General features: G+C 41.0%; 5 protein-coding genes across 5 annotated transcripts; 3 read left to right on the forward strand and 2 right to left on the reverse strand.

Moving 5' to 3' along the window:
* Positions 1 to 1,475: 1,475 nt before the first annotated feature.
* mylk3 (myosin light chain kinase 3) lies at positions 1,476 to 21,247 on the forward strand. The gene is made up of 13 exons (XM_071926146.2): positions 1,476 to 2,069; positions 3,807 to 3,897; positions 4,915 to 5,191; positions 7,777 to 8,195; positions 9,153 to 9,258; positions 11,940 to 12,033; positions 13,241 to 13,350; positions 13,458 to 13,599; positions 14,151 to 14,221; positions 16,937 to 17,065; positions 18,373 to 18,525; positions 20,642 to 20,777; positions 20,897 to 21,247. The coding sequence occupies exons 1-13, from the start codon at positions 1,476 to 1,478 to the stop codon at positions 20,972 to 20,974; spliced, it is 2,400 nt and encodes a 799-aa protein (XP_071782247.1). The 3' UTR covers positions 20,975 to 21,247.
* A 1,185-nt stretch (positions 21,248 to 22,432) lies between these two features.
* orc6 (origin recognition complex, subunit 6) lies at positions 22,433 to 29,458 on the reverse strand. Its single transcript, XM_071926154.2, has 7 exons — positions 29,325 to 29,458; positions 27,827 to 27,953; positions 27,432 to 27,595; positions 25,227 to 25,316; positions 24,530 to 24,639; positions 24,216 to 24,302; positions 22,433 to 23,759 (listed from the first exon to the last, which is right to left on the reverse strand). The coding sequence occupies exons 1-7, from the start codon at positions 29,387 to 29,389 to the stop codon at positions 23,629 to 23,631; spliced, it is 774 nt and encodes a 257-aa protein (XP_071782255.1). The 5' UTR covers positions 29,390 to 29,458; the 3' UTR covers positions 22,433 to 23,628.
* Positions 29,459 to 30,100: 642 nt separating this feature from the next.
* Positions 30,101 to 54,199, forward strand: vps35 (VPS35 retromer complex component). The gene is made up of 17 exons (XM_071926147.2): positions 30,101 to 30,178; positions 31,342 to 31,440; positions 31,717 to 31,813; positions 32,431 to 32,554; positions 33,457 to 33,639; positions 36,003 to 36,222; positions 37,556 to 37,639; positions 39,500 to 39,609; positions 40,805 to 40,901; positions 41,631 to 41,779; positions 43,881 to 44,088; positions 44,376 to 44,531; positions 45,594 to 45,716; positions 45,836 to 46,015; positions 46,374 to 46,613; positions 48,794 to 48,937; positions 52,330 to 54,199. The coding sequence occupies exons 1-17, from the start codon at positions 30,176 to 30,178 to the stop codon at positions 52,507 to 52,509; spliced, it is 2,397 nt and encodes a 798-aa protein (XP_071782248.1). The 5' UTR covers positions 30,101 to 30,175; the 3' UTR covers positions 52,510 to 54,199.
* Positions 54,200 to 58,357: 4,158 nt separating this feature from the next.
* On the reverse strand, positions 58,358 to 61,792 carry hrh3 (histamine receptor H3). The gene is made up of 3 exons (XM_071926150.2): positions 61,480 to 61,792; positions 60,063 to 60,229; positions 58,358 to 59,317 (listed from the first exon to the last, which is right to left on the reverse strand). Exons 1-3 carry the CDS (start codon positions 61,790 to 61,792, stop codon positions 58,358 to 58,360), a joined length of 1,440 nt encoding a protein of 479 aa, XP_071782251.1.
* A 13,859-nt stretch (positions 61,793 to 75,651) lies between these two features.
* On the forward strand, positions 75,652 to 97,301 carry shcbp1 (SHC SH2-domain binding protein 1). The gene is made up of 13 exons (XM_071926151.2): positions 75,652 to 75,912; positions 76,687 to 76,905; positions 77,520 to 77,635; positions 78,368 to 78,576; positions 83,900 to 83,995; positions 84,724 to 84,954; positions 86,091 to 86,268; positions 88,648 to 88,768; positions 91,352 to 91,483; positions 93,275 to 93,393; positions 94,932 to 95,018; positions 95,671 to 95,818; positions 95,900 to 97,301. Exons 1-13 carry the CDS (start codon positions 75,714 to 75,716, stop codon positions 96,268 to 96,270), a joined length of 2,226 nt encoding a protein of 741 aa, XP_071782252.2. The 5' UTR covers positions 75,652 to 75,713; the 3' UTR covers positions 96,271 to 97,301.
* The last annotated feature ends 46,878 nt before the right edge of the window (positions 97,302 to 144,179 follow it).

Below are 144,179 nucleotides of genomic sequence, written 5' to 3' on the forward strand. Positions count from 1 at the left end.
GTCTCGACTTGTAAAGCGGCACAGTGTACAGTCTATTGTTTAGAGAGCCTTTTTCGTCACACTTGTGTGCTAGAAAAACAAGCCAAAGAGGCGCCGCCTGTAACAAGTGGTGAACTTTAACTCTGAGCAGAGTTATTTCCTGGTCTCAACCTTGATCTTGACCAGGACTGTTTTGTAGGTCGACTTACTTGGGCTGACCCGCTCATATTGATGGTTGGCTGGGTTATTTTCCCAGTCAGTAGTCCAGCATGAAGGAGATATGAGGGAGATGAGTGCTCTATGTGAAAGATGAGTGAACTGAGGCAGAGAGGCACGTAGTTGGAGTGTGATGATTGGATAATTGGATGAGTGCTTGATTCCTTTTGTTGGACAGTAAAAACGTATTGAGGATTCTCCTAAAAATCGGACTAGGTCATTCAATGCAGAACCGGATGGTTACATAACATTAGGTAAACAATAAACACTGACTGACACAAGACGGCAGTGTAAAATGTCAGGAATTGCTATCACTGGTTGAGTTTTTCCAAGGAAAACATTCCGACCCCAATAAACAGCAAGCATGGGAGCAACGGGTCAACCAGCTATGTTCCTGCTTCACTGCTCAGGCTGTTCATCATTTGCTGTGCTGTCGGCAGCAGTTTATTTTTAAAGGACACTCTCTTCCAATGTCAAGTCACGTTCCTCATGGCCATGCAGTGCAGCATTGTGGGTCTACTGGAGCAGCTGTGTGTCTGAGTGTGTGTGTGTGTATGTTTATAGAGATGGCCAGAAATACTTGCAAATGTATCTTTCTACAATTTAATAATGCTTCTTCAACAAAAACAATCTATTCATTATCTTGTATCATCAACTTCAATTCCCTGTGCTGTAGCAAACTGATGGCGGCTGGCAGGGAACAGCGATGCTTTGTTCTAAAGTCCCAACAAACATAATTTCTCCTTGTCTTGGCAAAGAGTTGTGCCTCTGCCAGAAAGGTAATTCCTAGCATGCCCACCAGTCAACAGTCAGACCTTCTGAGATGAATTTAAATGTTTTGGTGACGTCAAGCCACCACTGGAATCTTGGCTGTGACTTTTGGCTTGGTACATAAGAAAGAGAGGGGGGGGAAGGGGGGGGGGGTACAAACAAGTGGAGAGATAAGATAGTGAGGAGGAGGTGTTTATTTAGGGGTGTTGTGTCTCTGGCATATATAGACGACAGGGATATACTGAGAGAGAGAGAGAGAGACAGAGAGAGAGAGAGAGAGAGAGAGAGAGAGACAGAGAGAGAGAGAGAGAGAGAGAGAGAGAGAGAGAGAGAGAGAGAGGGGTGGGACTGCTGTGGGGGAGAGGTACCAAGGTAGACAGAGCTTGAAGGGCTTCAACCAAAATAGAGCTTATGAAGAACAAACCAAGGTGGACTATCACAGCTACTACTCCCTCTCTACCTCCACTCTCCTACCAACCAAGGACTGCAGCTTTGACCCTGAAACAGCTATGAACAAACGGGTCACTTTGGCCAACTGCATTGCCAAAATGTATGAGGGGGGCAAGCTGGACAATGCAGGAGCCGCCTCTGGAGCTGTGAAGAAATCCCCTTCCACCACTGGACTCCTGACCACTCTGGGAGGTGTGGAGATCAAGCTGATGCAGCTGGAGGGCAGGGTGGAGCAGATCGCCTCTGGCCAGGCCGAGGTGCTCCGCAGGCTGGAGGTAGTCTGCCAGGGCCTGGGCTCCTTGGAGAAGGACTTGGCCCAGATACGAAGGAGCCATGAAAGGGAGGGAGAGCTCCAGACTGGGGATGGTTCAAGGACTGCCTCCCCTTGTGCAGGAGGTGGGGAGCCAGCCTTGCTGTCAGAGGTTAAGGGCCTGTACGGGGAGATGGTAGCTCTGCTGAAGAACCTGCAGCAGGAAGGGAAGAGGCAGAGGGAGAGGCTGGAGGGGATAGAGGGCTCGGTGTCAGCCCTGGACAGGGTGCTGGGCTACGTGGGCGAAGTGTTTCGCAGCTCCAAAGTAGTGGAGTTTATTCTGAAAGGAGTGGTGCCCTGGAGGATCAAAGGCCTGCTTGGCAGCAGCACTCCTCTGGAGCAGGTCAGTCCATTCCTGGGCTTCATAACAAAGTCTCTGATCTCTAAAAGATCTTCCCATATAAGTTGGCCTGTATCCCATAAACCATGAAAAATCTCCAGGTTGGGAAAACTTGCTGAGAGATTTCATTTTGTTTAACTTTTGTCTTGTTTGTTTAAACATTAATACGTTAATACATGCTCCCTGTTTACAATTATGTGTTATTAGCATGTCGGCGCTTCAAATATAACTTTTATGACTTTCTCAATAGAACAAGCCTAAAATAACCCTAACCCTGAAGTGTATGTGCAGCTCACTCAGCCAGACTTTGATACAGGTGATGCAACCACTTGGAAAATGTTATTCCATTCCAACAACAGTGCTGCTCTGTTGGTTCACTGAGAGGATTTTTTCACAGCTCTGCCTGGGATGATGGCACGTGATGCCATTGCTGTGTGACCTTTATTGAAGTCCCAATATTTCCTGTGTCTGGCAGACAGCTGGGTCCAGCTCCAGAGCTATTCAACAATGACAATGACAATTGTTTCATGTCTTCTGTAGATAGTTACGGCTACTCTTCTAAAAACAATTTAGTGTTGACCATTATCATCACCAGTATACTCAAAGAACAATAGATATGCCATTATTAACGGAAAACTCCCTATTAAGAGAAAGGCCAGATTGGTTACTGAAAGCATCGTCTGCATTAAAATAACTTTCCTATGCCGCCATAGAAATGCTTTCATTAAATGTGTGACAGACCTCAGTCCTAATTAGTGGGCAAGTGTAAGTGGATTGACATGTGTGTGATTGTTTCAGATTCCTGCTTAATTGTTTCCTCCTCTGTCGTCACCATATAGGGTCAATGCTATTTCCACCATGGAGCACAACCTCACCAGCCTAATGAGCACGTGTGATTTGAAGTTGGGCTCCTGTCCAGCAAATGTCATTTGACCCCCTTACAGCAAAAATCAGTAGAGCTAACCTGTGTGGTTGTTTGGCTAGCTGTTTGGAAACAATGCAAGCTGTGCATTGCTGCAGTGTGTTTGCCAAGATACGGATATCGACTGCTTCCACAGTGGATTAAAGTTGAGGATGAAACAGACCTGTCAGGGCTTTTTTTCAGCATGAGACAACCGCATATTGAAACTTAGGCAGATATGATATGAATACCTGATGACAAGTCAACAATTTCATCATTACAAATATTTGACAACACATGGCATACAGTATGTTCATACAGTAAATTATTATGTTCGGTTGGTCAGAAAAACAGTGTGGCAGCCTACCAATGCCCACCCAGCCACCAACATACACATGCGTCTCCACAAACACTCACACTGTAATCACACACCTTTAATAACTCTGTAGATGCAGATTGCTGTTTTAGTCAAACGTGGGGCCACTGGGGACATATGCCCATCACTGTTTGAAATGTTCGATTCTGTCCATACTTTTTTAAACCTCCTTTAAGCGATGGAACCAGCTGCGCCACAAGTAGCCTCTCAGCAAATGTGAATGAATCCTCGTTTGTTGTTAGTTCCCATCGAGAGATATGCCACAGCCCACAGATAATCTGCATCTCTTTTGGATAGGCTTTGTGACATCCACAGCAAATGGGAATTCTGGATTGAAAACAATTGGCTGACTGGCCAATAGGTTTGCATTCAGGTTTATGCCAAGGTAGAGGGTTTCCTTGGTCGAACAGAAGACATGTCATTGCAACATGGCTGATTATGAATCATGCGGTTTTCTTCTTAGAAAAAAGATCATACAGAAGATGAGAGTCCAAAACCACAAGTCCGCCATCAGGGTACACAGGTGGAAGAAGAGGGATCTGAACCGGCAAAAGGTGAGGCACTCTCACTCTCAGAAAAAACAGTACTGAATTGTACCTTTAAAGGTACAATGGCTTGTCAGTGGGGCAATACTCTCTAAGGCAATGGTTCTCAACCTTTTTGGCTTGTGACACCTTAAAACAAAGATGAGTAAGCAAGCTAATTAGAGCAGAGATCCAACAGAGACAGGAAGTTTTTGTTCCAAAAAAAGAGTAAAGGCCGGAAAGTGAGCTTTGAAAGGCAGAAATCTCAGCACCTGGCCAAGCAATTGTTGAGCCATTGGTATTGATCAAGAACCCTATCATACCCTACAGATGATCATTGATTATGGTTATTTTGTGCTATGAGACAGTAAAACTATTACTGACTGTACATCCAAAGTGGCCAATTATGTACCTCTAGTGAGAAAGGCGTACCTCAGTGCCCTGGTGCAAAAATGTACCTTTAAAATTGTACAAACTGGGCCTTTAAGGGTACTGCTCCAGTGACAAGCCCTTTGTACCTTAACAGTGTCACCTTTGTACCTGTAGAGTGGCAAAACTGTTGTTTTACAATGAAACAGTCATAGGAATTTAACTTCTTTCAGATCTTCAAACACGATGTTCATGTTTCTTGTTCTTTGTATGTGTGAGAATCATAAGACACAGGAACCAACATTTTACCAAAAACAATGTTGTTAAAAACTAACACTAAAAATAGAAATTAAAGGATGAAAACAATTCCATTATTTTCTTTTATAGACAAAAATAGTTGGTAGTAGTTGCAGTAGTGTAGTTGCAGTAGCTAACTATGCTTCAGAATGCCAACTACTAAAAACACTATCCAAATTTGAATTTTGTTGAACTACCACCAAGCCACTGCAAAATGCAGTTAAACTGGTTTTAAGCTACTGTAATTACATGTAGTAAAACAAATGAATGGCTTTGCCTTGAAAATCTACAGATACAGTATAAAATCAACAGAGAATAGTACATGTATGCATGCTGTGAAAATGTGAATGGGACTCTCATCAATCTCCTCCTCCTCTGCAGACACCAAACAGATTCCTGAGGAGGTGAAGCTGGAAGATCATGAAGCTCCATCTCCAGCTCCTCCCTCTGAGTCTCCTGACTCCTGTCCATCACAGAGTCCCTCCTCAGCCCAGCAGGGAGAGGCTGCTCCTCGGTTGACCAGAGATGGGTCCACCAAAGGCTCTCGCAGGCCCAAGGAGGTCACCCTGAAGAGCCGAGAGCCCACCAGAGTCCAGACCTTCATGCCAGAGCCTCAGGAGGACACAGCAGCTAAAACCACAGCCCCTATGATACAGAGGTATGCTTATGACAAGATTAAATTTGATTAAAAATGTGTGTTCCCTGTGCAGAAATTGGGCCATGGTAGCAGCAAATAGTAATAGTATTCAGAATTCAGAAAAGAAGAATAGGATATGCATAAGAATAGATCAAATGGGGGTTATAGAAAAATCCAACACTCGTGCATATTATGTAGAAATAAATAAATGAAAAATGTGTCAAAAGTCTGGATTCCAGCATTAACAGGATGTGCAAAATGGCAGCAGTAGTATCAGTCAGCAGAACTGGCTGAGACGGAAAGACTGTGAGAATGTAATTTATGTGAGCGATAATGATAGTGATTCCTGGCTGTGTCTGGATTCAAATATGATATTAGATTTCCAATTGCTTTTGGAAATGCTATTCAAAGGAAATCCATGTAAATAGCTTCACATGCTGAAGTAGCCAACTCTGACACTGATAATGTTTTGATACAGTTAAATTCGGAAAACACTTTTCTCTCTTATTACTGATTGATATAAATGTAAGTGATGCAGTGGTACATAACACGGACTGTAAACTGACCTCCAGTCAACGATTATCATAAGTCAAACAACTACCAGTTGAAACAAAAATCAGTTACATTTTCTGAAATGCATTAGTTATGCCTTTGTCCCTTCAAAGACCATATCCTCATTTCACACCAGTTCGATACTACTTACCATCATGGATACTGTGAAGTTATCTTATAAGGATTTATATCAGACTAAAAAAGGTGGTAAATTCTATTCTGCAAATATAAAACTTTGTAAACTGAGTTTAGGTGGGTTTACCCTTTATTACATTCCTGACAGATGTCCAAAGTCAGTCATGTGTGTTTACTCTGGTTTCTTATATTATCTTCCAGCCACACAATGTAGATAAATAGTCAGCAGCCCAACCATTCCCCAACAGAGGGATTAACTGAATAGTGACAGACAGTGCTGCTGACAACCAGCTGTCAGCTGTCTTGCTCAACAACAACACAACTTATTTAGTTTCTTCCCACAGATACAATACACCAACAATATCTCAAATGTGACACAGTGCATTAATCACTCACTCTCGACAGGGAATTCATGTACTAACCTTCGTAGTAATATCAAAACCCTCTTTAGGATTACCAGTGAACTCTTACTACCAAGGACTGGAGAGTACAGGAGAGTCATTATGAGAACACAGAGATCATCAGAGTACTGACTCACAATTTACAGCTGCACTAGGCAAGATTTTTATGTAACAAATCCCAATTCACAAAGCAATAGAGAAGTCCTGTTCCCATTCCCACTAACTGAAATGCTGTAGATTTGTCCTATTTGCCCAATTTAAATTCTGGTGCCGAACACAGTCACTGGTGGGAAATTTCATCCACACAGAGACATGACAAATCAAAACTTGAAGCTGCACTATGCAATTTTGGCACACACAATGGCAGTATGAGTTTGAGTTTGAATTTTGAGGTCTTGACTACCCAGAATTCCTGTAGGGTGTAAGGGACATCAATACCAATCAATACCTGGAATTCATGTAGGGTGTCAGGGTACAATTTCCAGTTTTTGTCACTCCCTGTGCGCTGGCCAAATCATCACAAATGAGTTTGAATCAAAAACAATACTTTTTTAAGTGAAATTGAGATGTTTTACCCAAAGTGTGGCATTAGAATCTGGCTTCTTTTTTTTTTTTCAAAAGTAGCCTATCTGTAATTTGATTACTGTGTTTCTGACAGTAAATGTAATTAATTACAGGTGCAAAAGCTATGAAAAAGCTATGAAAGGCTCAAGCTATTGTTCTATTAGATTTAGAGCAGTTAGTACTGTTTTAGATACTGATACTTAATAGCCTTGCATTTGACAAATCTTTTGCAAAGAGAACCAAGCAAAACATTAGCTTTTTTGTCATCCACTGTTCCTAATGTACCCTCATCCCCCACCTCCCCTCCCACATGCACTCTTCTAATTGTTCTGCCATCTATAATTGCTGCTTTGACAGGAAGCCAGTGGGAACGTTTACATCCAAACCACTACAACCAGCTGGACTCCATTTATTTCAAAAAGCTGACAAGAATGGAGAGCACTTCTCTAGCAGGTCAACAATTTAGTTAGGGCAATCTCCTCAACATACAGAGCTCTGTCACATGGAATCACATTTTCATTATCTTCAATGAAAAAATATTCATTTCCTGAGGCACTTGCATGTATTTTTATTCATAATGCACTATATTACAAGTGTAAATGCTGCATTTTGGACATATGTTTCTGCTGTTACCCATGTTTTAGATGGGTTTGCTTTGCTTCACTGTAACATTCATCCCCAGTGTTGGGGAGTAAGCAGGTTACAGCAGTTTCAATGTTGATAACTAATCTGTGACAGTTATTGAAAACAAAAGCATAACCAGTTTGCAGACACTTTACAGACACTGAAAAGCTAATTCACTTTCAGCAAAGCAATCAGGAATCTCTACTGAATGACATTCAGAAAATAACCTTCCCACTTTAACCCATACTGTGTTAGCCAGTGCATTTGTGGAGGACATTTGTGCAATTAATTCCCCAAAGATTTAACCCTGGTGATCACGCTGTGTTCTAGTAGCAGTCCCGAGATGGCTGCTGAAATGGTTGCTGAGGCTGTCACCATGGAAATGGGGGCTCCTAAACCTGCCTCATTACCCATGACAACCACCAGTACTGAGGAACCCAAGCCAGAGGTCAACCATGAGGCCATCTCCCTGCTACCTGCCAACGACCAGAAGGCTTTATCTCCAGTAACAGAGCCAGAACTGAGTCAGAACTACAACGTGGCTGCCGGCCCGGCGGACACAGAGCCAGAGACTGAGGTTGTTAATCTCCAGACTATGCGAGAGGATTCAGGACAGCAGTGTTCTGTACAGCCGGACCTTCAGCCACCACCGGAGGAAGAAAAGGACAGAGAAAAACCCACCACCCCGACACCAGTCCCCTCAGGTAGCAGACATGATGCTGCCTCGGCGTCCCAGTTTGCAGTCATAGGTAAGCTTGGCACACCCACCACAGAGAGAGAACCATCTGAAAGCTTGAAGCTACGTTTTCAAAAGTTCAAACTAGCTAGTTAGTTTTGAAAGCGTGAAGCTCAATTTTGAATCTTTGCGGGAATTAATTTGTATTCGTGTTTGGAGGTTTGAGGTTCTGTGGTCATAAGATTAATTTTCAGAGCTACGAATCCTGGGATTGCTGTGAGCTTCTCTAGGGTTAGGGTTGTAACAGTTGTAACTTCAGTTGTGTCAGCTTGTACATGATGTCCCATAAACTAGTGGGGCCCGGGGACAGGGCCATTTGCTCTTGGCCAATGTAGCTGTAGGAACGATGGGCCTTGCCTCCATCTACATGGCTAGGCCAACTGTGCCAAGGCTTTTCCGTGGGTTAGCTCTGAAAGGAAGGATTCGTAGCTCTGAAAATGAAGCACTGAAGCTTTGTGAAGAATGCTTACATGTAACCATTAATCAGACTGATACAAACCTTAACATGGAAGTTTAGAAACTTTTTTCTATTTCAACTGGAATTGCAAAGGCTGATTTTTTTATTTCAAGTGTGCAAAACTTTCTTACAACTACAGAACCTCAAACACGAGCACAAATTAATTGAAGCTAGAAGTAATATGTACCATGTTGAATGGCCCCTCACCTCTGAATGGTACTTAAATTCAATATAAGAAAAATTTGAACAGTGTGGTGGAAAATTTATTTTGGAGTTAATTTGTATGCTTTAGCTCTGTAGTGTTGAATATATATAATTAAAAATAATTTCACTCACTAATTTTTCTCAGTTCCAAATTAGTTTTTTGGACTAATGGATAGTCAAGAACTAAACTAGTCTTTCCATAGTTCTTTTGGGGCTTTGTGCAAGCATATGCCTTAGACACACACACACACACACACACACACACACACCAACAATCAATCCCTGTTACCTTGTCCTCCTCTCCTGTAGATGACTGTCCACCTGCACCGGCGCCCTTTGAACACCGCATTGTCAGCGCCAAGCAGGTTCCCATGGGTTCCTATTACAGCGTCAAGCCCAATGAGGTTCTGGGAGGGTAAGTCCATCCTTTTCTGTTTGGCTGGTGCTGTCCAAATGAAAAAGAATATGATCCTGTCAAGGCTCATAGTGTTATTTGAAACATAACGGTCAATCAGAGTGATGGAAAAAGTGTACACACCCAAGGAGATGCTGACTATTTGAGCAAATCAATTGTATAAAAAGAGCAAAATTAGCCTCACACTCCTCTTTCCAGTTCAACACAAACAGACAAAGAAAGCTTTGTGCTGAAAGGTCACTGGTCAAATACTTGCCAAAAAAGGTTTTATTGGAGAGCATAGGGAGACAGGGGACATTTGCTTCTTTGTCTACTATGAATCCTGATGTTGATGAGCTTCTGGGGATAAAAACACTGAATATGTAAACTCAACTCAGAGGCAGTGCTGAATGGAAACTTTTGGATAGGACACTTGGAAACATTCAGCCAGATGTCATCTTGCATTATTATGATGTACATCCCATAAATTTCCATGCTTGTTTCAGTCCCGCTGGTGTCTGTGCAATGTGCATCATAATAAAATGCATTGCACACAATAACTCAGGCATCCTGGTTATGCTTTTCCAGATACTTGTTACTGTCTAAATCACAAAATCTAGTTCAGTTCCTAGACATACTGCCCCAATCTTGGTGTGAAGTAGGGTTTGACTGATATGGGTTTTTGAAAGCCGATCATACTGATACTGATAGTTTTGGACTGACGCTGCTGATTGGCGATAATTTGGACCAATATTCAGTATCTTTATATTCAACAATTTTCAAGCCAAAAAATGCAACAAAAAAAAAGAGCATTCAGTATTTCCCCCAGAATTTTATTCTTGTCAGGGTGGAAAAGCCTCTGGGGTGCGTATGCATGATTGGAGTGAGTGAAACTCTTCGACTCGTAGGGCTTTGCATGACCTAAAGAACACATACTATAATTCCCCTAGGCACTGTGTATTGCAAAAAGTGTTAACACACAAACAAACAAACAAACCAATGAGCCAACAAACACACAGAGCCTGGCTCTTATTGAGGTGCTCCTCTCAAGCGCATACAATCCAATCAAAATGTCATATTAGAATCAATTCAGGTTGAGGGCTTCCCATAGACAACCAGTGTAGTACTGATCAACTCTACAGTAATCAATCAAACTGCATCATATCCATCATATCGGTGGACAACATGACTGGCCTATATCCAATTTTACTAAAAGGACAACATTGGTCCAATTTAGACAAACCAATATATCAGTCTAACCCTAGTGTGACAATCACAGAGGTTTCATATATCTTCAATCCCCTCTGGTCCTCTATGGTTAAGCCCAAACACAACACATTAACTGGGGTCGCCCACGGTCTATTTATATCGCAACTATGGCTTCAATATATTGTCAGCTTGGCACCTGCTCAGTCATCTCTGCGCTGCGACCACAGACCTCCAGATAATAACAAGAGCAGCTAGCTAGCCCTGCACTCCCCAATGGTAACTCAGTATGGCATTCACATATAATCAGAGCGGTGATAGCTAGTGTGGGCAGAGAGATAGCATGTACGAGCTAGGGCTGAACACTGATTGGAGTTTTAGTTCTACAGACGCAGAGCTGCTCTGGAGGCAGAAACAATCTCATTGGTTGGAGTTTAACCTCAGTGGGCGGATCTAAAGTACCATAGTTTTTCTGGTTGTTAGACTGAAGCAGTGAAAAAGTCCAGGGGTAAGAGAGGTGGAAGCTAATATTATGAAGCCTAGCACTCTTGCTACAAATCCATTTGTATTTTTTAGTTATATTTTGACCAAAGTTTGTTCTTTGCCATTCAAATTTGCCAGGTATCTAATTTTCTCTGGCTCCGCCCATCAAGGTTTAACTCAACCAATCAGCCTCCAACAAATATTTGTATAACTGAACAGCTGGTAACACAGACATGTCTAAGCCCTGTCAGGCTACAAATAAACTCTGGCTGCTCCTCAGGTTATTTTGGGCAGGCGTTGAGAGGGCTCCATTTGCATGCCCCCCTCTTCTTTTCAACATGGTCAATGCCATTTCAGAGGAGACACCGATGTGTTTGTATGGTAACTTTCTGCCTCTGTCTGAAAATGCTTTTGAACCCTGATACACACAGAGTCCAATCCACTTGTCAACTTGTCCAATTCACAGACGTAAGACTTGTCTAATACAGTGGTTCTCAAACTGAGGTCTGGAGGAAGCCCGGGGTCCTTGATGGGTTCCAGAGTGTCCCCAGCAAAATAAGGAATAATTTAATTTGAACTTTAATTCAATTCACTTGACTCCAGTGACTGTTCTGTTGTAATCGGTTTCACTCTCACCACTGTTATCTCTCTCCACTTACAGTGTAGACAGTTCACAAGTTCCATGGGGTCCTTGAGGAGTTTCCATGGGGTACCCAGCAAAATGAAGAGTAGTTAAATTCCACCATAATTACATTTTCTAGAAATGATCCTCGAGCATGTAAAGAATGATTATTATAATCATACGTTTCACTCTCACTATTGTCTCTCCATGTACAGTGCAGAAAGTTTTGTAATTCAATACTAAATCAACAATATGGAGGTCTGTGGCCCTAAAGAGTGTCTATGTGGGGGTCCATGACATGATTTGAGAACCCCTGGTCTACATACAGCTAACTAATAAGTAATATACTGTATCAACCTCATACTTGAACATTATCTCTGTGTTTGTACAGGGGCCGGTTCGGTCAGGTCCATAAGTGTGCTGAGCTTTCCTCAGGTCTGACCCTCGCCGCCAAGATCATTAAAGTCAGAGGAATGAAGGAACGGGTGAGTGAACAACAGCAGGAAATACACTGCCTTCCCCTTACCTACATACCTTCTTCTAGGGTTAGACCGCTATGTGGGTCTGATGTTGCCCTTTTATCAAAGATGGGATCCGGTCCAGTCTGTGTCATCCACCTCTGATATGTTGCACTTTGATTGATTACATATTTATTGTAGAACTGATCAATATTAGATTGGTTGTCTATGGAAAGGCCTTAACCTGAATTGATTCTAATGAGAGATGTTGATCAGATTCCATACAAGTATGCATGAATATTTATTATTATTATTAGTAGTAGTAGTAGTAATAGGAGTAATAGTAGCATAATTCTGATTTATTTTCAATGGAGAGTTTTAGTGTCTCATGATGGTCTAAATGTTATTTCATATGATTCTCCTCCCTGACAAGAAAAACATTCTCAGGGAAACACTGAATACATTTTTTTTTTTTTTGTTTTTTTTGGCATGAAAATGGTCGAATTTAAAGATTAAATATCAGCAGCTTCAATCCCAAAATATCAGCATTGGTACTGGCCTTCAAAACCCCATATCAGTTGAAGTCTACCTCCTTCCCGTCACCTTGTCACCCAAGCCAAACAAGCTCCATGTTCCTGTGAAAGTGATTTATGAGTCACTGGTGAGCAACATCCTAGCTGTGGTGTTTGCATACACACACACACACACACACACACACACATACTCTCTCTCTCTCTCTATTTCTGTGTGACCGCAGATACACACATCTTCCTGCTGTTTGAAAGAACGCATTCTCATCTTACTCTTCAGTCTACATCTAGAACTCATTCCTCATCCCAGGCCTTCGACATTTGGCTTGCATTACAAATCTTAATCTTCTTCAAGTAAACACTTTTATATAACGCTGCATTTGACCTTGCCTCGGCCAGTAATGACAATTTCACTCTATCGTGTATTTCTGCCTCTGATTTCAGCCTTGGCTTATTTAATCAAGAGTAGTAGAAATAAATGTTGAAGAGTTCTGACATTTCAGATTAGCGCCATTCAGATTTTTCAGTACCTGCATGATGTGGAGTAAAAAGGGTTGAGGGTAGAGTTATGATTAGAGGCAATAAACAATCCTCTAGTCACCATTCTTGCCTATCATAAAAGATCCAAATATCAAAAATGAAAGGTCATTTGCACTAATATAATTGCCCCCTCTCTCCTTCTCTCTGGATTTCCCTTAACAAAGGATGAAGTGAAGAATGAAATTGGGGTTATGAACCAACTCAACCATGTGAACCTGATTCAGCTCTATGATGCCTTTGAGTCACGGACAAACCTAACATTAATCATGGAATAGTAAGTTTCCTGACAGCAACAGTTGTACAACAGATTCCTTTCCCATTATATTGCTCTTGTTGTGAGTTTTAGTGGTTTCTTGTCATTGTTTCCTGTGAATCGGACAGCGTGGAGGGCGGCGAGTTGTTTGACCGCATCGTGGATGAAAGCTACCAGCTGACCGAGCTCGATGCCATCATCTTCACCAGACAGATCTGTGAGGGGGTTCAGTACCTTCACCAGCAGTACATCCTCCACCTAGACCTCAAGGTAACGCCGATAACGACGTTCTTCATCTCAAGGAAATTATATCAATGTATGATTTCAGTGAACAGATTTGCACAGTTTGAACCACAAGCAATACAGATCTAATATTGAAGTCAGACCTTGAAGCCCCAGCACTAAGGGCTGTTTTCATGTCCTTTATGTTATCTATTTTATATTGTATTCTTAAGCCCCATTCGCACAGGGTTAGTTTCTCCAGGGTAATTGTAATTATTAGTTGAGCTATACATTACGCTTAACCCGGAGCAACCATGTCAGTGATTCCCTTTTGACCCCAGTATAAATTCCAGCCCCTGTGTTTTTTAGCAGATAATTCTAGTCCCATGCAGAGAGACTCCTCTCAAGGGTTCAGCTAATATTTATTACCCCTGTTACATTGCAATTCTAAACCCATCTGAATGTGGCTCCAGCCCCTTAAGTAGCCCTAACCTCAGTCATGTGAATGCCATGCTCAGTGAAGATTACTTTACCTTTTTTTTTTTTTTTTTTTTACCATGTCTTTAATATCCTGTTGTTTCCACTTGCTTCCATCTCAGCCAGAGAACATCCTGTGTGTGAGCTCTACAGGAAACCAGATCAAGATCATAGACTTTGGCCTTGCCCGCAAGTAAGTTCCAATGCTTATACCACAGTCTCAGATAAGAAAACAAAGCCAGATTTATAGAGTTGCTGTTGTTGAGTTGCTGCAGCCTTTCTTTGCTCAAGGGCTTCTCGGTGAGCGTGGCCTTCTTTGCCTAAGCTGTGCTTCGAATTTATTGGCATTGGAAAGCTCACAAGAAAGGAAAACATTCTTGAAACTAGTCATTGTGAATGTTAAACCAGTGCCGATTTCCTCCAGTTTTCATCATAGAGATGTGGCATTACCCCAAGCTGGCAAGCTCCATTACAGCCAGCGGCCATGGAGGGAACGCTTCCTTTGGAATCAATGAAAGCTGCTCCACTGCCGTGTTGCGCTGGCATTGTGGTAGAGTTGCGTTGGCATTGTGTTGTGTTGACACTGTATTGCACTGGTGTTGCGTTGGCGTTTTCATCCAATGGAAGCTTCCAAGCTCAAACATCATCAAGATGTAATCCTTGATGGCTGACGAATGCATTCATCCTCTTAAAGTGCATTGAAATAATGAGAAATAAAGTTGTCATTGGTTGTTTTTTGGTGTATTAAATGAATGACATGCCACATAGGTTGTGATGTTCTTTTGACAGACAAACTCCAAAAAGCAGTGTTGGTAACCTACTATATTAGTGTCTGGCTGCAGTTTGTTTCAGCTCAGCTTTTTCTTTCACATTGGTGCACAGTGTAAAAAAATACCAAAGCTATACTTCTGCATATTGATGAGTCTGGTCCAGACGCTTTTCCCCTCTGCTGCTCTCTGTCAAAATAAAAGCGCTCTGTGGAGCAGCTAGAGCGACACATTGACACCATGCTGACAGCAACCTTTACCTTTAACTATTTTTGAGGGTTTGCCGATACTGACCTTTTATTAAAAATTCAATATTGGCCAGTCGGTGTCATCCACCTCCAATACGATAAACATGATGCAGTTTGTTACATACACATTTATTGTCTCAATTGATTTCAATGAGACATTTTGATCAGTATGCATGAATATGTATGATTCTTATTCTTATTATTAGGGGCCGGGCAGCTCTGCTGCCGGTCCCTCTTGTATTTGCCAATGTTATTATTATTCTTCATCTTCTTCTTCTTCTTCCGAGGAAATCTAACTTCCCATGCATGAAAATAAACCAAACTTTGCACATAGGTCCAGTCCCATGCCAAACTTCCTCAACTGGAATTGGGGGCCAATAGTCCTGATGGTGGCGCTACAGCAACCGTCTAAAGTTTAAAACTTTGAAAATTCATAACAAATCAGTCGTACGTGCTACGGCTTTGCAAGTTTCACCAAAATGTAGGCCCAAGTGAGCAGAAATGTTCAGATGCTTCGAGCTGGCAGGAATTATGAAGTCCATCACTCTGTTTTTCTCAAAAACTGTAAAACTAATTAAACCTATCTCCTCCCACATTTTTTGCTCAATTGACACCAAACTTGTTACACTGCATCTCCAGACTGTCCTCCACAAACGATCCAGCCAGATTTTTGAATTATCAAAAATTGAGCCCACAGTGCATCACAATGTTTTACTGTAAACGGTACTGTAAACAGCTACTGCAAATTCTCGCTAAATAAATCTCCAAAGTTCATGAAAGTAAATTACAAAATTTTGCTGTCATGGTAGATGAAGTGTGTAAAATTTCAGAATTTTATCTCAAAAACTGAATTTTTGACAGTATTTTGAATTCTGCCCTCATGTAAACTATTGCAGTCAATGGAAATAGAGCGTCTTTAAACATCAGTTTTTGGCTTATGGAGCAATCAATCTTTGTTAAAATAACTTACAGACATCTCTATGTTGTCTAGATGAAGTACGCAAATTCTCTGAATTTTGTCTTGAATACTGAATATTTGACACTAGTTTGAAATCTGCCTGTAAATGCATGGACAGCTGTTATCAAGCACCCTGGTGGTTGTGTGAAGCCACCTCTAATTTTCCCACTTCTTAGGTAGCTCGACTTGATCACAACTTGCCATTGGTGGCGAAGGTTATGAGTTTGAGCCCCGGGTGAAGCAGAATAAACATGCTTATGCTTACTCAGGCATTGTGCTGTGTGGATTAGAGACACATGATTTCAAAGATGTTTTAATGATAATTATGGTCCAGGCAGTTCTCCTGATGGACCCTCATGTATTTCTCATTCATCCTCCTCTTCTTCTTCCTCCTCCTCTTCTTCTTCTTTCTCCTCTTCTTCTTCTTCTTCATCTTCCTCCCCAAAATGCCCGGCCCCGACACTGCTGCTATAATTCTTATTCTTATTATCCTGAGTTTCAATGGATTTTAGGAATTTTTTTGGCATGAAATTGGTCAAATTTAAAGAAAGTGAACATTGACATTTCTCCCCCAAGACTATAGATTAACTTCTATTTTAACTGTTGGATCTACGTGGTTCCTCAGAGCACAAACCATTTAAATGGATACAATTTTTCCAGAACATTTTGCCCTTTTAGCATTAACACCTCTGTAGAAGCTCAGTAGTAGTCATTCTCAAACATTAACCTGGATATAGGACACAAGGAAATCATATTACTTGGGGATATTTTGCGGTGAGTGGTACCAGGTACCCAGAATGACAGGAACTAAGAAGAAACAACATATTAGTCCCATTTAGCTTCACTTCATTGGGTACCAGTGCAATTCAGGATTATTTTTTCTTTTAAATTTTAATAATCATCTGGTGTGTGTGTGTGTGTGTCGCGTCTCCAAGGTACCGGCCACGCGAGAAGCTGAAGGTGAATTTCGGGACTCCAGAGTTCCTCGCCCCAGAGGTTGTCAACTACGACTTTGTCTCGTTCCCTACCGACATGTGGAGCGTAGGTGTGATTACGTACATGCTGTGAGTGTCACACACACACACACACACACACACACACACAGACTTGTATAACTCTACTTGTGAGGACCCTATTATCAGAGAAACAGTTATCATGTTACTTATATCCCTGCTCTAAACAGTGTAGTAATGTAATCCATGGAGATGTGTGCATCAACAAAGGCAAGGCCTCGCCTAGTAAAGCATTAAAAAAAACTGCATTTTGTGAATGAAAAGCACTTCCTATCCAACTACATTTGAACATTTTTGAATTAATGCATGCATTCAGAAAACCCTCACTGGACAAATGTGTCTATGACATTATGAGAAAATGCAAACACTGGAATAAGGAAGTAAGCAAAACACCACAGCAGCATAGCTATGTCATTGGAACAAATTTGGATTCTGAAAATAAAAAAAATAAAAAATACCTCTCCAAATGCTAATGTTCACCCAAAACTCTCACCACGGTCTTTTGTTTATACCAGATGTCTCGCCTTAGACAGCACTTCTTAACCTCTGTGGTCACATCCCACCTCATTTCAAGCCTCTCAGCTGAGGAAGTTTTTCCACCTGAAAGTAGTTCCTATGAAATGGACTTAAAATGCGGTGCAAAGGTAGCAAGTTTTATTCTTCAGATAAAACCACAAATCAGTTGGACGTAATTTATTAGTTTATTCTCTACAAGACCTGTTTCCATGATCGTCCGGTCTTTCTATCTGCCCCCTCTTGGTGAGATACTGCCCCAATTTCCACATACACAAGAATAGAATTGTTGCCTGCACTGCTCCATACTGCCCCCCCACTAAAACCAACGGTTCAGTTGTGGCCTCAGCTGCATCCACGGCATACGTGGTGAATGACAGTGACCTGGCTTTCCTCACTAACTGATTCAATTAACTCTAATAATCTGACAGCTGTTGGGGGAAATGTAGGGCTCGTCCAGAATGAGTGTCTGTGTGTGTGTGTGTGTGTGTGTGTGTGTATGGCCTACGTCATACTGCCTGCCAGGCCGGCTAGTATGAATACCTGGCTGGCAATGTCCCACTTGGCTCTGCAGTGCTTACTTCATTAGCATCCTCCATTTAGAGTCGCGCAGCATGCCGGCGGGTTTTGCTTCAATTTCTGTGGAATGCAGCGCTGCTCCTTTTGTATCCACTGACCTCAATCTACTGTATGTGCTGCAACTCAGATTCAGGAAAACGTGGTCACACAAAGGATACTTAAGATACTTAAGGTAGAGAGATGCTTATAAACTGCTGACGTTCACAATAAGGAATCGCACACACACAGAGAAAACCTAATGTCTAATATGTTGTGCTTGTTTTCAGACTGAGCGGCCTGTCTCCCTTCCTCGGGGATAATGATGCAGAGACCATGAACAACATCCTCCATGCCAACTGGGACTTTGACAGCGATGCCTTTGAAAATGTTTCCAACGAGGCAAAGGACTTCATCTCCAGACTGCTCATCCCAACCAAATGGTATGACTTTGTTTCTTTTTAACTGATTTCGAAAGTTTGTAACATGAAATTTGCTGATGCAAAAATTTGATTGTTTCTCTTTGTACTAGTTTTCTGAAGAGCAGATGTATACTTGCTTTTTTTTTGTCTCTTCAGCCTTATTTAGGGATGAAAATTGGTCTTAAATCTTATTTGAACTGGCCTTTAAAATGTCTTAAAAACTTTTAAATTACAGAAACCTTGAGTCACCATTTTTCACCATGTTTTTTTTATGGTTTTATTGTGGTTTTCCCTCAGAAACGTTTATTTCTGGATTTTTTCAGTCAAAATTGTCTTCATTTAGATTGTGCTCCAAATATTGTGATAATATTGAACTGTGAACCAAACATTATGTATCGAACTGAACCATTTGCTGAGTGTATCATTACATCCCTACTGTTTGCCGATATATATGAATGATTATTATTAGTAGGTAGTAGTGGTATTACTGGTCACAGTCTGAGAAATCTACTTGGAAAAAAACCCCACCCTCAGACAGCAGTCAGCCATCAAACCTTGTAGCTGAGATGGGAAAACAAGGGACTCAAAAATGAAAGAAAACAAGGATAATCAAAAAGAAGTGACAGAACAAGTACAACACAAACAATACCAGAGCAGTCTGCAGGAAAAGTAAGACAATGACACACTGCAGCTGAGAGTTAAGTTGGGCTGAGTAAATGGCTATGGTATGGGTATGGTACTGCTTTAATTACTGAGCCAGTGTCTCATTTCCAGAGGTAGGGGGCGCTATAGGAGAAGGCTCTACTCCAGCGGTTTTCTTTCAAGTATATGGAATGACAAGCAGTCCCACATCCTGTAAGCAGAGAGTATGGGTGGCCTTGTAAGGAGGATTTAATCCTCCAGAAAATTGAGATGCAAAGCCATGTCATGCCTTGCAAGTTTAAAGTAGGACTTAATCAATGCATTGACAGTGAGCCAGAACACCGGGGAGATCAAGACCAGGGTAATGTGGTGGTGTTTTGTGGTTTGCATGAGTACTCCAGCTGCTCAGTTTTGAATAATTTGGGTATTTGAAAGTGTGAGGTTGGAGCAGCTGGATAGTAATGCACTGTGGCAATCAATTCTGGAGGAGACAAAAGCGTGTATCAGTTTTTCAAGGTTGGTAAAGGACAGGAAATGACAAATCTTCAAGGTCTTTCTAAGGTTAAAATATGCTGTTTTGGATAGATTGTCTTTGTGTGACTGAGAAGTCTGAACACTAATATTTTTGACAGAATTATTTGTGGTAACTGTACAGGCATTAAAATTAAAAAGAGAAGTCTGATAATGGGGTCTAAAATGAGCATTTCAGTTCTATCTGCACTGAGCAGCAGCAAGCTGTTTCTCATCCTTCATTTAATTTCTAAAATACACGATTCAAGTTTATTTAGCTGAGTTGTATCACTACGTTTTATTTCTATGTAAAGTTGTGCGTTCATTGCATAAGAGTGGAAGAGATTGCAGTAATTATGGATAATATGATCAACAGTATCAAAGGCTGCACTTAAAGTCACAAGGAAATGGCATTTTGAGAGCATCTTGCATCCTTAATGTGGTGTATTTCCTGTCAGATAGGTGTATGGTATGGTAGAATGAGCTAAAATAGCAAAAGTCATTATTCATTTCAGTGTGACTTTAATTCAAGAACGAGGACTAACACAGATCCCTGCTGCATGGCAAGTAGCAGGTTTTTACTTTGATTAGAGCTGTTTCAGTGCTGTACTGAGGTCTAAAGACAGGCTTATAGTGCTTTGGAGAGAAATGAACGATTGCAATTGGTATGTATTTTTTTGGATCTTTAGGGTTGAGGCTGAGCCTCTTTAATAATCACTTGATAATTGTAACTTTGAGTCAGAAACTATGCCAGAAGAGGAAAGACTATTTACAACAGCAAAAACAGATGTGATGTAACGTGTTACTGTTACTCTGCACACATCTTTTGGACAATACATCCTGGAATAGATATGAACAGTCCAAAAAATCAGATATGAGCAGCAATTCGGATCCCTGAAGAGCAGAGGTGTATTGGCAAACTTAGGGCTCTCCACTGTGTACTCCAACACGGCCATCATTGTGTGTGTGTGTGTGTGTGTTGCAGTGGTCGGCTGAGTGCCTCTGGCTGCATGAAACACAGCTGGTTGAATAACCTGGAGGAGAAAGCCAAACTGCACCGGGTCAAGCTTAAGTCCCAGGTCAAACTACAGCGCTACCTAGCTGCCCACCGCCAGTGGAAGGTGGGGCGCACACACACACTCACACTCACACACAGACACACACACACACACACACACACACACACACAGAAACACACAATAACAAACTAAACTGAGAAATCATTTTCTTCCCCTTGCAGAAACATTTCTACGTGGTTGCCGCTGCCAACAGACTGCAGAGATTTCGGAAAAATCGATCCATCAACAACACTGTGTAGCATCTACAGAACGATGGATTAATACATTTTCATAAGAGGACTAGCCTCTGGCCTTTCTGCACTTGCCCATTCCACTGGGGTGTGTTCACTAGGATAAAACATTCACAAGGTTGGAAGGTGGAAGTAGAGCTGCTGGACGTTACTGAGGCGCGTTGCTCTGTCACTGTGTGCCTACAGTTAAGTGCCATCTAGTGTGTGTGTGATAGCTAACAGTGTCTGTTGTGCTGGGAGTCCCTGTTCATACTGTACAATGCACAGAGGCTTCAGTGCTCAATGTGCTTTAGGATGCAACTTCAATGGAGTTAAGTGCAACAACCAGGGTTCCCACAACTTTTCACTGATGAAACTTTTCCATGCCTTCCCTTTGGCATTGGTTTATTTTTCACTTTAAAATCAAGGATTTTATTATTTTAACAGTCAGCAACCACCAATATTTTCCCCCAACATGTACAGACTGTTTCAGAGCCAGACAGGTAGTTGTCACATTTGACGGTATTCAAGAAAACAATTAAATTCACAAATAAAAGTTCATGACTTTTCCAAAACTTTTCTCCCTTCTATGATTTTCCATAACTTATCCAGGCCTGGAAAACATAATTTTGAAATTCCATGATTTTTCCAGGTTTTCCAGGAGTGTGGGAACCCTGATCATCACAACCTTACTTACAAATAGCCTTGATTCATTCAATTACCAGTTTATCTGCACAAGGAAAATACTTTGTTTCAACTGGATTGGAGCCAGTCAGGTGAAGTGGCTATATGAGCTCAGTTCATTTGTAGTAATGAAATTACTCCCATTAACAGATCATTAGGCTGCATGCAAATACAGTCACTGAAGTCATAGTATGAAGGTATAAGGCACTGCGTGATAGTAATATTTATTGAAACATGACTTAAATCTTAGTGATGTAAGATTGAATGTTTTTTGGATCTGTTCTTTGATATTGACTAAATAGCGTATTATTCACAGGCAAAGCCATTGGTTTCAATGTAATGTGTGCAGTCATAGAGTCACAGATGACGTTGCTTTGAAAGTGGTGGGATGTTTTCTGGACACAAAAAGCCTTGTCAAGGAGAAAATAAATTACAAAAAGAACCAAGACAGGAAACTGGAAGAAATGAAGGGACTGACTGTGTTCCATGTCAGCCAGGAACAATAACAGCCCAAAGAAAGGTAAAGCGGGACAGTAATTCCTCTCAGATTGGGCCAACTGCGTCTGGAAAACCAGCCGCCAATACTGCCTTCTGTGAAGGCTTTAGATAGGACACTTTGTCAACCTGCATGTCACACAGCCTGAATGTGGTGGAGTGCTAGACTATTCTCTGGGTGTGGAGCTCCTCACACCGCCATCCATGTGTATTTATGGAAAATAATAACTCCAACATTAAAATTGAATAATTTATTAAGAAAATTCAAGTGTGGGTGCCGATTTTTCCATTTGACCAAAGAAAGGGGAAAAAAAATAACACTTGCATTGCTCATTGGCTACAGCTGATGCCAATGAAACCTATACATCATGTACAATTCTGCAGTCATTCCATATAGAATAAGTTTTTAGCATCACTACAAACACAATTAGATAGTAAAGTCAATATGACTGGATTACGCTCACCAAATTCACACAAACATCTTATTGAAGGCATTCATTCCCCTTAAACTATACATTATCCCTTGTGCAAGACGAGGCTGGATCAACAGTATGTCACTGTGGTTACCAAGCACACCAAAAGAAACCAATAATATTAGGAATATCCCTCACTTTGGGTATAGGAGGGTCTTACTTAGAGTACAGGAGCCCTTCCTCTTAGTTAACAACACTTTTGAATTGCTCCCTGACCATTTTATTTTTCCTGCACGTTTAATTTAATCCAAACCAACCTTTGGATTCTTTAGCCACCACCATTTAACACCGGTTTTCTCTGTGAAGGTATGTAAGATAACTTACATTGTGGTCATGAGGCAAATGTGGTGGTATCAAAGATGTACACAAAAGAGATGGGACTCTTTTTTTAAAACCAGCCTGTGGCAAGTATTTTGGTCAATGCAGAAATGATCCTCACTTGCCAGAACATGAATGAAGACTAATGGCATGGAGATGGGGCCTTGTGGGAAACGATCAATGACACTTTCATATAAATGTCAGTTTGCTACTCTCTATTGATAAAACACATTAGTGGTTCAACCTCTACCCTGTTCATGAAAGCTTTTACATTTGCTCATACATTTGCTTTGTGTGGAATATACAGAAGAAGAACTGGGTAGTTAGCATGAGCAGTGATAGCCACCATGGCTGAACAGAAAAAGAAAAGAGCGCCACCTACAGAAACTCAAACTACATCAACAGGAAATGGAGAAAGACGTCACAGTACTGGACACACTGTTTGATTGACAGGTGATCTCTGGGAAGAGCAGTGCAGAGACACCACAGCAATGAGCGCTGAGCAACAAAGATAGAGACAAAATAAACAAAAAATCTTGCAGATTACCACTAAGTCCCATCCATGTGGAAAAAGTCCACTCAACGTTCTCCCTCTTGGTCAATCAATAAAACAAATCTTCCGAAAAACAATATCCCAAGAAGGAGCCTGGTAAGTGACTGAACGACAAGCTTTTAAAAATCCTGAACCTTTCCCTTAAGAACGTCCTAGATCCCTCATGCCTCGGCTTGTGTAGATTTCAAAGCGTTTTCCAAGATTTTCCTCTTCCACTCCTCGTAGTCTTGTGCTGTTGCCTTTTCCTCTTCATCCCCTCTCTGCTGCTTAACAGATGAAGGTGAACAGTCCTCTGGAGAAAGAGACAGAATCGTCAACTACATCTCACATACAGCAAACCTCTCACACATTACAACACAGAGTAACTGCAGTTTTCAATACAAGTTTCAAGGTTGGAGTTGCAGGTTTTCAAAAGAGAAAGGAGAAACATACAACTGCTGTAACTTTTTGTCAACATCACAGCAAACAAAGAAAAGACTGTGCCAATATAGGATTCAAAATCAGGGACATTTCAAACACGAGGGGTTTACAGGCGGTGCGCCCATGAGCAATCCATGTCTACATTTTTTTTTAAAGCTTAAAAATCTTTAACCCGTGTTAACCCGTAAATGATTTCATGTCTGAAAGGGATTTATTAGCTATTAAGGGATCATAGCTTTGACCTAATCTGTGCAAAATATAAGGACTACCGGGTCTTTCCATTAAATAAACAATCAATGCAAAGTGTCTTGTGGTAGCTATGACTTACCTTCATCCACTTGTTCAATGCTTTCAATCAGTGTTTTCTGTCTTTTCTTGGCTGTTTTAGCAGCTTCTTGAAGTGGAGAGGCTTCCTCTGTTTGATCAGAAACACAGAATATCAGTGGTACGACTGAGCAGTGTGGCATCAAAGTTAAACTTAAAGCTGCACTAGACAAGATGTTTTATGTAAAAATAAATCATTAATTTAAAATGACGAAAACCAGCACAAAATCTTTTGACATTTTGGGAGGACTAACCTGTACCTGTAAAACATCTCACCCATCCTACATAATATATTGTGACAATCCCTGACCCACTTACTGCAGATGGCCTGTCCCAGCTTCTGCAGCTGGACCACCAGCCGGTCAAAGATGGATTTCTTGGCTCCAGATGACGCTGCCAGCTTCTTGTCAACTTTGATTTTCAGGCATCTGCATGTAGACAACATGGGGGAGAATTGGTGGAATGATGACACCAACAGAACGTGGCCTCATTTTAGCATCTGTATAAACAATCAATTATTCAATACACAACAGAAACTGATTTATCCATGCTGATTGTTTAACTAGTCTTGCAAACTAAATAAGAAATAAATTAAGATGAAACTTTAATGATCTCCCTAGGAAATTGGGTCGTTGCAGCAGTAAATAGTAATAAGAAAAATAGAATATAAATAAGAATACAATAAATAAGGGGATTAAACATTCCAAACATGTCAAGAGCATATTAAGTAGAAAATATGAGTTCCAGCATTATACCAAAAAATAATTATAAAAATGTCAAGATCTGTGCTATACACACAAATGAAAAAAAAAAAAAGTGAATTTGTGAATGTCAGAAGAAGAATACTGATGATTCATATTTTGAAGAGGCCATGATTCAGTATTTCAATTATCTGAGAATCTGCATTTGCAAGATCTGACCTTGAATCTCAAGGGTTTCAGTTGAACCTGGTTCTTGTACATCAATACCTCAAAGTCAAACATTAACCTAAAGATGTTGAGTGTAATCCACTGACTTGCAGGCTGAATGGAGAGCAGCGGTGGTGAAGAGGGGTTTGGAAAGGTCCAGATCATGTTGCTGGGCAGCAGGGAGGCTCTCCTCATACCTGGCAGGCAGAATGCACATATAAAAAACACAGGAAGAGACGGTAAGGGAGACATTAAGGAGAAATCCACCCTAAAATACTAACACTTAAAAATAATGTGACGTCACGCTGATATTTCCAACCCAGCTACAATGTTTAATGGCAGAAATTTTAAGATATCACTTTATTAATCCCCTTTTTCAGCCATCTAAAAACATAAACAGTAAACGACCATTTTGCACCGACGTTCAATATTCATACAGGGAGAAATCCATCGTAGAAAAGGCAGAGAAACCAATTTCTCCACTCCCGTGTCTGACTTTTTTGCCCTGCAGCCTGGAAGGCTCGGCCCGCTCCTCATCCCCCTCAGTCAAGTCGATTTTTCCCCCCCATGTAAAATTTAGGGGACATTGAGAACTTAATTTATGTTGTCAAGCCCCAAAGAAATCTCAAATCTGATCTGTAACTCAATATCTTATCTGGATAAGGAAAAGCACGTTAATGCAAGGTGTAAATACACACAGAACACATTGTGAGGGTAATGTGATGAGTCAGCCCGGTGGAAATGCAGTCTGTACACTGTGTTCACATTAGTGAGAAACACAGTAACAAAGCAAAATGGACATTTCTTTATATTTGATTGCAGTGTGGGTAGCCCTGTCGAGGCCGTACTGGACAGTTGCTATAGAAACAGACCAAAATAGTTGAAGATGCCCTTCTGGGCGTCTTGGCGGCTCAGTGGCCTACGGGCAGAATGCAGACAATCAGAACACACATACTGGGTAAGGGCGAATTGGATTGTTCATTCTCCAGATAACCAAAATAAGGACACCAAAACATGTACAATTTGTATTGCTCTTATGGCACTGAATCTAATCCTATCAGATTAATTTAAAAGAAAAAAAAAAAAGAATGCAATTGTATTGAATTGTTGAGCTGCTCAAAGATTTTTCCTGAATTGAATTGTTCACTACATATTGAGATTCATATTAAATTTGTCTAAAAAGGAGACTCACATCCCTAGTACAGTAGGCTGTGTCAGTATAATGAAATTGAAATGGTTTAGAAGGCAACTTTTCTCCATCGATGCCACAGTGGTATGTTTCCCTGCTATGTTATGGTTAGAAAGATGCTGAAATTTTCATATTTTCATACCACATGTTACTGCACTTCCCGTCACCTGTCACACAGTGTGTCCAGTACAATGACCTCTATTTCCTTGGATTTTCTGTTGATGCAGTTTGAGTTTCCTGCAGGTGGCGCTCTTTTCTTTGTTCGGCCATGGTGGCTATCACTGCTCATGCTAACTACCCAGTTCTTCTTCTGTTTACTCCAAACACACTACAAATGTAAGACGCATCACTTCCTGTGTGACAGAGGATTTTTCCTTTGAAAGAGCTAACAGACACCGAATATTTAGAACAGCAAATGCAAAAGCTTTCATGAACTGACTATAGGATGAATCACTATTGAGCTATATCAATCAGCAATAGAAGGTAGATAAACGGACATTTATTTATATAAAAATGTCAAGCATTATTATTTTAATACTGTAGGTTAAATCAATAAGGTATCACGATTTTCCACTCGATTCACATGGTCACTGTAGTTCATGGAAGTGATCCTAATATCTTTGTACAGTGGGTGCGCTCCAAAACCCTGTGCTGCACCGCTGATTACATAGCGGCAAGGGCAGAGGGAACCGCTTCCCTAAAGCGTACCCTTACTGCGTATTGCACCGCTTACTACGTATTGCAGCATGGGTGGTAGTGGTCTAAATGTTTAAATGGAGCATAATCTGACAGCTGGCGGTATCTCTGCTATAGTAAACAATAGTCAATGGAGGAGAACAAAGTAAAAACATTTCAGCCTCCTTATAACTCAACATTCAGCAACATTTCTTACTTCTAAACAAAGTAATGGAAACTCGTAATAACACTTGTGTTTTGGTACCAAACTCACAGTGTTTAACTACCCGTCATCACTCTCCATGTTTGCATGTATACCCCTCGCCGACTGTCAGACAGGCAAGAGCGGCACGACCGTGGGCCATGTGCCAGCTTTAAATGGAGTGGAAACCGCGCCCAGCCGGCACAAAGTGCCGCACCGGCACAGACCGGCATGATCTGTTCTCACCTTTCAAGTATTTGTGCTGCCACTTTGACGGCCTCCATGCAGCCATACTGAACAGCCAGCTCCCTCAGTCCCAGACGAGACTCCAGTCCCAAGAGACACTCCATGGCCTTCAGGCTGCTCTGGTACTGCTTCTTATTCAGCCCAGACAGCTTGATGACATATTCCTAAAGACAGCGTACAGCATTGCTTATAGAGCTGTCCAATGCAATAGAATATCAATGCAATATCCTAAAAAAAATAAGGTTGTCAAAGATCTCTAGTTTATAATGGAAATGAGGTAGTGAAATGAAATTTTAGCGTCAAATCAAATCTGTGCATAAGCATGGTTCTTGCATGAGGCCCATTGGCTGGAAATCTATTGGTAACTAGCCAAGATGTAGGAGAAAACAGCTTACTTTGTCCAGGGGTTGCTTCATGGATGTTGCTGCCAACTCAAGGCATATCACAGTTTTGCCTGTAGCTGTAATGTTACCGAGTGCCGTGCATCTCACCGCAGATAACCGCACATACTCCTGTGCCTGGCTGTGGAGGAGAAAGAGAGTTACAGTATGAAGAGCTGGGAGAAAATGCAACTATGAAAATGCAATTCTGGCCATTACAGATTGCATGGTGCTGAAAAGTAATTAAGTCACCAGATTACTGAAAATGAAAGTATCAGTTCCCAATCACTGATTACTAATGGAGGCTTATATCTGAGTAGGGCTGGGTAATGAATAATAACACACAGAGGTCTTAAATACAAAGATATCAAAAAGCGTTAAAACTTTGATTCTTACAGTGAGAACTCAAGTTTTCTTCCCGTTAACTGTTATTTGTGCTGAAGAAATAACACAGAGATCCACTTTCACTTGAAATGTGAAAAGATATAGGAACATCACAGAGCAAAACTCCAAAAAGTCTAATTTACTGACACCAAGATTTACAAATTTAAACTAAGAATATTACTAGATGAGGAAAACACATATTTGACAAAGACTATGTTGTGACCAAGATACACACACGGCTTTGAATAATTTGCCTCTGGTGCTCAGTGGGAAGGGGGTAGTAAATAGTTTCAGTAGCTTATCTATTTCAAAAGAAAGAGGATGCTGCGTGTAGGGGGCAGAGTCAGATAAGATACTTCAATAAAGGGAAACTCAAAAATCCTTATTTATTCGCTATGTAATCCCACAATAGATGTGATCCTTGGCTTGGAACAACAGCTGAAATCACATTGCATACCTCTTAATATGAAGGTTAGCTTACTTCATTTTTGTATTCTATGTATCCTGGTGATTACAGTTGTAGTTACTACCCAATATTGCTTGTGACATAGTATATATGCCTTAGTTACATTAACCAACGAATTAAACAACTTTACTGTAGCTGCTACTGCCACGCTCGCCAGTATACGTTCCGTGTATGGACAGAACATCACGCCAAACTCCGTTCAAAAATCTGACATTAAAATAGCCAAGTTACACACCCTGGTAGAATAGGATTTAAAACCTTTCATGATTCGTTGGGCGCACGTACCCAATACAGGGTATAAACTAGAGGTCTACATCTCGTGTTTGAATAAAATCTCAACTTTTAGAGTTAGTTCACCTGTTATTCCCAAAATATTCTTCCACAAAAACAACGTTACACCGTGGAGAGGGCTAGTACCGCGCACTGCAAAACAATTCTAACAGTTAAGATGTTTCTGGGCCATTTACAGTACATGCTGAAATGTCCAGAAGACCTAGCGGCTCGTAAAAGGTCTTAAATTATGTTATACGTGGTGAATAATGGCAAGTAAACTTTATTCTGCCAAATTATTGAACGGGGTTTGGCATACCGTTCTGTCCTCACAACACGGCCTATACTGAGTCATACATGCGAGTACAGTGTATTATAATCTTATAAACTCACCGAATAATTCTCGCAGAAGTTACACCCATCTTTGCAGCGAGTTTAGAGAACATCTCGTTTTCCATATTTGACTGCGAGAAAGAGCGTCAAGACAGAAATGTAAGTAAAGACTGCTTATCCACTCTGCACAAGAGCTAGAGAAGAAACAGTTGGCGGGAAATTTGTCAGACGCCACGACACGTCAACACGTTCCTCACATCTGATTGGCTGTACGTATGCATGTCTGTGTGTACGTCATGTTTATCTATGCATTAATGCCGCATTCACTGTATATCGGATTTATGGTAAAAACGAACTTCCCACTGGGAAAAACCGTCCACGTCAACCTCTATGTCACAAGATGAAGTCGTTCTGTACAATTTGTTATCATTATTAACATTTGACAAATTACAATTTAGCGGGTCACATAAGATCAAGGGACAAGCAGGGTCGCTGGGAACATGCTGTCTTCACAGGCCGGGAAAGTGGCAATTTGGTGATGCAAGGTTTAGGAGACTATGAAATCCATGCTATAAACTGATGGAAAAATGAAGTATACAACAACTAGACATATCTAAAACATCAATTAGGCCTACATGCCTAGATTGGAGCCAATTTTCTCCTCTCCATTCTGCCGTCGCAGCACAAAGTGGCTCTGTTCAACTTGATTTCTAGAATTAAACAACAGGCAGAACAAAACTCTTACGATAGGGTGTGTTTAGTTATTTCCCACCAAAAGCTTTTGAATGCGCGACCATCCGTATTTACGCCGTCTGTCCCCGGAAATAGGAGCTGAGAGTAGACCGTGAATGCAGCATTAGTCTGAGTCACATGACAGGCCAGCCTTTCCTACTGACACACATCTGATAATCATGGTAAGTAGCTGTCTAAATAGCGACAATATTATGCATTGTATTCACATGTTTCCTTCGGATTTCTGTCTGTGTTAAATTTTGGTCACTCCAACAACTAACGACAAGCGTCTTCCTCCGGCTGAAACTTAAAATCAGACTTCAAATTTGTTTGTGAATGGTGCTATGGCCTAACGCTACCGAGGTAACGTTAGCCAGCGGCTTGCTAGCTAACAAGCTGCTAAACGGTTGATTGCTTGCGACTAACTAAATGTCCGAGTCAAAACCTTCATTCAGATCATCTACAACATATTCCCCATGCAGGTATGCCACTGATATTCCAACTTGTGCTTGGTTTAATGAGCTAACCAGCGTGTCTATCGGGATAGTACAGATGGCTAGCGTTTACTAGCTAGCTGACGTTAGCTGTCCTGCTCTGCTGTGTCAAAGTCTAGCTTGTTTTGATAACGTTACCCGAATTCCCTTTGATGCTAACGGTTTGCAGAACTGTGTGTGTGCTGGTTGGCAGCACTGACATGTCAATGCATTGCTGTTCAGAAAGAGTGGCTAATTTATGATAGCTCAGCATTCTCTAGCTTCATTTGGCAGTATTAAGGTGTGTTTAGTTCTGTCATCTCATTCAAACGGCCTCTTACGACTTCTGTCACTAGACGAGTCTTTAGTCTTTACTCTCTTCAGCTGGTAATGGGCAAACGAAGTAGAAATGGATGTCATCTGATCTCTGAACAAGTCTGACTGATTGGTCTCCCTTGTACACACAGACTAAGAGTCATGTGTAACCGTGATACGTTACGTTCTCAATTTAAGCATTTATTAGTACAAATTGCACTTTTAGAACTTTTTGATTTTTGTGTGTTAAAACAGGTTTTTGACAATATGAGACCTTTAATACAAGAAAACAACACCTTAGTATTACTTCTGTTCTCACTTGCATAAGTGTTCAAATTGGTTCCCATAATTAATTCCCATCATTTCATCAACATCTGATCAGCAGTGTCTGAGCTAGAGCTTGTGACAGATGAATGAATGAAGACGGATCCATAGTCTACTTTGGGGGAACAATTGGATTTCGTGGTTTATTGTGCTGCCTTAGTTAGCAAGTTGCTGTCAGATCCATACAAGCAAAGATCCATGTCAGTTATGTTTCCATTTCCCTGGTGTTTCAGCCGACCACGCAGCAGTCTCCCCAGGACGAACAGGAGAAGCTTCTAGATGAAGCTGTGCAGGCTGTCAAGGTCCAGTCTTTCCAGATGAAGCGATGCCTGGTAGGATGATCCCACTTTGTTTTTTGTTTGTAATGTTAACATTGAAGGGCTGTAATCATTGTCTAAATAATTTACTCTGTAGATGACTCTGTAAAGTTTTTTCAAACACACAACATTTTTATAAAAGAAAATCTCAAATATTAAGAGCTGCATTACCAGTGTTGTGCTTGCAGGACACTGCTGTTAAGTTGTGAGATGTTTTCAGTATTACTAAAAACTAGTGGTACACTGCCATGCCCATGTGTCTCCAACCTGACCCTGTTGTATGGCCTACAGGACAAGAACAAGCTGATGGATGCTCTGAAGCATGCCTCCAACATGCTGGGGGAGCTGAGGACCTCCATGCTCTCTCCAAAGAGCTACTATGAACTCTGTATCCTCTACAGTTGTAGCTTGTGCATATAGGAATATATATAAAAAACAAAAGAACAGTTACAAGGCTATATACTAATGAATTTCCCATGTAAATATGGATTTTTTTTCCACATTGCTTTTCTTTCTTGACCTTTTTGTCCTTTGTCTCTCTGATTGGAAAGAAGCCACTGCTAAACTTTGTGTTGTTTCTTAGTGAATGAAACATTTCCATTTGTCTCTAATGGCTGAGTGGAGTATCTTTTTAGAAAGATCTCTGACAAAGAAACTGTTATTTGGCACATGCTAAGATAGCCAAGTTTAATCATTTTACAGTGTAATAATATTGCCTATATATTGTGTAAAGGCAACCCTGTTTGCTCATGTTAAAGATAGTGGGGTGCTACCAAAATATGTACAAATTAGAACAGAGTATTTTACAGCTAAACCTGGACTGCATGATTCTGCAGGCTAGTGAAAACTAGCTGCCTTTAAATACAACGTAAGCACTATATATGCTGTGTAGACTATGTTATGCAATCAATATTAGACAGTGATTGCAGCTAGCAGGTATTGCAATGTGTGGTTTAGTAATTGTCAGCTCTGGTGAGTTGTTGGAGTCCCTAACGGTCCGTCTAGACATGGCCATCTCTGACGAGCTCCACTACCTAGAGGTTTATCTGACTGATGAGTTTGCCAAGGGACGCAAGGTGGCTGATCTCTATGAGCTGGTCCAGTACGCAGGCAACATCATCCCTAGACTGTGAGTACCACTTTAACTGAACTGCCATCAAGCCTAACTGTTTGGTTTTAAGTAGGGTTTGAATGACGTGGGTTATAGTTCAGTATAGATCAATAATACAGTAATTATCAGTCAAACTGCATTATACCCATCATATCAAAGGTGAACAACACTGACTGGACCAGATCACATTTTTAACTAAACTGACAATATCGGCCCCATATACTGTCAAACTGATATATCGGTCCAACCCTAGTTTTAAGATACAGATTTTGTTTACTGTATTGGTTTTTCTTAAGAGACGCTGTCCTACTCTGCAAGACCAATGCACCCATGAGCTTTTATTTATTGATTTTGTTATATACTATATACTGTATATTGCTTATTTACGTATTTTTACTTAGTGCTGCTATTTTAAGTCCTCTGCTTGTGTATTTCACCGTTTCATCTCCTTCTGACATCTTATCTGAGTACAGTTCTGGTAGATGATTAATTAATGATCATATAGAATATAGAGATATTGTATAGTCTTTCGCAATTCACATCCACACACCTAGACACTTTCTGTATGTATGCATGGCCTGCTGAAGACTGCTAAAGTGAATATTGTATATTTTCATATTGTGCATATTTTTCATTTGTTTCAGTATGTTCTGTTATTTTGCATTTTATACATACATGCTATTATCCATATATTTTCTGCTCTAAATTCGTATTTTTCCACAAAACACGTTCTAGTGTGGTATTTGTTGGTTGCGTTAAGTTTGACACCTCCCACTTGCTATATTCTTTGCTATATCCTATTACTATTTGCTTCTTTTCCCCACAAAGACCATTAAAGCCGGATCCCATCTAACAGTTCTGGCACGTATGATGAATTTCTGATCAAATTGACACTCTTTGCTTTGCCCCTCTTTCTCCAGCTACCTGCTGATCACAGTGGGCGTGGTGTACGTTCGCTCCTTCCCCCAGTCTCGCAAGGACATCCTGAAAGACCTGGTGGAGATGTGCCGCGGTGTCCAGCACCCGCTGAGAGGCCTTTTCCTCAGGAACTACCTGCTGCAGTGCACCCGCAACATCCTCCCTGACGACGGAGAGCAGCCAGAGTAAGCAAGGCTAAGCTTCTTCCTTTCATATGCCTCATCTACTGTGTCTTCCAAGTAAAGTAAACTGATCGCTGATTGCTGGACCACAGTACTAGGTCAGGCCTATGTCCGTTCACATTTCCTAATCCCTAGCGTCTCCTAACTGCCATAACTTGTGCCTAGTCACTAATAAATCTTCCGTGACCGGTTCGCCTTCACATACAAAGCCAAGTTGACGCTGACGCTTCTCTCTCCTAATAGTTAAACAAACAGAATTTTATATTTACTCTCAGTTGCTGCTGCCAGGGACTTGGTTATGCTGCAAAGGGTACGGTCCATGGACAAGACTAACCTCAGAGTTGCTGTTTCTGAACACAGGGACATGTGGGGTTGGTCTTCACCCAGCCACAGGCTGAGGTTTTGGGGTGATGGCAGCACATCATAGGTTGCTCCAATAATGAATCTAATCCCAGACGTCTCCATATTTCAAAGCACTTCTTCTTCGCTACACTTAACCAGTTTATCCATTGTCCCTGCTTAGCTTCAGAAAGTCTGTCGGTACTTCTTGCTGTTTCCTTTTGGCTTTTGGCTTGTATTTGCTCAATTACCAGGTTCCTCTTTTTTTTTTTTCTTTTCTTTGTTTCATGTAGGTTTACTTCCACCAAGGCCTCTATGACCCTGCTGCACTTGCCCTATAATGTCCATGTGTCTCAATGCTGATTCTGCTTTCTGAACTGCTTTTTTAGGGGGCCATTTTCACCCACTTGCTAGAATAGGCACTACACTTCTTACTAGGGATGGGTATTTCAACGATATATTGAAATTCAATATATCGCAATACAAAAAAGTGGCAATACATATCGTGGGGCAGAAAAATGAATCATAATATTAGCTTCATTTTATTCTGCTGTAGTCATCACAAATGAGACGGCTTGACCATCACAATTTCACAAGCTCCCCATCCACATTATATTATTTTTACTTTGTGATGACATTTTTAAATTGTTGTTTACATTCTAGCAAGCCAATGCCAGTGCTAGAAAGATTTGTGTCTCAGAAATAAACATGATTCTGCACAGTCAGACTTTGTTGTGATTAGACTTTTATTTATTTATTACGTATTGTATCGGGGTTATAGAGATAAGACTCTGTTAGTGTCAACTCCAGTTTTACTTTTGCATATTTGAATTCCTCTATTAGGCTAGATAGAGGTAACTCTATCCCCTTCCCACACAGTGCTTCACTGCTAAAGCCTGGTTCATGCTGAAATGGATGCGATTGAGTGCGCCTTGTCAAAATGATGTAATTGTGGCTAAAATGATTGGGTGCATTGGAGTTGGGCACAATGTCATAAAACACCTGCAATTTGAAACGACGTGAGTGATGTGGCAAAATTGGCTGAACATAGAGGAACTGGAAGAAATTGCTGAACCTGTTTTTTTTTCATATTGGGCGACATGGAGAGCTGAATTCTCAGCACATCTGTGGCTCCTGCACGTCTAGCCACACAGAAAGCTTGAACCAAGCCAAAGACCTCCATTGTTTACTAGCATTTTTTAATGTATGAAGTAATTATTATTCTGTTTAACTTTTCTACCTTTTGTTATGTTATCTCATACACTGTCAATAGCCACATTAGCCCAAACTTTAGACACAAGTGTACTTGTCATGATAGCAGAATTTTCTGACACCAGTACTAAGTTTAATATCTAAAAATTTGATACTACTATGATACCACGACAAACAAGAAAAATATCAAGCAATATATAAATAGATAATACATAAATCGATCTCTGTGATGCTTTGCTAAGTTACATGTGGTACCACACTAGACTTGGACAGCTTTGTAACAACTTTTGCACAGGGGTTTTGATGTCAGCTTCATGTAGGCTTCTTTGATATTGGTGAATTGCCTCTTCGCAACTGAATCTTTTCTCTGACAGTTTCCCCTTTACAACACAGATTTACATTGTTTTACTTTCAACCTAGCCCATTTTAGATTATCATTAAATTTAGCAAGCAGCATTTTTGTTAGGGGGCTGTAGTCATATTGGTCATATTATCCATGCATGCCCTGATGGCTGGAACTGAATACCTCCCTACTGGCTTTCCACACCCACAGCCCACTTGATGTTCTAATAATAACCTACGTTGCCATGAATGCTAAACATTGTGGACATTTACACAAAGATTTTTTGCAGATCACAAATGATAGCAGAGTTCAGTGTTAAATTGTATCCATAAATAGTAAAGGAAAAGCAACGCTGGTTTGTCTTAGAGGATGTGGAAATGAGAGGTGTTCATTGGAAAAGGCGTTGTATAGTTTTGATTCTTAACATGCATCCGTTTTCTAACCTTACAGCCTTTCCCATTTCCCCCCACAGAGGAACGGAGGAGATGACCGGCGACATCAACGACTCCATCGACTTTGTCCTGCTGAACTTTGCGGAGATGAATAAGTTGTGGGTTCGAATGCAGCATCAGGGCCACAGCCGAGACCGAGAGAAGAGGGAGAAGGAAAGGCAAGAGCTGAGGATCCTGGTGGGAACCAATCTGGTTCGCCTCAGCCAGCTGGAGGGAGTCAATGTGGACAAGTACAAACAGGTATGTGTGTGTGTGTGGTACACTTCTCCTTGGGGAACCAGTTTGAGTTTTAAACCTCAGAGTGACGACATTTTTGCAAAGTGAGGTCATTTTGATTGGATCTCACTTCTTCAAGGGACTAACTAAGTAGGGGTGAACTAAGATTAAGATTTGGGTTTAGGATTAATATTAGAATTACAATTAGGTTTAGGTAAAGTTTGTTAAGGTTAGTTTAGAGCATAGCTGGTTCATAGTTAGGATTTAGGGTTAAGGGTTAACATTAGAATTAGGATTAGGTTATTGTTAATGGTGGTTTAGGATTTGGGTTTAGGGTTAAGATTAGGTTAAGGCTAGGCATGTAGTGGTGAGGGTTAGTGAATGAATGTGTTAATAGAAGGTCCTCATAAGTATAGTAAGACAAATGTGTGTGTGTGTGTGTGTGAGAGAAAGAGATTAAGTCCGTTCTACTATCAGCAGTTGAAATGCTCTTGTCCAACTTATAATGCTAATTAACTTGCAGGTGTATCTCCTCTTTAATGAATATGGAGCACAGAAAAACCCATTGCTGTTCTATTTTCCTAGCTAGTGTCAGATCAAAAAGCTTTGCTGGAAGGTCACCTTTATTAGTCTCCCGTAAGTGCCACTTAGAACTAAGCTTATCCCTCGTGTGTTGAGGGCTATTAATGCTGTCATATGGAAACTGAAGTGCATTTGAATATGCAAAATTGCGATCAGCATTCTGCGAGCCTATAATCTCTTCATTTTTTAAGGGTTCTTCAGTTTCTTTCAGCTCGGCTCTTCTTGGTAGTGTTTTTGTGGATATTCTGCCTGCAAAGGCAACTGGTTTATGACCTCAGGTTTAGCTCATAGCCTCGTCATTCTCACAGCTTTTCTTCTGTGTTTTCAAATGGGATAAACGAATAAAACTAACAGAACAATACACTTAACAGTAAAGCAGTCTTTATATCCTTCATGGTAATCTTTTATAATCATGTGAGTTATAATCATGTGAGTGTGCGAGGAAATTCTTTGTCTCAAAAGTAGAGGCCTATTTTAACTTCACCCCCTCAAAGCAACAGGGTTCTTTTGAATGTATAAATCTGAACAGAATGAGGGGTATTAACATTCAGAAGCATTCCCGTATTATCTGTCTGTGCTTTCCACCGCCTCAGCCTTTTGAAGCACGTTTTAACATGTTTAGTTAAATCACCATATACCCATCCACGCTCTCACCTCTAGATACGCATATTTGGGGCTGGAGTGTGCTTTAATTCAGTAATTTGGGCAGCCATGAAATGTCTGGTTAAAATTGGCTAGTATTTTCCTCTTCTTCCTCCTGTCTTCCTCTTCCCAGATCGTACTTCCCGGAGTGCTGGAGCAGGTCGTGAACTGCAGAGATTCGTTGGCTCAGGAGTATTTAATGGAGTGCATCATTCAGGTAGATATTGACTTGGTTTACGTCTGCGGTCCAAACCATGGGCATTACCTTGAGCCTAACAGCAGTGCCAGATAAGACTGGGTGGGTTGTGTTCAAGGGAAATTAAATTATTAGCTGTTTCCATCCAACTGTCAAGCAAATTTTGCACAAATGTTTGAAATTTGTGCAAAAAATAAACTGCGAATTAGGTGCGTTTCCATCAGCTGGGTTGAAATGAATATTTTGGCTTTCTGAGTATCAAAAAATACATCCACCAGAAAAATGGAAAGAGCATTTCAGGAATGTATTGGTATTGCTCAACTTGTTATTGTTGTTTAGTGTCAGATAATGTTGGTCTAGATGCCCTTCTCAGATTGAAACACTGAGATAGAGTGCTAAATGGGCACTGAGTGCTAAAGGGGCATTGCTAACACCGATCACCTGAGGAATTATAAGCTAAAAGGGGTCAGCAGTGAGCACTGAAGGTCGCATGAATGTTTTCATTCTCTTCATAAAATCATAAGACACTTGCCTCGTTTTGTTATACAATTTGTCCAGATAAAATGTCTGTAGCTCGCTTGTACACAAAAACTGAGAGATGCCAAACCGCATTGAGAAGCAACTATTGGGGCCTGGAAACACACATTTAAACCGAGGCCTGCATCTATTTCACAATGTTTTTACACCACTGTAAAACTGTCGGATTACTTTTGACCTGATTATGGGCCATATTTTTAGAATAGCATACCCAAATATCAGTGAAGTGATTCTCAAAATGCCTCTTCACTTTCAGCAGCCTCATGTAGTTTCACCTGGAATTATTAAGGGCAAGAAGAGTTGAGCATTGACTCTTACTGATAGAACAGTGCAACTTGTGGATACCAACACCAGCTATTTTGTGTAAACGAAATAACATGATCTAGAAATGTTATCACTGGTTGAGTGCTTTTCAATCTTCTATGGAAAGTTTCTTGAAGATGGAAATGGAAACTAACTTGCTAAACAAAGAAACTATTTTGGTAGGGTCCCATTTGATTTGATTTCAAAGTTCAATTCCATATTGCATTTCAATTTATACCTGTAATTTTTGAATTGGATCACATTACTCTCGGTGAGAGGCAGACGAAATGCACTTTGAAATATTTAGAATGTGCCAACTAGTGGTCATGCCAGAGTTTTCAGATTGCGGCAGCTGCCGTGACAAACTGTCAAACTTGCTTTGTTCCCGTTTGAAGAAATCCATACCGACTGAAGGAAAGCGATGTTGCCAACCTTCATAGACATGTGCTCTGGGATACTTCTATTCAAGCAGCTCTCATAAATGAGGTCTTGAGCATCATCTAGTATTTGAACAAAACATTCAGCACCAGTATCTGGCATTAGAATTGAATTGGTTCATGGGAGGTTTTTTTTTTTCTATTAAGGTTTTACATCAGAGAGTATGCAGGCAGCAGGCATGTCAGCCTGGCGTCGCATTATTGCTGTCGTGCTGAGTCACTATCAAGCTATGGCTGCCTGCTTCCAGACCTTCATTGTCGCTCTGTGATTCAGCAGTCTGGCATTAGATATCAATAGGAACGTGGACTGGATAGTTTTGTGTTGTATTTTTTAACAAATACACTTTACTGCTTTCATTACACTTTGCTGCTTCCAATATACACACACACACACACACATACAATCAAAATGCTTTATTTGAATCTACTAAATTACAGTTTCCATATATTTGAGGTTTAACATGGCTTAAGGGCATTCAAGGTTACAACCGTCTCCGCCATCAGTCTGGCTGTCTATTACTGCAGAGAATAACAGTATTTAAACTTGTCTGAAGCCATCAGCATGCATCCACTCCAGACACTAAACTAATCCTGTCCTTTCAAGGTTTTCCCAGATGAGTTCCACCTTCAGACCCTCAACCCATTCCTGCGTTCCTGTGCTGAGCTGCATCAGCACGTCAACGTCAAAAACATCATCATCGCCCTCATCGACAGGTACAACTTACTTCCGCTATCACTGTAAATATTAGCAGATATATGACCCAAATTAAATAAAGCTAGATTCTAAAGAGAAACATAGTTATGCCCAGTTTTCTCCATTTGATTGGCAGTGCCTACTTTGTACTGTATTTACTGTCATTATTTGTGCACACAGCTGATGATAAAGCCAATTCATTATGCTGTAATGATCACAATCACATAAACAGTACAGTGTTGGTTCTTAAAAATAGAGAATAGTTTAAATGTCCCATATTATTTACTTCTCATGAAGTTGTTTCCAAATGTAGCATGTCCCAGGATAAGAACATTATGCCGTATGATGTTAGCAATAAGGGTAGTTCTTGAATGAATTTGAAAAATAAATTTTACCATGGAGAACAGTCACAATACAGGCCCAGATTAGCAGGCGATGCCAACTCTCCTTATCCAAGAATATATTTCATCCATGACCTGTTACAGATACTTGGATATCCCATTGTAGCATATGAATACACCAGAAAAATTTTTTTTATAATACTTACAGCACTTCAATCATTTTTGTGATTACAAAACATCACATCCTGGAATACACTGAACATCACAAATTGATGATATCGAACAGCGTAAGAGGATCATGAACTAGTTTTATGCAATTTGCTATGAAGCTTCAAATTAGGCTGGGTGGTATGGAAAGCATTTGAAAGCAAAATCACATTATGTATGTATCTGTATTTTATGGTGCAATGCTTTAGCATGGAGTATGATGGTGAACCAAAAGCCAGTTCCACATTTCATATAACCATGGAATAAAATAGCATGACTCTTTATTCTGTTTATGCCTGTGTAATTCACCTCTACTTGTCATACAGCTGTTTTGTACCTCAAACCTAGCATGGAGACCTCCTTTGATGTTAGTCATCAACTCCATTCTTTACATTTCACAGTCTTGGCCTGCTTGTTATGACTATCGCTGGTACAATACAACTTTGGAACAGCTCCTTTGATTACACCACAGAATATGGAAATGTTGTCAATAGAAAGGGTGGTGAGAAAGAGAGTTGCTGTGGAAATCTAATGGGAAAAAGGATGACTCTTCATCTTCAAAGGTCTTCAGCATTCAAGGAAGATGAAGAAGACTGCCACCGCCATCCTTTTTCCTTAACAATGGGAATGCACTCTGATGTCTGATATTTTCTACTCTGTGCTTCAGACTAGCCCTGTTTGCTCACCGAGAAGATGGCCCCGGCATCCCGGCTGAGATCAAGCTGTTCGACATCTTCTCTCAGCAAGTGGCCACTGTAATTCAGGTAGTTTACATCAGCCTTGTTCCCGAAGCCCCCTTAAGAGAATATAACCAGTCTGTAAACACAGGTTTAACACCGTGTCATACAGCACAGCTGTCAATTTGAAAGTGAGAAAGAAAGTGTAAATGCAGAGTTCAAGAATTGAGTTTTTCCCCCTCATTTCCTTTGCTGAGTCTTCATTAGGTGGCAGGCAACAGAATGAGCTCGTCTAAGGTCATCCTGAATACTAACACATTCACTGATGAAATGTTTTCACTGTGAAAACATTGGCTGAGAATAACACCGGGGTAAAGCAACATTCAGTAAAGTTTCAACCAAAATAATAAGCAGAATAAATGGAACACATGCAGTGGTTGTTGTGATGCATCTGCAAAGGAATCCCGCATTTAAAATGAATGAACTTCCATTGCAAAGCAACATATTTGATTTTTAATTTGGTCGAGGGGTATGAGAAAATTGTAAACCACTTCAGTAACTACTTTTATTTCTTATTAAATGAGAATAGCAACAACTTTTCCACCCTGACAAGATTAAACATCTAGGGGAAACACTGAGTACTTCTACTTTTTGGAATTATTTGGCACGAAAGTAGTACATTTTAAAGGTAATAAATATCAGCACAAAATATCGGCTATCAGCAGCCTCAATCCGAAAATATTGGTATTGTTAAAGCTGAAAACAAACATTGGTTTCCACATGCTGACTTTTTCATCCTATGGTTTCCTCCTCCAGTCTCGCCAGGACATGCCATCAGAGGACGTGGTCTCTCTTCAGGTCTCTCTCATCAACCTGGCCATGAAGTGCTACCCCGACCGCGTCGACTATGTAGATAAGGTCCTGGAGAGCACCGTGGAGATCTTCAACAAGCTCAACCTGGAACAGTAAGTCCTGACATGCTTTAGGGTTAAGGGTTGCAGTGTGTTTAGATAAGTGCAGTGGTCATGGGATTTCTGGACTATCATGAAATTGTGATTGGTACATTCCAGACAGGGAATTAAATAAAGTCCCTGAAGTGATGGCATATCAGTGAATTTTACAAATGGGTTAAATTATCTACCCTGTATCCCCTACACTAAAACTACTCTAGCTAGCATATTCTGTTCATTAAGACCCCAACCTTTATTTCTAAATTTAAAAATGTGTCAACAAAAGGACAAAATAGACACCAATTTAAAAAACAAAAACATGTTTTTGACAGTAGCTGCCATATAGCTAACATATATTTAAAGTTAAATTCCTCATATGGCCCATCACTATCCTTTGACCTGCTCAATTTGTTCCTGTCTCATTGAAAACATCTTATACTTTGCATTTCACAAGCAGTCACAGGCAGTCAGCCTTTCCAAATATACTGTGACAAGTGAATGTTTAAAACCCAGAGTTAAGCACAACACTGGTTTAATTGAACTTGCAGCTGTGCTGTAATATCATCTCTGTAGGTAACAAGATGTCACAGAATGGAGTAATTTGGGAGACTTAAATAATGGGCCTCATTCACAAAACTTTTCTTAAATTTGGCTTACTTTAGTTCTTGAGAAAAGTGGCTATGAAAAACCATGTGGGACTAATGACACGTCCGCCACCCCTTGATTTTGCGCGTACCCTCAGGCGTTTCTGATGATGAATGCCACTTGTGCGTAAAGTGGATGCGTGTGCCTGCTGATGTTGAATAGCATAGGTAGATGCCCTTGCAACCCTCATACAGGACGTGTTGACTGAAGGCTCATGTGCAAAAAAACAACACTAATGTTGGAGAAACCATGGGAAAGAGACAGAATAAGACAAACTTGTTACAGCTTGTTAGAGCTGTACTCTGGCTGACAGTCATTCTTGCAGAGTGCTGGGAGTGCTTTGTGAAGAGCCCTTCTATTAGCCAAGAGTAATGGAGGAGAATCAATTCAGGGGTTCAAGATGCTCAATTGGCCGAGAAAATCCCCAGTCTTCCATGGTAAAAAAAAAAAAAGGCATGGCAAACGGTAACTGTCCATGAAAGGAAAAACAAAATTATAGTGTCATTTTACTAGAAGTGAAGTCTGCTAATATAATCTGTGGTAAATAAGCATATAAACAGTACCCAGTAAAATTATTAAACACCTCAAGCCCTGCCTACTTGATCATTGTGTTGCAATTACAGTATATCCAGTAAGTCAAATAAGCACAAGCTGGATAGCTAATGTTAAGAGGCATCCAATACAAACAATCAGCCTGAAGTATGTAGTGCTGACTAGTCTGGTATCATTTAAGTGGATTAGCCCGCTATAACTTCCTTTTCAGCCCCGCCCGATGAAGTTCATTCACCGGGGTGAGGGAAGCCCTCTTCTGTAGAAGGTTGGCACTCAGCGCCAGCTTCTTGGTCTCTTTATGGTGTAGGTGTGCAGTTACAGTGTGCTAGTCCAGTTGGCTCAAATGGTTGGAGTACGCAGTCGTCTTCAGGCTTTCAGGGGAAACTCTCCGCTCCACCAAAAATGATTCCATGAAGGCAATGGCATGTGTACCGTCAACCCCTGTCACCAGGACCTGTTTTCCTGGTCATCCAACTAGGAACAAAACTTTATGTATGGGCTGAGCTACTTTTTCATCCACTGTATCCACTTTTTCATCCACCGGCCAGCTGCAATATCTTGGATTTTGTGCTTTACGGCACAAAAGAGGAAGAGGGTGCTGCTCTTCCAGCGCAAATGGAACTAAAGCTTTCAGAGTTTCTGGCAGTGGCAGATGGTGGAAGGAGTGAAAGCCAGATATAAATAATAAATAATCACTTCCAACATATTTATCCCCTTCAGCAGAGCCAAAGACACCAGGGAGGGGGAGGGGAGTCAGGAAACAACAGGATTTATGGGAAAAGTGGTCTTAATTTTGAGAAATACTAGCACTAAGAATACCACGACGTGAGATGGAAGCTACCAGTTGTTTTGACTATGGTCTCATTTAATCGTATTATACCAAAAAATTTCCTCCTTTCCCCTTTCTTCCCTCTTTCAGCATTGCGACCAGCAGTGCAGTGTCCAAGGAGCTGACCAGACTGCTGAAGATACCGGTGGACACCTACAACAACATCCTGACGGTGCTGCAGCTCAAGCACTTCCCGCCGCTCTTTGAGTACTTCGACTATGAGTCGCGCAAGAGCATGAGTTGTTATGTGCTGAGCAACACACTGGACTACAACACCACCATCTTGGCACAGGAGCAGGTGGGATCACTCGCTGATACGCCCACACTAGGATGTCAGCATTTTACATTTTAGCCTTTTAGCTGACTCCCTTACCCAGAGACTTACAGTGAGTGCATGGAGCGAGGCAGGATGGCCTAGTGTTGAGTGAGGTCATTTCTGTTTTCCTTGAAAGATCGTGAATGATAGAGACACGCACTCTTTTGCATTGTCCATTTCTCACTCCCCAGCCATCTCCTCTTTCAAAAGGACTTTAGTATTAAAGCACTAACTCCACTTCTCTCCTCCCCTTCCATCGGTCTCTCTAGGTGGATGCCATCCTGAACCTGGTGTCCACGCTGATTCAGGACCAGCCAGACCAGCCGGCAGAAGACCCTGACCCCGAGGACTTTGCTGAGGAGCAGAGCCTTGTGGGTCGTTTCATCCACCTGCTGCACTCTGACGACCCTGACCAACAGTACCTGGTGAGAACTCTCCTCAACTACGTTTAGTTTTTCCATGGCTGATTGTATGTTTGTCTGTTCGCTATGTTCAGCTTTCAGTGAAGTTTGAAAATTCTTCAAAATTCAAACCAACCTATTTTATGGCCAGAAAAAGTTGTTTTTTTGTCCCCCATGATGAAATGTGATCAGTCTCCATTCATCAGTTTATTCATCCATCCATCCATCACACACAGTATCTCAAACACCACTGATTAGATTCTGATGAAACTTTGGGAAATGATGCATGCCACAGCTGCATTCCAGAATTTTTTAAATTGCACTGATTGCTACAATTACAATTGCCCATATCAGCTATCCTACAAATTTGTTTCCGGGACCATCAGCATGTTGCATTTTGAGTATGCTGGAAAACAGTTTCCCCCCTAAGGTTTGACTAATGTGGGACATTATGTTGTCATGGCATCTGTCTGTCTGTAGACACGTTCTTTTGAACACAATAACTCAGGAACAATACATGATAGTAACTTACATACGGTAGTAACTTACATACTTACACCACATGTTCCCGCTATAGAGAAGATGATTTGATTCGATTTTAGGGCACTTTGCTGCATAAATTTGCATATTAATAAAGTAAAACAGATTTTCTTGAAACTAGTATAACTCCTTAATGCTTTAAAATACAGAGTTCACATTAATACCGCCCATGTGTTATGTGTAGACAAGTATGTTGACATAGAAATATTTGCTAAAGCATTAATTAGCTTAGCAAATATTAGCATTAGGAAGCTCAAGGGCCTCTTGTCATTTATTTACTGATTGGCCCACAGTGTGACTGTTTCATTTGTGCAATCAACCAATATATGGCACCACATAATGACCCAAAAATGACTAGCAGACAATGCAGATGGGCCTACAAAATGCATTTGCATTGTTACCTAACAGATTTAAAACTTTTACCTTTTTCACATTTGTATGAGTTGCAACTGAATTGGCCCAAAGTGCGACTGCATCATTGGTGGGGGAAAATGTGTTCACTGTTGCCCTGTTTTCATTGAAGTTAACATGATGACTTGTGATCAGATTCTGAACACAGCCCGGAAACACTTTGGTGCTGGAGGAAACCAAAGGATCCGCTACACACTCCCTCCTCTGGTGTTCGCTGCCTACCAGCTGGCCTTCAGATACAAGGAAAACTCCTCATCGGTACATGCTTACCCTCTATATACTACATCTTCTACATTATACCCTCCTCTCTATACTGTATCATAGTGTCCTCCTAATATTAAATGCTCCTTCCTGTGTCTTTAAACCACTCTCATCAGGATGACAAGTGGGAGAAGAAATGTCAGAAGATCTTCTCCTTCGCCCACCAGACCATCAGCGCGCTAATCAAGGCAGAGCTCGCCGAGCTGCCTCTCCGACTCTTCCTGCAGGGGGCGCTGGCTGCAGGCGAGATTGGCTTCGAAAACCACGAGACTGTGGCCTACGAGTTCATGTCACAGGTATAATGAACAGCTAAGTGGCCCTCCACAACATTGATTTTAGTCCTTCAAAGGGTTCCACAAAGTGATTCTAGACTAGAAGAAGATTAAGGTAACTTGTTCATTAGAACAATCACTAACACCTAACTAGCAAAGGCTAATTAGGCGTTGCATTTCTAAATAATCTACAATGATACTGACTGAGGGATATGAGGCGAAAGAGTTCAGAGGGAAAACTTTGGGAAGCACACATCTCTGATATTATAGGGAGATATTTAGGGCAGTGTATAAAAGGAAATGCATCTCGTCTTCAATCTATCTCTCTGGCTCCCACCTTTTAACTTCCTCCCCCTCCCTCCCAACCCGTCCCCCTCACCAGGCCTTCTCGCTGTACGAGGATGAGATCAGCGACTCCAAAGCCCAGTTGGCGGCCATCACGCTCATCATCGGTACCTTTGAGCGAATGCGGTGTTTCAGCGAGGAAAATCACGAGCCGCTGAGGACTCAGTGTGCGCTGGCCGCCTCCAAGCTTCTGAAGAAGCCCGACCAGTGCCGAGCCGTCAGTATCTGCGCCCATCTCTTCTGGTCCGGTCGCAGCACTGACAAAAATGGCGAAGAGGTGTGTGGTAGTAGTCTTACTTACTGATCGTACAGTAGTGGTAACTAAAACGGTTGGTAAACTGTGACCTGAGATCAGAAACAAAAATCACTTATACTTTCAGAAAATAACTTACTTATGCATGTTTGTTAAAAGACACTATCTTCCTATAACTTTGATCAGTTTGATACTTGTATGATGTGTACTATAACTTTATATCATAAAGATTCATGTCAGCCTAAAAATTTTAGTAAAAAGGTGAGTAAACTCTACACTACCAATAAAAAGGTGGGTAAATTCAGTTTAGGTGCATTTACCCCCTACTACATGCCTGGTCTTACTCCAATCTTACTTAGGCCGGGCACACACTACACGACTTTTAGGCTGATTCTAACAACGATTTGGCATTGTGATTCAGGACTAGCACAGATGATCTTGTAGTGTGTGAGGGACCAGCAGTCTTTTGTACCAGTGAGACTTAAGTTCAAACATAGGCTAGTTTGAACATTAATTCACACAAAGTTCGAGTTAACGCATTACTCAAATTTTAACGAAACGCACCAACTGAAATAGTTCCAACGTAGACATAAGGCACAAATTCAAACTTACAATGCCCCCCTACTAGGTGTAAAGTCGTCTGTAAAATAGCTGTTGTTGTTGCAAATTGATTTGATTGATGGGAAAACTTGCTGGAGAACAGCTGGTGCAGCAGCTTGCAGGACTTGAATCTCTTGCCTCCCGATCCAGTCAGGACCATCACCGCCGATTCAAACATGTTTGATTTTTACGACTCAAATCTGGACAAGGCTTGACATCCTCCTGTAGTGTGAGCTGGTCAACCACTCAAATCTAAACAGAGATAGATAGCCACGGCAGCAATAGCCAATGAGAGCTAAGCACCAGAGAAGGAAAAAAAAATACAGGACGTGTGGAAAGAAAAACACTCTGCTTCTTGTTCTTGCAAAATTTGTGGTTCACGTAGTGTTAGAACTTGGGTAGTGTGTGTTTCCTGGTCGTCAAGTGTGTGTATTAAGTCAAAAATCTGCAATTGACAGTTGTTAAATGTGATGCCCAACCTTTTCAGTCTGTTCAGTCATGTAGTGTGTTCGTCAGCCTCACAAGTATTTAATTTCCCTTCCACAAATGAATGAATGGGCCGTCAGTAAGTGTTTTTTATCCATTCTGAAATTGAAGGCAGTACTCAAGAAAGGAATTTAACAGCAAGTCCTTGTTCCTATTTTTGTGTGACTTGAAATTGAATGGTGTTTGATTGCTGCTGTGTGACATAGTGCAGATAGCAAGGCTCTTTGCGTGGCCCACATTTGTCTGATTCAGACAAATCCAGGATACGTTCAGGATGGAGACTTCCTGCTGGAGACACACTGCTGAAAATGACGGAGGCACCATTAGCTCACGATGACGGCAACATCTGTCCCTGATGTAACACAGAAGAATGGGGAAGACACAGTTGTGTGTGTGTGTGTGTGTTTCAGGGTTGAGGTCTACTCACTTTTAGTTCACGCCATTCAAAATGTAAATTGAAAATACAGTTGACATAATGATAAAGCCATCACTCTCATTTTGGATACAGATTGGATTTCAGAAGCTTCTTGTATTAAGAGAGTCCAGTTTTTTTTTTTTTTAACAGAAAATCCACTTCCTTAACTGATTGAATTGGAAGCAAACTGAGCCAAATCCTGGTGTTGGCATTAATGAATAATGAAGTCAGTCACGATATGTACATACAGTATATGCATTGGATTGCCAGGGAAATTAGGTTGCTGCTCCATCAGTGATGAATAATGCTGAAGAGTCACTGTTGCTGAGTGGCTCAGAGAGGCACTGAAGGTTTCCTGCCATGATACACATCGCTGTATTTCCCTCAGCTCAGAATGGCCATCTGGATCTATTGAGTCAAATATGCCAACACAGTGCCAACAGTGACTGAAGCACCAGTAATAAATCAATAGCCGCTTGTCAGCGGTGAAGCTATTCTAAGTCAAAGGATTTCCAGTGGTTATACAGCTTCACAGTTATAACCATCATGTAGCCTGGATGTAAAATGCAAGCTGCAGATGATGGGTGCGGAAGTTTTATATTTATTTGTCAGTTATTTTTCATCAACATGAACTGTGTTGTTCTTTGCTCATGACACTGTACTTCAATCTGTGTTTCCACGTTGTGGGTTGTTGTGGGTTCAGATCCGTGACGGTAAGCGGGTGATGGAGTGTCTGAAGAAAGCGCTGAAGATCGCCAACCAGTGCATGGACCCGTCGCTGCAGGTCCAGCTCTTCATTGAGATCCTCAACAGATATGTCTGCTTCTACGAGAGGGAAAACGATGCGGTGAGAAACCATGAGTATCCCTCCTCCCTCCTCCCTCGCTGTTCTGGCTCTCAATGTTACAGTGTCATCCTGATTTCCTCCAGTTTCTCCATCTAGTCCCCTTCAGTGGCGTTCCTCCTGCTAAATGTGGTTCACTCCCACTCTCTGTCATTCATTTCCCTCACCAACAGCTCTTCTTGTTTTCAGTTCTCTCTGCGTGTATAAAGATGCCCTCAGATTAGGGATTGACTGATTCAAGTTTTTAAAGGCCAGTATTCTTGAATTGAAACTACTAATAGCTGACATTTTGTGCCAATATGCAGTATGCTTAAATTTGACCATTTTCATGCCTTCCTCTGCCTGAATAGTGGGAGAGGAGCTAGTTGCGGACTCTGTGTTGTCGTCTGGCCACACAGTACAATATAATGACTATAATGACTGAATAGCTAGAGATGACCAATTCCAGTTTCGCTTAGCCATAGAGTGAAGAGCTCCTGCTTGGTGACTCGACCATTCAATTTTTTTTTACCGGTTGATAAAAACCTTATGCTTTCAGCTACAAATACAATTCAAATACAAAAATACAATACAATATAGTGTTAAATGAGAGAAGCAACATTCCCCCAGCTAATATCTTACTTCAGTGTGATGTCTCAGCAGGTTTCAGCAGGTTTCCACCCCTTGTGTGCAAGCAAACTAGTTCCTTTCCTCACTCTTGTGACACCAAGTTATTAAAGGCCAAATTTTAATCCATTCAGTCTTATAGCTGCACTAGGCAGGATTTATATGTAAAGATCCAGCCGTCTTAGCTTAAATCACAAACTGGCGCTGCAACAGAGAAGTGTCCCATCCTCCCTAATTGGGATGCTGTGGATTCACCCTATTTGCCCAAATTTAATTTGGGCGCCTGTTTGGTCACTGGTGGGAAATCTTCTCCACATAGGAAGTGACAAATCAAAACTTGAGAGAAGAGTCTTCTAAACAGCAGTAAGCAGCGCTCTGTCCGGAAAAAGCTGGACTCACCAACGATGGCTGAACCTCTTCACCACCTCCACCCACCACACACTAAGAAGACGTTTAGTTTACTGACGTCACCTTACAGGATTTCTGGGTAATGAAGTCCTCCAAATTCAAACAGTTTCCTCTCACTGCCATTTGGCGTTAAATCGCTTAGAGCAGCTTTAATGCAGCTTCCAGCTCCCCATAATTAACCCATTGATCCCAGCAAGCTGAACACATTTTGGCAGTTAAAATCTACACGCACATAACATTTGACCACTCTGTTAAAGAAATGTAGAGGGAGAAAGTTAGAAAATTGATCAAGCATGGCCATCAGCCCTGCATCCAAATAGTTTTCTGTGTTCTTTAATGTTTGCATTCACATTCCACCTTGAAGGCTTTGTAACTGTCATCCATCCTCCCACATATCCCAGCCATCTGCCTCACCACACGTATTTGTGTGTGTGCGTGTGGTGTTGCATGGCTCTGCTGCTAATAGCAGGCAGTTCAGAACACACCATCTGATTTTAATGTTTTTTTTTTACTATCTTCAACCCTCCTTGTTTTATGCAGCAAAATTTCATCAGCCAATAGTTCTCTCCTCCCCCAGCAGGGGAAGTGATCATCTGATACCCTTATCTTTATTTTCCTAATAGTTCTACATCATTCTTCAGATGCTTTAGTACTTTGGAGACTGCCAAAGCAAAATGGAAATCTATGAGAGGCTACATTTGCAGTTTTTAAAAAAAAAAATTTTTTTTTTTTATTGCAAGACAAAAGACAGAACATTGACAGGACAACACGAGAAAAACAAAACAATGAATATAGGACAGGACAATTAATAAAAGTCTTGCCAGAAAACAAGAGAGCAAAGTGACATTAGTTGTCGGGTATTGTGTTGATCTGGTGTGTGTGTGTGTGTGTATGTGTGTGTGTGTGTGTGTGCGTGCCTGCCTGTGTCCCACATTGTCAGACTAGGAAGAGGTCTATAAAGGTGGATGGGAGATAGAGTAATAATAAATAAAAAATAAATAAATGAATAAAATAAAATTAAAAAAAAAATAAAATAAAACGCTAATACTAATACTACCTTTGACAGCCCCTGACAAAATTAATACTACTGCTGTTATTACTACCACCATCACCACCACCACTAATAGCGATAATAATAATAAAGTCAGGGAGGGTGCGAGCAGCACCTTCACTGGCAGTGAAGCTAAGATTATTACTATGAATGTCATTTCTGTGCCGTTATTACTATGTTTCCAATGTTGTTGTTTTCTTTGTGGAGATTTTTATTTATTGCGTTATTGATGTTGGTCCCGCTTTGGGTCGCCCCCAGACCCTTATAGGAGGGGGCTGGCCCATTGTAGGCTTGATCCCTTCCTAAACCGCTCCCAGACCCTGAGGAGGGGGCCTGTTTATTAGGGATTGGCAGTCGCACTTAGTTGTGGACTTTGTTGAGGGGAGGAATATGGTGACCCAGCCTTGCCCCCCATGCTGCCCGCTCTAGAGAGATCCGTCAGGGCACCCCAAATCAGCCCACCCCAGCTGCCCGGAACAAGGCGGAGCACCGCCTTGTCCCGGGCAGCTGGACAATAAATAAATAAATAAATAAAAATAATCTAAATAAATATTTAAATAAATAAATAAAAATTTAAAAAAATAACATTTGCAGTTTTGATGTAGTGGCACATAACAGATAGGAATAATGTTGTAGTATGAATTGGCAATAATATGTGTCGTTTAAAAGGATCATTTCTGTTTTCATGTGATATTCAGATGGTTCTGTGTCCTGAGTGACATGAAGTTTATCCAGTGCTAATTGCAAATTAATCATTGAGTCATAGAGCCCGTAATGGCATCTTCAAATCTTGTTTTAAATTGACTTTAAATTAAGAATTGTTGATTTAAACAATTGTTTAAACAATTGTTTTGACCAAGAACTATGGAGCACGTCACAGCCCTATAACTGTCATTTAACATCAATGGTGGTGAAATTCTTTTTTGTACAAATTACCAGAGCAAACCATTAATTCCGGTTATGCCTGGTTCTTTAGATTACTTTTTGGTTTAATGTTGCATTCACCTCATATGAGAAAGTCAGCAGATACAAGCTTCCTACTAGAAAATACCGTTCACCTCAGCTTCCAGCTTGGATTCTTTGGTTGACAATCCATGTTTGGTTTACTGTAAAGCATGAATTTAAATGTATTATCATCACTAAGTTCATGTTAAGTGTGTAAAAGCTGATCAGGAGCAACCAAAGTCTACAGAAAATAATCATAGCATCTTGACGGCTTCAAACAAGTTTGAGCATGTAAACATTTCCAAATCGTGACTTACTATACTAAATATTGCGTTATGAGCAGCAATTCTCCTCTAACCCTGTCCCTGATCCTCCACCCATCTAGGTGACGGTTCAGGTGTTGAACCAGCTGATCCAGAAGATCAGGGAGGACCTGCCCAACCTGGAGGCCAGCGAGGAAACCGAGCAGATCAACAAACACTTCCACAACACACTGGAGCATCTGCGCCTGCAGAGGGAGTCCCCCGAGTCCGAGGGCCCCGCCTACGAGGGCCTGGTCCTTTAAAACCACAGCGGATGGAAAGGGTTTGGGGGTCAAACTCTAGATATATAACTAGATTGTGAATATATAACTTACACACACACTTGCAAAAACACACTCGCACCAAGGTATCCCATCCAGTAGGTCAGGGTTTTAAAAAAAAATAAAATAAAAGTGTGATGTGATTATGCCGCCGAGAGCTATCTTATCTTCCTCTTTAAATCTTTCCCTATCCCTCCTTCTCCTTTTATCTTTTATTTCCCCCCCATCAATTCCTCCTCCCCCCTGCCTCCCAGGACCATTTCATGACTTTATTTTTTAGCTAGAACAGGTTTGAAATGTTACATTTTGAGAAACCGGTGCATTGACAACACTGCACTTATCTTCACCTTGCACTTCCAAAGTCTTTGGCATCATTCCTTCGTGAATTCCTACTTGAGCGTTTTCGTCATCCAGAGGGAGCCCCCCGCGCCGAGAGAGCCGAGAGATACTCAGTTTAATAAACAGATGAACTTTAACCCGCTGTCTGTCACTGTATCACTGGTAGCATCCCCCATAGCCATGCTGTTAGTCTTCGTCCACTGGGTCTTAGGTCTCCATCCCTCCCTTCCTCGTATTGAAAACCTTTTAGTTGAGTATCTTATGGTTGCTGAATCTAATAGAAGTGTCATGGTGTTCAATCCTCCCCCTCAATAGCCAGAAGTCTTTTAATAGCCAGTCAATCTGCTGTTCTTCAGGATGGCTTGGGGGAAGTCTTACCAGGTGTAGATGAAACTGAAGACCCATGCATGCTATGGCACCGCAGACGTGACACAATGAACACGGTTCCTCACGAACACTTAAGAATGACCACTTTTTCACCCCGTTTCAGACGTTTGTGGTGCAAACTTTTTTTATCCTTCCATTTAATCATGCAATATTTTCCACGATTATTGATCCTTCTGCTAGTCTAAGTCCATGGGCAGCGAGGAGAGTACAAGTGACCTTTTGAAGAATCTGTAGGAGGTTTTTTTTTTGTTACGAACGGCGGAGCGTTGGCTGCCTGCCTCTCGTCAAAATGTGTGGACTCGTATTTTAAAATATAACTCGCGCTCTCGTCCCTTTTCTGATTAAATGCGTCGGATACGTCTCGCCATCTCTCTTTTTGCTTCTCGTTCATTTGTCCATTTATCTGTGGCGCCAGGTCATTCTGCATGTGCGGAACAGAGACGAAGCGAGGCTGCAGATGAAGCGTCCTACCAGCTGTACCGCTTAGCTCCGGTGTCTGAGATTGACATTGCTTTGCTGAAATATGTAATCCATTGCCTGGTAATGTTGTGTCATTGTTGCCGGTGAAGCTAGTGAATAACAGAGCAGTCTGACCCTTCAAGTTGATCTGTTTGTAGAGGGGGGGGGGGGGCAGTGATTCCTCTGGAAATTGCATGGTAGTCGTTAAGCTGCCATACTGAGTGCTTGATGATGCGTGTGTGTGTGTGTATGAGAGATTATTGCATTGGTAGCTGCAGCTTTCAACAGTGTCTGCTAACATCTTTATTTCTTAGCTGTTAATGTTGCGTTGATTTGTTGGAGGCAGCATCTACCTATTCCTCTCCCTCCCTGGATCTCTGTCATGTATTGTATGTATAACCTACTTGTAAATCAGAGAAAGAGGAAAAAAGCAGAATAAATATCAATTATCATCAGTCATTTGCACAAATAAACAAATTGATATTAACCCTACATGTCTGCATCTTGTTTATTGTACACACACAGCCTATCAATGTAATCGTTAATTGGAATGGCCTTAACAACAGTAGTTTCAACAACAGCATAAAATCTCATATACATTAGTACTCACTGTATTATTAAATATTTTTTCTGTTTCCAGGTACACTTTAGGTCATGCATTACAATTTGACGATTGACTGACTAAATGAGTTAAAAGTGACTACAATTATACAGCTTTGTTTTTCATTATTATTAAGAATTGTATACCTACTTTTGAAACACCTGGTAGATGTATTCATTCATTGCCTTCATGATAACTTGTTAGAATGATCTAACTGAATGGTTCTGCTTCCAGGATCATTACATTAGTATTCACCTTCATTTGGATTTAATGGTGAACTTGGCAGTTATGGAACTGTGGAGTTGACTTTGAAGCCTATAGTGTTACTTAATTGTTAATCTACCCCTTTCTCAATAATGAATGTGTATATTTATGACAGTATTGCTTTTGCATAGTCTTGTATTTCTCTTCTGCTGAGCGAGCTCTAATTGTCTGTATTATAGCTGAATATTACCTATAGCTTAATATTGGTCTATACCTTCTATTTCACAGCTCCTTCTTTGGAGAATGTGCCACACAAAGTTATCTCAATTTCCACCCCCATCTGTCTGGCAAAAGGATTGTAAATTTAAATTAGTCACCATTTCTAGCTATGAAAAGATCTTTGTGTGAACAGAACATGTTTAGGATCCGTTGCTTTTCATCCAGTTACCTTCATTCAAGCCTCTATCCAGCGCGGCCTGGTTGCTGGATGAGTCATGAGCAATTTCAGACAAAAGAACTGACAAAAGAGAATGGAAAAAAATGCAGCATTTTTTTTATAAACTAAACACTGATTCACTCTTGGAAACGGTACATGCAATCTACTGAAGAGCTATGTGGGCACAATACGTAGTTCGATGCTAATGAACTTATTTGTTGTTTTAATGGTGAAAGGTGTGATGACTCAAGGCTGGAGGCAGGACCCACGGCTGTAGTCTACAATAATCACTGAACTAGATTTCACAGTTGGCATCACTGCTCATGTCAGGAGAAACTGAATGGGTGGATGACTGAAGTACTTTTCCAACAGATTTCCAGAAGATTACCAATTGACACAAGGTAAGTGGAATTTGCCTTTTTGCATATCGCTCATACATATACTCACATATGCAGAGTACTGGGTTAACTGCAGTACCGGCAGTTTGAGATTCAGTACCTTGGCAGTGTTTGTTTAATACCAGCCAACTTGCCACAACTTCAGTAGACTTGCTGTGTCCTCTCAGACTAGTATAGGTTTAGAGACTTTGTCAATAGTTTTGCAGCTTTCAACTAGAGATGTCCAAACTCCTTCCTATAGTTCAAATCAGGATTTGCTAGGAAATGCCTGTGATGGCTTTCTATGGAGAATACATGAACTGCATACTGTCAGAATGTTCTGCCTGGATTTAACAGGGCTTTTTAGTAATGGTAAAAAATGTCTCTTCCCCAGAGCAATTTGCATGCAGATCAACTCACTTCCTCAATTATCCTGATTAAACTGAATGTGAGTATGAATTGCTATTTTCGTCACCAAGTACATGGTTGTATTATGCAAGAATCATTTAAGACTATGAACAAGAGATTTCCATGTAACATAGCAAATTGTACAGTTAAAGGTGCTGTGTGTATTGTTTTAACATCAATAAATTATTTCCTCAATCATTTTGAGACTTTAGTACGAATATCGTAAATAAACAAGACCATCACCGAGAAGATTGGCAGCCTCTACCGGCTTCCACACTGCATTTAACAGTGTGCCACTGGGTCAGATCTGGTGGGAAATCTGCTGAAAATGGTGCTAAAGCCTTCAGAGTAGCTGGTAGTGGCAGATGGTGCAAGGAGTGAAAGGCCAAAGAGAAGAGAGTTTACTGAAGAGTATAAACATGTTGGACATGTTTATACTCTTCAGTAAAGCAAAAGATACCAGGGAGGGAGAGCAGGGAGAAACAAGGTATAAGGGAAATATGGTCTTAATTTTGTCAGCACTAATATCACTGTGTGAGATGGCTACCGATCACCTCAGCCGTGGTCTCACTAGTCTACGGCAAGTATACCATCAAAATTGACTTGATGATGTATTGATGGTTAAAAATGCTATACGGAGCACCTTTGAGGCAGAGCGCAAGCCAGAATTACAATGGCAGAAAATACTGTGGCCACAACATCAGGAACATAATATTCTGTTTGCAAACTAAGTAACGTAAGAATCCTAGATGTGTTGTGTACATCCAAGTACTTCAGTAGTGTCCGTCAAGCTCTGCAGCCATTTTGCTTTCTTCATACGGTACACAGGAAAATGTTTTCTCATCAAAATGTTTTGTTCTTTGCCACCTCAATCTTTCCAAGCAACGTTGTTAAATCAGTGCCATCAGACTAGTTAAAAGCCATTCCTGTTGTGTCCATTCCCTTAAGTTACTTCTGTATTCACATGAGGCCTGACTCAGACCCTTGACGGAGGAAAAGGAAAAGAAAAGAAAAGGAAAGGAAAATCCTGCATGCATTCCAGGAGTTATTTAGTGATGAAGTGTTATAATTTACTTTTCTGGTGTACCCATTTTCCCTCAAGCTGCCTCATCTACCTAAGTTGATGATTTCCTACATTTCCTAGAATGCCTTTCGACAACCCCCAGAGAAGGGGCGTGACCTTTTGCTTTCAATCAAAGGTGGGCGTATGTGTGTATAAATACAGCTAACTAGCCCACTGTTCATGAGTATTGGGCATATTCATGATCGTGGCCGTGCCTCTTGTTGAAAACATGTTTTGTGGCTGCATTGCATTCTGTTCTATTGAGACTACTGTTAGTGGAGGATTTGGTGTCTCTGCCTCTGCTGTAATGGATCTCACCCTGTATGATTGAATATCGCTCTATAAAGAAGCCCTTGCTCTTTTATTATGAGGAGCTGACACCAAAATCTGATGTTTTAGATGGTTGAAAAAATGTTCTGCTATCAAACTCCATTGTAGCTGCACTGGAAATATCTCAACATGATGCCATGTCGTCTACTTTTTGCCAGTTATTAACAGCAATAAGAAAAATACCAACCAACAACACAGACCCAGAAATGCAAGGTGCATCACCAATAGCTGTTTTTTAACAGTGTTTACATGTTTAAGGGTGTTTTCCTTCAAGCGCTGTACAGTGGTGTTTAAATTGGTTTTTACAATCCGGCCAGGCCAACATCCCTCCATGTTACTCCAGGTGACGTGTCCTGTCCAATCCTAGCAACAGATGCTGTATATTTAAAGGCAATTCTTCTGTAGAAAAACAGGTAAAGGAGAAAAGTCCACAGCCCACCATTTTGTGTTATTCCAATGGGAAGAACAAATAAAGCAAGGTTTTGAATAAATCCACACATAATCCAAAGCAGGAACAAGATCCTCAGTAGTCCAATCTGAACAGCAACAGCTCAAACATGTGGATCTCAGTCCAGACTTCTCTGAATCGGAGTCTGAATTAAACCCATACTGCACAGTTTTCCAGTCCGGGCTGGGGAGTAAGAGAGCACATGTAATGGGAAACGGGGAACAAAAGAAAGGGGAAAAGATAATTAGATTGTGAGACTAATGTCCCTAACATCTTTTCACACACCTTACAAAATAATGCTAGTAGATGATGATAATGACATTCAAATTAAAGTCTAAGCTAAAAGCTCAACTAAAGGCATCATTCAATCAATCAAGTCTTACGTTAGTAATTTCAGTTTGAAGCAGGTAATCAGTAATCTAACGCTTCTGGATTACATTCTATTGTGGCTACTGTCGGTGGAGAAATTGGTCTCTCTGCCTCTTCTACAATGCATTTCTGCCTGTATGATTGTTGAACGTCAGTGCAAAATGAGGAGTCTGGAAAGAAGCCCTTTGATTCTGAGTGACTGACACCAAAACTTGACGTTTACCGTTGATGTTCTACATAGCTGAAAATGTTTCTGCTATCAAACTCCATTGTAGCTGCGCTGGAAATATCTCAACGTGACATCACATCATTTATTTTTCCATTAATAGCTGAATCCAACATCATTGTTCATTGGCAGGCGAATCCATATATTGATGGGTAATCCAAATGTCTTTGTTCTTAGGTCAAGCTAAAAGTTGTGCTCCATGTACTGCGGCTGTACCTTGATCTTGATGGGGCAGAGCAGTTTACTGAAGGCTCGTCTGAAGCTGGTATGGCACAGCGGGTAGAGTACTGGGTTGATGGAAGAGTTGAGCCACAGCAACCAGAAGGAGATCTCATACAGGTAGTGCTGGATGCACTGGGAATGGCAGGCTGCCCGGATGATCATCAGCAGTGTGTATGGTGCCCAGCAAAGACCAAACACGCACACGATCACTGCCAGGGACTTGGCCACCTTCTTATCCCTGGACAGGCGGAGGCGGCTGTCCAAGCGGCGGCAGTGAGCACCCAGTGGAGGTTCATGGTGTTCAGTGGGATAAAGTTTGGTGGCAGGAACATTCTGGAAATTTTCCACCGTTCCTCCCACTTGGAGTGGAGGGAGGTCTTCAGACCCTGCGGCACTCCCGCGCTCCCCACCGTTCACCGCCACTGTCGCTTTAGCCATGGGGGGAACACAGCAGCTGCCCGGCCTGCTGCCGGAGGCCTCGGCGATCCTCACCCTTCGGGCTTCAGCTGCAACGGTTCGGACAAAGAAGACCTGCCGCTGCACCCCTCCCGCCCCTCCTCCTCCTGCACTCAGCTCCTCCATCTCAGATACCCTCCTTCCAGCCGGCGGCGTCCCTCCCTCGTCGCCCAGCCTCTCATCCCCTCTCATCAGGTTCCTCCTGCGGATGTTCAGGTAGATGCTGACATTGAAGTAGGTGACGGTGATGAAGGGCGTGAAGAACTCGAACATGGAGGCGGTCATGAGGAAGTACCAGTTGAAGTAAAACTCGGCGTGGCACTGATGGTCGGGCACCACACTGTGGCCGGTGGCATGTTCCCAGCTGATAATGGCCGGCCCATAGAGGAGGAAGGCTGCCAGCCAGACGCTCAGCATCTTCAGTGTAGCTCCACGAGACATGCCTTTCTGGGACTGGTAGCTCAGCTGTGGAGAGAAAGGCAAAATGTCAAATGGAGAGTGTTTTTGTTGTTGGTGGTGTTCATTTACAGTACTGTTCAGACAGAAATTCATTTTCCCTCACATTTGTTAGCTAGTTTGATATCAGAGTTTGACCAAAATGGGTTTTTGAAGGCCAATATTAATATTTTCGAAGCTGCCAATAGCTGATATTTTGTGGTGATATTCAATATCTTTAAATGTGACCATTTTCATGCCAAGAAATTTCAAGTATTCAGTGTTTCCTTGAGAATTGTATTCAGGGTGGAAAAGCCTCTGAAACAGCATTCAGACCAGTGAAATCTATGCAAATCATATGCAAATTGACTGACTCTGGATAGAGAATTTTCCCATAGCAATTTGTTTGCTTGTTTCATTGTCTTTATTTACCCAAATCAGATGTTATTGTTTGATTTTTTTGAGAATGGTTTCACTTTCAGGACATCCATCTATCTCTATAGGCAAGTGGCCTGACCAGAGGTTTTCAACCACGTGCCATCGAGAGTCTGCAGGTTTCTGTTCCAACCAAACACTACAGCAGCTCATTTCACAGATTAGTTCCTCCTCTCTGGTTGAAGGTGTGCTAATCAGTGAAATGAGCTGCTGTAGTGTTTGGTTGGAACAGAAACCTGCAGACTCTCTGACCTCCATGGACCATGATTCAGAACATCTGCATTAGACTGTGCGTGGAGTAAAAGTGTCAAGTCGCTGAGCGTAGCAAGGCTTCCCTTACAGGTTTGGTGACGGACATGAAGCGGTCGAAGCTGATGAGGACGATGTTGAAGACGGATGCTGTGCAGAGTGTGTAGTCCACCACCAGCCACAGCTTACACAGCCCCCTGCCCAGCCTCCACTCCCCAGTCAGAACATATGGTATGTACACTGGGATGCAAAATCCCCCTGGAAAACAATGCACACTGATATATTTCTGCATGGATAGAGCTGCATACACACACACAGGACCAGATTATAGGGTTCAACCAATATGGGTTTTTGAAAGTGGATGCTGGTATTTTTGGATTGAAGCTGTCGATATATTATTGATATATGTCAACATTTTGTATTGATATTCAATATCTTGACTATTTCACTGTTTCCCCCAGAATTTTCTTCTTGTCAGGGTGGAAAAGCTTCTGAAACATTTAGGATCATAGGACACTAAAACTCCTCATTGAAATCATTGAAAACAATACTACTACTACTACAACTACTAATAATAATAACAAAACATATTCATGCAGCCTTGTGTGGAATCTGATTAAAATGAGATATAGCAGTTTAACCCTGGACCAGATGCTGTTAAAATGACAATATGACTGATATATTGAGTTGCATACACATGAGAGAGATTACATGAAGCTTTATTGATCCCTGTGCAGAAATTTGGTCGCAGCAGCAAAGGAACATGAATAACAATAGAGCAAATGAGGGGTATTAAACAGAATATAATATGATAAAATACTGTTTACAAAGTTTACCACCTTATGAGACTGACATAAATCTTTCTGATGTGAATTTATAGTATAGGCCTACATCATAGCAGCTATGGTCAAACTGATAGGGGTTATATGAGGATACAGAGTCTTTCGAGGAATACAATTATTTGTTTCTATTGGTGGGTGGCTAGGCTGCCTTATGGTTATACTCCTTTTTATTTACCACTACCGCACTGATTACAACATTATGATGGACTGCAAAATAGCAACAGTACAAAAATACTGACACAAGGGGAAAAAATAATGAAAGTATGTACGATATGACAATTACAAAAAAGAGAAAAAGAAAATGAAAAGCATGCAGTTGGCTACCAGAGATGCAGTGGAAAAAACGGGAGAATCGGTGATCATCATAAGGCAATGGCCATATAAACAAAAAACAATTATATTTTGAGAAAAGCAGAATTTTTTCGGTAAAAGTCCTTATTTCCAACAATCAGTTTCATTCTACTTAATATGATGTGTGTAGGCTATGAATCATGTCACATTTATGAGCGTTGAAAGATCAGTAGCCTAAACTGAATTTGGGTGGGTTTACCCTCCTCTGCATCCCTGCCTATGGAATAACTGAAAGATTCTGAGAAAAATCTGGAATATAGCCTTCTGTACATAACAAATGAGAGACAATATGGAAGTATGAAGAAAGCAAAATACCGACGAGGAAGTCCGCTATGGCCAGATTGAGAAAGAAAAAGTTTCCTCTGCTCCTCAGCTTTTTCTCCACCAGGAAACATAGGATGACAAGCGCGTTCCCGAGCACGGTGGCGGCAACGAGCAGCGTCATGAGCAGCGCGAGGAGCACCATGGTGGATGGAGAGAACGGCCGGTACGCCGCGCGCGGGGGTTCGGTTCCGTTAAAAACCACTTCTGACCGGTTGCTGCTGAAAACCAGCTCCGAGCGGTTGCTGCTGTATGCCGGCGTCCACTGCAGGAACCCCACCGATAGAGACGGGCAGTCTGACTGCATGGTAACTCTAACCGTTAAACTGAGGCATGAACGAGGAGGAGGTGATGCTGACCAGTTATATCACTACCAGTCAGCTTCTATTGGCTGCCTGGTATTAGGGGTGGAAGGAGGACCAAAATACCCCACTCAGGTGCTGTTACTTTGCTGAGATTATGGTAGAATTAAAATTACAACAGTGAAAATCGACTAAAGAATAACAAAGATAAGGCAGGTTGTAGCTGTGATATGGAAAACATGAATCTCTCCTCAGTGCGCCTGTCAACTCACACACATTAACTGTTCTCTCTCTATGCAATAGCCCATCACTCTCTGTTCATATTGCATGTTTTATGTTCACCATTCTAAAAATGAGATTATGAAATTTGTCATTTGATCTCTGATAAAAAAGAAACTTAAAGTGCTTCCTGATTCAGTGTACATTCATGTTTTATTTAGCTGTCCAACTAGCTAGCAAGGCTAGCAACCAAGCGAGACAACAGCCAGACAAACGCAAACCAATAGCTTACAGCTGGATGGAAGGCTAAAATGTGACTTTATTTGTGTCAATTACAGACCACCATCACTCAAGGGAACAGGGGGAGATTAATTCTACTTATGTTGTTGCAGTTACTCCTGGTGGCTGATAGAGATCAATAAAGGCCATGAATAATGCCCATATAGCTACCGTTAAGGAAAATCCACCCTAAAAACTGTTAAGAAACAGCTATTGCGATGTAGGCTACCTTGCATTTCTGTGTCCATTTTGTTGTTTGTTGGTGTATTTTTCCAATTCCCGGGGATAACTGGCACAAAGTAGACATTGTGATGTCACAGTGAGACATTTCCAGCGCAAACATTTCAGCTATCTAAAAACATCAACAGTAAAGTCAGGTTTTGGTGTCAGTCCCTCGGAATCAAAGAGCAACGGCTTCTTTCTAGACTCAACATTTTGCACCAACATTCAACAGTCAGGAGGTAATCCATCGTTTTCCAAAAGAGGCAGATATGATATGCAGAGATACCAATTTCTCCATCAACGTGCAGATGGATGTGCCCTTGAGGCCCTGCCCCTTTGCACTTATTGGCCAAAGTGATATAACATGATTATATTTTAATATATTTATTATGACAGTTTTTATTATTTCTGTACTTGATAGAAAACAAAAATAAAAAAATAGCGTCAAATTACAAATCTTAGCACTCATCACTCGTAGCTGAATGTGTAATGATCGGTGAGCACAGTTGCTAAAATATTTGTTATAGACATTAGTAAAACATTTTAGATTTCTGTTTATAAGGCAAATGTGACTAGGCTAGCATGAAATAAATTAACATACGTCTACACTAGACAGCTATACTTACCATATTTCCTTGTTATTTTTTTGTCTGTGACTAACCAGCCCAACATTTATGCCAATTCTGGTAATGATCAAGCCTCTCTTGGAAAATATCTAACTGCAGCAGGTGTACTATTAGCAAAATGAAGCATCGCGTTAGTTCATGCAGTTAGTTCATTCATGGATGAGACAAAATTCATGCATTCATGGATGAGACAAAAAGAGTAGAGATGGAGACAGTAAGAGAAATGGATACAGAGAAATGAGGACAGAAAAACAGATGGATATAGACAGAAAAGAGGTGGAGACAGGCAGAAGAAAATGAGATGGAGTAGGGATGGAGACAGTAAGAGAAATGGAAGCAGCAACAGAAGAGGTGGAGAGGGAAAGACAAGTGGAGACAGAGGGTGAAGAGGAGGGAAGAGAAGAGGTGGAAAAACAGGCACAGACAGAAGATTCTAGTAACAGATAAGAGTCAGCAGAATTTGATTACTTGCTTTAGTTAAAAAAATCCAACAGATCCAGCCCATTTACAAAAGTACAAAATTAAATGCAATCAGGCTTATCTTCTCTTTGCAAACAAAGAGACCCATCATGAAATTCCCTAAAAAACCAGCAAGGGCGCTCACTCACACTGGTATGATGAGAATCCCTGGTTAGAATATTCTCCAGAAGTTGATGCAAGGTTCTGCTTCAGCTGTCGACCTTTCATGAATGAAGACAAACACAAAAGCAGACCAGGATGGAAATCAGTGGGGGTAAACCACTGGAAGAAAGCTAAAGAAACAATCAAGGAGCACTGCAGCACTGAGGCACAGGTGTAAGGTGTAAAGAACAGAGATTATCTCAGGATTAATTGACATTGTATGTGGCACAACAAGAAATGGCCTTTCAAAGTGATGATGACATTTTTTAGAGCTGGTGGAACTCCTCAGCCAGCATGATGGCATCCCCAAGCTCCACCTTGACTCAAAGGAACAAGCCTCACGAAAAAGAGCTAAGGTGTCTCTGGTTTCAAATTGTTCAAATTGAGCTCTGGCTACATGTGAAAAAAGTAATCCAAAAAGAAATAGATGAGGCCTCCATTTTTCTAATTTTACTTGATGAGTCAACTGACCTGTCCCATATTGAGCAGACATCATTTGTTGTACAATATGTTCATGAGATGACAGTAGAAGAGCGCTTCATCCAGATGTGTATTGCACAGTCCACAACAGGTGAGGAACTTGAAAAAGTGGTGATGAACCTGCTGAAGGAGAAAGGGCTCATGCATCCCAGGCATGACGGATCCCCCATGGGAACCCTGTAAACGGAGGGAGGAGAAAGCATAAGAGAGAAGAAGGTTAGATGCTGGCAGTGAACACTGAGGATTGAATGGTGTTGGCATCCCGGTGCCGGAAACCCCAAATGGAGGGGAAAGCTGCTGAGAAAGAGGTGAAGAGTGGATGAGGGAACTAGCATCCTAGTCCACTATGCTGGGCTGAGGATTTTGTTGGGAGGAGAAGTGAGTGGAGTTCACTGCTTTTGTGTTTGTCTTCATTCATAAAAAGTGGGCCGCTGAAGCAGAACATTGCATCATCTTCTGGAGAATATTTTATTCTCACCATACCAGTGCTTTTGGAGTGAGTGCCATTGCTGTTTTTTGGGGAATTTTGTGATAGGTTGACATGCTCCAACTTTGTTTTCCAAGAGAAGATAAGCCTGATTGCATTTAATTTTGTACTTCTGCACATGGGCTGGATCTGCTGGAGTTTTTAACTGAAGCAAATAATCAAATTCTGCCGACTTTTCTCTGTTACTAGAATCTTCTGTCTGTGCCTGTTTTTCCACCTCTTCTCTTCCCTCCTCTTCACCCTCTGTCTCCACTTGTCTTTCCCTCTCCACCTCTTCTGTTAACTGCTTCCATTTCTCTTATTGTCTCCATCTCTACTCTTTTTGTCTCATCCTCTGTCTCCTGTTTCTTTCCACATCCACCTGCTCTCTATCTGGCTCCAGCTAATTTCTTTCTGTCTTTTCCAGTCTCCACCATCTCTGCATTGTCTGTCTCTGCTACATTTTACTTACTGTTACTTTACATAATTATCATTTTTCGGGAAGTGAAGCTATATGTAATATTTTTCATATTATTTTACAGCTGTTTTACAGCTGCTATGCTATTTTTTTAATCATTATTTCATTAATCTTTGCATTTTGCATAATTTAGAATGAAACTGTGGATGACTTATAGTAAAGAGCATCTCCATTTCTGCTTCCTGTATTCTACCCTGCCCTAAAACATGGTCCTCTGACCATCCTGTCTCACCTGTTGTCTTTATCCAGCTGGATAAATTATCCTCCCTCTGGCTGCTTCTCTCATCTCTCTCTCTTTGATTTTCCTTTGTCTTTTGAAGGCATTCTACAGCACTGTCTGCACAACAGACAATATTAAGCAGGGCTCGACAGTAACAGTTGCCCAGTTTCCTCCTGCAACCAGATTTGGGCAACTGTCAACCATTTTGTGCTGTCTGTCAACCACTTTTTCTGTGTAAAAAAAAATCCTCACTAAAAAGACACAAAATTTACTGTTGACAAGGGCTACATTGTGTTCACAATGTTAAAACATCTATAATAATAATAATACATTTTATTTGTTTAGTGCTTTCCAAGGCACTCAAAGACGCTTCACAGCAAAAGGCAAACTACAATTTAAAACATTAAATTGCAAGCAGAAATAAAATGACTCAGAGCAATATTGAGAAAGAACAATGAGATAAAAAAGACAGTGTATCGACTGGCAAGCAGATATACAGACAAAAAAGGACAGAACAAAATAACTGAAGAAAATGGATGAGAGCAAGGGGGGAAATTATATAGTAATAGCTTTTGGGAACGGGTGAGTTTTGAGAGGTTTTTTGAAGGTGGATAGTGTAGGAGAGTCTCTGATAGGTTGGGGGAGAGAGTTCCAGAGGGACAGGGCTGCGATGGAAAAGGCTCTGTCCCGCCAGGTCTGGTGCTGGGGATAGGAGGCTGGAGTCGGCTGATCTGAGCCCGTGGGAGGGTGCATAATGTATCGAGTGCACCTATTGAAAGGGTATGTGGTCAAGGAGGCATGTGATTTGCCGTGATCCTGATGAGACTTCCCTGTGCAAGGTTGAGCAGTTCCATCCCTTCAAATCTGATGTTTCTCAAGTGTATTAGGTGAGCAGCAGTGTAACTTTTGTAACTAGAAGGGCACTCGGAGAGCGCAGACCTCCGCCAAGGTTCGTGCTATTATTGCTTGTTCATGAGTCGGATCCGGATCCGCTCCAAAATGTAATGGGTTCTTCCTTGGCCCGTGCTACACCCTTCCACGATGTTTCATGAAAATCGGGCCAGTAGTTTTTCCGTAATCCTGCTAACAGACAAACAAACAAACAAACGGCACCGAAAACATAACCTCCTTGGCGGAGGTAATTATTTCCCACACAAGCCGTGGCTGGCAAGGTGCACAGTTGAGCAGTGGACCGTCTGCATGCAAGAGAGTAGGCAGAACAAACTTGGCAGTGATTTCTGTTTCTGTTATCATACTATTGAATTAGACTGAAGGATTAACTATGCATTGATGTCAATTTTTGGATCAGTGTTGTAGTTCTCTATAATGAAGATTCCTATAGAGAGAGAAAACAGATCAAAGGTTGTCTCTGGCGCAGCCCAATCAAACAATGATGGTGACTGTTCGTGATTCTGGTTTGGAGGCCAAACTGAGTGCGTCTTAGAGGCAGGCAAAATGATTGAAGAGACAGATTGCAGGTAAATCCAACATTAGGCTGTGTTTCCTCTCATCCAATTACATCATTAATAAATACAAAGATGAATATGGATTGAAAATGTGCCTACAACACATTTGAGAAGGACTCAAAGGACCGGTGGCATGAGGCACAAGATGGCACCTACAGCTTCTCCACAAGACCCTTGTGTAAATCAGCTAACAATGCATAAACCAGACCTGGGTCTGAGTGTCTTCAAAAGAAGTCTATAAGATGAGCTCATCGGGAAGATCGGGTAAAACATATCTAAAGGCAACAATGAGAGAGAGAGTAGGCGAGAGGCTGGGACAGCTGCTCAAGACAATCAAGCTTTAGCCAAACTGCTAACAGTGAAGCTGCAACAATCCTTGCCGAGTTAAAAAACTTGAGGAAAGAAGCCCACACTGTCATCCAGGTATCTGTCAGCAAACTTGAAAAGGCAATAATGCAGGTGAAGGAAAGGATAGGGAAGGCAGAGGGAAGAATACGTGGAGACAACTCGGCAAAGCAAAGGATACAGGAATGCGCTAGAAGAGTGTGCTGTGATACCTTATACCGAAAGGCTGGGGATCTGCAAAATAGACTGAGACATAATATTTGGATGTACCAAGTTCCCGAAGGCAGTAAGGCTAAAGACACAAAAGGATTTTCTTTCAACAACACTGCCACCTGAGATAGGTAAGATTGAAAAGGCACACCGAGTTCTCACAGCCAAACAAAGAGACCCCAGAAAGAAATTGAAGCAGTTAAAGTTGTGTTGTGCCAGTGGCTTGTTACTTTCCAAGGCAAGCCAGTACACTTTGATCATGACTACTCCCCAGAGTTACAGAGGAGGGGCCAAGTTCGACCGGCTATCAAATAGCTGAAGGGTAAGAACATCCGGGCCAAATGTCCATACCCAGTGCAACTGAGGATAACCCTAAAAAAGTCTTTGAAACTCTGGTCGATGCAGTCCCCACGCTAAAAGAATTTAGGATCACTGTGCAGGCTGAGAGAGAGAGACAGCAGAGAGCTGGCAAGGATCTGTCCCTGTTGGCTGCGAATTTGAGATCCTTCATGAAAGAAGATGAATAAGCCAACTACGTAATACAGAGTCACTTGCTGTATTTCAATATCACAATCTTAGAGTATGTAAAACAAGAACCATGCTGATTGCTATTTTCCTGCTTTTGTATAAAAAATAGGTTGTTGACATATTTAGAAATGTTAATGTTATTTGATTTTAGACACAAGAGCCCTTGTGGACAGGATTGAGGTTACTGTAGGTGTATCACATTTACACTGTGAATCAAGGCAGCAACTTTCCCTACAATATGTTACTTTTATGTGCACAATCCCAATGGATGGGTGGATAGCCACACCTCTCTGCCCTTATGTAATTGGGAGCAGATTCCTCGAGCAGATTACTGGCAACAAAGGAAATTGATGCTGTGTTTGCTTTCCTGCAACCAGCTGAGGATTTGGGAATTCAAAACATTTTTCCATACCGATGCACCTGGTTCAAGTTCAATGTATTTGGTTTATTCTTCCTTGACAAATGTTTCAAGCATGTTTCAAGTATGACTAGATCTACATTTTATGTAATAACAATGCAAATATGAGGATGGTAATATGGTATGCTCAAACTGTGTATGCTTAAACCTTAATAAACAATGAATTAATGATGAGTTCATGTGGAGTTAATCATCAAGTCATTATTATTAATGATTTATCAATGATATCTTAATAATTTATAACAAATTAGTACATCATTAATAATGACATTAGTTAAATCTTTGTATTTGATTTATAAGTCAAGAATACTTTTGCTAATACATCATTTGTAAAACATTACCTAATGTAGTGTACATGTAACTTCCTAGGCAGCATGTGAAATCACTATTGTTCTTAATGATGAACAAATAATTTGTTCATCATTAACAGATTCTATCTAAATGCTCGACAAAGTAGGCTGTTTCACCTCATCTCTTCTGTGGATATATTAGTTTTCTCTCTGCAGTTTGCAGGGCAGGCAGGACTAGACTGTTTGGCTCGTGTGATTGACAGGCAGAGATTGTTGAGATGCAGGCATCCTGAGATTTTGGAGAGGCTAATTACAGGGCCTGGGACAGCCACAGAGAGCGGATTTTTTCTGAGAGCATTTGATTTATTGATAGCTGACGGGATGTAAAAAGAACATCAACAACCAAAATGGTTCTAAAATAAATTGCCTACCCCAGCTTTAACTAAACAGATATACCCACTATGAAATGGCCAGGCAGACTACTAGCCTTTCAACTGTTTCAGGTCGTCCCAAAGATTAAACATCCCTCGTCAAATTCTGTGGTTTTATCGTTTTCCCTCAAAAACCTGTGTTTGCATCCCCAAGCACAACATTTTTAGTCATTATGATAACATTTAGATAGAGCAAAGCTTATTACCAAATGTCCCAGTTTCAACAGATAAGAAGAAATGAATGGATACACAATACATCAAAGGTGTTGAAAATAGTGAAAAGAAAGGCAGGAGGACCAACTCCACTGTCAATAGTGTCGATTGCGGATAATACAGACTTTGCTCCATCTGTATGGCACTGTGTCTTCAAAACACTGGCAAAAACATACACCAGCCATAAGCATTGCGTCGTAGAAAAGAAAATACATTGTTAAGGTACTAAGTACTGGAAGATGAAGGTTAGGTTCATTAGAAAGCGTGTGTATTTTCCTCTTTAGAGATTTCGTTTTAACCATGGCCAAACCACCATGAGTGTTGCTGTCAAGGTTTGGGAATAAAGACACTTGAATGAAGAATAAGTCAAAAAAACAACAACAAAAAAAAACACAATTCACAAGGATTTTTGGTCTACCCTGGCAAGTAATCTTTCCTCACCACTTTCTCAAATGAAAATCCAGAGTGTATGTTGTAGTCCTGGGTTCTCATCTTAAGGTCATTTTCAAGTTGTGTTTACGCCTTGTTAACGCCTGACTTATTCTAAAGTAGCATACTTGTGTCTCACGTATCTGTAATATATAAATTGCAAATATAACTTCAATTTGAATGCTTGTGAACATGCTTGGCAATTAACTGGCCAGGTGAACGCAGCTCAACAGTCATTATCCTATAAATAAAGCCAGTGCAGCCGTGGTTGAAATGAGTTGTTTGCTTATTTTATTTCTATTATTGTATTTCTTATTGTGTTTTATGTCAGGCACCTTGGTCTTATGAATCTTGGATTCCTCACGCCTCAAATGACACGTTTCTGCACAGCACTAATAATTGGCCTCTTAATATCAAGTTGTGAAGACTTAAACTTCTGTCATAACTCTATCAATGTTCTTTTAAGATGAAACTCATTTTGAAGAATGATATCATCACCACTTCATGTGAATTAAAGCCACTGTGGGGGTTGAAGCCTGCAATACTTTGGCATAAACAGCGGATGATGTGAACCTGACGCAGAGCTATGACTGTTTCCACATCAAGTTGAAGGTTTTACAAAGAACTACTTTGATGTAATTTTCTGCCTACACCACTGGGTAAAATCAAACATGAATCATCGTAAGACCTTTCTGTAAATGAAGCCCCTGCACCGTAGTTCTTGTCTTACCTGTTCACAGACAGACCAAGGATGGTCCTCTCTGCTGGTTTTTACTGATTCTGGCCTAGTCTGACCATATGGACCAATATATTATAGGACCTTTTGATAGTGATAACTTGATCTTCAGTCGTCATCAGAATTAGCTGGGCCTACAACCCAATTACAGGGAATGAATAAACTAATCTACACAGTCTACATCCACCTACACTCCAGCAAGAATCTCTATTTGTTTCTGCAATGACGCAGATACCTTCAGTCAACCAGTGAGAGGAGTCAGCAACGTCAGACAGATGGTGACTATTTTAACCTGCCTGCAGGATTTTAAATGTACCAACCAGAGAAACTGCATGGAATGGGCAGGAAGATATAGGATATCATAGCTTAATGTCTGATATATTGTAAGTTATTCAAATATAAGAGAAGAGAGGTGTGTTCATCGTGCACCTCAGTAGGGACTCAATGACAACAGTGTAAACTTTTTATGATATTCCATATATGAGAGGAACAATGTAATGAGATCAAACACAAAGTGAGATGAGGGCTTCCTTTCTTGTCATAACAATCAATAAACCTAATGTGATGACTTGACATCACATTTCTTATCTAATATGACTGAAATTGGCTTTGACTTCACTGACAGTTTTAGAAATTAAACGCCAGCCCATAAAACATTCCTGAATATTGACTGAATTTAACATTGCCTGGCCAAAACTGAGCTGAAAAAAAAAAAAAATCACACGATGTGAGATCATTGTCAGTGAGCGGAGATGAGACAATTTTTCTCCATCACTGTTTCAGATAAGCCCATTTCAATCCAACAACCCTGGGTCCTCCAGCTATGATATTCTATTTCTATCTCATTCTCGGAATTGACTGAATGATGAGAGTTACATCCAGTCAAGCTTGATTACCCACCGCATATCAGCCTTTGATATTACTGGAAATGAGGGCTATGGCATTGATGACAATGCAGGTGGAGGCTGAAGGGCCATCACAGTATAATTAGTTCATGCTCTTTCTGAAGAACGGGTGCACCGGTCTGCTCTAGAATTTGTAAATCTACCTTGTAGAGCCTGTGAGCCTGTCTGCTGTTAAAGTTAGGATCCTGCTTTTCATTTTTGCTTGAATTAACATCCCAAATTTGTTTGGTTTCTATCTTGACACCATTTAATCATAGTATCATCATTATCATGCATGCAAAATGCACACGGAATGCTTTCATGTGAATGATCACACACACACACACACACACACACACACACACACACAGAAGTAGAGCAAATATGCCAAGGGCTTTCGTATAAAGCGCTACGTGTATCATATTAACATGAATAAATCATTACCATGTTAATTTTGAGACATTAGTATAATTACTGTAAACAAATGCAGATCATCGCTGAAAAGATTGGCAGCCTCTACCAGCCTCACATTTTACACTGTGTGGCACCGGGGAGGATCTGGTGGGAGACCTGCTGGATCTGCTTTCAGTGTTTCTGGCAATGGCAGCTTTATGGCAATTTCAATGGCAATTTCAGTGCTGTATTTAGAAATTTTGATTGATTGTTTCATTACCAATACCAATCTGGCAATGATACATTGGTAATGATACACAAGATCAGCACATTGTTTCTGAAAAGTTGCTATATTGCGCCATAATATCAGATGAAAGACATATAATGGATGCAGTTTTTATATTCAATAAAAAAAAATTCAGAAGTCTATGGCAGGGATGTTCAGGACAAAATGATTAATAAATATCTCAATGATAGAGAAAAATAAAAGATGAACTTCTATATCAAGGTAACAATAACCCGCATGATTTTCTGTCCTTTGAAAGGATAGAAAACACTACTACTCATTAAGATTAATCAAAACATTGCTTATAAGTATAATATAATGTGCGAAGGGCGAGGGGAAACACAAAGCCTTAGAGAAAGCTTTAAAAGACATGAGTTGATGTTTGTTTGTTTTTTTAATCCTATACAATACTGTGTACACAGTATCACAAACAGTGATAGATAGAACACAGAGGAACATATTGATAGATGGAGGAGTGCTAGATATTTTGAAGGATTACTCACTAGTTGTGTTTTACTAGGAGTGAACTTTTGCTGCCACCTACTGGAGAACAGTATGAATTATTTGTTTGAAAACTGCAAAAAGCAGGTTGTGTTTGACCACAGAATGATCACCATTAAAGGTTTTTTATCAAAGTATCCAAACGTCTGTTGAAGCACATGGGAGGAATACTTGCCGTAACGGCAGGTGAACCACCAACGCTTAAGAATGTCACAACCTTGTTTCTACTGACTTTTGTGAGTTAGACTGGTATGAGTTCTTGAAGGCCGGGCACAGATATTTTTGGATTTAAATAGTCAATAGTCAATATTTTGTGCCGATATTCAATGTCTTTAAATGTGACTGTTTTCATGCCAAAAAATTCCAGGTATTCTGTGTTTCCCCAAAACTTTATTGTTGTCAGGGTGGAAAAGTATCTGAAACAGCATTCAGACCATGGGACACTAAAACTCTCCATTGAAACCCAGGATAATAATACTAATACTAATGGTAAGATACAAATGTCTCATTTGAATCAATACAGGTTAAGGTCTTCCCATAGACAACCAGTGTAGTATTGATCAATTCTACAATGTAATCAATCAAACTGCATCATATGAGAGGTGGACGACACTGACTGGCCCAGATCCCATTGTTAATAAAAAGACAATATCAGCCCTGTATATCGGTCTAACTGTATTTGAAATATTTAATAACTTAACTGATTGAAAATTTCCTTCGCAGCTAAGTAGTTCAACTAGAGTTTTAAACAAGTTGAAACTGAGAAGCTCCTCAGGCAGATAATGCTGAGCAGCTGATGTTTTACAGGAATGACTGTACTACCTTCTTTTTTACGGAATTGATTCAAACAATGAAGAAAGAGATAAATAAGTAATAATATGCTTCATAGTGAGAAATAGAGAGAAATAAGTAATAATATGTTTCATTAGTGGAAAAAAAAGCAAAGTGGGTGTAAAGATTGGGCTGGATCACAGTATGTAAGCAATGTTTCTGTTGCACTATGGCTATTCAACTTTTGTATAGCCTACTTTACACAGGCGAGGTCAACTGGGAGAAAATCCCTTGAGTAAATCGTCACGGGTCCCATTTGATATTACCACACACAGACAGTGTGGGGTAACTGGAAAAAGAGGAGTTGACCCTTGGCACTACAGACCATTGCTTGTGTAGAAATTGCACTGTGTGGGGAGTTTCAGTGAGTTTTGAAAGCCAGAAATCTCGGCACCTGGTCAAGTAGTCTTTGAGTCGTTGGTATTGATCAACAACCCCCCACAGATATGTTATGGTCATTTTGTGCTATGGGGCAGGAAAAACCTTACTTATTGTACCTTAAACCTGTTCAGATCTAGTGTCCAATATAATGGACAAGACCTTTATCAATGTTTATTACTAATTTCCTTTGAATTTTGCATAAACAATAACACACATTTGATCAAATTACATCTTCCAGGGTCCATATACATCAATGAGCAAATGACAGGATATGGGCCAATATATTTTAGAGAGGAAGCTGGGTGATTCATCTCCATAAAATGCGCTGCAACAGGATAACTGTCCTACTTACATCTTATTGTAGGTTTATGATCTGCTATTCTTTGTTTAAGCTCCCTTGATGTTTTTACCCATGTATGCTTTTCCACATGTCAACATGGCTTTGTGTTGCATGAGATGATCCCTTTGATTTGTATTATTTTTCCTGTGTGTGAATGGTTCAACCAGTTTTCACCATCCGCACACATCCCCACAAAAATACAATAAGATATAAGAAGGACAGTTATCCTGTAGCAGCGCATTTTACGGTGATGAATCACACGATTTCCTCTCTAAAATATATTGGAGTTGAAAAAGTGACACTGTCAAAAAGAGGGGGCGATTTGGAAAGGGCACTTCTTAAGAGTCATTTTGGATTTCCCATTTGGGAACACTGAGTCCTCATGGGTTGAATGTAGACACCGGACCATTCTTAGGACTTGAATTAGATTGTGGATATTGTGGATATAATCTACATGGAATTGTGTGCTGTGCTATGTGTGATTCTACTTTTCTATATAAGGAGGACTGTATTTTTGAATATTATTTGCATGAATATCTATCTTGTAATGAAAATAATGTAATGGGTTTGATTGTACTGAACTTCTGACTATGGAACTGGAGGTTGGTTGGTGGGGTATTGTAAGGGTCACATGACCAATAAAAAAGGCCATGTAGCCGAAAATGTTTCATGATGGATTAAAGCATAAAGCAAAAACAGAACAGATCTGCGTTTTTTTTCTGTTAACTGAACAGGCCTAGGCCTACCACAAGTCTGCACCTCGCTGTGTGCGTTCTCTTTACTTAACTTTATGTGAAATGTTATGTCAATTTGTTAGCAGCAGATATTTAGAGTTGCTTACTATCTCGCACACTGACACTAGACAGTTCTCAGGAGGAAAAGCAGCGGGCTAACATTAGTCCATTAGCTGTGTGTGTTCTTCCCTCCCTCCATGCATACATGTCTCTCAGCCAAGCCTGCACACTTATCTCTCATTAATTTAATGAGACCTCACATGTTCAGAGTGTGAACATGTGAAGTCTGGGCACGTGAAAGTGTGAACGTTTTCGAAAACAACGGCTGTAGTGAAGATTTGTGCTACGTAATGGTGTAAATATAGGCTAGGTCTTTTCCACTCACAGCACGGTTGTTTGGCTTCAGAAGTCTTGGATTATGCTGCACAAACTGTATGGTCATTTTTTTTCTTCCCCTTTTTGGAACTCTAAAGAACCGGACCCTGTGTTCAGATTTTTTGACGAAGGCTGCTACAGAGTTGTGTTGGCAACCTCCCTGTGTTTATAAGGACTAACAAACCTAAACCTCAACTTCATTTTTGGGTGAACTATTCCTTTCAGTATGAAGATATACGATATACGCGCTCTGATCCATCTTCAGTAGGTGGCGGTAATGCAACTTTAAGCTAGATGCCAACCGCCGTTAAAATACAAGAAGAAGAAGTTATGGCGCCTCGACGCTGATCATTACGTCTCTGTTGATTGGTTGCGGTGCCGTGGACCGGGGAAAATTTGAAAGTACTTGGGTGGAGTGAGTTTTCGTGTTTGTGTCAAACAGACAGCACGACAAGACTGAAATTGGCGTTTCATCTCTCAGGGATTTACTTGGCAAAGTGTTAAGCAGCTCGTTTTATTTCTTCATGGAGCAAGAATCACGGGAAAACACATCTGCTGAAACGGTTCCGACAGCAGTCTCGGAAAGGACGAAGGAAACCGCAGACGAGATGACAGACAACTTCGAGGTTGATTTGGAGTCCTACGTTCATGTTTTACTCGGAATGGAAAACAACAACAACACGGATTTTGTTGTGGGACAGAATGCTTACAGCGCAACTCAAGGTTTGGTTAAAATTATTGTTGATCATTGTTACAGCCTGCAGCTGCTACTATCGTTAGCTAACTAACGTTACGTTAATGTAACTGGGTTGTTGGTAGCCCAGTAACGTTGCGTTTCTCTTTCTACTAGCTTAGTAACGTTATGCACACTAAACTGTATTCAAACATCTGGCAATTTTATGTTGCCTTGCTTAACGGCAAATGTACATACTTGGTGTAACATGACTAAAGACGTTTTACGAATCGTTAGGATCCACTCTTATATTCGACATACATGCAATATGACCGAAGAACACGTACTTTAATAAAAAAAATAACATTTGCAATTGGTTCAGCTGTTAATCCCACTATCTTCTTCCCCATGACCAGCTGAACAAACCGCTGTTGGCGGTAGCGAGTAGTGTAACGTTACAGCACTTTTTGACTGCTTGGTGGCAGCATGCCGAATTTACCAAAAGACAACAACGATTTGTAAAAGGTCTTACAATATGTTTTACTATTATGTGTCTTTGCCGACAAGCAAGGCAATATTAAACTGTCAGCTTTTGAATGCAGTTTGGTGTGGCGCTCTCTCCATAAAAGATAGCCATATCGGGGCTTCGGTAACGCAAACTGTAGCTAATCAAATTAGCTCTGCTAGCTTACCTTTGTTTTGTCACCCAACTTAGTAGTGCCTATCGCAAATACAGTTTATCAATGCAGGTCAATTCCTTGTATTTCAAAACACTACGTTAGACTTAACGTGGTTAGCGTCAACTGATTTCTCTATCCCGACAGAGCTGTTTCACAATGAAGATGATGAGGAGGAGGACGATGAAGAAGATGATGACGATGATGATGACAGTGGCACAGACCACTTCAACACTGAAAAGCCAGGGACCCAGCTGCAGAGAGCTGAGCGCCTTGGAGGAGGCCAAGCATCTCTTCCTGACATCTTCCAGACCAACCACCTCCTGTACTATGAGAGGTTCAAGGCTTACCAGGACTACATGCTTGGTGTGACACACACACACACACACACACACACTGTTAGAACTTTCATGTCATATGCATAATACAGCTGGTAAATACTGCGATCAAAGCTCTTAAAATGCCGTTGCAGGACACAAATACTTGCAGGGTTTTTGGTTTGTGGTTGACTGCAATATCTGGTATGCTGCAAATGAATTCAAATATATCATCACTAAGTGCGTGTGTGTGTGTTAAATGTGTAAAAGCTGATCAGGAGCAATCAATAGAAAACCTCAGTCATGGCATCTTGACAGCCTCAAACGAGTTTGAACATGTAAACACTTCCAAATTATTACTTTGAGCCATCAAGTAATTCAAATGGTTATTCCCATATGACATGAATGCTGCAAGAGTCCAACAACACTGCTAAGATGCAGAAACAAACAAATGTGTTTCTACAATGCTACCTCTTAAATAGTTTATCCTATATTCTTAAAAAGAAATGAATACTGTTATTTAGAAAATTGAAAAGCAGCTTGATTGGCATTTGTAAGTATTTTCTCAGCACATGCTCTGCTTACTGTCGGTTTAGCCCTGACTGTTGACTGTTGTCCTTCTCAGACTTGGTCCTTGTTTGTGCATGTTCTGTTTGTGTCCAGGTGACTGTAAGCCGTCAGAGGTGAAGGCGTTCACAGCAGACTATCTGGAGAAGGTTGTGGAGCCATGTGACTGGCAGGCCCTGTGGTCTACTGACATCTTCGATGTTCTGGTGGAGGTGAGGCGGTGTCTCAGCCGGCGAACACTATTGACTGGACTATTGACACTAGTGCAAATTAACCTTTCTTTGCATCTGTGGCTCCGTGGGGTTTTCACCGCACTGCTTTAAGGCCTTAACTATTTTCACTAGGTATTAGACTGATATATTGGCCTGTTATTAAATATCAGCCAGTCAGTGTCATCCACCTCTGATATGATGCAGTTTCATATTTATTGTAGAATTGAACAATACTACACTGGTTGTCTATGGGAAAACCTTAACCTGAATTTATTCTAATAAGAGATTCAAGATTCCACACAAGTATGCATGATGTGTTGTTGTTGTTATCATCATCATCATCATCATCATCATCATCATCATCATACTGGGTGTCAATGTAGTTAGAGTATTCCATGGTTTTAATGCAGTTTCAGAGGATTTTCTACCCTGACAAGAATAAAATTCAGGGGGAAACACTTAATACTCCTTTTTTGGCATCAAGATGGTTAATTTTTAAAGTTATTGATATCTGCAATGCACAAAATATTGGCTATTGGTAATGCAAAAATAGTGATATTGGCCTTCAAAAACTCATATCAGCTGAAACCTGATTTTCACTTTAATTCCTTAAGTCCACTTTAAGTTAAGTTGCTTTCAGAAATCCTTTCAATAAGCTTTGTGAATATTACTGAACTGAAAATTCAGTTGAAGTTCAGGTGACGTTGCCTAAACCCGTGGGCATCTTTTCAGGTACAAGATGTGGAGTACAAGGATCTGAAGGCCAGAGTGAGTCTGGTGCTGCCTCTGCAGTGTGAGGCCAGGGGCTGCGGACTCAATGAGGAGGCCATGAATGCTCTGCTGGAGGCAACTGAGCACAAGGTGGCACTGCAGAAGCTCCAGGTGGTCTACGAAGAGTCTGGGGACTTTGACCAGACCGCCCTCGCCATTGAACATCTCAGGTATTGCTTGGCTCCAAGCTTGCAAAAAAAATCTTTTAGCGGCTTCACAGCAATCACTTGTAGGAATATAATGTGTTCTATCAGCTCTCCACTTTGATTACAAAAACAGAACTGATGATCGCTCCATTACCTTTATCTATTACAAACCCATATGAGTTGATTACATAAGATGCTGATGATCTGACGGTTTGCACAGTGGAATTCCACACATCTCCAGTAACTATGGTTTTCTCCTTTGGTTTTATCCCTACATGGTGTAAGTCAACATAACAGTTTCTTATTAATTATGTTTATTTGGCTTTACAAAAGATATATTGCACACAGATATAAAATCCTGAGGATTGCTCAAAAATGGTTCTGCACACACACTTTAAACCCAATTTAGGTCAAAGATTTTCTTTTCTTTTCTCAGTTACAGTCCAACCTGTTTTCTGTGGATCCTGACTGAGCAGAGTATGAAATATGTTCCCATAAATTACAGCGGCCCCAAAGAATGACCAGGCCTGCTTTAGCATCCGCTTTCTTAACAGCAATGCAATCATTAATTGGAGGGTTTACTTTGCAGGTTTTATTCTCTGGTCAGTCAAAAAGGTGTTAATTGGGTGGGGTCATGGTGTTTGTCTTGTGCAATCTAGTATTTGTGTGGGTTTCATGTGACTCTCAGTATATAGTGTGTATGCGTGTTTCACAGTGGGCGTGTCTGACAGTCTTTAGTCTTGTCAGGGAGGGACCCTGAGGGCAGAATCATACTGGAGAAACTGGCTTTACTACTCTTCTCTTAGCAGGCCATCACATTGTTTTGCACTGCACCTTTCCTTTATCTCCTTAATATCGCCTACAGAGCATCTGCTTTCTTATAGAGTCCATTAAAGGATAATACCAGTGTTTTGTTTTTTTTATGTTTGTGTGAATCTTCTATCGAATCCCTCTTCTTTACATTATTTCTGGTTATGTCTGCACGCAGTCAGTATAGTTAGAGATTAGGGCTCATTTTCCTCCCTTCAGAAGAAGCCATTTGCTGCTCTTCATTCTTGTACAGTATGAGAAACAACTTCCACAGACTTGAAAATGGGGAAAAAACTAAGCCTTAATTTTTTATCATTATTTCACTGTGCCTGAGTTGGGTGTTTCATATCAGTGCGGCCATTACGTCACACTCTGCTTCCTATCAATCACCTGAAACCTACAGGAAGAAGTGGAAGTCTCCGCCAGGAAATAATCCCTCAAAAACATGTTGCCTTACAGACTTTATTGTTGCATCCATGTCTTTTTATTTAGGGCATCTTTGTGAGCTGGGACAGCAGTTAATTTCAAGATAGGTTTGACAACGTAAAGTTTGTATTTTAAAAAAAACAAAAAATTAGGAAATGTTAATAAAAAATCGAATTACATATGGCATGACTCACAAACACAGTAATTAAACGTTGTGATCCGGAATGGATTGCATGATATATGACAAAATATAATTTAAATGTAATCTACAAGTAATCAGTTGAGATGCAGAAATGTATTGTCAACGCAGTCAAAAAGTAATCTGGCTACAAACGTGTTAAAATCTTTGATGCTATGTAACCTTTTTAAGTAATGAAACTTTGAAACATTTAATTATAATTCATGGGAATCAATGGGAGCTTTTTTAAATTTCATGCTAGAAACCGTTCAAATTGAATATCACTACATAGTATGTCAAGCATACTTATACAAAATGATCCCTTATATAAAATTATTCAATGATTGGACTTGCTGAGCTCTTGAAATTTCTGGTCTACCTCCATTCAAACTCATTTTTTTTACACTACAGACATCATTTAAATTACCAGTTACTCAGGCTGATCGAGCTCATTTCAAGCTGAAGCAAGCACACCTGCAGCTGCTCTCAAATAGCCCAAACACTTTCTCCAGGAAATATACTTTTCTACTGCAAATTCATTGTGCCAGGAACAGATACAAAGTGGAGGGTAGATTTCACATTGTTGTTCAGGTGTTCATGAAAAACTTAGATTGGCTGCTTAACAGGCAGGGAAAACAGTTCTATCCATAGAAAATGCTCTCCCTGCACTGTCCTGTCACTTGACACTTGATTGATTTCTCAAGTGTCTGTATTATCAGTGAGACATCACAGATTGGGGGTTAGTACAAACTGTCTTATTTGTGTATATAAGAGATAATGGTGACTGTGCACTAATACAAACTGCATTGCCCTGGGGCAGATGGCAAACATTTGAATACTAAAATGCAGTGGTATTCCCTAATTAAATGAGGTGGATTTAGACTGCCATAGGTCCTGCCATAGGTCCTGCAGCAATTACTGATTTAGCAATTACCTTTTCATGGTCTGCTACCTCCCCGACCCCACCTCATCTAAACACTTAGCTCTACATACTGTATGTCCACAGTATATGTATGCATGCATGCACTCATTCTCATTGTTCTGCCACGTAAAGATATTGTAATGCTGTGATTAATATAATGGGTTGAGATGTTAGTAGTCAGATATAGACTAAGATTTTGCAAATCATGAAAGCAGAGTACTGTAAGAGCATTGTAATCAACAGCTCTCACCCATCAGCATCCTTACAACTTAAACTGGCTGTAGCTAAATTATCTTTTATTACATGTTTTTTTTTATGTGCAGCCCTACCTCAAAGCAGTTGGCATTCACTCACACATACAGTCAGTGCAACAGGGGGACATTTCATTTGGGTACATAATGCAAATTCAGCCTGCATGCAAGCGTAGTCAAAGAGGCTCAACAGCAGTTATTAATTTTCTTATATTCTATTGCTAGCAGTAAGCGTCCCTCTAGCAAAGTCAGAGGAACACATCTGTTAAATCATTGTCAAATTAATTTCTACAGAACCCCAGGTGTAGAAATGACTAAAACAACAGCATAATGAAAATGCATGTGAATTGAACAGGAGTGATAAATTGTGAGGTGACTTGATAAATTCAAAGGCGATTTGATTAAATAACTGGTGACTTAAAATTCTTCTTGTTCTTCTGAAATCTAAATTCCCATGCATGAAAATAAACCAAACTTTGCACATAGGTCCAGTCCCATGCCAAACTTCCTCAACTGGAATTGGGGGCCAATAGTCCTGATGGTGGCGCTACAGCAACTGTCTAAAGTTCTAAATTTTGAAAATTCATTAAAAATCAGCCGTATGTGCTACAGCTTTGCAACTTCAACCTCAATGTAGGCCCAAGTGTGAAGAAACGTTTGTAAACTTCAACCTAGTGCAAATTATGAAGTCCATCACTCTGTTTTTCTCAAAAACTGTAAAACTAATTAAACCTATCTCCTCCCACATTTTTTGCTCAATTGACACCAAACTTGTTACACTGCATCTCCAGACTGTCCTCCACAAACAATCCAGCCAGATTTTTGAATTATCAAAAATTGAGCCCACAGTGCATCACAATGTTTTACTGTAAACGGTACTGTAAACAGCTACTGCAAATTCTCGCTAAATAAATCTCCAAAGTTCATGAAAGTAAATTACAAAATTTTGCTGTCATGGTAGATGAAGTGTGTAAAATTTCAGAATTTTATCTCAAAAACTGAATTTTTGACAGTATTTTGAATTCTGCCCTCATGTAAACTATTGCAGTCAATGGAAATAGAGCGTCTTTAAACATCAGTTTTTGGCTTATGGAGCAATCAATCTTTGTTAAAATAACTTAGAGACATCTCTATGTTGTCTAGATGAAGTACGCAAATTCTCTGAATTTTGTCTTGAATACTGAATATTTGACACTAGTTTGAAATCTGCCTGTAAATGCATGGACAGCTGTTATCAAGCACCCTGGTGGTTGTGTGAAGCCACCTCTAATTTTCCCACTTCTTAGGTAGCTCGACTTGATCACAACTTGCCATTGGTGGCAAAGGTTGTGAGTTTGAGCCCCGGGTGAAGCAGAATAAACATGCTTATGCCTACTCAGGCATTGTGCTGTGTGGATTAGAGACACATGATTTCAAAGATGTTTTAATGATAATTATGGTCCGGGCAGTTCTCCTGATGGACCCTCATGTATTTCTCATTCATCCTCCTCTTCTTCTTCCTCCTCCTCTTCTTCCTCTTTCTCCTCTTCTTCTTCTTCTTCTTCATCTTCCTCCTCAAAATGCCCGGCCCCGACACTGCTGCGCAGCAGCTATAATTTAATCATTGCCTTTCAATTCATCAAGTCACTTGGTAATTTATCACTCTTTTAAAATTCACATGCACTTTTCATCACTTCTAAATGTATCAGGTGATTTTTGTTACTTCTTCTTCTAGGGCATGCCTTAAACAATAAATGGCAATTTTGTTGTTTAAATGATGAATGATAGTAAGTGATGATAAATAATGAAAATGGCTCTGTTTTTATCTAATCACTTTGGATTGATCAAAGATCTATCAAACTTGACAAATTCTCACTCAATTTTCATCACTCTTGTTTTCAGTTCACATGCATTTTCATCACATCTATTTTTATCATTTAGCCTATTTTTTGTTACATCCACCTGTCATAGGTGCAACTAGATGCAGAATTAATACAATTTCTTAACAAATAAGTTAATTTAATAAAAAACTAACTAAATACAGCACACTGGCCAAATTAGCTAGCAGCAGTTCAGACCCTCAACTGTGTCAGCAAATGGTAACACAATAACGCCAAGAGCTGAGAATAGTGTATGACTACCAACGTCTGTTACCATGACTATGCCAGAGGAAAATGTTCCCTTCTTATAGCCACTGTACTTTCCAAGGCTTAGGCCCACAGAGCAGTTTTACTAACAAGGTTTTCCTTCTTGATTTTAGGGCAAAGTCTCCAAAAGAATCACTGAAATCAAATCCTTTTAATGTTTAGTTTTTGGCCACTTTAGCATTTTGTTTTCAATGCCTTTGCTAGCTAATGTTAGGCAGGAGCTTGGTATATTCAGATGACATAACACTAAGTTCACAATGATCTTTTTAATGTTATTTAAAAAAAAATGACATTTAGGAATTATGCACACTCAAATGAATTGATTTGCCTTCCCACTATGTCTGTCAAACCAAAGTGCAGACTGGAGCAGACAGCCTTGTGAATCCTTAGCAGGTGTCGCCCTGCAGCCTCAGTCCTGAAGGCCCCTGTGTTAATATGGGCCAGTATGTAATGCACTGTCCTTTGAGCATGAATAATCACTCCAGTGAATAAACACCAGCCAACCAGTATCAGTAGGCCTTCAGTTTTCTGAAGGCCTACTGATACTGGTTGGCTGGTTTTTCTTCACTGTTTGAGAAAATATCCTGCTCCTCTTGTTTCATCTCTTCTACCCCCTTCTCTCTTCCCTCCACAGGTTTTTCTACCAGCACATCTGGAGGAAGTGGGATGAGGAAGATGACGATGATGATTTTGACTATTTCGTTCGTTGCGTGGAGCCTCGTCTCAGACTGTGAGTGCAGCTTTGTGTTTTGGTGTTGATCTGGCAATGACATGACTTGGTCCAGCAGCCCCATAAATCCAAAATATGTCATCAAACTATCCACATGGAGCAGGAAACTGGAGTATGGCAAATCATTCATCCACACATCAGAAAGCTCTGGATCAATTGTATGAGCTGACAAGCTGTACATAAACAAGCCAAATGTTGTTTTCATGCAGTAAAAGTGCAGTTGTTATTTTCACCACAAGATGACACTATACACTAGGAGATCATAATATGGCAATGCCACAGCTACAGATCTTTAAATTGATTTTACAGATGTTACTGCTGGGTAAGGAGTGATGGCATACAGCTATAGCTGAGGATAGTTTTAGATGTGCAGAATGTAGAGATTATACTTTTTTAAATTTGCCAGAGAACCTGAATGCTCACTCTTATTTTTTTTGTTATTTTGTTGTATCCCAAAACCCAAGCACGTTTCATATCTGATCTGTATGTTCCAGACAGTGAAATTGTGAGGATCTGTATTCTTTCAGTATTGCTGCTTATCTCATCCGCTACTAATGACCTTCTCCTGCTTTTCTTTTCGTTACTTTTGATTTCTCTCCTTTGTTCCTCTATCTCACGCCTCTGCACTTCTATCTATTTCACATTTTTCCCTCCTCATTTCCCCACTGCTCCCACCTTTGCTCCCTCGCTCCTCTTCCTCCACTCCTCCTCTTCATCCCCAACTCCAGCTACTACGACATCTTGGAGGACCGAGTCTCAGCGGGCCTGGTGGCAGAGTACCAGTCCTTACTGGTCCGCTGCTCCGAGTGCTTCCACCAGTTCTCCTTGCTATGCAGCGGCCTCAGCAGCGTCTCGGACTCGGAGCTGGACAACGTGTCCATGGTGGAGGGCCTGAAGCTCTCCGAACAGCTGGAAACACTCAGGCGCAAGCTGCGCATCATTGAGAACCCCTTGTTAAGGTAGGAACCGTGAATCGTTACTCTATATTTCCGTCATCTTTTTCTTGTTGGGCTTCATACCGGGTAACATTCAAACAAGAGAGGAGAGTGCTTCTATTGGGTTTCTGTGTGTGGAGGCATTTGTTGAAGGTTCTCTTTGGTTTGTGGTTGTTGCTTTCACTGAAAAAGGAGGAGGTCCAAGGCACTCTTCAAGCAATAATTTAAAATTTTAAAATACTGTATACTTCAACTTCTTTCGGCAATGCTGTGGTCTTCATCATGGAGGACGAGGAGCACATCAAACTCAATGAAAACGTTTGGTGTGGCTGGGATTACAGTATGCCTTTAACACATTCATTTGAAGTAGCCATGCAATACAGGTTTTTATAATTTTTGACTTGAGTGTCTTTGAAATCCTTGTTTTTTTACTTGGTAGTTTGTCGAGTTTTATAATTTTGGACTGAGAAAGGAAACTGACTGCTTGTGTAAGATTCATGAGCAGTTTGATAAGTGTGGGGATGGTGCTTGAGCTCTTTGCTGAGGCCTTTGGCCTGACCTCTGTTTCATGAAACAGGAGGTCTCGACCCCGAGCGGGCCCAGAGTCCAGAGTGGGCGAAGCAGCTGATAAACAGGCCAAATAGGATGTAGAGAACTGAATACAATCTAGGCTCCATTCAGCTGACTGTCTTGCCCACTGGTAGGCTAAGGGAATAGTGCTTTAATGATGTATTTTCCAACTATATTCTTTGAAAAATAAAGAATAAAAAAAAGAATAGAAATAAAAAAGAAAAAGCTGAAAAAATAATAAATGCCTTATTCAAAGGCAGTATTAATGGAAAAATATTTTTTTTTATATTAAGGAATTCAGTGTCTGTATTTCTTTGCCCTTTCAAAACTTTAGGGACCTTTACCTTCAACACTGATATTAAAATGTTTCCAGAGTATTCAGCTGGAGAACATCGTTTTTATACTGAACAAAGATTGAAGAGATAAGGAGGTTCGTCCTTGTTTTTCTCTATAGCAAACAAAATAACTCTTTGACAGACGTAGGTTTGTGTTTGTGTCCTTCACCATCACCATCACCTCCAACACCATCACCATCCCTTCCTCTTCCACCCTCACCACCTCTACCATTTTCTCCTATATTCCACCACCAGGTACGTCCTTGGCTACAGGGGCAATGCCAGGCAGCAGTGTGTCCAGGCTCGGGGTCCCAGGCCATCAGGGATCAGGGTGGTCCATGTGGTCTCAGCCTCCACCACTGCCAGCCAGCTCCAGTCCCTCCTCAACGACAGACTGCTGCCTCTGTGCTCTGCTGACGACACTGAAGTCCAGGTAGGACCCGCTCATATTAGTTCATTTTAGTTATTACAGTTACTTTTAAATGTTTTAAACAATGTCCGATGACTACATTCCTTTTACTGGCAACAGTAAAATAAATTGCATGATATTTTCCTATTCATGTCCTAATTTGACGAAGCCGGCAAGTCGGCAATAAGGATGATTTGAATGCATGTTCTTCACCACTTTGACTGAATAACATTTTAAGAACTTCTGAACGCAAGGCCCTTTTAGAATTTCAGTATTCCTTTACCAAACTGAACAAACTGCATCATAAATTTTTTAGGTGAAAGACTTTCCTCCTCTTTTCTACTATCGTGTGTGATGCATGCTGTGCTTCCTAACTTAACTTTAGTGCTCAGCGCTGCCGCCCCACCCTGCTGAGCTGAAAGGGGGGGCTGAAAACCACCCATTAGATGTTGAAAATGTTTCTAAGTGAATTCCTTCAAGATTTGAAATATTGAAGCTCACCCCTGCCTTTTTGGAGGAGCCGCTGTATCCATATGCATTTTCACTGCAAGTAGCCAACAACCGCACTCCAGTCAAGTCGGCTCACACCGTTCCTTTGTACTGTTTATTACAAGATGATTTGAAGTGTTTTGAAGAATTTCCCTTCAGGGTAGAAATGGGTATCCTTAACTTTTCGCATTAAAATGAATGAATGCTTCCGATCTTGAAAGAATATCACAAACATAAAACTCAAGAAAAAGCCCCATGTAGGCTTTTAGCTACAGCACTGCTGATTTCATGATCGGGGATTTGTAAGGCGTTTGTTTAGGCGTCTATTCTTTCCTGGGTTTCGGTCCCCTGTGTTGCTGTGTACTGTTGTCTCTTGGAAGTGTGTGTGTGTGTGTGCGTTAACTGTGTGAAATCTACCAGACAAGATGTTAGAACAGAAAAAAAAAAATCCTTCATGTTAGATTTGTGTTCATCATGAATCACAGTATTTCAGGAGACATCAGGAGCACTCGTGTGTTTGTGAGTCAGACACTTTTCTTCGTGGTTTACCCTATGGTTCAGGGATTTTGTGTTTCTGTCCTTTTTATCTCGCTCGGCCTGCTTTTTGCCCTTGATGTTCTCCGCTCACACTAGGGAATTAAAGGGTGCATCCCGAAACTTTTTGCTACCGCTCCTTTCATCCCCTCCCTCACTACCAGGACACAAAGTTGGAGGAGCAGGGAAGGGAAGGAAAGGGGAAACTGGGACATCCTCTGTACTTCAGCATCGTAGATGACATGACAATTGTTCTCACGCCAATAAATTTCCTCTAAAAAGAGCTTTTTAATCAATACCACCACCTTCAAGTAGGGATTATGACACCACCCTTAATTTGTAGTACCGGGACAACCGCGATTACCGGTGACTTGTTGGGATGCTGAACAATAAATGCAAACGCACATCAAGATAATATCGTATATCGAGATAATTTTGCCCAAGATAATCGTACTATGAAACCCTTCGATTTTAAGAGCGTAATAACACAGATTCAAGCAATCACTACAATATTTACAAAAACTGAATTTGCACACTTTTCCGCATGAAATGGCCAATTCAACAGAGCACTTGTAATTCACACTTTTTCACATAAAATGGTCCAATCAAATCACTTGCTTACTTTTGTCATCTTCTACTACAACCAACAACTCAGTGGAGCTTAAAAGTTGGAGAAGATGGAGGAGGATACAGACATTATGAATTGTTCTTTTAAAATAATATTAATACTAATAAGTATGAGTTTTTTTATTCACCATACACATGGGAAGAATTTGAGTCACTTTGTCCTTCATCTAACCTGCATTATTATAGTTTTATAATCTATCCTGAGCTTTTCGTTTGTATACTGTTAGTCAGAAGAACACAGTCTACCTCACATAAATTGACAAGTTTTAAATTAAACTGCACGTGAAATCCATTGAAATGGACTGATTTTATTTGGTGCTTACTGTGCTGATGTAGAGTTGGAGGTTTATATAATAAGGCTGAAAGCACAGTATTTTCCTTTGTTGTAACTTCAGAAAATAAAAAGGATGAGCACTAAACTATTTCATATTATTTAAAGTGTTTCTGTGATATGCAGGATGCGTCTTATCACAGGACGCAATTATATATGTAATTTTTTTTTAATGCGGGGTAGTTATAAAAAGGTTTTTTTGGTATCACTTTAATACCATTTTTTCCTTGTAATTTTTGCCAATTCTCACAATTTTACTCCAAAAAACACCCCAAACTCAGATTTCTCAGAAACTCAGGAGGGACAGCAATACATACATGGTTCCAGAAAAGCCTAGGTGTGAGGTGCTCCACTGACTTGAGGTGTTTCTTGTGTCTGTCTTTATTGTGTGTGTGTGTGTGTGTGTGTGTGTGTGTGTCTAGTTCCACAGTGACCCGGTGTTGGCGGTGGGTTCGTGCTATCAGGACGACATGGTCATTGTTCTCCCAGGACACTACAGCGTCACCAGCTCCATTTTCCTGCCAGACTCCATCACTGTAGAAGGTATAATGCTGGGTGTCTATGGGAAGCCCTGAACATGAATCAATTCTAATGAGACATTTTGATCAGTTTCCATGTTGGCTTATCGGCAGCTTCAATCCAAAAATATCAGCATCGAATGTTTCAATATGAATAAGGAATTGGTCTTAAGGTCCTGTGTGATAAACTAGAGCCTTCTCTGTCCAGAACTTGAGGCCTCTGATACCTGAAGTATTAATTGACAAGCTTGATGGTTGTTTTAACAATCAAATTGACCAACACAACATTTCACTATCACAATTTCATGTATTCATATTTATGAATGCAAAAATCCTATATCCACTGGAACCTAGCATGAGTCTTCAGGCGAGTCTGCTAGTGAGCCGGCCAGCCACCGGGGCACCGACATGTCTCATTTCCATTTCAAAGTACATCCATCACCTCTGTAAAACACTGGAGATGGATGGAGGCAGGCTGGGCGCAGTGGGAGAGAGAGGGATGTATGGTAAGAAAATCCCTCAGGCAGCCAACTACACTTGATGGAACAATAAATTCCTGGTAACAATAATGAGTCAAGACAGGGAGACATGTTTAAAGTGGTAATCCTTGGAATCCTTGTGTGTCTTTTTTTTTTTTTTTGTCTGCTCTTTTCTTTGTCTGTTCTGGTATCGCTGCTTATACCAAGTACCCACTTCTACTTCTATTTATTTCAAATAAAGCAGAAATTTAAAACGCAGTGGTGTTAAGAACAGCAAATGTAAAAGCTTTCATGAACTGCGTTAAGTGTTTGATTGATCGGTGATGGAGAGAAGCAGAAAGGACATCTATTTATATATAAAATGTTGCTGAATATGACTTTAATATTTAGTTACTTTAGTATTTAAGTCACATGCTGCCTACAGACTCACATATGACTAACATGCATAACATCAATCGCTTTGTTTCTGTCACGCTCTTTGATGCAGTCCCCCTATTTCCTCCTCTACTTCTTTGCCTCCGTCTTTCTCCCTCATATGCATAAGTACGATATGAGGGAAGCCTTGGGAGCTGAGATAAAGAGCCGGTTCAGTCAGACAGGAGAGGAGCAGCTCAATTAAGGCTTCACTGCCAAGATTACCATAATACAGTTCTCCCCTCTACCAAAAAACACTCCAGCTACAGTTGGCAGCACCACTGCATGCACGCAGACACGCACTGGTGTGTGCGAACTGGTGGTTCGACCAATGTGGATTTTTGAATAATTTTGAATTATTTTCAAATTGAAGCTGCTGATTGCTGATACTGATTGCAGATACTTTGCACCAATATTTAATATCTTTAAATTGGACCATTTTCAAGCCACAGATTTGCAAAAAAAAGTATTCAGAGTTGCTCCCTGAATTTTACTCTTGTCAGGGTAGAAAAGCCTCTGAAACAGCATTTAGGCCATGGGACACTAAAAATCTCCATTAAAACCCAGATAATAATAAAATTAATATTACATAGTGGAATCTGATCAAAATGTTCAAATAGAATCAATTGGTTAAGGGCTTTCTATAGACAACCAGTGTAGTATTGCATCAATTTTACAACAAACTGCATCATATCCATCATTTGAGAAGTGGACACCACTGACTGGGCCATACCACATTTTTAATAAAAGGCCAATATTGGCGTGATATATCGGTCTAGCTTTACTAGCTACAGCAGCAGCACCGCTGCATGCTCACACACATACACACACACACTCTGCTTTCTGGAAGAATATTGTTAGCTATATCAAAGCTGAGGATATTTGTGTGTTCTTTTCATCAGAATCGGTAGGGGTTTAGGGGAAATTTTTCTGAGATAATTGAACTATGTCAGGAAGATGGAGGAGTTTATCAAAAGAACAGCAAAGGGTGTGTGTGTGTGTGTGTGTGTGTACGCTGAACTGTGGCCTTCAACCCTAGTTTTCTCATTAAATCAGCACAGGCTTGCCAATCGCAAGCACACATTTAGGGAAAAAAAAACCTTTTTCTGTGTTTTGGGTTAACCGCATGATTGCCACTATGGCTGTACTGTCATCACAACCATTTGTCATACACTAATTGTCAGTACCACTGTCCCATTTCTCTCTCCCACACCTTCTGCACCCATGGGTGCAACTACTAACTACTGTTTCTGATCTACAGTTACATGGCATGTGGACAGTTCTCAACACCAGAATTGACTTTTTAAAAGCTTGCTTAGCAATTACCATTGGGTCGGAGTTTTGTGTATTGAACTATGTTAAAGGGTATCTGTGGGTCGTTAAAGCCTAAAAAAAATATAATATATAATAAATAAGCTATTATATTATATATTATATTATTATATATAAAATACATTATCTAAATTTAAGGCCTCAGCAATATTAAAATGTCTTAAATACAGTTATTAGAGATTTGTTTCACCATGCAATGACACATTTTTTGCATTGCACATCAACTCTTGGATATATACAGAACAAAGTTAGGTGTGGTAGTCTTAAATTTGGCTTCTGAAACCTGTAGATACCCTGACTTAACTTATTCCTTTTACCTTGTTCAGTGTATATTTCCCTGTTTCCTGCTGTGTTTGGTTCTAATGTGTCCTCCGTCTGGCCAGGCTTCGGGCTTCCTGATGAGGTGGTGATTGAGAAGAAAAACAAGGGTGACTCGTTTGTCGAGTCCACAGGAGCCGTCGTCAAAATCTCCAACGTCAAGTTCATTCAGCATGATGCTATTGAAGGCATTCTGTGTGAGTATGGCTGCTACATCGCCCTTTAGGACATGACTAGAGGCCTCTACAGCTTCTGAGTTATTTCTGCAAGGGTCTTGCACAGGTTTGGAATGTAAGGAAATGCACTGAAAATGATTTTCATAATTTCCAGGTCTGAATTTGTATGGAAATTATGGGAAACTGGTATGTAAAAGTATGGGGGACAAAACCCAGAGGGGAAATGAAGACGATGGAGCTGTTGTGAGTCCATTTGAGTCTAGCATACACGGCTATGCGCATGAACCTGACATTGAAGCTATAGGAAACTGTAAATTTGAGAGCTGGCATAAGCCCTGTCAGGGCGGGATTAGTATCGCAGGACAACGTTGGTAATGTAATTTAGTGCATTGCACGTCAGTGATTCCAATGAACAATCCGGACAGCTTTATGTAATACTTTATTACTCCCATAAATTACTGAGGCGGCGATTCATTCCTGTCAGTTTCCGCAATACGTCTACTACGCAAAGAATTTATAATTTATGAATCGCATGCCATCGATCCAGGCGGCAGTAGCATTGACGGAGGATGTTGGAGTTTGCTGAAAGACAGTAGGTTATTTGCCTGGTAACTATTACTCATAAGGGGCGCACATGCTCTGTAATAATCACAAATAACGTAAATCTGCGCAGGATAAATACGGAAGTTGGTTGTCGAGGACTGCTAAAAGACAAGTTCTGTAAGAGGACGTTTGATATTCAGTGACTTCAGTGTCCTCGGCTGGTAGCCTTTATCCTCCCTGGCCCCTCTGCCTTCCTTGCTGCCCATTCATCGGCCATCATCAATAATTTCAGGATCCGCTGAAGGCTTGAGCTAAAAGTGGCCAACAGTCATACATCAGTGGCTGAAAATGGTGGGATGGATTAACTATGGCCAAACATAATACTGAGCTTGGAGATGTCGCCTATGGAGTCTTAGAGTTTTGCCCTGAATGTCCACCTGGGTTTCAGTTCAGCCCGCCCCACTACACCCGCTGGCTCTGTTTGCTGTCCTTTAATCTGAAATGTGGCTGCTTCCCTATGCATGTGGGACGTTACAATGGAGTTTAATAGCAGAAAATGTTTCGGCTATGTAAAACATCAACAGTAAATGTCAGGTTTTGCTATCAGTTCCCCAGAATCGAAGAGCAAGGGACTTCTTTCTAGACTCAACATTTTGCTCCGATCTTCAATCACACAGGGAGAAATCCATCGTAGAAGAGGCAGAGAGACCAATTTCTCCACTGACAGTGGCCTCAATGGACCAGAATGCAATGCAGCCACAGGACATGTTGTGTTTTGAGTAAAGGGCGCAGCTGCGATCAGAAACATGCCCCAGTGTTCGCAAACTAGTAGGCCAGCAAGCTAGAGTTATTCCCCACACACTCATGTATGATCGAAAGCAACAAGCTCGCACCCCGTCTCTGGGGGTTGTTGAAAGGCATTTTGGGAAATGTTGGAAGAAAAGTAGAAGTAAACAAGGCAGGTTGAGGGAAAGTGGGTACACCAAAAAATGAATTGCAACACAAAATAACACCTGGAATTAATTTCTTGGTGTCCTTTTTCTTATACTGCTCATAGCTTCAATCAGAAATAGGCTGGCGTTGACAGCTTTGTTTCTTTATTTTGGTATTAAACTGGTCTTGAATTCACTTCACTATTATTCACACTACTATTCACTATTTATTCATCACCTGAGAGGCCAAGCTGTTCCTGGATCAGCACTGGACACAGCCGTGGAGCTCTGTGAACTCACTCTCACCCTTTGCTGTATTTTCCTGTCTGGTGCTCAGGTGTGCGTCAGGGGAATGTGAAGATGGAGAACTGCGTGCTGCAGTGTGAAACCACCGGCGTGATCGTCCGAACGTCCGCCCAGCTCACCATGAACATGTGTGACCTCTACGGCTCCAAGGTGAGGATGAGGGGGATGAAGGGGTCCTGTGAATGTGTCGGCAGTAGCTAAGATGGGGTACTATGAAATCCGTTTTCATTTGTTAAAATCAAATGTTGGTTTTATTTACCCAGATAAATTTTATTGTCTTAGTCAGTCAATCTATGTTTATGTTGGGTATACAACATTTTAAATCTGTTTTAATCCTAGTGAGAGCTCATGTGACTAATGGTGTATGAAATCATTTTTTGGTGGTTCTAATCCTACACCAAAACATTTGCGTAGAGGTAGCATTAGTCTACAAAACTCGTCTGTTGGATGATGACACACACACACACACACACATACACACATACACACACACACACAAGAGCTTGAATTGGGCCCAAAAATTCAAGCCCAGACCGACCTTAGCCCTCATTGGTCCAGCCTGAGCATTAGCAGTGTTTTGAGAGCCCGAGCCAGACCAGATTTTTATTTATTTATTTATTTAAACTGTGTACACCCTGCGACCGTCACCATCTGTCCTGAAGGCTGACGCCCAGGCTGAAATCATAAATCATCACAAAATACCAGAGTAAAACTACAAGCATACAAGTTTTGAGGAAAAAAATACTGCTGTATAAAATTTAAGGCACAAATAAAAATCAGCATGACCTCAAATTTACTGCAGTGGAGCTTGAGCGTATGTCAGTTTGTCTGCAGTCCTAATGCTACAGCCCGACCCAGACCCCATCAAGCCCGAGGGAGTGATGAAAGAATCAGACCCTGAACCGGCCTGGGTATAGATTACAAACTCACACACACATAAACACACACATAAACACACACTATACGCCCGAGCTTCCAGCACACAACACTGCTCAGAGCTGGTCACAGTATTGTTGGACAGTTTTAAAGTGACCGCACCTTCATGTATTTTGGTACATTTTTGGTAAACAGTTGGAATTAGAGTTTGACTGATATGGGTTTTTGAAGACCAGTACCGATATTTTTGGATTGAAGCTGCTGCTAGCCAGTACTTTGCAATGATATTCAGTGTCTAAATTTGACCCATTTTTCATTCCACAAGCATGAAAACTTATTCATGCATAAAATATTCATGCTTATACATGCATGGAATCAAAACGCTTCATTAGCATCAATTCAGGTTGAGGGCTTTCCATATTAAGGGAAGGGCTTGCTGATTTTTTTTTTTTAATAAAAGGCCAATGTTGCCTGATGTATCCATCTAACTCCAATTAAAATGCTTTTTGTCTTTAGTGACAGAAACTACTCAAAATCACATGTTACATTAAAATGTTTTGTTTCCTCAAAACGGTGCAATTCTGTGGTATTCCCCGTTCATGTCTCAATTAGATTTTTAAACTTATTTCTGATTGCGATTTCCACTAAACGGGAATCTTCAAGCCCTAAACCTTACCTAATATTCTGATTATAATGTGAGCTTATGGTATAGTGTGAGGGATGCGTGCATGGATATTAGGGCTGGAGGTGCAGGAAAGATGTACTATGTGATTGTGTATGTGGTTGGTGATGTTGCTGTGTGTTGTGTGCAGGGGGCCGGTGTGGAGATTTACCCCGGCAGCGTTTGCAGTCTGGTAGGCAATGGCATCCACCACTGTAAGGATGGGATCCTCATCAAGGTAAAAGAAGACCGCATGCCTCCTGGAACAGTTTCCCATAGAGCTTACCAGCCCATTTGAACTCTACAAATTACTAGAGTTCGACCGATCATGGGTTTTTGAAGGCTGTCAGATGGTATTTTGTGCCGATATTAACCATTTTCAGGCCAAACAGTTGCAACTATTCAGGGTTTCCCCCAGTTAATCCACTAAAAGCAATATTCCACTTAGTTCTAGGCACTTGACCGCCATGAAAACCATGATGATTCTTTTAGACTTTGCAGCTTTTTAGGGTCAATGGAAGAAAAACTCTGGAATATATTACTGCCTTTTAAATGAATAATGAATTTACAGAAAAACATAATTATTGTATATAAAATGAAGAAATGTGCAAAGAATCTAAAATTTCATTGCAGGTTTTACAGACTTTTTTTATTGTAGTTGTGGTCAGGGAGGAACCTCCATCGTATCTGAGATGGACTATATTGACTTGCTGATTTTTAATAAAAGGCCAATATCCACCCAATATATTGGCCGTTATATTGGTCTAACCCCTTTTTTTTTTACTTGTTTGATCTTGAAATTCAAATGAATGATTGTCTCCGATGTATTATATGCTGCACTCCAGAATAGATGAGTGTGTTCAAATCTGCTGTGCTCTCTTCCTCTCTAGGACTTTGCTGATGAGCTGGACGTGATGCCATCCATCACCATGGAGAACAATGTGATCCACAACAACGAGGGCTACGGGGTGATCCTGGTCAAACCCAGAGACGGGGAAGAAGACCAGAAAGACCAAGCGCCTCAGGACAAAGCCGGAGGTAGGAGTCAGAATGCATGATCTTATTAGTTAGTATTATTGTTTTGTGTTATTATTATTTAGGCATTCTGGTACTGTACAGAATCTCTTCCAGGGCCTGCAGACGAAGAGGGAGGACAGACAGCTGAAGAGAAACAGGAGGGAAGTGTTGCAGGTCCTCATGTCACTGCAGCAGATGAGTTTACCTCCGTCGGCGGCCGTCTCTCCCCGACATCGACGACCCCGACGGCCGGCGTTCAGGCCGAGCTGACGGAGGACGGCGGCGGTCCGGACGGAGACGTAGCCGCCACCTCGGCCAAGAAGTGGCGTCTCTGTCGCCAGCTGAGCAGAAACAAGGAGTCGTCCCTCGGCCGAGCCGTGGAGGGCCCGGTGGACCAGCAGATGTTCGTCTCCATCCAGGGAAACCAGTTCAGGCGTAATGGCATGGGCGACTTCGGCACCTTCTTCTACTGAAGGACTAGACTCTGGACTGACTGCAGCCCGCGTCTAGTTTGTAGGAGCGGTCAGGTCATTTGCACTCACACCTGTCAAAGAATAGCATTACCATTGACAGCCAGGATATTTTTAAGCAAGATTTATTTCATGACTGACAAAAAGTTTCATTTTTTGAATAGAGTTTTTGTTCATCATAAAATAAATATTACTGGATAATATCCTCGCCGTCTCGACTGAGCCGAATTACATTTATTTAGGAGGTATTCTGAAAAAGAGATTATCTTTTGCGTTTGGTTTGGTGCTTTCAGCGTACGTTGCCTTTTTCCATTTATGACAGCACATCGAATTACGCCTTTGTGAAGTGATGGTGAATCGATCCCCGCTCTCCAACTTGCACAAATACTTTTTATCTTATTTATTTCTTTAGGCTCTTTTTGGCCTCTTTAGACTAAAAATGGCCGCTCCAGCTTGCGAGTGTACGTATAATTGATAATGTTTTGAAATGCTTTTAACACAGATGGCTAATTTCAAATACACAAGACTTTATTTAGATCTAAAAAATTGAATTATCCTTGAGGTGGTTGCTTGTTTTAACCAGTGCACTGTAAATGATGTTGAGTTCCTATCGAGATATTCACAAAACGGTTCTTTATTTCCACTGTGTCATGATCATGTATTATATACATATATATAACTGTCACATGGTGCCTCAGATTGTCTTAAAAACTTTGAGTGATGTATGTTATGGTTGAAGGAAGTCCACATTTTCTTCTGCTTTGGAAGTTATCAATTTCACACAACTTTTGATTGTTTTTCTTGCACTTTCCGACATCTCTCTCTGTGAACACTGATAGCCAAGTGCAAATAAAATGAGATCATGTGTACGCCTTGACCTCCCCTACTTGCTGTTGAACAAAAGGTTTTGTATTCTGATTGGCTGTGGCAGACGGAGCTGAGAATACGATCCAGGTTCTCTGGGATTCAAACTGAAACTTTTGGAAGACAATTTAAAATTGTTTAATTTTAGATGATTAATTTCCCGGAGATTAAAAAGCGGCTGTTGAAACCTCATTATGCAGCGGCGCAGTATGATTAATGACATAATCCTCCTTCTGTGTGTCTGTTTGTCCTGTTGTAATGCCTCTGCGCAATACTTTTTACTGCGGCTCCTGAGCCTTTCATTTGCTGACCTGACTAGACCGACTGACTCTCCACAAATCCAAAGTGAATTAAATGGTAATAATTATTTCCCTGTGTGTGTGTGTGTGTGTGTGTGTGTGTGTGTGTGTGTGTGTGAGAGAGAGAGAGAGAGAGATAGATTGTGTGTCTACCTGCTCAATAGAGTCGTGTGGAACTTCTGTTCTATCTCACGGCCGCATACAGGAACATGGACGAAGGGGGGAGTTCAGGCTAAATTATTTTTTTTCCCTTTAAAGTCACCTTGCTAAAGTTGACCTGTTGGTCAACTTAGCCGTTACGTGATGAGAACATAAAGACCAAAATCATCCATGTGTCCCTGGTAGATCATTGGCTCCGGTGCTCCATGCTAATCGCTGTTGTCAGGTGAAACTTGTATCTCCAAAATGTCAACTTTACAGTCACTAAGAAAACCTGCTTTGTTTTTGGCTTGACGACTATGCATTTTTGAATTAGTTTTGAAAAGGTTTCATAAACCCAAGAGTTACAGAATTTTCTGAGCCCATAGAGGAGCAAGTAGTCCTTCAATTGAAGTTAAAACATGAAAATCACCCAAATTGGGGTTATGAGGTTTTCACATAACAATGTGTCCATCTGTCTGGTTTGCACATGCTGGTTCATCTGATGGCCCAACGCCAAATACTGCTTGATCTCCATGTAATCAGACCAAGAAAGCATTACACTTTGCACCATTTATTTTTAGGTAAAGGATCAAATCACATCGTACTTCACAAACACATGTTCAGAAGTTCCACAGCTCCGCATGCTAAAATGCCTATCTGGACTAAACTGGGAATTGGCAAAGCCCTAAAAACAACATTTGTTTTGGAGCATCTGAACCTAAGTAGAGCAAGAGTTCAAAAGATTTCTGTAGCTGTCCATTCACCAGCCAGCTATGGTCAGTTTATAAGTGCTATGAGGTACAGGGCCTAAATGTGTTGGCTGTGCTAGGCTGCTGCCCAGTCTCAACTGGTCTACTGCTCCTCTTCTGGACTTCATGTCATGCCCTGTTCTTAAGTGTCTACACACTGAATCTCCTATTTCAATGGATCACTCTGGGAAAAAATGGAAAGCTTCAACTTTGAAAAAACAGCAGTGAAGGTTATTATTGATTTTCTGCCACCCCTGTAGATGTGAAGCAGAAAATGGGTGGAGACAGAAGCAGCAGGCCTCAACTGCAATGATGGTTTTATCTTCAATAAGTGTGTCAGGAGGCAGGAGGACCAAAGCTATGGCCCCGAGCAACAGAGGAGGACAGGGGCATTAGCTGTGTGTGTGTGTGTGTGTGTGTGTGTGTGTGTGTGTGTGTGTGTGTGTGTGTGTGTGTGTGTGTGTGTGTGTACGCAGTATCTGCAGTGGACTGGGAAAACTATTCAACCCCTGAGCAGCTTGACAACAGCCTGGGCTCTGTGTACTTTGTTTTATGAACCTGAGAAGCCAACTGTAGAAATTAATTTGAAAATATAAAATTCTAGTATTTAAAGTATTTACCTCCTCTGCTCCATGTGGGCTGAAGTGCCACTGGCAAAAATGTATATTTCATATCATGCATTACTTAGATCATTCAGACTGTATGGGTGTTGCACAACATTTTCCCTTCAAAGCTGTTTAATTCTGTCTTGTCTTGGCAACAAAGCAGAGACCAGCACCCTTCAATATACTGTAATGGGACTTCGCTCATTTCATGACTATTTCCCCTGATAAAACAGAAATGCAGCATCACATTGTTGAACTGTGTTAACTGCTCTGGGTTCAGCAACTCATTACACTGTATTTGAGCAGGAAGCAATTAAAACAAGGAAACCGTGATAAACTGATTTGATCTCCACACTTGCTGTAACTTAATAGGATCTCGTGCCTTGTTGTGTGCCCTCGCATGCTAATCTGTGGTGGAGATGAATGTATAACGTAACTGTATACATGTAACCTTGGAGAGAAGCCCCCACATATTACACCCCAGAGAGCAGGTTGAGTCAGCCGCCCTTCAAGGAGCCATTACTGCGGAGATGAAGACAAATAAGTACGGGCTTTTTTTGAGCGCGTATTTCTGATCGGTATTATCTTTGTGAATTGTTTTGGCCGGTATCATCTCCTTAGAGAAGTACATGGTCAGGCACATCACTTAACTCCAAAAAGTCAAAGTTCCTCTTCGTGTAGTCTTTAATGGGATTTTAGGGTTTAGCTTGGACTCTCCATCGGTATCGTGAAGTGAGGTATTGGATATGTCATATGGATATGAATTGAATCACCACTTGATTTATGGAAATAGGGCATGTGACTTTATTATGCCATTCTCCAGTGGGGGAAAGTGTCCTACTCAAGTAGAAGTACTGTTACTTTGCTGATATTTTACTTAAGAAGTAAAAGTACTGATGTAAAAATCTACTTAAGTAAAAAGTAAAAGTAGCTCATTTAAAATGTACTCAGAGTAGCCTAAAGGTTACTGGGTTACTTTTTAGAAAAGAGAACGTTGTTAGATGTGATCTTTTCCATGCAATTCTAAACAGAGTTCAAACTAAATTATTTTAATTGGAAAATCTGTACTCTGTAATGGATGGGATTTAAAATGTAGTTAAGTACAATACTTAAGTAAAAATGTACTTAGAAGTTTTTGTTGTACTTACTTTGAAAAGTACACAAAAAAGCTACTCACAGTAACATGAGAAAATGTAATTAGCTCCTTCCATCCTTGCCGTCCTGATAGTTATGCTGCATGCTTTATGTATTATATTTTAACCAGTCAAATTAATCAACTGAATTTAATCACTCTGCTCTAACTTAATGCAATTAATTTTTTACAAACAATGCATTTATGTGAAACGTGTACGATTTCAGTGACCTTTTTCTGTCCAGTTTCTCCATTGATTTCCATAGTAAACCCAAAATCTAAATTACAAATCCTTACTTAAGGGTTTAATGTGGTATTCAGCACTAAACCAGCCTGTATCTGCTGGTCCTCAGCCTGTAACTCAATACTAATTCCACCTTCAATGAAGGATGTGGACTGAAAAACACAGCAGGATGCTCAACGTTTGATACACAAAGCCATGAGTAATGATCGCTCTGTAATTGGAAGAGATTCATTCGGACTTATTTTCATTCCAGCAGAGAGGAAAAAGAGCCAGTGAAGTGAATTTTAAGATTCTGTTAATTAAAAGCTACTTCCAGCTGCTGCTTAATTAGATTGTTGTCCTGAAACTTTCACCCAGCTCTCTGCATAATTCTCTCTCATTTTTTCCTCTTTACCGACTTTAAGTGCCCAGTAGGACTGTGCGTGTGCGGAGAGGCGCCTAACTTTATTTCCAGATGCAATTTTAAGACAATTCCCTGCAATTTGCAAGCTCTTAAATGTGGTTGGTTTTAGCGTAATATGGCTGCCCTCCAATATGCTTTTCCTAACTTCCTATCCAGCAGTTGTTTCCCTTATCTACACTTTTTCTGTCCTTACCGTATGCTGTTTTCTGGTTTCTGTCCTCTGTCTGGCCACTGTTGTATGAAAAATTCAAGTGACCTCTTAGAATCTGTCCACAATGGCATTGCTTTGGTGATATATAGGAGATATATACAGCATTTTATTTTGAATTTTTTTGTCTGAGTTCTACTCTATCAAAGTGAAAAAGAAATTAAATACATTTTCGTGAAAGTATTAAATTCAAATAACAGAGAACTGTAGTTTGCATAAGTATTCACCCCCTTTGCTTCATTTGCTGCACCTACAAAAACATATGTGACTCAGATGTCCTCTCCTATTGTATTCATGTTTTGTTTTGGATATTTTTCATTAAAAAAAAAAAGTTTTAATTCTGTCTTTCTTGCCAACAAAGCTGAGATCAGGTCGCATCGGTACATCTTAACGGGACTTAATGGGATTTCAGGGTGTATCCATCAGAATACAGAGTAATGGTGTTCTTATGCACAGCTTTTGAGTCCAATCCTTTAAGTTTTAAAGAGAATGTAAATTATGCAAACAACAATTTTAACAATTTATACTTTCACACAAATCTACATAATTTCATTCTCACTTTGATAGAGGACTTTGCATAGAACTCAGACAAAAAACCCCAGATAAATGTATTTTGAAATTGCAGTTGCACAATAAACGTGGAGTTTCCATTATTTTGTCAGGTAGCCTACCTGGTTATTGTGCCATATGGTGTGTGTGTGTATGCTTGTGTTCGCCCACGTGTGAGAGACTGGTTAGCTGCTGTTTTCATATACTTTCAACAACCTCCATCTATTTCTAAGCCACATTGATGGCTATGAAGAGACAGGGATGGGTACGTTTACATAATGAGATTGTAAGTCATTTCTCATTTACCTTTCAGTGTATTTGATTCTCTATGCAAGAAAATGCCGCAAGAGTGAATCTCTAACTACAGTTTCCTTTGAAAACAATAAAAAAAAGTACCAGTTTTGTCATCAATGAATTAGTAATATGATCCACATGTACACTGGTTTTCCATATATTAGCGGGATATCTCCTTTAACATAGCTTCGGCCTGCTCTGTGTAGATCATAGAATGCAAGATGTCCTTAATATTTTACACTTTCAGCGCATATCTGAAGTATTATCATGGCTTTTTCTTCCACAGATAAGATTTGTAACTGTGATTGATAACAGAGTTATGGCTATGTTTGTTCAGTTTTTAGATGGGAGCAGTGTTCATCATCCTCACATTAGATTTGACAGCCCAGTCCGATCCAACTTTATACAGATCTTGAAAAATGACAGGGCGGCTGAAGAGGGGACAGTCAAACTTCTGTTGTTTTGTGTAGTATTTACCCTTACAAGCTCACTAGTATAATAAAACTGATAGAAATGTATTTTTACTATGAATTAAAAACACTTGATTGGACCAAAATTTGTAAATGTAAAAATAACAAAGCAATCAGATCAGTAACACTTTATAGTCCACTGTTGACACTCTGCACCATGTCAACAAGATTTGTCTCTCAACTAACCACTAGTAGACTATAAGGGGCATCTCAAGTGCTAATCAACAATACATTTTTATGTGCTTAAATTTAAACCTAATCCTCACCTTAACCATAATCCTAAATTTAACCCTTACCTTTACTAAATTCTGTTATGTGCCTAACATAACTAGAGTATTTCTTTCATGTGCCTGAGCAGCAGTGGCGCAGGAAGCAGGGTACTGAGGATGCTGCAGCACCCCCTAGTGGCGGGCAGGAGGAGTGCATTGAAAATTAAATTACTTTAGCGTTTTTAATTAACCGAAATAAAATAAATTATTATTACATCAATATAATAATTTTGCTTTGGAGAAGAAAATAGATATCGAAAGTTTGTTACTTTTTAGTAGGCCTAATCTTAAATTCTTGTCACATGACATGAGATGCACGCGTGGCATCAGAAGTTAGTCTGTGGTTGTGCACACGGTCCAGACATGGCTAGCTACGGTTAGCTAGCTTACCTCATTCCTGCAAATAATCACAATGGCGCAAAAAACGCATTTCTTCTGTTTTCCCCAGAGGAAATAAAAAACGTGAAGGACCTCGGACAACGAAGGTGCCGCTAGTGGTGATATAACAGCTTCTTTTTTGCCGGTAGAGACCGAGCTTCGGTCGCTAGCAGCAGTAACGTTAGTGCCACCGGCTCCACAGCCGGAAGTGGCGGGTCGGCGGCTAACACACAGGAGCCGGAGCAACTGCCAATTGTTCCTCCACTGACCCAGCTTCCACTACCACGAGGTGAACGGGATTTGATGAGCTGTGTCAACCCAACACACATTTCCCGAGAGGTCGTTTCAGAAGAGCCGGTTTACCGAATGGAAATGGCTTCATTATGGCTGCAAAGTTAATTGAAATTTGTTTATGTCTGCCAGTGTCCATCGCTTCTTCTGAGCGATCATTCTCTATCCTTCACCGCCTCAAGACGTGGCTACGGAACTTGATGACCCAGCAAGACTGACACACCTGGCTCTACTGCACAGACAGTAACACTCTTGACCGGTTGGATATTGAGCCACTCGTGACCGGATTCATCAGCAATACACCTGAAGGAAAGGCCGCGATTGGAGTCTTCAAATAGCAGGTAAGACATTTATTTATTATTTGGTTATTGCTGCCGCCGTGCAGAATGAGTGTAAGTGTCAAAATCATGTTTGTGGTGTGTAGCCAGGAATTGGCAATGCTGTGAGCTTGAAAAATGACATTCATGATAACTTGTAGGGTGGGCAATAGCACATTGTATATTGATATTTCACCTATTGGTCAGGTGAGCAATGCTTGTGTGCCTGTGCACAATGTGCTCAGAGACTGTGCTGTTATCCTGCTATAGGCCTACTTCTGTAGTCATCATACTGGAGCCACTGTTTGACTAGAAAGGAAAGGAATTTACATTTTTGCCTTTGCATTGCCTTTCTGAACCTACCCACCCAGGTAGAAAAAAGCCAAGCATGTTTATGACTAGCTGCCCTATTCTGTTTGGAGTTTATGCCTTGTGTGGTTGTGATATGGGATTGTAGAGGAATGTATTGGGTCAGTAAATTGGCTACCTTGTGTTAATGGCTTGTTTAGGCTATCTGTTGAGTAAAGAGATGTTTGTGTGCGTATCCATTACAGCCGTGGTACTCATTGCACGCCCCCCAAGAGCCCTTAATTTGCGGCTCATGATGATAATCCTATTTTCCATTCATAATACAGTACAATCATACAGTTTAAATTCAGTGTGTTTAATGTGGTCATCACGCCTGAATCACTAGACTGTCCAGTAGGTGGCAGTATAGCAGCTGTTGAGCTGCAGCATGAACAGAAAGACCAAAGTAGAACAGCGAGCTAGTTTTGCAGTCTGATCGACATGAGTCAATTTATTGTTAAAGATAAATCGTAAATCTATTGACAACGAAAATGGAGGGGAAGAGTTGGAGAGCAATGTGACAGATATGAATGAACAGCCACAGGAGAATGAGGAAAATCAGGGTGATGGCGGAGAAAGACAGCAAGCTTATGAAGAACAGGCTCCGGTGGCTAAGAGAAAGATAAGTTTGATTCCAAGAGAAATGGACAGACAAATTTGTTTTTGTGCTTCCTCACTTTGTCTTGTTTGACAGAAGACAGTCAGTTGTTTTAAACGAGTACATTCAGAGCGGCGTTTCCAGGCCCACCATGCCCACTTTGACAAAACGTATCCGCCACAGCCAGAGCCCCCGCAGAAAGAATAAAATAGTGTAGGCTCAAAGGACAACAAAAAAGGATGGACAGATCTAGCACTGTGGCAGAGAAAACGACAGAGGCGACATGGGAGATTGCTTGGATGCTCGCGCGAAAGAAGAAGGCCTTCACAGATGCAGAGATTGTCAAAGAATGTTTTTTGGCCTCTGCTATTGTATGCTGACTTTAAAAAATAGGAAGCTATATTACAGCAAATTAAAGGACTACAACTCTTAGGCTCGACCATATGAAAGCGCGTAAGCAACTGATCGCTGGTGCCATGTTTTAGTATTGCGCTTGACAAAAGCACTGATGTTAGTGACATTGCCCAATTATTTGTTTGGGTCCGCTTCCCTCAAAACGAGTTGTTCAGAGAGGAACTTTTATGTTTTTACGAGGAGAGGATATTCTGAAAGCACTTGTGAACTTTTTTGCAGAGAATAATATGAACCGGTCAAATCTGACATCTGTGCACTTACGGCGGCCCAAAAAACATGCGAGGGAAGGAGAAGGGACTGGTAGGCCTGATGAGAAAGAGAGAGAGAGGATATTTCCGACTTTGTTCCTTTTCATGGTATCATTCATCAGGAAGCACTTGTAACTAAACTCAAAGACTGTGACTTACAGATGCAGCAAGTCGTACGCTTGGTTAACTTTATTATTGCGAGGACACCGAATCACCGGCTGTTCCGCGAGTTGCCGGAGGAACACGAGACAGAATGCAGCCACTTGACGTTGCACAAAAGTGAGACAGCTGTTCTGGAGAGATTTCTCCGTCTCCTCCCTCAAATCTGTGAATTTCTCGCGAGCAAGGGGAGAGATGAGCCAGAGCCGGAGGAGCCGCGGTGGATATTAAAGCTGGCTTCTTTAACTGACATCACCTGCCACCTGAACACAGCGAATCTGCAGCTCCGAGGGAAAGCAAAAGCTCCCGGCAACATGCAGCGTGTGGTCACAGCGTTCCAAAACAGAATCACCGCACTGTTCATACCTGACAGTTTGCTCATTTCCCCAAACAGAGCAATCACCACAGCCCATCCAGACATACTGCAACATTTCTGATGATGCATTTGTGGGTGTTTTGGAACAGTTGAAGCTGGAGTTTGAGTCAAGATTCAAGGATATATAATGGAGTACAAGGAGTTTTTCAACTTCACTGAGAAGCCCTTTCATGTGCCAGTGTCGTCTCTGACCCCAGTCATCATCGCCGCCCTGTGTCCTGACCGTGCAGAGAGTGAGATAGTGGAGCTGCAGGCATATGACACATTGCAAGGTGAACTAAGATGAGGTGTTGCCCATTTCTGGATCCTGGTGTCAGACACACTTCTGAAGCAGTGTGTGTGCAAAAGGTGACATGCTTTTTTCTCAGTACTTACTCATCTGAAGTGCCATTTTCCACTATGAACATGGTGAAACAAAAACAAAGAAACAGGCTGACTAATGCACATCTGGACTCCCTAACGAGGATAGCAACAACAAGTTAGAAATTCAGAAGGAATTCAGTCAAGGAGGGACGTTTTGAGACTATTGAGGTAACTCTTAATATGAGTGTTATACATGTGATGTAGCCTGTATGATGTGTGTATGTATGATACACACACATGCACCAATTTGATGTGATTGTTCCATGAAAGTTGGTCTCAGTTGATAATTGATAGTATGGGAAGAAAACAAGTTTGAAGATGGAATATCTGTGCGGCCATCTGAATGATTCTCTCAGCTCAAAGTGATTTGGAGAACCTTGCATTTTTTCAAGTTTCTGGATCTGCAAATATTACCAAATGACATTATTCACAGCTTCTGCAGCAGTGTAGCTAAACAGCGCTGATTGGCCATGTCAGGTGAATGACCTTCAACAAGGATGTGTCATAGGATAAGAAAATAAAGTAAAATCTGTCATCCCACCCTTAAAAAAATAAGTACTGTTACAAGTAAGTGTCCAGATGTCTAATTTTTCATGGTCGACAACATGAAAAATGATGAACATGTGTAATACTGATGTGCACTACTACCTATGTTTCTCTCAGTCTTGTGAGCTTGCATTGAAATATTTTCATTTCTCCTTGGAAATGTTTTTATTACAATCAGTTCTTGAAAAATAATCTCCCATATTTTACAGAAAGCCTGGCCAAAATGAAAAAGGCAGAAATGAAATGTATTGCTGTTGATCGCTGTAGGAAATCGCGAGAGGACGAGGAGAAAGAGATGGAGCGCTTTCCCCCAAAACTGCCAAAGGTGTTTTTACACTGATATTCAGCAAGTGCAACAAAGGTTGAAATGACATTAACATAAGGTGGCACAGTGGTAGTAATGTGTGGGGGGGACTGTTGAACACAGACACACACTCACACGCACACACACACACACACACACACACACACACACACACACACAGAGTTGGCTCCATAGATGGGCAGTGACACCTTGTTTGACCTTTTTGGGTCCATGATCTTTTAACTTTGGATTTTACTTTGGTGCCCGTGAATTAAGTGCAGACTGTCAGATTTAATTTGAGGGGAGGTTTCAGTTATGCTGAATGAATAGCTTCATTCAACATTTCAGGAAGTATTTGGACACATATGGATTATATCCATTAAGCTACCACTTGTCACAACGTCAGCTCCAATAAGAAAACCTGCACTAATCTGGTCGCAGCCTATCACAAATTACATGCTTGTTTATGTTCTGTCTTAACATTGAGTTAATATTTGAGCAGAACACAGCAACATCACAGAGTTTTGTTTTTGAGTTTTCACCCTCCAAAGCAAAGATCTGCCTCGCAATTACCTGTTTCTAAGGTCATGGATTAATGTCTCAAAGATGAGCTTTGGCTGAAGTCTGTCTGGTTTTAGAGTTAACCCCTGTGCTACACCTGCAATATGCAGTACCTCCTCCCACTCTGCCAAAAAACTGTTTAAAGACAAAGTAATAAGACACAGAGGGACAACCTGCATATACAAACGCACATTCACCCCACAAAACACACATGAACACAAATCTATCCATGGCACAAAATTGTTTTCACACATACACATAGTCATACATATTCTCCTCTGCAAAAGGAAAACAAGATGAAATATGTGGACTGACTTCCCAAACAGGAAAAGAGAGAGAAATCGCCACACTATTTTCCAGACGATCCGCCCGAGGCTTTTAGTTGGCAGGTGGATTTAAATACCAGAGGATAATGAGCACAAAAGCATCTACATACATGACAATGGAGACCTGCCACTGGGGTGAATGGTGATGAGTATCAGCAGCTTGCCAGTAGCTGGGAGGGATTGAAGACGGGGAGAGAGAGAGGATCAGAGGAATAAGAGAGCGGGAGTGTGTGAATTTGAGAAACCGATGATTTGCATTCATCTCAAGTCCTGCTGGGTTGGTTACCAACAATCAAGTGCTACGATGAGGGCAAGCAGGGTCCTTTGTGTAATAAAAGGATCGCCTCTAGTCCCCATTATGGACATATGGCTGGTGGTTAGATCTCTCACCTTCCTGCAACAATCGCCATTGATTTTGGCAGAGGCCCACGGCCGCTTACAAGCTAACTGGAAAGTGAGGTTGACAACACAAGCTGGTTGTTTATGGGAACTTGGCAAAGACACACTGAACGGGCTGAATCCGGACAGAGGCAGATACACAGTGACAGGTAGAAACAGGGATGCTAGCAAAGGGACAGGGTTTCTGCAGGTCCTGAACAATAGTAATAATCTGTGACATTTTCTAATAAATGAATGTCTGTTTTGCTTCTCTCTATCGACAATTGATATAACATAGTGATTCAACCTATAGTCAGTTTGCTTTTCATATCTACATTCAAGGCCTTAAAATGTTTGGAATACAGTTGAATAAAGCATTTTAGGTTTTAGAGGTCTTAAAGTGTTTTCTTGGTGCGCTGAAATCAGTCCAGTCATGCAGATTGTCTTAGGTCCACAGTTGTTTTCATTCTCATGCTTTCACGTGCGAAATTGGTCTTGTACTGCTTTCCAGATGTGTTATAAAGTCGGACATTCTGTTGTAAATGTAGTTTCAGAGGCTTTTCCTCCCTGACAAAAATAAGTCTGGGACAAACACTGAGTAATTGTTATTTCTTTGAGTTTTTTGGCATCAAATCTTGTCATTCTTGTCATCAAATCAAATTTAAAGATATTGAATACTGGCACAAAATATCAGCTACTCATGGTACATCGAGTAAGGTTTCCAGTAATATCTGTACTAGTAAGGCTTCAATAACTCAGACTGGTCGAACTCCAGCCCGTATGGCCTGGTGGTATTTTATAATGAGCAGTGTTACTGCTATGAGCTAACCTACTTCTGTAACATTTTGTCATTTTCCATCACCACATACAGTAACCTAACCTATTTCTGTCCCGTGTGCAGAGACGCCTGCACCATCCTAGAGCTTACTATGCAATGGAAAACACACAATCCATTTCTGTCCTGGTTCGTATACATGCACCTGCTCAGTGATATATCGCTGTTGTCATGTTGTGGCTCCAATTTTGGTGATTTTCGTGTTTTACTCTCAATTGCAAGATTAGTTACCATGTGGTGAGAAAATTCTACCACAATTAGTCTTATGAAACCCGTTCAAAACCCTTTGGATAAATTGTAAAATGCTTGGTGGTCAACCTAACAAAATGCAATATTAGTCGCTTTAGAGTTCATCCCTTCCGAGCTAAAGGATCCCCTCCATGCTGTCTTAAATTGTAACATTTGATTAAGGATAAAGTTATGCTACATGACTCATTAACAAAAACGTCATTCTATTAAATTGGCTTTTTGGAGGTTGTTTGTTAAGTCTAACAATGCACAGCTATCTTTACCTAACAGCTACCAGAGGTAAACCATAAGCGACAAGGCAGATCTCTAAAGATATTTACTGGACACAGTTCTGCCCACTTTAGCAGCAAATTCTCTAAACCAGGACTGATGTGGCATCAGCGCCCTCCTTTTCTCCAACTCTTCCCTCAAGTTTCTGGACATTCTTCTTCAGTTCCTTTTCTCTCGGCCCGCCTGCCATGTGCATTTCCTCCTTGTCATCATATTTTTCCAGGAGGGACTGGGAAGGTGCCGTCTTAAGTTTCTACAGATGGTGTGGTTCACCTAGGATGGCAGTGACTGTGCTTGGCTGCAAGTTGCTCTAAGAAAGTATACAGTACACGATTGGGGTAAATGAAAACAAGTAAAACACAGTCTATCAAACCATATTAAAATCATCTTGCTCCTGGCACAGAGCTACAGTATTAGCATTTGTAAGTACAGCACTTTTTTCTCCCTACAAATACTTCTATTAAATTCTATGGGAACATTTGTAATGACAAAAACTGCATTATTTGCACAAGCCAATGTTGAAGTTTTGGCCTTGATAAGTTTAAGTTTATTACTTGTTCTCATTTTCACCTTCCATGTATTTTACACACTGCCTTGGTGTAATTTAAGCTAAGCATAGTCACAGCTGAACTGTCAGGAAGATAAACTGAATGAGCAAAGAAGCTGGAAAGAGATTCTGACGATAATCATACTATAAAGCAAGGAATCTCTGTCTGTATGTGTGTCCTTCGCATATGTCGAGAACCGTTGGTCCGATCTACTTCACACTTGGCGGGTGTATTGCTGGGGACCCGAGGACGTGCAGTGTCGAGTGTGAAGTTGTTTGGATGAGGGGTTCTCGAGAACCGCTCATCCGGAGGCCAAGCAATCGGCTCATTCCGAACAGGCATGTTTTGAACGGGCACTGCACTAGTATATCAAATTTGGGATGTTCATGTGAAGTCACTGCACATTCTTTTTTTTTTTTAATGTAAACTAAAAATAACGACATTAAAGTAGGCCACTGCTTTGTTAGATTGTGCCGTCACTAAGGATGTAAGGATTTTGATGAATAGGCCTAATCAAAGATCTGTTATTCTTGACTGTGTGCAACATCAATTAATGTTATCAAACTAAAAGATTCATTTTGGTGTCGGGCGTAACTTTTTTTTTTATCTTGATGGAGAAATTGACCATAATGTAGACATTCAGTGTTGTGTAAAATCACATCCTCACCATCATATCAGAGGTGGACAGCACATGTCCAATATCGGCCATAATTGGCAAACCAAAATATTGATCTAACCCTGGTATTTACTGACATTTTGAACAGAAGTAAAATGTCCAGAGAAAGCTAACTCTGAAACTCATTCATTTTCCGTTACATTACAGTACTACAGTATTTTGTTTTCTGTGAATATATCTCACGTATTTTCTTCCACAGCAGGCTAAGCAATTCTCGTGGCATACATTAAGCCTCATTTAGGTGTCGATTTGTCATGGCACTGGGTGAGGTTGTCTCAGTTTCAGCTCTACAGTATGTGTGTTTGTGTGTATGTGTGTGTGTTTTTGCATCTCTGTGTGCAGAACTGTGTGTACTCCCCAGTGTTCCTGCACCTACAGGTATGCTGGAGTAAATGTAAATGCTGTGTGAGCGCAGCATCTATTTACGCCTACATTCATCACCCTGCCACTGTGCAACCTTATTTTCTCTCTGTGTGAAAATCTTCTGTCAAGATGTCAGCTGGTTGCCACCCTCTCCACCTCCTCCGTGGTGTACTCTGCCCTGCTCACACACACACAGGAAACAATTACTACCGAAACCTATAGCAGCATCTATTTATCTTTCCGCCAACACAATGATGTAACATACTGAGCACACATTATGCAAGCCTTCACCCTGAAACTTCACAGTATGGGTTGCTTCAGGGCTGTAGGTGGGAAGGGTGCAGTGTGCAGCCTATCGCAGGAAAACAGGAGCGGGGTGGTGCTTTTCAAAGACGGCTTCCTAAGAACAGGCAAATTTGACCATTTCCATCCCAAAAGTTTTCAGTGTTTCCCACCATAAATGTATTATTGTCAGGATGGAAATGCCTCTGAAACAGCATTTAGACCATGGGATACTAAACAAACCCAGACTAATGAAATGATTTTAGGAATGGCAGCTCTTTAAGGCAGGGAGACCCACCACACCTATTCAATGGTAGGCAAACTCTGGGATACATTACTGCCTTTTAAATGAAGAATTAATTTACAAAAAACATAATTGAACAATTAAATGAAGAAATGAAATGAAAACCTGCAAAGAAAATTAAATTGCATTCCAGGTTTTACAGGTTGTTAGCTATGGTCAGGGAGGAACCTCTATCATACCAGAGCTGGATGACATGACTGGCCGATATCTGATTTTCAATAAAATGCTTATATAAGTTTATTTATGAAACATAGTTTACTCCCTTTTTGAAGTGGATATGAATATTTATGAAATAAATTCATCAGATACATTTTCAGTCTGATATAAGTGGCATAAAACTTTATCATTGCAAGAAAATACATATAGGCTATTTAATACTATATTGAAAATAGGAATTCTTTGGTCAACTCCTCAGATTCCATCTTTTACTCAATGGATCTTTCAACATTACTTTGACTTGAAAACTTAACATATGACATGCACCAGAAATCTCAAATCACAAATTCTGGCAGATATGAGCCCCCATTTGGAACTATGTACAGAATCTCCACTGAGTGTCTGTTTAAACTATCTATACTGTATATTAAATGTTTTATTTTTATAGCCTTTCCATTATGACATGTAGCCATATTCTGAATGCATGTGATACTGACCGTAAATTTAAAAAAGAGAAACCTTAAGTGTGACTTTAAATGTTCAGCTCCTGCCATCTCTACCTCCATCTTCATCTCCTGTCTGCTGCCTTTTACCTCCTCCTCCTCTTGAATTTGCTTGCTGCTGCTCTGCAATCTTCTCCAGTCTCCACTGCTTTGAAGGCTGGCTGGTGGGAGGCTGAATATGTCAAAGAGAAATGCAGTATAAAACAAACATACAGATAGCGATACAGACAGGTGAGCATTGATACTGAAGGATGTTTTTGTGTTATTTGTTGGTCAGGGTTGAAAATTAGAGGGATGGTGTTTGTGTGCGTGTGTGTGTGTGTGGATGGGGGTGGGGTTGCTTCAAAAGGTGAAAAATGTCAACAGAATGAGAATAAAGAAAGGAAGATATAAATAATGACAGAGAGAAGGATTTGGTCACACTGAGAAAACAGTGAAAAAAAACCTCTTCCATCAATAAGATGTTTTCAGAATCAAAATAAGAATAAATTATTTGTCAAGTATAATAAATATACAGGAATGTGTCTTGGCTCTAGGGGTGAAACGGATCTGAAAAAAATCTGAACCGTTCGGTTCGCCACCCACGGTTCGGGCCGCGCATGCGTGCCACGGTTCATTCGGTTCTGTGTCCCCCCACATGGGTGCGACCTCCCTGGAGAGTATCTGTCCAATCAGTTGTCAGAATTGCATGTATTGCATTACATGTCGACTTCTTGGCCATGACGGATTATTTGATCATTTGAACCAGATAGTGATATGGCTTGTGGACAGGGATCAACATGATCTGGGCTTTCTGGTGACGTAATGACACCCTGGCAGCCATATTGGAGGTCCTGCTCTTGGGCAACAATAGTTGTGAACAGCTGACGTAGATCATTTCTGTGCTGTTTTTCACTTTGTGATTATGATAATGTCAGCTTTTTAGTATCTGTTCAGCTAACCATCACTGTCTGTAGCCTGACTTGCACACTAGCTAACATATCTAGTAGAGGCTAGTATTCACATGTTAACATTAACATTGGTTGTTTTGCTAAATGAGCCTGCTGGCTAGTTAGCTAACAACTAAAAAAAAACCCAAGTTTGTTCAGTTTAACTGAGCTGAGTCTTCTCAAGCTACAACTCTGTACTCTGTATACATGACTTGTTAACACCGAATTACGTGTTGGTGGTACTAAAGTGTTAAAATAACGCGTTTCCAGTGCAAAACGGTTATGTGAAGGAGACATAAGTGTAAACAGGAAGTAGTGTCACATTGAAGCAGTTTGCCTTTGATGCCGGTGTGTTAATGAAGGACATTTCTGCTGTGTGTCTCATTTTGATTTTTAGCTTAAGTTTTTGTTTTTTAACCATGACCAAAGTCTTTCCTTAACCTTAACTAAGTTGTTTTAGTTGCATAAACTTAACTGTTGACCTTTAGCTGAAAATGCTGTGTCCAGTTGGTGTTATTGCCAGCCTGGTTGTTTTATATTTAGACATTATTTACCTACAGCCAATTCTCCAATGGACCTCCATGATGGCGCCAGGTATGGTTGCAAGGACATTTGTGACACAACTGCAAAGCCTCTATAGCTTTGTCTGTACATTTTTATTGAGACAAAAATGAATAAAAATGAGGTCAACCAATAACATCCAGAAAATAGTAAATGTTTATCTGCAGTTTATACACACAGGACAGACTCAAGAAAACATATTTTGCTGTGGACTATGCCTTTAAAGAGTCTGCATGCTTAGGCTATTGAGGCTGCAGTTAATTTTAAAAAAATTCACTTCATGATCAAGAGACTCAGTTTATGGAAAATATATGGAAGGGTAATTTTCTGCCTCTCTGTTTGCACTTTATCTCTCTCTGCCTCTCTGCCAGAGAGAATTTATCTGAGCCTGGCTTGCAGCTAGAGAAAAGTCACATCGGGGTGAACTGTGAAGACTTTTTAATCAAGGCCAAATCTAAAATGACAGCACCTTCTTACACAAATAGTATTGGAACAGATTTTGCCCTTAAGAGACACTGAGAAAGGAAAATGAGAATTTTTAAGACAAAATACTGTGTTGGAATTTCAGTGTGTGAGATACTGGAGGAATCCACATAGATATTATTGAGCTCCGTTCTTTTTCATTAAATTGTTTGTTATATCAACAACACTTAGCCTACCTACTTGTTGATACAGGGAACAAATGGGTTTTTTGGCCTATAAAACATTTGAAGAAACTCCTTCACACTGTGTCATATACTTGTAATTAACACATTTTATTGAAACATTTTAATAAAATACTTAAAGTGAAAATAAAATAGTGTGCAGTTGCCATAACACAAAAATGCCTTTATGATAAAATGCAGGGGATATGAATAGGAACTGAGTGTGATCAAACCTTACCCCTGAATATCGTATAGCCTACAGATGTTTTAAAAATACTTAATACATACTTTCCATGGTCAGATGTGCATGTTTCCACAGGGAGACCTCAAATTATAGTCTACATCACAGCATATACACGCAAGAAGACTCATTGAAATCATGATATAGCAATAGACTGACATCACTCACAATATGTTGAATTGATCTAACTCTTACAGTCTGACTCCATAACACTCATCACACACACCTTTGACAATACTGAATTTGAATGCTTAAATAGAGCTTGACAAGAGAGATTGCAGGTATTGCTGAAGAAACAACATATCTTTTAATTGGTGCTAAGCAAACGAGAGCAGATTCCCCTCAACAGTGTCTGAAGCCCTGCAGCAGGCAGCATTTTGCATTTTTCTAAAATATGGGAAGATTTGAGGTGCCGACCTTTGCACTTTTAACCCAATTAATATGCAGTTTGTGTTAGGGCTGCACAATTAATCGAATATTAATCTCGATCACGATTTTGGCTTCCCGCAATTAAATGAACATGATCAACTGCGATATTGACTTTTAAAATGCGTGCTCCGCTGCATATCAAATCAAGCGCTTCCTAAACTAACAGCCGGCCAGCCACCAGGGGGCGATCGAGATGTTTTGGCTTCACTGTCATGTGCGTGCACCCTGCAGCGGCAGCTTCAAAAAAGTTTTGCAGTCCGGAGTAGAAGAGTATACAATAGAGAGCAGACGGGCAAAACGAAAATCAAATGTCTGGAGCAGAAGGCGAGGAGCTAGTCCCTCGAAAAGGATCATCATCCGTTGTTTGGAAGTATTTCGGATTTAGGGCAAGTGATGTTAACCAAGAACAAATCATATGCAAAGAGTGCTTTAGAGTTGTGTCTGCGCCGCAAAGCAACACAACTAACTTGTTCAACCACCTGAAAAAACACCACAAACTGCAGTATGATGAATGCATGAAGGCCAAGAATAACGTCGCTACCGTTACCTCACTGAATCCCCGTCCTTGTCCAACGTCAACCCGGACGTCCATAACAGCGACCCTGTACAGCGCGTCACCGTATCCATCCAGCTCCCAAAGACAGACTGAAATAACCAATGCAATCGCCTTTCATTTGGCCAAAGATATGTGTCCAATAAACACTGTGAGCAATGAAGGCTTCAGGAAAATGGTCAACACACTGGACAAAAGATATGTGATCCCCTCACGCAATTATTTCTCCAAAGTGGCATTACCTGCGATGTATGCAAAACGTCGAGGGGAAATAGAGAGGGATGTCACAGCTGTCGAGTACTTTGCGACTACCACTGACCTATGGTCAAGCAGAACAATGGAGCCGTACATGAGCCTGACAATTCATTACATCGACGGTGATTTTACAATAGAGAGCCTAAGTCCCTCCCCTTCCGCTGTCCCCCATGGGACCTTATTTCGGAAAAAATATGTACGGTAGTCAACGGCGAGAGACAAATAATTGTTTGATCCCGTTTGAATTGTGCCATGACTTACACATATGATGTTTTGTCAATTTAAAAGATAATTTTGCAAGTCAAGAAAGTCGCAGTTTGTTGTAAAACAGTACAGTAACGTTTAGTTTTGTGTGAAACCGCTCAGTGAACTACATCGCTCGTCTCGCACAATATACGTCACCAACACCAACATGGAACGAAACATAGGAAACACACACAGGCATCGCGTTAACGTTAGCCCCCACTGTACTAAAACTATCCTAAACCAGTTTAAATCCATTCTTACTGTCTACCTTCCAGGTTGTGTATAATACTCCTGCTATCTGAGAGGGACTTAGCTTCAGCGGCTCTGGGTAGCTTGTGGAGAGAGGAAGTTACGTCACTTGCGCGACTTTTGGGTGTGTAGTCTTTCTAATTACGTATTTTTACAGTCTTATAGTTCAACAGTTTTACCACAAACTGCGACTTTCTTGACTTGCAAAATTATCATTTAAATTGACAAAACATCATATGTGTAATTCATGGCACAATTCAAACGGGATCAAACAATTATTTGTCTCTCGCCGTTGACTACCGTACATATTTTTTCCGAAATAAGGTCCCATGGTGGTCCACCGGAAGGGGAGGGACTTAGGCTCTCTATGAAGAGTCGATGCTTGCAAACGTCATTTTTCCCACAAGACCACACAGGAGAGTCAATTGCCCAGGGACTGAGGGAAGCGATGGCCTCTTGGAGCTTGCAGGAGGAGAGACTTGTCTGCATTACAACAGACAACAGATCAAACGTTGTCAAGGCAGCTTCTCTGAATAAATGGACGAGGCTCCAGTGCTTTGGCCACAGGCTCCATCTAGCAATAGGTGAGTAGCAGGATATATTTAAAAAAAGAAAGAAAAAAAGTGCATGCAATTAATTGAAATATTTTGTTTAATCTGTGATGATTTATTGTATGTAATCTGTGCTGATTGTGTTAATATGTGTGAATACTTTGTTAATAACAATAGTAATACAACAATAATATGATGGGGATTGTTTATCAAATGTGTATAGGCAAGGCAAGTTTATTTATATAGCACAATTCATACACATTGGCAATTCAAAGTGCTTTACAAAAGAGCAGATAAAAGAACAGAAAAATAAGAGAGAAAAAAAGGTAAAGTGCATTAAAACAGCTTAAAAGAACACATGAAAATAAAAGATTAAAAAGGAAGAGTGCAGATAAGGTTATTCTGTGCTTTAATCTTACATATGAATCTCTCATGTTCTTTTTTAGAGAATGCAATGAGAGATCCTCGGATTGACCGTGCAGTGGGCCTCTGCAAAAAGCTGGTGAGCAGTTTCTCCTACAGCTGGAGGCGTAAAAAGGAGCTAGCAGAGGCACAAAGGGAGCTGAAGCTTCCAGAGCATGCACTGAAGACGGAGTGCCCCACAAGGTGGGGATCGAGGCAGGCCATGATAGAAAGAGTCCTGGAGCAGCAGAGGGCCATTGCTCAAGTCTTGTCCATTGACAGAAAGGCCCGACATCTCATCCCCACATGGCAGGACACTGACGTCCTGGAGGCCATCAACAAATCCCTCCACCCTCTGACTGAGTTTACTGATGCGCTTTCCAGTGAGAAGTATGTCAGTTTCCTTTGTAAAGCCAGTCCTCCACCTTTTCAGCTCCTCAATCCTGAAAGTGAAGGATGATGATCCAGACCTAACATGCACCATCAAGACCAAAATCCTGAGCTACCTGGATGAAAAATACAAGGACCCTCTGACACAAGAACTGCTTGACATGGCCTCTGCTCTTGATCCACGGTTGAAGCTGAGATACGTCAGTGAGGACAATGTTGCACCAATCCAAACCAGACTTACTTCTGAGATGGCTGCGCCTGCAGGCATGGTAGTAAGTAATTATTGTGATTACATACAGATACAGAATTTATTATAAATGAATGAAATTAAGTGGATTCAAATGTGCTATGAAATCAAGTGCTGTAATGTGCTGTAATCTACTTTCTGGATATGAATGTTAAATATGTTTCATTAGATTGAATTTGGTATTCATATTTTATTTACCATACTCTTTTCAAGGAGATGGGCCCAACTGATCCCCATGTTGAGACTGCTGAGGATGCACCCACTTCAAAGAAAAAGAAGACCTTGGGGAGCTTCTTCAAGACCGCTGAGGGAACCACACCAAGACCCTCTCCCCACCAGGAACAACAAGCTATAGCCTCTGAGCTACAGTCTTACCTACAATTAGGCAACCTTGACAGTGAGGAGGACCCGCTGGACTGGTGGAGGGAACACCAGAGACTCTACCCACGACTCTCAAAACTGGCAAAAAAGTACTTGTGCGTTCCGGCCACAAGTTCCCCTTCAGAGAGGGTCTTTAGCACTGGGGGAAATGTAGTGACCTGCCTTCGCTCGTCTCTCGAACCAGAAAATGTTGACAGGCTGGTGTTTCTTGCCAAAAACCTGTAAACACTATGTTATTGCCTTTTCTGCATAGGCCTGAATTGTTTTCATTTGGTTGCATTCTGTGATGGCATATTTATTTTTAGTTAGCCTATATTTTGGGTACAATTTTATTTATATTTTGCTTCTAGGAGATGCACTGAATTCAGGTGAATAAGAACCTTATTTTAAGTCTTATTTTGATGCAAAGATTTGTACATTAGCAGGAATGTAGCACAGCATGGAAGTGAAAGCAGTGCTCTGTTGATTTAATTTTGGGTAAAAAGTTTTGGTACAATTTTATTTATATTTTGCTTCTAGGAGATGCACTGTGAATAAGGACCAGTCTTATTTTGATGCAAAGATTTGTACATTAGCAGGAATGTAGCACAACATGGAAGTGAAAGCAGTGCTCTGTTTATTTAAATGTGAAAGTGCAATAAAATATTTTGTCCCTAAAATCAATGAATAATCGTGATAAATAATCGTGATCTCAATATTGATCAAAATAATCGTGATTATCATTTTGGCCATAATCGTGCAGCCCTAGTTTGTGTGTCATTTGTAGAGCTGAAAAATTGAGGAAATTAATCAAATGACCCTCAAGTTACTCAGCCAAAACGAGCTATTTTGTGTATGGTATTTAATGATCTCTCATCTGTGCCAAATTAGCAGATTGTTGCTGCTGCAACACTTTATTGCACAGAGGATTGGATGGCTGAAAACAGATGGGGAAGAGGAGTTTTAAGTTGTCCAGGCTGAGGATAGATGACACAAAGTCAGAATATTTTCTCATAACCCCTTTGGGTAACGCTTTATTTTACAACCCGCTAATTACGGTGTAACTAGTTTGTAATTATGGGGTACTAATAAAATAACTACAGTAAACAAGCAACGATAACATTTGTGTTTTCCCCCCTAATTATTATTGTACCTTGTAATTATTTTTGCAGTAATTACAAAAATAGTTACACCCCATAACTACTTTATAAATCTCTCATATTTACAAAATTGTTACCCCTTAATTCCCGGACTTCTTGTTTTGTTACCCTGTAACTACAGCATTGTTATTTTATTAGTACCCCATAATTACAAACCAGTTACACCGTAATTAGCGGGCTGTAAAATAAAGCATTACCATAATGATAATAATTATTGTGTTTTTTGTTTTTTTGTTTGTTTTGTTTTTACAGAAAACAAGTGCCATATTAAAAGCAAAATGGAAAAAACAGCCACATTTAGAATAAATATTGATTATATTGTTAGTAATAGAGGTAGGCTATAGAAAATGTTAATGGCAAGATATATTTACTAATTCCATTACACTTTCACTGCTTTAGGCTACAGGTTACCCATAACTGCAGGAATAAAGGTGTGTTTTGAAGAAATGTGCAAAGACACTGTAACAGTAGTGTGCAAATGTATTGAAATAAAATGGTTCAGTTGTGTAAAGTGGATAGGAAGATGACAGGAGTTCAGAAGTGGACTGCAGGTGAGAGGGTGTTCAAGCAGGACTCATCTGCTTCTCTGTCTGTTGGAGTGGCGTCTCTGCTGTTGCAGCCATGTTGTCAGCAGATTTCTTGTTCTTCCCCTGGAATATGCGGGATAGCCAAGAAAAGAAGCCCCGCTTCTTCTTCTTTGGTTTTGTCAACAGGCTGTCTTTGGCACTGGAACTCTGAGGTCCTGCAGGTTTGACCAGCTGGACAGGTGAAAGTGTTTTTTCCAGGGTCAGACTGGACAGATCCTTGGTGTCCTTTACAGTTTCAACCACAAAGCTTGGTGGAGCTTTGACCTCAACCTGGATGGCTGGAGCCTGGGACTCCTGAAGCAGGTTGGTTGATCCTTCCTCAAGCAGGTGAATCAGGGTGTATTCAGCAAGAGAGACGGGGAGAACCCCCTCTGAGGTGGAGTTATTGTCAGGTCCAGCAGAGAGGACAGTGACTTTTGTTCCCTCACAACATTCAGGTTGATGCAGGACGGTGACAGAGCTTTCAGCAGCAAGAGTTGACCGTTTCCCTGTTGATGATAAAAGGACATTGTTCTTCCTCCTCCAAGTCCTGGAGGAACAGCATCAGTTTAGAATCAGCTTTGACGATTGGCTTCCATTCATCAAGATGATCTTGAGTAGGGGCATGGTGTGCAGTGCAGGCAGCCATGAATGTAGAACTCACTGATGAGGAATCATAGATGTGCTTTTCACCAAGTTCCTCCTAATCCAGGAGGACTGAGAGGAACTGCATCAGGTGAGAATCAGTGCTGCTGACAACAGGTTTCCATTTGTCAAGCTGGTCCAGAGTCGGCCCATGATGTGGGGAGCAGTCAACTACAAATCTAGAGAGATGTGATGAAGTGTGATGAAGCGTAGAGGAGCTCCTCACCAAATCCCTCCTTCTCCAAGTCAAAGTGGGATTTGACTACTGGCTCCCACTCATCCAGGCAGCCCAGAGTAGATCCACATGGTGAGCAGCAGTCAGCCACAAATCCAGATGTGTCACATGGGGGAGCATAGAGGTATCTCTTTCCAACTGCCTCCAGGTGGTAGTCATCGTCAAAACCAAAGGGGGAGTGCTGAAGCAGCCTCAATCTCTCAATGAGTTTGAAGTCATCAGTCATTTGAGCCTCATGGGATGGAGCCTCAACAAGGCGGAGCAGGTTGGATTGAGCCTCAACATGCTGAGCTGGATGGATGGATGCTCCAGCATTACCTAACGCTTTGTCTTCGGTCATGAGAGGAGACTCTTTCTCTGTGGGAGGAAGGTCTCCTTTGTCCATATCCAAGAGAAGTTTGTATGCTGATGAAGCTGTGCTGGCTATTGGTTCCCATATATTGAGGCTCTCAAATCCACAAGCAGGTTTGGAGCCGAGACCAACAGCAGACTGAGGTGAAAGGTCACAGTCGAGCTCAGCAGGAACTCCAGAGAAACTAGAGGCTTCAGTATAAAGGTACTGCTCCTTATTCAGGACTTTCGCAAACATGCAGTTGATGTTTTCATGACGATTGTCATTAAGGGCATTGAGTCGAGCGACCATTTGCATGGATGCTGAAAGAAATGCAATGGCAACATCTTAATAATCAAATAACCATAAGGCCACCTGATGTAGCTTCATTCAAGGTCAACATGCTTCATCATAGCTTCATCTTATGCCTTTCATCATAGTTTTGTTTCAACAACAAATCTAACTGTGAATTTACAATGTAAATACAACTAAGGAAGAACTGGGGACAAATACAAATCCTTCAACACAAACAACTAGTCTATCCTGACTGTCTGTCTCTTGTTTGTCTGTACAGCAAAATCCTCTGTACTAATCTTTTCCTGTTAAATAATAAAATGATAAATACATGTGGCTTACCAAGATGGAAATCACTCTCCATGGTTTCCTTTCTAAAAGGTAGATATTGTTGATGTTTCTCCAAATGAATGCAACGTGAGTTTTCTGTCTTAATGTGCAGGTGAACATGGATCAGAGATGAAACTGTGAGTCTGAGCAGGGGTCGCGTTAACCGAATATTTTCCGTCATTGACGGAATTTTTTTAACAATGATGGAAAAATCTGAAGGGGGATCTACCCTAACGTTAAGTAATTCACACGCAACACTGTCAATAACCACATGTAGACCACCTGTCAAGTTGGTGGCGAGTGTGCATATTAATTAGCTATTGTTTACTCATCTAGTCTTTGATCTCACTCTCCTTGGAGCCCCTCTGTGACCCGTAGTGGTCACAGAGGGGTGCAGCAGCCGTGCCCCTGGTGTAGAAGGAGCGCATGCTGCGGGATTTCCTCCTTCACATTCAGAGAGTCTTGCCGACTTCTGATCACTTCCCTGGGAGAAATGTTCCCCGACTTCAAAACTCTGGCTGAAGTGGCGCTGGTAATTCCAGATGTGTTTGATTACGCTCAAGCGAGCACCCAGTTTAAGTCCATGCGGACCAGGAGGAAGGTTTGAGTTCAGGCTAGGCTACAGCAGGTCAATTGAGTTCAATTTAATTTCTTGTAAATGGTTTGTTCATATTTTAATATGAATTAATTGTCTAATTTTGTAAAATTGCATTGTTCATATTTGCCTGTTTAGGACAGTCGGTGTCTCCGTTTGTTCATCTTTTCAGCTCACTCTAATCTTACTACTACCTACTACTATATATTACTATTATCTATTACTACTACCTACTATCATATCTGAGGGGATACTTTAGGAAAATAAAAAGAAAAGTTATTCATCTGTAATTCAGCTTTTCAGGTGTAGAATTTATTTTTTCCAGAACAACCTGTGCATCAACCCATGTAGTTAATAGAAACATGGGTAGCACTTTACAACGACCTTTTTCCAGTGCATGAACCTTTAAGCACCGATAACATTTGTTTTGTCCCCCCCAATTACGTTATTGTACCCTGTAATTATTTTTTAAGTATGCAGTAATTACGAAAATAGTTACAGCATAACTACCTTTATAAATCTCTCAGAATTACAAAATTGTTACCCCTTAATTCCCGGACTTCTTGTTTTGTTACCCTGTAACTACAGCATTGTTATTTTATTAGTACCCCGTAATTACAAACTAGTTACACCGTAATTAGCGGGATGCAAAATAAAGCATTACCCCACTTTGTTTTGACAATCATCTGAAATAAAAAAAAAAGAATGAAGGAAAGAAAATACCTTAATGTTCTTTTCCCAGTGCAGAAATGGCTAAGACTGTTAACGCTTCGTATTTAATTCAACAATAAATGGAACAACTTGTTAATGCACAGATATTTTAGTAGAAATTTTTAATTGCAGTAGACAAAGCCTTTTGAAAATGTATTGACTTTGAAGTCTGTAATTTATTCAGTCTTTATATTGTTTTATACCTGATTAAGTAGTGCATATATTTATAACCTCTGAATGAAAGTGAGCACATAACCATTTGTTTTGCCAAGTAAAGAAAACAGCCAATTTATAATATAGTACAAACAAAATCTTACTTCACCCGTGACATGACAAGTTCCTTAAGCAGAATTGATCAAATGCTCAGGGGAAATATGCAGGTAATTTTCATTCCAATTATATGCCTCTATTTAATTTCCTGTTCTATATTTTTTATTCTGCATTTCAAGTGACACTTGACATCCACATAAAAAAACAGTGGGCAAAAGGTCTTCCAAGGAAGCCCAAAGATAAATGAAAAAATAAACAGATAGGAATTACCTTGAAGCGCATAATTGAGCAAGGGACGTCCCTTGTTCAATTATGTCCCTTGTTCAACTAACCCTTTTGTTCATTTGTGCACTTACATGTAGCATTAATAAACTTTGATTCTTGCATCCAAGGTACTTCCTATCTGTTTATTTTTTAACTGACACTCGACCCCAGGGGAAGGACCCAGTTCAAGGAACCAAAGCAAAAACCGAAGGGAATGATATTTTGGGCAGTACGGAAACCTGTCATAAAATGGTTTAAACATAACAGACTGGTTAAAAGCATTTTTTCATTTATGCTAAAACACCTGCAAAACACCATCCCTCCTCCACCCTCGCCTGTTAAGAGTGCTACACATGGTCAGTGGCAAGATGACTTTGTGCTGTGTGCACCACTTAAAATGTTGCTGCGCTCAAATTGACCCAGTTTGCTGCTGACATTTCAAAGTGTTTCCAATCAGATTACAGCTTTATGTGACATATGCATTGATTTACAAAGATGGAGGAGAAACTCATCATGTGTGAGTTTCCAGAACCATATGCTGTATGTTACACCACTGAAAAAGTTACTACAACCTACAAAAAAAAAGTATGCATGGTGGCATGTCAGCAATCAGACGGGGCTACCAGGTCTATTAATTAGGCAGGGAGTCTGCTATCCTTTTGTACACAGCAAAGCTACGTTAAATTTCTCATTTGAGAGGAACAGAAAGGAGAGAAAAATACAGAATGAAGGGAAGAGAAATGGAGCGATTCATGGAAAGATTGAAAAATGGAAATACAGCTCTGTTTTGAGCTTCCTTGAGCCTTTTTTGAAGGAGTGGGCTACCAGTGGCAATATAGAGGAAGATTATGATGTTCAAAGAAGAGAGGATAGAGAGTGCTTCTGTTGGGTTTTGGAGTGTGAAGGCATTTGTTGAAGATGCTCTTGGGGGAAAAAAAGGAGTTCAAGGCACTCTTCAGGCAAACAATTAAAAAGCTTTTAATTCATGGCTAGTTCAAAAGAACATATTAAAAACAACTCCCGTGCATTTCAGCTATGCTATGTCCTTCATTAGCATACCAGGTTTGATCCAGCCAGCATCTGAGCCCGATGAAAGAGAGACTCAGGTTTCCCAACACAGCATTTCTGCCCGGCCCTCACATTCTGCAGCTTCCTCACCCCAGGAAGGTCCAGCTCCTCCAGTAGGTCAGCAGGTTTCCCCCCATGATGCTCTGCCAAGCCCAAGGCTCTACAGTCACCTATTCCTCCCCAGCAGCTTCCCAGCAGGCAGTTCAACCTCCAGCAATGGATCAACAGATCCAGACGGCTGCTTTGAAGAGGGCCTTATGTCTGCGCTGAGTAAACAGCATGACCCAGAGGAATTATTCTTCCTGAGTTTCAGGATGCTAAAGAGTTTGCCACCGCAGAAAAAAAGTGAACTCAAAGTTGGATTTTTTACTTTATTGCGCAAAGCCCAGTTCACATCAGCCCAAATGTTTGAGCTTTGTTGCCCACTTAAGTGTTGGATATCCGATGTTAAAAGAGAACTCCATATAAAAAGTTGAAAATTCTACTCTACATCAGTATTTTAACACATTTTCATTGCAATATGTGACAATTGTGAGAGCCTTGTTGTTCCAAATGAAAAGCTGTAATGTACTGTTTGGCTTTGAGTCCCTAGATATCTTTGTGCATGTTTTGGATGGACTGTCAAGATGGCAATAATACATTCACTGTTGTACATTTCATCTGCCTCCAGTCATCACCAACACAATTACATCATATGAAATTGATAATTTTACAAATATCAAATCAGTAATGCAATGAAATGATAGCACAGCAATGATTTGAAACCTTTCTAATCAGAGAGGCAATAATGACAAAACAATACAGTGTAAAATAATGCGAGAACAATAGGGAATAAATGGAAATTCTAAATGAAAATGAGTAGGAGAGTTGTGTGCATGAAATCTGAAATAATGAAAAAAGAAAGGAGTTTCCTAGTAGAGGAAATACTCTCTGTGAATTCATGGTTGGTTGTTTAAACGGCTTTGGTTTGGGAGGAGGGCAATAGAGGGGAATGGATCAGTTCATACCAGGTTCCGCTGCCATGGTGCCTCAGCAGCAGTAGAGGAAAAGTTTGAGGAATCCATTTCCTTCACAGAAAGAGCCGCCGTCACGGCACAGTTGTTACTTCCCACCCTGAGGAAGTCCTGGAAGGCAGGGGAATCAGTCTGTGGGTCAGGGAAATGGGCTGCTGCAGCTGGGAAGTTGTGGAGGATCACCGTTGCCTTCACCAGCTGATCCGCATTTTCTGGGCACACTTCAGTTACACCAGAGATGCATCCCCTATTGTGCTGCCATGATCCTGGGGGTGTCCTGAGGGTATCTGTCTATCTGTCTCATGACGGGCAATAATTGAACTAGCATTGCTGTCTGAAGAGCTGGCGTCCTAGAAAAAGGCTGTAAGAGGTCTTTTCTCAAAGGAAAGGCGTCATCCACCACAACCATGTGATGTTGGCCCAAGATGTTTAGCATTTAGCAGGCTGGGTCTCCCCACATATGTCATTGACTACGTTAACATGGACAGCAATAATCCGATATTAACCCGATTAAAACAATAGTCTGAATAAGAAATTGCCTAGTAAACAGCAGTTTCTGATTACCTTAACCTGAATAAGGTCAAGGTTGGAGTAAGCACAATCGCACTGAGATGTGGAGTATTCTGATTTTAGTCACATTATTGAAGGGCTTTTTAGACATGTATACACCTTAATCCAAGTATGACTCTCTATCGGAGGATTTGTGGGTTTTTGCGACACAAATGGCAATGCAACTACATGATGGAGAGCCTCTCCCAAAGGTGAGACAGTGTCTCCATCACTGTTACCTGAAGGCACCTTCATCCACTACCCTCACCTCAACCTACTTGGCATCAACGACACCCAGCAGGACTATAGAGAAGGTGCCTTTATAGTTAAGGAGCGACATGCTTGCCATCTATTGCCCCTATGCAGCTGGGACCAGTTCCATCTCAGACTGGTGTGTTTTCCATCACCAACCAGTCCCTTTTTGTGTTGTTATGCCCCAAACAAAACAAAAAAAATAATAAATAATTTCAGTTTCTTCCCCTGGCTGACCCTTACCCACACCTGAACATGGTATCTCTGCTCTACCTGGAATACAAAATACTGACTTAGTTTTGTTTCTTAAGTTAATGTTTGCCCTCTTTCTTCTTCTGTGATTCCTATTACGGCAGCTGTATGAATAATGACTCTTAGCAGCTTAAACATCTTTATCCCTCTCAACCACTGAAGGGTAATTATCTTAGCCAGGGAATCGTATGTTATCTTCAAGAGAGATGAGAAAAAGCAAACTCTGTTGTTTCTGGTGTGTGTGTGTGTGAGAGAGAGAGAGAGTCTGAGTATGCATGTATGTGTCCTCATGCTTGTAACAGTAGTTTGTCTTGCCGCAGAGATACACACACACACACACACACACACACACACACACACACACACACAGATGGCTCTATACAGGGAGTAGTAGTGTAGTTTCACAAAGTCTTCCTGGAGGAGCCACTTTAATGAATTTCTTAGTTATGTAAGTAAGTAATTCAAGGGGAAATAAAATGTTTAAATGGTAGAGGATTTAATTTGAAAAACAACGATCCAAACCCCATGTTCCTGTCATGTTAAGTTCAACAGTTATGAATTACATCTTAGCATGGTCAAGCAAAATTATGGAATTCCATTGCTTCCTGTAATCAAAAAGTGATCACTTTCATTTGCACAAATGCCAATATCTCATTCTTTTCATATTTTCAACTTTTGTTTCAATAATACATGGACAAGCTAATCTTTCCTCTGAAAACCAATAAAATACATGAAAAATAGTCAACATCAGGGTTGAAACAAGAAAGTACTATTCAGGAAAAGACCCTTTTTAAAGCTACAATATTTAACTTTTAGCCTTGAGTCAAGAAGTGTGTTGGTAGTCCTGCTTCACTCCTCCTCAGTTGATGAAGTTCCCGCCCCAACACTTGTCTCTCATCTTGATGAGCTGTCTACCTTCAAACGGCATCCAGCCTGAGGCTGAGGGAACCGGCATCAGTAAAGCCTCCACAGACACACGCAACCAATCTGCAATAAAAAAAGCAATGTTTTTGAACATTTCGTTTTGCTGTTCTTTCTTTGCTTACAGCTTTCCTCCATTGTTGTTGTTTCTATGACTTCCCTGCTCTGTGGCCACTAGCCTGACTTTTATAGCCAAAACCAGCTCAATACTGGCCAGGCCCACAGCAAGTTGTGTATATACTCCAAATCTTCCCAAACATCATTGAAAAGCCAATTTCAGGCAAACGGGGGGATTCAGTCATAGACACACCGGGTCATAGACAAACACAAAATGATAATGTATATATCCTATTTATTTATTGTTGTTTTAATGTGGGGGAAAATATATATCTTCAAGTAAACACAAAACAATCTCCTATAGCTGAAATATTACTTAATCTACAATTACTGTAGTTTCTGTATGAACAAAGAGGGTTTCTTCTCCTCCTCTGTCAAGGGCAGTTTATAGTACAGCGATTTATGATCGTCACCACCGGCGATGATCATATTCTATCGTCGGTCGCAATGACATGTTGTTTATACTTCCAGTGACAGGCGATCTGTCATCGTTGCGATGGTCGTTGCGCCCATCGCTGAGACTTAAATTGGATTGAACTTTGACCCCATCGCTGGCTCAGTTGTCATGACAACTTTATGGAACTCTCTTATCCTAACGTCGATTAATTCTCTGAGCTCAAATTAAACGGTAATCAACAGCTCTGGAAGACCGTACTTTTGTAATAGACTGTAGAATAAACCGTACACTGAGGAGACAATTTATGCTATTTATCTAGACCTGGATAAAGACAATAGATTCACTTGAATGAAACTTCTTATTTATAAAGAAAGAGTGAAAAATACAGTATATTAGGCTATTCTGCAGACTGGTTTACAAACTGTATTATTATTATTTTCCTTTCAAATGGTTAAATTTTCAATTAGTGCATTTAAGAAAATATATTTCGTTACATGGTGTTATTAAAAGCAGACTGCAGCAGCTGGTTGACGCGTGGTGGAGTCTGTAGGCTCCGACTCGCTTTCAGAACAGACACAACAATAAACTTCACAACCTGGGAATATTTGCATTACTTTGAACTGATGGAAGAAAAGGGTAAAAACATTATTGTTACCTGTACATCTGAGAACTGAAAGCGCTTGTCAATGTGTTGTGAGCACTATCCGCCGTTTATTTTTTAGACCAGACATGATTAATCAAGGCTGCCTCTGTGATCATACTAGTTTACTATAAAGACGATCAGACCCCGAATAAATGAAAGCTGCTTGTTAAGTAGATAACAGATAAGTAGATAACAGCAGTGTACTCGGTGATGATTTCTATAGCCTGCTAGTGAGAACATCACCAGAAGACATAAAGGTTAAGTTTTTAAGCGGGTAACTTGAAAGCACTCGACTGAGTTACTTTTAATAAAGACTAACTTAGTAAAGTAACTAGTTGCTATTTAGAACTACAGTAACAAAGTAAAGTAACTAGATGAGAGCAAATGACTGAACATCTACGATGCGTTCTATAATCGCTCTAGTGTTTATACTTTTTATGAGTGACAGCGTCCAAAATCAAAGTTGAGCGATGATGGAATGTTGGTGACTCATTTTGTCCATCGGGCGATCATAAATCGTTGTACTATAAGCTGCCCTTCAGACTTCAGAACATTGAGCTTCAATTAAAATCCTATGGTTAAAAGAAAAGAAAACATTTATGAAAACGGCCCAAAAGCAGTTAACAATTGAAATATGTTATCTGTCAAGTCTCATTTTCATTACACTCAGAGGTTTTGCACTGAACCCAAACCACAAGACTCATTAGAATGGAGCCAATGTGTCTGGATGGCATTCTCCTGGATTTGACATCATTTGGTCCTTCCAGGCTGTTGTTTAGGAATATCTGAATTACCAGTCATCACGCACATTGTACAATATCAGGGGACAGTTTAGCTCTGCTAGCCATTTTCCTTTCCCAATGGATATCATAGAAAGAAAATGTCACGACATGCTTGAAGAGCAACTTGAGAACAACACAGACCTCACAGAAGCACTGTCAGTTTGTAGAGCAGAACGCATCACCTATCAGTAGCAGAATCATCGATTTGATAACGTGTTCAATAATATAGTGCTCTGTATCTTGTTGTCGCACGTTGGTGGCCTATATTTTCAATGTAAACATATTAAAATGGTAAAGTTATAGGCCTACATTGCACTTTGAATACATCCATCTTATTATAAGGCAGCTACAAAGTTGTGACCCTGGTATAGTAGAATATATTGCCTACTTTAATTTCTCCTGTTGCATTTGCTGATTGCATTGTGTAATGGTAGATGTTTTACCCCTCGATGGGAAAAGTTGTGGGTTCAAATCTAGCCAGAGGTCAAGTTCAGTTCAAGTTCAGTTCCGTATACACACAAGTATGGCAGAGAAAAAGATAAAAGCCATTTTTACCAAGCAATAAATTATAGAGACAAACTATTTTCTAAAGAAAAGGGGAGTTCTACAAACAGCCAGAAACAAAATTAATAGAAAGAAATAGCTGGAAAACTAAGTGCTATTAGTGACCATCCCAAAGATTGCAAAGAGATCAAGGAAAAATTGACACACTTTGCAAGTCTTGCAAAAAGAAAACATGGAAAAGAGTCACAGCAGAAGAAGAATACAGGTGGTGGCCCACACCTGAATCAACCCTTACTTCTGAGGAGATTCAGCCGTTGGAAATACTTGGGCCAACAGCATTGATGATGGTGTTGATCTGGCAGGAGGGGAGATTCCCTAAATCACCTCACCCCACCAAGATCTGCCTGAGCCCTGCTCCCCTGGACTGTGGGATGGGCCTGGGCCTTCCAGGTCAGGAGCTGCACCTCTAAATCATGGTCAAACTCCTGCCACTGCACCAAAGACCTAATTGACCAGGTTGGGAAGAAAGAGGGCAAAGCTAGAAATAATGGGCAAACAAATACTGCTTGCAGAGGCCCAGTTTCAGAGACCAGCATTATCAGTTCCCATTATCAAGGCAAGGCCAAGGTAAATGCTCATAGGCTACATTCTCTTATCATGTTTGAGTACCTGGAGCTAAAAATCACACCTGGCACACATTGTTAATGAATCATACAACTAATGGGCAATCTAAATTTCAGATGTGGTCTAAAGAACTTAATTTATTTCATTTAAGAACCTATGTCCATGTTCTTCTTTTACCAAATAAATATCGTGATCAATATTTTGTTGGCTTTGAGTAAATGAATACCGGAATCCGGTTCCCCGGATGTGAGAGGATACTGGCGCTGTTTGTTCGCCGCTTCTCCATCTGAGATCTGAGATCTGAGATTACATTAGTTTTGCGTTTTAGCTAGCTTTATTGTCAGACTTTTTATCCTACCATAGATTCTACCGTTTTGTACCTTTTTATCACGTTGTGTCTGGACATATTCTCCACCCGATCGCTACCTTGACGGACTTCGTGGTTACATACCTGCATGCACTAGCCTGCTACACCAGCTAATGTAGCAGCTACACCAGCTCCCGCTCCAGGCAAAGTGTTTGGACTCTACTGCCTCACCCGTCCCATCCGAGCACAGCCCGATAGCACCTCCGACAGCCGCTGCTGCTGCTGCTGTCGGAGACTCTCTCGACAGCTTGCACTTCTGGATCTTCCCATCTCTGCCCAGCGCTACCACTGCTACCGAGAGCTCTATCCCGGCCAGCCCTCAGCTGCCCCAGTGCGGTTAGCCCTTGCTGGCTGGGACCGCTGCCTCTCCAGTCAGCTGGTCAGCTAGCAGCCTCCTCAGCTGTCCCTGCTACGGTTAGCCCGCCCTGGCTGAGACCTTAGCTACCCTCCTCAACACACGCTCCCCAGCCTCATACCGGCACTTCTGGATCCTTCCGTCCCTGCTCAGTGCTGTCTACTACTGAGAGTTCTTTCCCGGACAGCCTCTCAGCTGTCCCGGTGCGGTTAGCCCTTGTTGGCTGGGACCGCCGTCTCTCAGTTGGCCAGCAGCTAGGCTGTTAGCATCGTGCTAATCGTCCTCCCCGGCTTACACGATGCTGAAATATTCCACCTCGCAACTTTTCAAATTCAACAACCACATCACTCCACCTCTATGCATCTCAGCCATCATAAACCTCGGGCTGTTACGCCGACCCAGCTACATCCATAGAGGCTCCCGGCAAAAGTTTGTTTACTCGGGGTCGGAGCATGGACCATCCCGTCCATGTGGTCCAGCGGGCGCACTGCCGCAGCTCCACTACGTCACCACAACAAACAACACGTGCACTCTGCCTGCCTACGAACATTGGTCAAAGCAAACCAGCCCACAGGAAAGGACACACACTGGACCTGGTCTGCACCTCCGGCATCACCATCAGCAACCTAGCCAGCACTGACCTCACCATCTCCGACCATCTGGCTATCACCCTGGACATAGACATCCCCACCCCTCTTGTCAAACAGAAACGCTCCATAACATTCTGGAACCTCAAGTCCATCAACCCCTCCTCTCTCTCCTCCACCCTGGCCGACATCATCTCCGACTCTGCCCTCACTCCGAACGTCTCCCCCATCGACCTGGTCAATACCTACAATGACGCACTCTCCTCCTGTCTTGATTAAATTGCCCCCATAAAAACCAAACCCGTCTCCTTCACACACTCCGCCCCCTGGTACACCGATCAACTTCACCATCTCAAAGCCAAGGGCCGTCAACTGGAACGACTTGCCAAAAGAACCGGTCTCACTGTCCACTTGGATGCCTACACACTTCACCAACAACAATATAAAGATGCCCTCAACAGTGCACGCTCCTCTCACTACTCCTCCATCATCCAATCTGGCTGCAACAACCCCAAACTGCTTTTCTCCACCATCAACAAACTCCTCAAACCCATGGACACCATCTCTAACTCCTTCACCACCAGCAAATGCAACTCATTTCTATCATTCTTCCAAACTAAAATTGACACAATACACAACCAGCTGGCTGCCTCCTCCTTCACCACCCTCTCTGGCCTTCAACCCAACCCCCCACTACTTCCAAGTCACTCATTTACATCCTTCAGTGAAATCACTGAAACCGACCTATCCTCCATAGTCACTAGTATGAAGTCCTCAACCTGTGCCCTCGACCCTATCCCCTCCTTTCTAGTCAAGGCCTGCCTCCCCTCACTCTCCCCACTCATCACCAATATAATTAACTCCTCCTTGTCCACTGGCCTCGTCCCCCCCCCCCCCCCCCCAAGCTCGCTGCTGTCACTCCCATACTGAAAATATCTGGTCTTGACCCTGACATCCCTAACAACTACCGGCCCATCTCCAACCTCCCCTTTCTGTCCAAAATCCTTGAGCGAGTTGTCGCTGCTCAAATCAAATCCCACCTAGACTCCAATAACCTCTATGAACCTTTCCAATCCGGCTTCCGCTCCAAACACAGCACTGAAACTGCACTACTGAAAATCACCAACGACATACTTCTCTCTGCTGACTCTGGCTTCCTCACCATCCTCATCCTCCTTGACCTCAGCGCCGCCTTTGATACCATCAACCATTCCATCCTCCTCTCACGCCTTCAACACTCCCTCGGCATAACCGGCACCGCCCTCTCCTGGCTTACCTCATATCTCTCTGACAGACATCAATACATCTCCGTAAACAACTGCAAATCCTCCACCGCCCCAGTCACCCATGGTGTCCCCCAGGGTTCAGTGCTTGGTCCCCTCCTCTTCATCCTGTACATCCTTCCTCTTGGACAGATCCTCCGCCGTCATGGCCTCCGTTTCCACTGCTACGCCGATGACACTCAACTCTACCTCTCCTCCAAAACCATCACCTCAACCACCCACTCCACCCTCACCACCTGCCTTGCAGACATAAAATCATGGATGCAACGGAACTTTCTCAAACTCAACTGCAATAAATCCGAAATCCTCATCATCGGCCCAAACTCCCTCACCCGCTCCGCCCAGACCTTCTCACTCAACATCGATGGCTCCATTGTCACCCCCTCCACCCAGGTCCGCAACCTTGGAATCATTCTTGACCCCACCCTCTCATTTCTACCCCATGTCAACCAGGTCACAAAAACTGCCTTCTTCCACCTCAGAAACATTGCCCGCCTCCGGCCCTCCCTGTCCTTTGCCGCTGCCGAAACCCTCATCCATGCCATGGTCATAACTTCCAGACTCGATTACTGCAATAGCATCCTCTACGGCTTACCAAACAAAACCCTTAATAAACTTCAATACGTCCAGAACTCCGCTGCCCGCCTGCTCACCTCCACCCGCCGCCGAGATCACATCACCCCTGTCCTTCACAACCTCCACTGGCTCCCGGTTAAACATAGGATTGACTTTAAAATACTACTCACCACCTACAAAGCCATACACAACCTGGCCCCTCCATACCTCTCCAACCTCATCCCCCACCACACCCCTACCCGATGCCTCAGGTCCGCGGACGCAACCACTCTCAAGACCACCAGGACCAAGCTCCGGACCTGGGGCGACAGGGCCTTTTCAGTTGCTGCACCCTCCCTCTGGAACGCCCTCCCCATCCACATCCGACAGGCTAAGACCCTACCATCTCTCAAACAGGCCCTCAAAACTCACCTCTTCAAGCTTGCTTTCACCTGTTAACCTCCTCTCCCTTCCCTCCATCTCTTGATTCCTCTAGTTTTTAACTACCTACTTTTATTCTTGTCTTTTATTTATTTTTTTTATTATAGATTTTCTATTAAATGATTTTACCCTGTATGTGAAGCGTCTTTGAGTACCTAGAAAAGCGCTATACAAGTCTAATGTATTATTATTATTATGAATAAACCCCTTTACCGTCTCATTGCTCTCCCTAATATTATCTCAGTAAAATATATTCAGTTGGAAGCTGTAGTCTTGCATGAATCAGTACTAAAACATCCATAGAAAAAGTGTTTGTTGTTTGTAGGCACAGCTCACTGGTGCAGTAGTTGGCATGGGTGATGACTGAGCATCCAAACCCAAAATCGACCAAAAATGCAATGGAAACTTTTTGAAAAAATTCAATATTAATGTGTGGCAAAACAAAGTAGTGTCACTCACAGTAAGTTGGTAGGAGGGATAAAATAAGGTCAAAAGTAACACCATACCTAAATATCCTTTTGGGTTAGCTGAAATAATTTGATTAGTCTTTGTCTGGCATCCAAACCAGCCCGCCTGTCTCCTCCATCTTGCTGTGTGTCAGGGCCATCCTCATGTGCATCCTCTTCTTCTTCATCATCATCATCATCATCATCTTCCAGCTCATTGTTGGGAAGAGGGACGCCTGCTCTCACAGCAGTGTTGTGCAGCATGGCTGTGACGACGACAGCGTGGCATGCTTTTCCAGGGGCAACCTGTAGCCCCCCAAAGATTTATGTATGCAGCGAAAATGCATTTTCCATTGGCCGATGGTGCGTTCACTGATGCAATGCGTTAATGACGTCGTTTCAAGAAAGGGAAACCCAGAGAGCTGTTTCCAGACAATGGACCTCAGCTCATTTCTACTGAGCTTTCTGATTTCCTGAAAGTTGTTGTATTAAAAAAAACCTGCCAGATATGTACAATCATCTTGAATTTACTGCATGGGAATCTTGGAATGCGGTTTCACGCATGCACTCGTCTCTCGTCTCCTCTCCTCTCATTCCTCCCACACACACCCTCGCAGGGTTTCTCTGAAACGCTTCCTCTGCATGGTCTGTCTGAAAAAAGTCTGTTGAGACTTTTCTGAGCTGTAGCTGTCGATTTCCATGATTATACCACATATATTGCAAGGAAGTACAGAAGTGCAATGAATGCTTTCAGTTCACCCACAGATATATCCCACATTTAACTCTGCGCGCCTCATCACACTATTGTTCTGAAACGGGCGACAGGATATAAATTGACCAATTTGCAAACATAATTGCTTTTTTTTCTACAGGTGAAAACAGTGAAGGGAAAACAGTGATAAGAGCAAACCTGCAGTCTGCTGGTGATGCTGGTATGACAAAGCAGTATTGTTGGTACAGCATTTTGCATGGTGATATATTACCTCTTCACTACACATTGCTGTTGGATCTCTGCTTTAACTAGGTAGCTTACCTGTCTCTACTGTGCAAATGTGACTTTATTATTAATGCGAACTACCTGTCGATGTTGCTGCAATTCTTTAGTCGCCCATAGAGGTCCATAAAACTCATAGATTAGTTAATTCCGCTTCAAAACAATGGAGAGCCTCCTCCATCAGCTCCAGCCTTCCTCTCCACACCTCTGCTCATCACTGGGAGTATAGGATGGCATCTGTGATCTCCCTCCATCTGTTCCTCCTCTTGTTGCTCCATAGGAAGCGTCGCTCAGATCACAGGAGACTTGGCTCGCCGTCTGGGGGATGATCAACAACACACTGCACAGCTTCCTACACAGACACCGATAAATACGCTCAAACACACACAATCATAGTTTTGGCAGCACCTTACTCCTTCCACATACAAGCACACTTCATTTACAGCATTAAACAAAACGCAGTATACACACTTTTGAGGAGGACAGATGGAAAGCTGCTGCAAACCATCCGTTGCCACAAAGAGATGTGTGCATGTGTGTGTGGCTTTGTGTGTATGAGTGTATTTCTGCATCCTCCTGCTGGTGGTGTGCGTCCTGTTGGAGAGGTTGCAGGCGTTTCAATGGAGATTTGTCAGGGGCTTGTCGTTGTGTTGTGATGGATGCTGTGTACGGTTGGTTAGCCAATCATGAGGGCCCCTGAGTGATGCCGCCCCACCCAGTGGCACTGGTTGCTTTCTAAATGGCCCTCAGATTAATTCAGCTTGTCATAAAACATACCAGCTTTGTTTTCCTCTCAACGCGCCATGTTTTCTCCCCTGGTTCCTCCAATTCATACCAATTATGTTTCCCTCTCTTGCAGTGAGTTATTTATTTATTTATTTTTTCAGCACGATAGGCAGCGCCACACAAATTAGAGACACGGCTGTTTAGTTATTTTGCGGCTGTGGGTTGTAAAACAAAGAGGATATGGCTCCCCATGGAAACAGGCAGAAGAAAAGCAGAAAACAGGCAGGAGAGGAAAGAGAAGTTGAGTCATTTATGTCATTAACCAGTTCTGACCTGTAGAAAGTATGGTCAAGAGCACTGTGATTTTCTTAAGCAGCTACACACGTTAACTACACACCCACAATGGCATGTGATGTGTCCGTTAATGGCTGAGAGAAATAAGATGAGCTCAAATGCATTAGAGGATGTTTTTGCCTCATTTTCTATTTCACATTCTTGCAATAGATTTTGAAAGACGGGAGAGAGGAAGACTGGTAGGTTATTTTACCTTGAGAATTGGATCTGAGGTCTTGAAACGGCACCTGTTCTTTCATCCACTCTTACTATGGTGCAGACTGTGTATGGTGAGACTAACAGAGCTGAGAGGAAAATGCTATGAATGGAAAGCACATCTTCACTCTTTCATGTCCTAAACTAACTGTAGCCTAATACCTGTTATACCTTAGCACTCTCCAATCAAACAGTGAAAATAGATGTAAGCAACTATTTGCAAACGTGCTAAATACATTTTTCAAGCAAATACATTTGACATTACCACGCCACAAGTTGTACTTTTATCATAAGATGCATGAGGTTGTAACATGGCTTGCACCCTTGCAACACAAATGCACAAATACTACTCATATCCATAGCTGAAGAGCAAAATGCGTGTGTGTGCATCATGGGCTGTAATGTTGTAGCACAATCTACAATATACCTGTTGGCAGTGAACAGGTAGCGCATAAAGAAAATGTATGATTGAATAAATGAGTTCAACGACAACAAGGGACTTTTCTTCCACAAGTGTCATCTGGACGGCAGCCGCCTCCTCCAAGGCTGCCAACAGCGAGCCTGCCCAAAATACATCATGATTGCAAATTGTGTCGCACTTTGCTTTTCAACTTTATGGACTGGAGTACACATTTGTGCATTTGTATTACAAGTCTGCAAATTATTTTACAACCTCACCCATTTTATAATGCAACTTATTTTGGCAGTTTCTTATTCCCATAGCTGTGGTTCTGCCAGCCTAAGTTTCTCCTGGTCTCATTAGGAAAATGTTAAGTACTCCACAGCAGTTTTTATATTACCCGAGGCACCCAGAGATTGGAATTGTTCTACGACTCTTAACAGCTCTGTGAAATAATATCATGATTCCTAATACATTACTGATTATCAATGCTTAATTAGGGGTTAAAGCCTGTAGGGCTGAGACCCCTTTTCTGCCATTTTGAATTTTATGCAAAAACTGTTTTTCACTATTTCTCCTGTGATCCAAACTCACCAAAATTTTGCACACAGCATGTATGGACTTCCTAGATTACAGCTCTTATGAGGAGTTTTGAAAATCCAATTGGTTTGGCTGTGGTGCACATATGAAGTTCAACTCCCAAGAGACTCAATTGTCCCATGCTGGAGATACCTGTTCTATTTGTCACTCCAAAATACACAAGCGAAAGTGTGAAGTTGAAGTTGTACTGACATGAAATTTTTGCTTTTATCTGTCCTCATTCTTTGTGCTGTGCTAAAAACTGCACCATTTTTAGAGAGTGTGCTGGGATATTTTCCTATGAAGCCCAGCCATCTGTTGAAAAATGATGAACATTTCTCTTTTGGTAGAGTCATTTTCTGACAGACATGGCTGTGGCCAGAACTCTCCTCTACCTCATACCAAGACGAAGAGCCCACGGTGACAGCACTGCGGCCGGGATGCTGGTTTGTAAATGATGCGTATCTAAAAACAAGATATTCACTGTGGGAGACAAAGAGGCTATTGTGATTTATGGTTTTCCACTAAAACGCATTTTGGCAAACCGGCTGCAGCCTTTTTATCATTAGTCTCTATTCCTATCCCCTACTCTAGAGATCTACTTCATATTCAAAAGTAGAAGCAAGAGTTGGAGTAACAGATATATTAGAAAATATATTTTGTGACAGTGTGCTTTGTGGGCTAGGACCCCTAAAATAGAATTAGGGATATCTAAATGGGCCATATTAGGTAAGGTTAGCTTATACGCCATGCCTGGCTGGGGTTCAGGTAAGTTTGATTCTTAAATGTAGAGCCTATGCTCATCCAGGATTTGTTATTTTGACTTGTTATGTCATGAGGCTGAATTCAAACCATATTAAGATTAAATCAGTCCAGTCTGTATGATGCAGTAGACAAGAATGAGGCACCAGGGTACCAAAAAACACACCGGATGTTCCATTTTCTCAAAAAGTCTGTGAACGCCGCATAGCTGAACTTTTGGAGTTGTCAGCTCATCCAGATTTGAATTAATTTGCCAAAGTCATCATTCTGCTGTAACTGAAGTACATTGAATCAATTTGGCTGAATCATTTCTTTCTTTACTTTTTTCTTCTTTTCTTGGCTTTGCTCAACCATTCGATAAAAATCTCAAATCCGTAATGTCTTAAGCTGAGTAGCTCTCTTTTGATGTTTCATTTGAATAGCTACTGCCCCTATTGGCTTCCTCTCTCAAATTGCTTTCCTGGAATATTTTTTGCTTGCCGAGAGTGCCAATAGTGAGGGTTGTGGAGCTTCGTTAGAACAGCAAGAGACTTCTTTTGTCCTCATTCAAACTATTGTGAATTAAGCATTTACATTTCATTCACATAGGTACACAATCAAAAATGAGGGTTCCAAATTTGTGCTTAATTAGGTTAAAGTAATTTTTGTAACACTTTACATTACAGTACACAAATTACAGAGTAATAACTGTAATTACATAGAAATTATCAGAAAGTAATTTTTTGTAATAACAAGTAACTATTGGTAATTAGAATGTGTGATTTCAAAGTAGGGTACTGAGCTGGTCTTCTACTATTGGCTGGTCTTTGTGCCAGGTGATGTCACCACCTGTTGTACTCTATTGAAGGTGACATCACATGGCTAAAAGACCAGCCAATAGCAGAAGGCCAGTTCAGTACCCTACTTTTCACCATTAGCTGTCAGGCTTCACCACAGATTTGGATGGGGTTTAGTTACTTTTTAAATGGTGTGCAGACTCTGCCCACTTGGTCCACATCACCACAGGCGTCTGGACCCAGTTAATGAAATACTTTGAAGAGAAAGATAATGGCAGACACTTTTACAACCGAACGAATACACCATTTGTAAAGAAAACCAATGTTATGAAAGGAATTCATTTTTAATTTAAGCAGAGAGGTAATGGCGAGAATGAGGAAAATGTGGGAGATGGAGCCGAGGTGACAAGTCAAAGTGACAATGAAGTTGAAAAGGGTGAGGAAATGGAGCTAACATTAGCTGTGGCCAACTCTAGTGCTGCTGCCACAGATAGAAGAGAGACACTGTTCTTAAACACATCTGAAGGAAACACAGAGTGCCATGACTGTACCTGGTGAAAGAAAAGCAACCATTGTTGGCAGCTGTAAGGACTAACTCAGTATTTACAAACACTCACAAATTAAATGCCAAATGTCTGTCCATTTGTTATAAATAAAACCTGACATTGTAATTTGTAAGTGCACCCCTAAATTTCTTTCTATGCTCCTAAATATTTGAAATTAGGAGCACATGTGCTGCTATGAAAAAATTTTCCCCTCGAGCCCTGACTACAAGTTAAATAGGGACTGTCACTGAGCAGAGAGAATATAGAGGAAAACAAAGTTAATTATCATACATCATGATATCCTTAAAATAGGGCTGGACGATATGGTTGAAATCAATATCATGATAATCATAAGGATTTTTCTCGATATCAATATATATCACGATATGGTTCATGTATGCAAGATCACGTTAAATAATCAAATTAATGTTCATCTCATTGAACCGAATGGTAATGTTAGGTGTGATGTCAAACAAAACTGAAATTTTCAAATAATATTCCTACCATACCTCATTTTATCAGAGTTTTTAAGTAAAATTTGCTTGTCATCATCAATTTAGACAGCAGAAATGTGTCACGATATTAAAATATCTTCATATCATCACGATATGATTCCACTGAAAGACGATAAACGATAATATTGAATTATCGTCCAGCCCTACCTTAAAAGATGTATTACTGTCTACAATAATTCAGTGCACTGGGAGAGAAATTTGTACTTTGACATTCACTGATAGTGAATGCAAACCTAGAGTTCTCTTATGTACCATCGCCTTTTAGATCCTTTCCTGCCAAATGACTGGCTTCATCAGGTGACCCCATTAAAATGTGAGGAATTTGCAATATTTTTTTAATAATGTTTCTTACATCTGTTCTGGTATAAAACTCAGTGACTGGACAAGACACTAAATTTATTTAACCACAAGCACAAATGGATGCAGCCTATTCTGTAGTGTCACTGATCCACAGCTTTATTGTTTTGACCCGATGCCAACTATATTGTTTAAGTTTTACAAAGTGTAACTTAAAAAAGGCACTTAAATTGTCTGAAATAAAACCTTGACATAAGAAACACAACCTAGGATGTCATCCTGACAGGATGACAGTATTTTATTAAGCTTGGTGACCATGTGTCGAATAGGCATTATATATGCTGTGGTGTTCCACAGGGTTCCATATGTGGTCCACTTTTATTTTCTCTATATATGCTCCCACTGGGAAAAAAACAATCTCTGAGCTTAACGCCAGATAATGGAGATACTCCACATAATTTGGTAACATGTCTGTCCAGTATTATAGAATGGATGAACAGCATTCTTTTAAAAACTAGGCTAAATGAAGAGAAAACAGCGAATCTTCTAACTGATCCAAATGGTAAACGGGAAAAGATTTGAAACACATTAGGTAACCTGGCTCAGATAAAACCAACAGCAAGAAACCTGGGTGTGATTATTTACTCTGAGCTAAATTTGAAAGCACATGTAAATAGCATAACAAAGACTTTTATCATATAAGGAATTTTGCAAGAGTGAGACCTTTTGTATCAGTACAAGATGCTAAGAAGTTGACACATGCATTCGTTTTTTGTCACCTTGATTATTGTAATGCATTCCTTCATGGTTTGCCTAAAATACAACAGACCGACATGCTGCTGCCGGAGTGCTTGATAGGACTAAAAAGAGTTAAAATATCACACCTGTAGGCCACTTTGCATTGGCTTCCTGTCTCATTTACAATTAATTTTAAAGTTCTTTTACTTGTTTTTATGGCACTAAATGGTCTAGCACCTCCATACATATCATAATGCCTGAAGGAATATGTTCGAAGTTGCTGTTTGAGATCATCCAACGATTCGTCTGGCTCCCTCTGCGTTAAAAAGCAGTCCAAAATGCACTTTGTTGGCATTTTCATAGAATTATTATTTTTACCTTCATTGATTTTATCCTGCACTTTAATTATGCTGTTGTATTGTTTCCTTGTTATTTTTTATTGTTTCTTTTTTTTTTTTTATATCTTGCATTTTCATATCCTATTTTATGTTTTGTACAGCACTGCATGCCATGAAAAGTGCAATCTAAATAAAGGTATTTATTTATTTATAATGCTCTTATCATGTGGAACACAAAATTACCTAACGTCTGCGTTAGAGACTCCATTGTAACCTTTACATCTAGCCCTGAGACATACTATTGAAGCAACCTGAACTTCGGCCCTCTGCATGACCAAAGAAATCCCAGGTTGACTTTTTATATTCCTCCTCTAGTTTCAAAGACGTTGGAGCGAGGTATAAACTTTACAGTATTCTGTCAGTATGAATTATAAATTGTAACTCTCGGGTGAAACTGTGAAAAAACGGTGAAACGCATTGCCATCTGAATTGAACTAGAAAATGAAAACTGATGGCACTGCTATAGAATGATAGCACTGCTATAGAATAAAGCCCATTTGAGTGGAAAAGCCCACAAGACAGACCCATGGCCCAAAAATCATCTCCTGACCTGGACATTCACAGTCTCCATTTCTGTCTTTGTGGATTCATTCATACAGTAATATTCTCACATTTCTAGTTATTGGAGATACAAGTGCATGTTCACCCTGGGCAAATTACTGCACTTTGGTCCAACATGACCTGGCTCTGCCAATTATGTTCTCAATACAAACTGATATGTTTTGGGGCACATTGATAACCTCTTATATAACCTAATATAAACTCATACAACCTTTGGCACAGGGTGGTCTAGTGATTAGAAAGATTGTCCTTCAACTAGAAGCAGTGTTTCCTCTAGGATTTTTTTTAGCAGCGGGGGAAAGGGTTTTGTTGTACCTGGGTGGTGCACGCGCGTAGTACGCCGGCGGTCGGAGTGAATATCAATAGGTAATTAAAAAATATGAAATAAAGTGACACTTGACTGCAAAACAAACTTTAGAACATACTCCACTCTCCTCACTTTCTGCCCTCTCTCCTGCTTCACTCTGCTCTCCTGCTCCACTCCCTCCACTACTCCTGCCTGTCTACTTATCTAATAAGGTTACATTTGAGAATGAGTAACGTTAGATAATTCTCTCACATCACAAATATTTGATCACGCAACCAGTAAGAACATTAAGATATTGTAGTAGCCACCACTAACGTTACATATTTTAGAACCAGAAGGCATTTCTTTCCCTTCAAAACTTCGGGGCATAGCTAAGAACCTTGAGCCCCTCCCTAGCTAAAGTAACGTTACCTGACTATCTTCCTCATCGACATCAGGCATCTTTCTCTTCTTTGAGAAATATTTTAACAAACTCATCTGAAAATGCAATCAGGAATATTTTAATACATAGCTTATATAAACATTGTTGGCAATTATTTTACCGACGTTTATTGAAGTAAGGCTGCGTTCACACAGCGTTTTTTCCCCAACTGCCAGCGCCCTTTTCTCATTAAAAGTAATGGGAAGCGGCTGCAAGGCGCACAAAAGGCGGCCGCTCCTGAAAAGCGCTGCAGCCGGCGTTTTTTTCGTCAGAGCGGAGCGCTTTCAAAAGTTGAGAAATGTTCAACTTTTCAGAAAAGCGCCGGGTGACGTGAACCGCTTTTTCCCAGCCGACCAATCGCGATGACAGAGACGCTGGCCGTTTCCCATAGCAACAACAACTATTGAGAAAGTGAAAGTGCCGGTGGAGAAATGGGTTATCATACATCATGATATATTATTACGTTGTAATAAGTGAATTTCCGTTACCGCAACAGCGATCTTAAAGGCAGTATGGATTATACTGAACATGTATTGGAAATATCTGGTAAGCCTTTGCTTGTTGCACAACACTGTTCTGTCTGTTAGAAGAGCTAACCAGCTGGTTAGTGAGCCAGCAGCTGCTCAGCTAACGTCAGGTGACGTTGTCGTGATCCGCTTTTTATTTCTCCTCACAAAAACCGCTCCAGGCAGCGCCTTTTCCACATCAAA

This window comes from Centroberyx gerrardi, chromosome 1 (genome assembly GCF_048128805.1).
Source record: "Centroberyx gerrardi isolate f3 chromosome 1, fCenGer3.hap1.cur.20231027, whole genome shotgun sequence".
NCBI classification, from domain to species: domain Eukaryota; kingdom Metazoa; phylum Chordata; class Actinopteri; order Beryciformes; family Berycidae; genus Centroberyx; species Centroberyx gerrardi.

Coding starts and splice junctions, on each gene's coding strand:
- hrh3 (XM_071926150.2), bottom strand. CDS start 61,792: ATGCAGTCAGACTGCCCGTCTCTATCGGTGGGGTTCCTGCAGTGGACG. Junction 60,230..61,479: donor CATAGCGGACTTCCTCGTCG/GTATTTTGCTTT, acceptor ATTGTTTTCCAG/GGGGATTTTGCATCCCAGTG. Junction 59,318..60,062: donor TCATGTCCGTCACCAAACCT/GTAAGGGAAGCC, acceptor TTCTCTCCACAG/CTGAGCTACCAGTCCCAGAA.
- orc6 (XM_071926154.2), bottom strand. CDS start 29,389: ATGGAAAACGAGATGTTCTCTAAACTCGCTGCAAAGATGGGTGTAACT. Junction 27,954..29,324: donor ACTTCTGCGAGAATTATTCG/GTGAGTTTATAA, acceptor TCTCCTCCACAG/CCAGGCACAGGAGTATGTGC. Junction 25,317..27,431: donor GCAGCACAAATACTTGAAAG/GTGAGAACAGAT, acceptor TCTGCCTGCCAG/GTATGAGGAGAGCCTCCCTG.
- mylk3 (XM_071926146.2), top strand. CDS start 1,476: ATGAACAAACGGGTCACTTTGGCCAACTGCATTGCCAAAATGTATGAG. Junction 5,192..7,776: donor ACAGCCCCTATGATACAGAG/GTATGCTTATGA, acceptor GCTGTGTTCTAG/TAGCAGTCCCGAGATGGCTG. Junction 8,196..9,152: donor GTCCCAGTTTGCAGTCATAG/GTAAGCTTGGCA, acceptor CCTCTCCTGTAG/ATGACTGTCCACCTGCACCG.
- shcbp1 (XM_071926151.2), top strand. CDS start 75,714: ATGGAGCAAGAATCACGGGAAAACACATCTGCTGAAACGGTTCCGACA. Junction 75,913..76,686: donor TGCTTACAGCGCAACTCAAG/GTTTGGTTAAAA, acceptor CTATCCCGACAG/AGCTGTTTCACAATGAAGAT. Junction 76,906..77,519: donor TTACCAGGACTACATGCTTG/GTGTGACACACA, acceptor GTTTGTGTCCAG/GTGACTGTAAGCCGTCAGAG.
- vps35 (XM_071926147.2), top strand. Junction 45,717..45,835: donor ACAAGGAAAACTCCTCATCG/GTACATGCTTAC, acceptor CACTCTCATCAG/GATGACAAGTGGGAGAAGAA. Junction 48,938..52,329: donor ACGAGAGGGAAAACGATGCG/GTGAGAAACCAT, acceptor CCACCCATCTAG/GTGACGGTTCAGGTGTTGAA.